Source organism: Melanotaenia boesemani, chromosome 12 (genome assembly GCF_017639745.1).
Source record: "Melanotaenia boesemani isolate fMelBoe1 chromosome 12, fMelBoe1.pri, whole genome shotgun sequence".
In the NCBI taxonomy this organism is placed as follows: Eukaryota; Metazoa; Chordata; class Actinopteri; order Atheriniformes; family Melanotaeniidae; genus Melanotaenia; species Melanotaenia boesemani.
The window spans coordinates 26,916,345-27,039,140 of NC_055693.1; the positions used below are offsets into that span (position 1 = coordinate 26,916,345).

At 37.9% G+C, this 122,796-nt stretch overlaps 1 protein-coding gene and 1 long non-coding RNA gene across 3 annotated transcripts; one reads left to right on the forward strand and one right to left on the reverse strand.

The window, feature by feature from the left end:
- Window positions 1–31,575: 31,575 nt before the first annotated feature.
- Window positions 31,576–81,016, reverse strand: LOC121650877 (polycystic kidney disease protein 1-like 2). Of its 2 annotated transcripts, XM_042002661.1 has the most exons (40): window positions 80,973–81,016; window positions 79,492–79,721; window positions 79,123–79,313; window positions 78,206–78,422; window positions 77,943–78,079; window positions 77,698–77,842; window positions 75,697–75,880; window positions 75,426–75,558; window positions 75,184–75,328; window positions 74,534–74,914; window positions 74,240–74,382; window positions 73,971–74,138; window positions 71,241–71,378; window positions 70,079–70,225; window positions 69,068–69,192; window positions 67,189–67,309; window positions 66,930–67,061; window positions 64,419–64,532; window positions 58,443–58,557; window positions 58,151–58,341; window positions 57,842–58,072; window positions 57,605–57,706; window positions 54,278–54,456; window positions 53,937–54,083; window positions 50,574–50,773; window positions 50,240–50,484; window positions 49,952–50,129; window positions 48,866–49,109; window positions 48,514–48,760; window positions 48,282–48,378; window positions 48,064–48,198; window positions 47,576–47,761; window positions 46,295–46,625; window positions 46,024–46,157; window positions 45,643–45,770; window positions 44,033–44,193; window positions 43,680–43,890; window positions 36,846–36,947; window positions 35,665–35,796; window positions 31,576–32,119 (listed from the first exon to the last, which is right to left on the reverse strand). In XM_042002661.1, exons 1-40 carry the CDS (start codon window positions 80,996–80,998, stop codon window positions 32,030–32,032), a joined length of 6,663 nt encoding a protein of 2,220 aa, XP_041858595.1. In that variant the 5' UTR covers window positions 80,999–81,016; the 3' UTR covers window positions 31,576–32,029. The 2 variants fall into 2 exon arrangements, 1 of the variants encoding a protein (XP_041858595.1); XR_006012349.1 differs by lacking the exons at window positions 31,576–32,119; window positions 35,665–35,796; window positions 36,846–36,947; window positions 43,680–43,890; window positions 46,024–46,157 and having other exon boundaries at window positions 44,083–44,193; window positions 79,480–79,721.
- A 10,945-nt stretch (window positions 81,017–91,961) lies between these two features.
- On the forward strand, window positions 91,962–99,909 carry LOC121650878. The gene is made up of 4 exons (XR_006012350.1): window positions 91,962–92,092; window positions 92,265–92,267; window positions 99,802–99,806; window positions 99,899–99,909. It is a non-coding gene; the product is annotated as an uncharacterized LOC121650878 (long non-coding RNA).
- The last annotated feature ends 22,887 nt before the right edge of the window (window positions 99,910–122,796 follow it).

Consider the following 122,796-nt stretch of genomic DNA (forward strand, 5'->3'; position numbering starts at 1 on the left):
TTGGCGGGGTGGTAACCAATCAGAGGGAAGGTGTCAGAGGTGTGTCCAGGGTAGCCACTCCGAACAGGCAGCTGCCAGCTGACTTTTGCATGAAGAATAGGCCTCAGGTGTCATCAATGAGTAGCTGCTGTAACATGGAGGAAACATAAACTATTTTAATTTAATAATATGTAAAACAATTTCAGTGCTTTCTAAAGTTACATATTTTTTAAATCAATCATCAGTGTTCACCTTGCATTGTTCCTTCATATTACCATACATGACTTATTGTGGTAAAGTGTGGGGGAATACATAAAAGACAACATTTAATTCTGTCTTTCTTTTAAAAAAAAAAAAGCCATGAGAATAATTACTAACTCCACCCACACAGAACCAACTAATTCTCTGTTAATCAAAATGAAAATATTGAAATTTGAAGACCTGGTTAAATTCAAGATTATTCAAATCATGTACAGAGTTAAAAATGATCAATTGCCTAACAGTATCCAAAAACCTTTCAAGTTAAATTTAGCCTTAGAGGAACATTATGTTCAAAAAACCAGCTGTGAGAACAAATGGTAAACTTCACTGTATTTCTACAAGAGGAGTTCTATAATATATATATATATATATATATATATATACACACAGTATATATATATATATATATATATATATATATATATATACAGTGTTAAGACCTACTTTAAGTAGTATTCATTAAAATTTGCTCTAGCTAGTAACAATATTCTGCCCACAGTGTCTTCAATTTTAATTCCTGCAGCTTGAAAAATCCTCCATTCAACATAAACAAATTCTGAAAAGGAAACAAGACACTGGATACTGTGTAAGCAAGATAAACACCATGAACTGGAAGCTGCTTTCATTAAGCAGCCTGAAGTGCCACAACATAAAACACCATCTAAATTGCCAGGTTCACAAAAACAGCATTGTTTTCTCCAAACGTAAGCCTTACACTTTCCATTAATGCATTCCGCTTTCATGCGATTTAGCCCTGAATGCACAGGACTTAAAAAACAGAAAAAAATAAAAACAAAAACTGTGTTATTAAAGTCCTTTATGACTCACATACACACACACAAAAGGTATAAATGGAAGCCAATAGCTTAATGCTATTCAAATATGAATTTATATTTCAATTTCATCATTATAATTCCTCTACAAGAAACTACAATAAAATTAAATCTGTAGTTCACCTCACTTCCCCCTTGACTTTATATAGTTTAACTGTAAATTGCAATGCATTATGGTCCAAGATAAAAGTAGTAGAGCATTTTTCCACAGTAATAATCTAAGTTGGTAACTGGCTGTAAATGATGCTCATTATGGCAAAATACTAACAACATCAGTTTGTGTTGCGCATGGCCGTTTGACAGAGATCAGTGTGAGAAGAGATTCTTGACAAGCCCTGTTTTTCTGCTCCCTGTCCAAAATTACATACCCAAAATAAAAAACAAGGTATTTTATTCTCACAACTACAAGAACTATATGTATAATATTAGTATCAAAAGAAAATGAAGATGTGCGATTACTACAGAAGTGTCAGAATAAATAAATACATGTTACTTTGTCAAAGTAAAATCCCTTGTTACACAGAATCACTCATGATTTATGGCATGGGTGTCCAAATTAGTCCTTGAGGGCCGCTGCCCTGCAGGTTTTCACTGTGTTCCTGCTCCAACTCACCTGACTCAAATTAAATGGATCCAACAGCCTGTGAAGTTCAGCACAATGACTCATTTATTTGAATCAGGTGTTGGAGCAGAGATATCAATAACTTATCTTTTCCTAAAAGAAAATCAAGTTGGTTTAAATTGTTGGGACACCACAGAACCAAACACTCATTTATGGATTAAAAGTAAGACTTTTGCTGTAAAACAAAACAAAACAAAACAAAACAAAACAAAACAAAACAAAACAAAAAAAATCAAACCTCCTTACCAGGTTACCACTCCCACCAACTTCAGGATAAGCCCACAGCAGCAGCAATCCAGAATCTAGAATCTTCTCAAAGGAAAGTTATTTCTAAGACTAGCCTGCCTGCTAACCTCTTCAAATGATCAGAAGCAACGAGTTTCTTTCTTCTAAAGAGCACCTAGCTCAACATAACCGAGACCCAACTCGACACAACTGGATTTAGTTGGTCAAAGCATCCCTTTCCAGCTTCCCCCTCTTTTTCTTCAAGAACCAGCTGTTTCCAAAGGATTATGATAAAAGATGTCTGTCTGTCGTTTAACTTAATAATGCACTTAAACACATATTTAAACTTTTAACATAAACTGACACAATAAACTAAAGGCTTACTACAAACCTATTACTTAAAAAGGAAAAAACTGATTATAAAAATCAGTGTTTGCCAATAAACTGGTCCAGTCCAAAACCACAGACCTGTCGCTATTTTCTGACGTTGAGCTCCCTCAACTTTTGCCAGACAATGCTCAGCATATTTTATTAGTGACCATTGCTATTCTTTCGGTTGCTGTGTGCAGGCCGGCAGGTCGGGACAGCAGACTGAAGGTGGCTGATGCCAACAGAATCTACAAACTTATCTGTGAAGCCAGTCATGGAGCTGGACTCTGACAGCGGTGTCAGAGAAGAGGATGCTGTCCTAGTAAAGGACTATACTGGACAGCCCTTCACACCATTTCCACATTGTGCTGGACAACCTCAGTAGCACATTTGGATGACAGATGGATGTTGCAATACAATACACAGAAAAGAATTTCTTCCTGTTCCCATCAAACTCCATAATTCTGCACTGCAGAGTAGATTTAATTATAAAATATAGTGTCTGATCTAATTGGTAATATCTTTATTCCATAATTTCTATTTAAATTTAACATAGCACCTGCTTTTACTCTTTAATACTTTTATACAGTATTTTCTATTAATTTCTTAATGTGTTACTACACTGACTGGCTAAAAAAAAAAAGTTGCCACCTAGATTTGACTAAAAATATGAGCACAAGCTTCTTATTAGATAATTACTGCATAGACGTTTATCTTTCAGCTACAACGAGTTATTCAACCCAACTAATGCAATGAGTAGCTTCTCATTTCTGTTGGAGTGGAGAGGCTACAACACAATTCTTCGCTGTTTTAACTCTGTTACTGCTGAACAGTTCTCTGCTGCTTGTGGTGAAGCAACATCTCAACCCTCAAGATCTTCCAACACTGAGGAGTTACTTTCTTACTTTGGGGGGGTGCCACAAAGCTTCTTGAGCCTCTTCTTTTGACACTGGGAACAATTTTACGCAAACACAGGATTTTATTCCATTTATATGCTGACAACTGTGAAATCTACTTCCCCCTCAAGCAGTCTGATGGTCACTCTATTCAACCCCTTTTTGACTGTCTTAGTGATATTAAGTCATTGATGTATCTTAAGTTTTTGAATTTTAATGAAAGAGAAACTGAAGTGGTTTTAATTGGTCCCAATTGCTCCACCAGTGCCATTGTACTGATCAATCTGCTCTGACTCCACAGTTGAAGTCAATTATCAACTTAAGTGTAAAAACTGATAATTAGATAATAGATACTTTAGTATTTTTACAATTTGCCCTGTATAAGTGATGGCAGCAATAAATGTGTAAATAGTAGTTCCAGGGTGATGTTTAGCATTGTGTAGCATCCCCTCTTCTCTTAACATCTGTCTGTAAACATCTTGGACGTGAGGAGACCAGGTCATTGAGTTTCAGGTAAGGAATGTTGCTCCATTTTGGTCTGATGCAGGATTCTAGCTGGACCTTAGTTACAAAATTTTTCATCCTCCAAATGTTTTCTATTACTGAAGGGTCTGGACTGCAGGCAGGCCAGTTCAGCATCTGAAATCTTCCCCTTCAAAGCTGTTGTGATGGATGCAGTATGTGATGTAACATTGTTCTGAAACCTACAAGGCTTTCTCTGAAAGAAATGTTGCTCTGAAACCTCCATGTACTGTTTAGCATTGATGGAGCTTCACAGATGTGGAAGCTGCCCACACCATAGACACTAATGCAACCCCACACCATCAGAAATGCAGGCTTTTGAACTTTCCACCAGCTGGATGGTCCCTCTCTTTAGTCCGCAGGACACAGTGTCTATGGTTTCCAAAAAGTATTTCAAATTTTGAGTTATCAGAATACAGAGCAGTTTTCCACTTTGCCTCAGGCCTTTTTAAATTAGCTTTGGCCCAGAGGGCTGTGGTATTTATAGATAATGTTCACATTTGGCTTCTTCTTTGCACATTAGAGCTTTAATCTACATTTATGGATTGCACAGTGCACTGTGTTCACAGACAGATTTCTGGAGGTGTTGCTGAGCCCATGCAGTGATTTCCAGTAGAGCATCATGTTTGTTTTTAATGCAGTGCCACCTGAGGGCCTGAAGAGCATCCACTTTTGACTTGTTCCTTTGTACAAAGGGATTCCTCCTGATTCTCTGAATCTTTTGATGGTTTTATACGTTGTAGATGGTGGAATCTGCAAGGTTTTCACAATTTTATACTATGGAACATTTTTAAAACTCTTCCACAATTTTTAAATGTTTCTTATTTTTGTGAACCCATGTATTACTGGATCTTCACCTGCGCCTCATTCTTCAATCAAGCAGCGCATACTTAAGACCACCTCAGCCATCAAGTCTTCGCCAGATTGTTGCCTAACCCAGTGGTAACAGCTCTCGGCCATTTTTTTTGTATCTTCTGATAACTTTGTTTTTGCCTTACCTAACTTGCCGTCTTTTTGCTCTGCTCAGAGATCCTGCCAGCCTGCCCGCCTGCCTGCCTGTCTGCCTGCCTGCCAAACACCTTCTCCTTCCCGTGGATGTCTTAAATAAATCACTTATCCACTTTTATCCCAGTGTCTGCGCAGTGTCTCCACCCAGAGCACTGTAACATAAGCACAGTTGGGTTATATACAGTCTATGGTTAAAATCTATTAACCCCCATCTAGGTTTTTTATACTTTGAATGTCAACACATCAGATGTCATCATGTTGGCTTCTACCCTCAACTGTCACAAAGCTCTGGGCGGCAATCCAACCGATCATCTTTGATGAACGAAGTACAAAGCTTTGTGCATACTACATATCTAATTCACACTGCCCATCTTAGTATCCTTATACTGTCGTTTTCATGAAAGCACACATAGATGCAGTTGTCACGCATGCCATGCCACATAAATAATGAAACATGATTTTTGGGAAAGACATTTTGTTTAGATGGAAAACAATGATCCAAGTACAGAGCCAACCCAGTTCCATTTTAATTGGTTAAGAATGTGCCTGACTACTTATGGAAAAATTCAGAAATGTATTTCTGAACATGCGCTTTAACAGCAGCTGTTAACACCATTTTCTTTCTTACTCTTTGCTTGTCGACAAGATTTTACTCCCAGTGTTTCTCAAACTTTTAATTTTTAAGGTCTCTCCTTATCTCTGATGGTAAACAAATGGTCCATTTGTACACTGTTAGAATTACAGACTTATAAGGGTTGATTTAGATTCCCTTAAATGAATCCATGATCACTGGAAGTGGAATCCACTTGGAGAACGGGTACGTAGTTAGTCTGACAGCTTTTGTTCTCTATTTCTTTCTCAGGTTGGAACAAACTTGGTGAAATATATCTGGATAAGGCAAAGGCATCACAACCATACCCGTATGTCCTGTCACTGGGGAATGACATATGGCACTCGTCTCAGGCCTTCGTCGTTATAGAGGCTTTGGAGCAAAAGACACTTCTTCAAGCAGTCGATGTCTGTTGACATCGAGTACCCAAAGCAGTGTGCTCCAGTTTGGGAGTTCCCCCAAAATGGAGTGTGTGGAATGGAAGGAGATGAGTCATAGCCTGGTAAGTTTTTGCATACAGCAATACTTTCTCGCAAGTAGACTGTGGATGTGACTTTTTTTTCTTTTTTCTCCTGCTGAGAGTTGAGATATACTTTTTTAACTCATGGCTCCTAAATGGATTTAAGTGTCAAGTGGGGTATTGTTCAAAATAAAAATGTTACATGAAATGTTTATAGTTACCTCATGCTCAGACGGAGTAATTTATGAGAAAATTGTGTGCTTGTTGAGGCGAAGAATTCAAATGGATATTTGAAGATTTTTCTTAAAATGTTAGGTTGATAATCTTTGATGGGCTGTCAAACTTTTTGTCTCCTTTCTTTTTAAAGATGCATTCAAATTTGATCATAGCAATGGTTTCCAAACTTTTAAGGCCTTGACACCCCATCCCCAATATTTAAATGTTGGACCCTCACACAACACAACAAACAAAATCTGCTGGGCGTGCCATGCAGTGCATGGCGGGTGAGGCCACTAAGGTGGCCTCACTTCCAGGATGATGTGGTCACTAATTGCAAACAACACACACGCCATAAACAGTCAGGAGCGGGGAGAGGGAGGGTAATGGGTTGGTGTATCCCATGCTCGTGGCTCGCTGTTCTCTGGCCCGCCTGGGTCGTCCCCCACGGGGCATGGTGGGAGGGTTATGTGTGATGTGACTGTGTGTCCCTGGACTCCTGGGGCCCTGGACCCTTCGCTCGGGCCGCCATGGGGAGCTGGTGTCGTCTTCGGGTTAGGGTAGCTTGGGTTCATGCTGCGGGGTTGCTGCTGATGGCCCGGGTCTCTGGGCTGCCATGGTCTGTAGAGGCGTGGTCGCATTTGCATGATCTCACTCATCACTCCTCATCACTGATCACTTCCTACTCCCCATCCTCTGCATGCTGTCACTGATTTGTGACATGTCTTTTTGATTTGGTTATTATTTGAGAACTCGTAATCACTGGCAGCTCTGTTTTTCTGTAAACAGCCGTAGGAAATTTTCTGGTGTGCTTATGTACAAGTGTAGCAGTTTGTTGTCTGGTCATAGTGTGGATTGGAGGGTCGTTGCCTTCTGTCTGTGGTGTTTTTGTCTGCTCTTTCTTCTTTCTGCATTCCCTTTTTGCTTCTTTTTGCTGTCTTCCTTCTTTTTCTGTCCGCTCCGTTCAGGTCCAGCAAGATCACATAGATTCCATGATTCAAAGTAAATAAATAAATGAATGACTATCAAATTATACTCATAAGCCTCCCTTTGGTAAAACAAACTGGTTTGGCACAAAACAGCAACTGCCTATCATTCTGCTTGCTATGATGCTGGACAGGACAGGTTTAAAAAAAAAGAAGCAAAAAAACAAAAAACATTGGACCCTCTATCCTGACAAGCACCTGCAATTTGTAGAAGGGCAATAAATGTAGTTTAATTTGGTCAAATTTAACGATTCTCATACTGGATTCTTTGGACGTAGTAATTTTGTTTTCTTTTAAAAATCCTTAACACAAGATATTGCACATTTTGCACTGCTGTCAATGGAATATTGTTTTGCACTTTAATTCTCTGTGCTAAAAGTAGAATATTTTTTTTTTAAGATTCAAACATTGTTTAAGTGTTTCTTCTCCTTTATGTAACTGTTTACGACTCTTGGGTATTCTCTTATGGTAAAACACATCACAAATTATCACTATTTTTGAGGTAGAATTATCCAATTGCAGTTTATACATCATTTGGGTGGTATAAAGTCTAATTTGCATAATATTTAACCAATGGCAGAATGTACCCAGGTGTGTAATTAATTTGACCCAGTATTTGGGTAGAATATTTAATCCACCTGTTAGGTAAAAATGGACCAACACATCCTGCTGGGTCAAATGAACTACTAGTGGGCTCGTGCTATAATGACTCAACATAAAACAACCCACTGTTATATTTTTAACCCAACAGTTTTTTTAGTGTGAATGCAAAATAAAGTCATATTTTCCATGATGTGATAAAATGTCTTAATTTCAACATCTGACATGTTGTTTATCTTTTATTAGGAATAAATAAAATGGATTCTGTGTTAATTTTTTATTAACATTTTTCACAGCATCCCAACTTCTTTAGAATTGGGGTTGTAAATTACTGAAGATATTCATAAGTAAAACATTGTTTACTTTGGTTGTTCTTTAATTCTTGCCCTATTTCACTGATGTCAGCGCAAGTGATGAAGGCTAATAGATAGGCAATCTTGGGAAAGTACAAACATGCATTGGTACTTAAATCAGTGTCATCTTAGCTTCTTTGTGGATAAAACAACTTGAATAACATTCCACTACATGCCAGCTAACACTGAATAGAATAGTTTAAATAAGGCTTATTTTTAAATCAAGGAAGTAGTCGCTTAACTTGTTTTTCTTGCAGTTTTTCCTTCCATTTGGTGTATTTTTTATAATAATGCCTTTTCTAAATGTATCACATAAAGATACCAAGAAATGACACAGTGTGCTAAAACATTTAATTGAAAAACCTTTTTTCTTATCAGTTACAGATAACAGAGCAGAGGCAGAGGATCCACTTCAAACTTAACATCACAGTTTAAATGTCAGAGAGTCATATATAGCAATAATTCCTCATTTCATTGTTAAGTCGGAAAATTACTCTTTGGACAATAAAGCTAGGGGGTGATCATTTGCTATGGTATAAGAGTCACAAAGAGCTGCAGGGGAGACGACGCTGACTGAAAAAAGATTATGTAGTTTCTGACAATGCACTAGATATGACTGTAGCTGATTAGATAAAACACATTTTTCACCCACACACTGAAACAAATCAAGTCCTTAAAGTAACTGTGATTACTTGACTGCAAAAACTTCAGAAGATTTCTGTCTTTCCCCCTTCAGCACAGATGCAGTAAAACACCAAAAGTACTTTAGCAAACCACCCTTTCATCCCCACGAAGGCAGGGATCTGCCTACATGAAACCGATCGTGTCTAAAACCAGGTACCAAGGTAGATAGGTTTGAAACCTCTACCGTCTGTGGTATTGTGTGGACAGCGTAACCGCACCACTAGAGGACATGGCGTCAATGTTACGAACACGCAACAAACACAACAGCCATAATGGTGCCTGTGATCAACTGTGTTGTGATGCTGCTCCAGACAGTCCTGGCTTGTGTACAGCTTTAGCACCAAAATGCACTTCTTTTACAACACAGTATTGTGCTACTTTACCATCAACAGCGGAAGCAAGCAGATACATCATTATCTGCGCGTGTGCTATGTCTTGTTCTAGCTCTGGAGTGTTATTCTTTAATCATCGTAGCGCCCCCCACAGCCTTGTAGTATGTACTACAGCGGTTTCGTGCAGATGTTGAAGACTTTCTTCCAGTTTTCACCACTGTTTTCACACCTAAACCGGATTCAGTGCCATGTGGACATAGGCTTAGAAGAACAAACTCTTAACAGATTTTGCTGTCTGACAGAACAGTGCTTCTGAAAGAACCCAACTGCCCTGTTGTCTCCCAAGGTAAGTTATTTTCTTTCTTTTCTTTTTGCATAACACTTTAAAATTTAAATTCAGACATGTGTTTTGATTTCTACAGCATAAATATGACTATCAGTATTTATATTCCATTCCATTCTTGCATAATGCTTAGATAAGCTAAATTTTGAGCGATATATTTTTAATCATATTGCAAATTAGCATGCTGACAAATTAATGCACTTTTACATGCATGGCATTATCAGAAAGCTCTCAGATGTGTGTAGATTTGTATAAAACAAGATTATACCTGTTAAAGGGAAAACATATATAAGCTTGAGGGCTAATGTTCCATTATCTGAGTGTAAATTGAAGAGGCAAAAGAATATTTGCATTTGGAGTAATATTGAATGAGAATGTTTTGACAAGCAACTGCTAAAAGCTGTGGTGTAATCATACAGGGCAATCATGTACAAAGTCCTGTAAAAATGTACATGACCTTTTGTGCATTCATGTTTTGATGCATTGCAACCTGTCATTTTACTTGATGTTTTTAGATAATGGCTGGTGCAGAATACAGAAACATTTAGGAAAATCAGCCACTTCAAACATTGAATGGAAACTAGCAGTTTACTTTAAGCCAGGTACACATAAAGATTATCAGGCTGTTTTGGCACCGATTTTCTCCCTTCCCGACCACCTAATTATCTTAAGACTTGTAAGATTTTCCTATGAAATTATCATTTGGTCTGAGGTGTGTTAAGAGTAAAATGGGCTCCAAAACGGGTCTTGGCTGACAATCGCAAGTAAAAATCTTCACAAAAATCTTCACGTGTGTGTGGAAAGCCGACGACTCCTGAGTTGTGACTCTATGGATTGTGACGTGGAACGGAATGTAGCCAATCAGTGAGTGAGCTGACTGGGGAGCAAGGACGGATATAAAGTCTGTGTTCATGCTGTCTCCAGTCTGTTGTTTTTTTCAGTTCTGGATTTTTCTGTTTACAATAGTCATAAGACCACCATCATTACTTCATCATGTATGTCCTCTGCCATGCTGGGCACCACAGGGCCTAAACAGCAGCATAAGGATGCCAGATGGATGACAAGGATTTCTATTTCCTCTCCCTCTCTCTATCTCTTTGGGTCTCAACATGTTTTGTGTAGCAGGATCCAGACGGCAGAATCCCTAACAAGAGGCCAAATCACACTGGATGCTTCGCACTGTCACTCTGTTTCCAGTTGTTGCCAGGATTCTTCTTCTTAATTTTTCAGTTGTTGCTGTGTTTCTTCTTTTTCGTTTTTGTTGGATCACGTTTGATCACGCAAGATTTCTGGCTCTGAGGACTACATTCTAGATCAGTTGTGGGACAGAATTGTTATGTGTGTCGTTCTGTGCTGAAATTATCGGAGCATGCACAGTTTGATCAAAACTATTAAATGCCTGATTTTTTATCTTCATGTGTGGGCTCTCTAACAGATAAAATAAACCTCTTCAGATTTAGAAAATCCTTATGTGTGTACCAGCCTTTAGAAAGGCAAGACCTCAGTTTGATTATCTGATATAAAATATATGGTATGGCTTTAAGATTGGATCGATATCCTAATGGTTAGATGTGCCAAGCTCAGACATAGCTCACAGAAACATAGCCCAAGAGACATGCTGCTGTAACTGATTCAAAAGGAGACTTTTGGTTTGACTAGTAATGCATGCTCAAGTTTTCTCATTTCTTTTTCATAGTTGATTCCCAATTAAAACACATCGACTGTTTATTTTACAGTGGAAAAACAGGAACTTTTAAATTCATTTGCCCCAAAGGAGCAAGTAATGAACATTTTCACAAAGTTATATACTACCAAGTAAAAAGGCTGTTATTTTTTACTGACAGGCACAATTTATTATGAATGTCTACATTTGTGATCAATAAAAGAAAAACATGATTAAAATAAAAATGAGGCACCATTGTGACTATGGGCCTTTTTTGTTCATGCTTGTCAGTGATGTTTTCACATTCCCACTAAAGCAGAGTTGAGCTTCCCAGCCAGATTTCCAGGAACCACTGAAACAGGTGTATATCTCCTCTGTGGTAGGACTGCACCAGTGACCAGTATCTACAGCAGTTCAAACACACTTTAAAAGCGCTCTGACAGATAAAATCTTCTGATCTGAACCCAATAAAAGTAGACTTTCATCATTTTGAGCTTTTCAGACACTGACTTGAAACACACCTCTGAACACGTTTTCCCTCACTTTGAAGGTCTCATCTTAACTACTTTTTGTTTTATTTACACAATTCTGCAAAAGTATTTTTTTTTATTTGTTTCCATTTTTATCTTTTAAAACCTAATTTATTGTGATGTGCATTACTTAAACTATACTTGAACTGCATGTTCTTGCTTAATCTTTCTCTTTGACATCACTATAGAACTGGATGTGACCAGAATAAGTACAAAGAGGACGGCCTACATCATGAAACATCCTTTTTAATGCAGCCATCAGAAATGTAATGATAAAAGGAAACGCTGACCTCAAAGCAATGACTCTTCTAGTAAGAGCAAGTAACACATTTCCTCTCACTGATACACTTAATATTCTAAAGAGCTGCACTGTTGAATGATCTGGTTGCTGCTTTGCGTGGAACAGTTCACTATCTGAACTTTAGGATTGTCTCACTGCCTCGTTGATGGAGATGTAAGACTTGTACATCTGAAGTTATGATTATTTTATACCAACATTTGAAAATTGTTTCACATTTTTTTTCTCCAGTGTACTTGGCAATAAAACATGCACAATTATGTATAAAACCTGCTGAAAGTACAGGTGGATGTTTCAACAACCACCTGGATTATTTACTACTTTTAAAACAGACCACAGTCAGCTGCAGAGGGTCACTGAAGGGGACTTTACTCCTGCCATTTCTTTTCACTTTGCACACCTTTAGGCTTCAGTGTATCCATGAGCTGCAGTAGAAAACTGGAGAACAGCTTTAACACATACAGTAATGTTGAAAAAATCACCCGAGTGTGGACAAGGCAAAGGAGATCATGATGAATTTTAAGACCAAGAATCTGCTGAACACCTTTTTTTTTCTTTTGTTTTTTTTTTTTACTGACAACAGCTCTCTTTGCTGCATTTCCTGTTAAAACCCTGTTTACAATCCTTTATATAAGAAGGAACAGAGCAGACTACTTCTTTAGCAAGCTTACTGTAGACCCTTTGAAGTTTGCAGCAGATGTTGCATGTTTTCTATAAGTCCAGTCGTCTCCTGGAGCAGCAACATCAGAACCAAAGCCTCAAAGAAACGAAGCAAACTGATAAAAAGTGCTGGTTATGTGCTGGTGTCCCATGGAGCTGATTATGTAAAGAAGAATGTTGCAAAAGCTGCTCAGTGTAACATAACATTGCACACCATCTATATAATCTCCATGGCAGTAAGTAGTACAGAAGGTCATTACAAACCACAACAACAGTCTTACACAATGAATATCTACAATGACTATTTTATTTTTTGTTCTTGCTTTTTTATTTGATCAAATAATCAATCATTTATTAACATACTGCAACAATACAATTTCTCTTTAGTTGTTTTGGTCCTACATACAGTTGTATATTTATATGATATTTGGATTTAAGTTTATTTTCTGTTTCCATGGCATTTCATTTCATTTCGCTTTTGAGTGAGGCAATGCTATTATGGCTGCACAAGGCAATTTCATTTTAAAATGCTTCCTCTTCATTAATTTCCCAAAGATTCTGGAGCCATATTAGGTCTCTTTTAAAAGTAACTTTCCTGACAGGAAAGTATTCACATTGTGATTTTTGGCAGCTTTAATCTTTTTCCAATTCAGTGACATTTAAGTTACACACCACACCACAGTAAAAGCTCCCAAATTAAAAGAATAATGCTTTTCTTCTTTTTTGCCCGTATCACATGAGTGTAAACATAATGGTGCTGAAAACAGAACACTTTCAGAAGCAAATGAGGAAATATTACAGAGTTTGCACCACATGTGTTTCTAAAGTGCACTGCAGGAGCGCAGTATGTTCGGTAATTTTATTCCATTCTGCTGAACAAAGCACCTCCTTTAGACCGAAGGAAATTTGCATCTGGAACGAAACTGTAGAAAAGACATTTTAAATAGCCACTCTGATGCAGAACAGGACAAATCGGCAAAAATCCAGGGCATTTATCAGAGAGGCCACCCTGAAGGAACTAAAAAACACTTCACAGAGTATGTACACTCAAAAATAATACAGGGAACACATTACCATGTATTTCAAGTCAGTTAGACTTCTGGGATATCAATCTGTCCTGTTAGGTAGTAACACTGAGAATCAATTTCACCTGTAGAACAGACAACAGGTGGAAATAAGCTTTTATTAGCCTGTTATTAGTTTTTCAAACTCAAAGCATGAAAACTTTCCTTTTATATTTTTACTGGAGTGAATTTGTAAAGTAGAAACGTTGCTCAAACTCTGCTACATTGGTCATGTGCTGTCATGCCCTGTTTCTCTGGCATCCTCTGCACTTCCTGTTCCTGCTTCTCCGTCCTTGCTGTGCTGAACAGGACTGCAGAACACTTGTCACTCATCATCCCATCACACTCTCCAGCTTAAAACCCAGTTACTGCAGCCACTCTTTGTCAGTCTAATGACTGTGTGTGGTATTGAGCCCACTCCTACCTTCTTTGGTTGACCTTTTTCTGTTTGTTTAAAAAGCTGTTTTTGCCTGGGGTCTGAGTCATGGTAGGTCAGTCTTATAAAGGAGTCTATATATAGACCTTTTGAGTGTTTGTCAACATTTCATTTCATGGTGCATGTGAGAGGACAAATACCATATCATAATAACTTTATTTAAGCACTTTAAAACAACCACAGCTGAAACAAAGTGCTGCACACAAACAAATCCTACATAAATACAAAAAAACAAACATAAGACATAAGAACAGCAAAACCCCAACACAATAAAAACCAATTAAAACAAATGAAATCAAATAAAAAATTAAGTCTTGCTGACGCTGAAAGCCAAAGAATAAAAATTGGTTTTAAGACGAGTTTTATAAACAGACAGTGAAGGAGCCTCTCTGATGTGTGAAGGCAAATTATTCCACAATTGTGGAGCAACAGTAAATTTGAGTTATTTGAAAATACCACAGTTTTCACATTATTTCATATTTTTGTCTGTCTGATTTTTTATTTTATAAAAAAGATAAATTAGACTTTAAAATCAGTAACTCGGTAGTTGAGTAGACTTTACACCGAATACTTTGAATGATTATTTGGTGACTACTTTTTACTTGAGTAATTTAATTTTAAAGTAATGCTACCCCTAAGTACAATTTTTGGCTGCATTCCTTTACTCTCTTTACTCACTGAGTCAACTAAATTCATTGCTCAGTTTCTCCTCCTGACTTACTCCAAAAGGCCCTTTCATATGAATATTGACTGATTCATTCATGGGCTGGGGTGGCGTTGACACTATTTTATCTAGATGATACTTTTTTTTAGCAATAAAATTATTCTATAAATATTCTATAAATATTAGTTCAATTTGACTTTTTGTTTGTGAGACAACAAATCGAAGCAGGTCCATTCACATTGTTTTCCACCAGCAGGAGGTCCCATCATCCTGACTCCCTGACTGAGCACAGCTGCATGCAAGTAAGCAATACTCTCTGTCTGGTTAACCTAATGTTATGAACTTTATTTTCATTAATCTTTCCAAGTCTAATTTAAAATGTTACCATGGAGTTTTAGCTGCTTTTGAAGTGACACTTTTTATTCATTATATTTTTCTCTGCTCCACCAAATGAGTTTCTTAGTATATGAAGAGCAAAAACAGCACGAAGCATGACCCATGCTAGCATGGATTCACTATCATTCATTCATTCATTTTCTGTACCAATTCAGGGTCGTGAGGAAGCTGGAGCCTATCCCAGCAATTAGCCAGAAAGAGACAGGGTACACCCAGGACCGGTCGCCAGTTCATTGCAGGTCCAACACAAAGACAAAAAACCATTCACACTCACTCCTGGGGAGAATTTAGAATGATCATTTAACCTAACATGCATGCTTTTGGATAGTGGGAGGAAGACAGAGTACTCAGAGAGAACCCACGCATACACGGAGAGAACATGCAAACTCCACACAGAAAGGCTGCTGTTCAAACCTTCTTAGCAGTGCTAACCACCACACAACCGTACAGCCACGGATTCACTAGTGGATGCCAATTATTTTGCGATGTTTGCTGTTAAAGGAAAAGAATAAGCTTGTGTGTGTGTGTGTGTGTGTTCATATTTAAAACAAGATAATAGAAGATGAGCACTTTGCAGGTGGTTCAAGCCACACATTGGTCTTTTAAACAGAATTAATTGTAAGTAATATGGGATTGTACCTTGGGTGGTATACTATACCGCATTTTCTTTGATAGTGTTTACAACAGAAACCTCTACACTAAACCGCCCTTTAAAACACTATGAATCAAAGGGTTGATGCAGATTCTCAGTCATCCAGATTATCACAAACAGGAGACAGCTGGATTTCTACTCCTGCTTCTTATGTTTTACCAATTATACAAAAAGCTTCAGGGTCTTACAAGGTTATAAGCTGTTAACAAGGCATTTGTGTTTTGAATGTTGCTGAGGTAATGTGTTTGCCACTGATCCACCTGCCCCTCCTCTGGATTGTTTAGGTCATTTTTACTTGTGAGTTGTTTACCTGCCTGGCTGACATGGAAGGTGCTTTGGTTGCAAGATTCCAGCTGTGAAACTGCCTGGGGAGGAGAATAGAAGCTGTGTAGTGGATTCTAGGAATATAATTCACCATACAGACATGTTGCCTTGTGTTCCTGCACACATGCACATGCACTGACAGAAGACAAGTATTAGATTATGTTCAACAGGATTTTGAACAAAGTTTATACCATAAATTGAAGCAAAATGTCTCAGAAACTGTATGTTATAAATATGTCATGTCAGGCTCTTACGGGTTAAAATGATTAAGAATGAAACCTGTGTGAAACTGCTGTATACAATCATTCTGTACAACACATCTCTTATCTCATGCATCATGACGCAATAGGCCTATGAACACAGCTAAACATAGAGCTGAATGTCATGAACAACAGGATGCAATTATGTCACATTTTGGCCCAGTGCTTTATACAGTAGCAGATAGAGAAGGGATTTTTTTCATTCTTTGGTTAGTATTATAGTGCCTTTAGTGCATACTTCCACACTCTGACTGCCTCATCATGTTGGAAAATACACCACCTTTATCCCACATGCACATTACATTGGAAAATGGCTGTACAGTCTGGTACTCTAGCGGCTCTACACCAGAACAAAGACCTGCAGTGGATCGTTATGACAGCACAGTGGGTTGTCAGCTCTTCTCTCCCAAACTCAAGAGACAACCACTTCAGCCTCCTTCACAAGCTGGCCACAAACATCATGAATCACCCCTCGTGTTGTGGTCACTCTGTGCTCTCCAATTTCCCCACAGGCAGACTACCAGCATGCACATACAGACTGCAAAACATGTTTTTGTTCCTGAGTGGTGAGGAAACTGTTTGCAACTCATTTTGAAATTTTACTATTTATTATTTTTTATGTATTCATCTGTTCAGTAAAGGAAAAGATCAGTACCAGCTAGGCTCCATCCCCCCACTCACCAAACTCTAAAGAACAAATATCCATGGATGGAAAATATCACTAATGTATCAGATATTAATTTAGTCAGTTGTATTTGTACAATAATATGGCCTTCCCAAGGATGGTTACAAAAATTGAAATTACTCATTGCACAGTAACATCTCGAGTTTGCTACTCAAACTCAGCTCTTCGCTCTTTTTAGGACAAATGAATCAGATCTTGTCCTTACGGGGAAAAAATGCCAATTGTCAGTTGTTAAAAATTCAATGATGCAATTTTCTCTTTCTTCATCTCTGTGTGCACAAAATTGGAAACTGAGATCATAACAGACTGCACATTGTGATTGGAGCAGCTCTATCATAGCGATGGCTGTACAAAGGATGCAGCAATGATCTGATTGGTCTTTCTTTCAAGAGTTATTTCTGACATTTCTGACATAGATTAAAACCTTGCCACAAAAAGGGGAGAAAGAAAAGGAAATACTTTGTTTGTGCTGGCAGATGGAGAGACAAGTACACGGCTCAGTGCATGGTAAATTTCTGTACAATAATATCAGGAAGAATACAACACTGGTATAGAGCATGTCCAACTGATTATTATTATCTATAGCTAGCAACAGCTATTGCTAGCTCTGGATAACAACAGGTGTTGGTCGGAGTGAAAGGTGTACATTTTAATTTGACACTAGTAGGTACATAAAAGTAGTCTATAAAGTCCATTGAAAGACAACAGTTCACTTACAATTCACTTGTATTTCCAGTATTATGTAATTATGTGGCTGAAATAACAAGCAGAAGTTATTCAATAGATACAATGCAAAATAAAACTTTTTTTTCTTTTGCTTTAATTTTGGGCTAAACTGAATCCAGGATTATTTTACTCAGTTAAGTTAAAATCATAGTTTGCACTATGGTACAAAATACTCATCACAGTAGAAGAAGTCCACTACTTAAATTAATCAACTGTTTGAAACCTTGAAAAAAAAATATGAACATCAACGGACAGTATTGTAAACACAGGAACTAATAATTGTTAGAAAGTACATAATCATCGTTTATAGTATATTTTAATAAGTTTCAAAAGAAAGAAAATCACACTATTACTTTGAGTCATCACAGTTGAATAGAATGTGTGATGTTATACACAATGTTAGTTTCTCCATCATTATTACTCTCATTTTAAATGAAAAACATGTTAAAATGATAATGGTCCTTTTTTTTTTTTTTTTTTTGCAGGGATCTGTACCAAGCAGAAATGCCTTTTCAAATCTTTCCTGTCACCTGACATTGATGCAAGCTAAGGAAATGAGTTTTTTACTTTCTAACAGTTAGGGAGGGAGGACATTAATGCCATCGCAGACTGCATCATAGATTACATAAACTTCTGTTTTGTGAACACTGTTCTCTCAAGGTGGTATGGTGCTTCGCTAACAACAAGCCATGGATTACCTGATCTGAAAGCTCTTCTGAAGGAGAAGAAGAGAGCTTTCAGATCAGGGAACTAGATAGAGCTGATGACTGTACAGGAGCTGAGGTAGAAAGATCAGAGAGGGGATGACCAGTTACAAGAGGAAGATGGAGGAGCAGCTGTAACAGCAGAACATCAGTGGGGTGTGGAGAAGCCTGAAAACTATCTCAGGCTTCAAAATGTCCCACTCATAGGCTCAGGGGTCCCGAAGTGGGTCAACGATCTAAATCTGTGTTTCAATAGGTTTGATCAAGCACCAACTCCTCCCCCTATTCGGCCGCATTCAAACACCTTCACATCAGTGAAGACCTCTTCTGGACTACAAACACTGCATCACTGGCGAGGAAAGCCCAGCGTTGCCTCTACTTCTTGCGCAACCTCAAGGGGGCAAGAGCCCTACTACCCATCATGACCACATTCTACAGAAGAACCATTGAGAGCATCTTTTCCAGCTGCATCACTGTGTGGGGCAGGAACTGCACTGACTACAATAGGAGAGCCCTGCAGCACATATTGAACACAGCTGGAAGGATCACTGGTGCACCACTTCCCTCCCTGAAGGACATATACACCACCCGCCTCACCCACAAAGCCTTCACAATTGTGAGCAATGCAAGTCACCCTGCACACAACCTGTTCAGCCTCCTGCCCTCTGGTAGGAAGTATAGGAGTCTCCGTTCCCATACCACCAGATTCACCAACAGCTTCAGCTTCATCCACCAGGCGGTTAGGATGCTGAACTGTCTTCCCTCTCCACCCTCAGCCCCTTCCACCAGCTAACCCCCCCCTCTCTCTCTGGACTCTGATACCCTCAAAACCCACTTATTGAATGACTATCTTGCACTATGCCACTTTGCACACCTTGCACATAGCACTACAACTTACCTGCTACTTTCAAATCACTGTGAACCCCTTTTTGTGATTGTGATTGTTACATTTAGCCTCAGGATCAGTTCATGCCTTAAATTTTTACACTTTATTACTGTGCAGTGTTTTTTTTACTGATAATACTTCCAATAATAGTTTGAGTTAATCAGGGGAATATTGCTTTGGAAGTCTGCTTTCTTGCTGTTTAGATATTTTCAGATGCATTAGTTTCTATTGGCAGTTTTATCAGTTTATAATCTCAGTTTTCCTTTGCACTACTTTTCATAACATATACATACAACTCTTTGCTTGTACATAGTACCACAACTTATACATATGACTTTGCTGCTACTTTCAAATCGCTGTGAACCTCTTATTGTTATTGCTATTGTTAGCATTAGGACTATTTCATGCATTAAATCTTTACACTATTTATTATCACTGTGCAACATTTTTGCAGTTCTTCTTTTTCTTTTTTTCAGATATTGTTGTGCCTGTGAAACTTTTATTTTTATGGTTACTTCAGTGTTCAGTGTTGAAATGTCTTGTCCTGTCTTCACTGTGGGACACTGGGAAACGATTCCTTTGCATGTCTTGTACCTGTGAAGAAATCGACAATAAAGCTGACTTTGACCTTGACCTTTACACCTGGACTACCCCCAAAAGCCCTTCACACCTCTTCACTCTGCCATCAAAGAACTCCACATTTCCTTGGACTCACTGAAGGTTATCTTCCTGCTACACCATGCTCTGGCTCTCCTGGAGAAGCCCGGCAGCACTGTGAGAATCGTTTCTTTCTTTAATAATAATAATAATAATCCTTTATTAGTACCACAGTGGGGAAATATTTTCTCTGCATTTAACCCATCCTAGTTGCTAGGAGCAGTGGGCTGCCACATTCCGGAGCCTGGGGAGCAGTTGGGGGATAAGGGTCTTGCTCAGGGACCCACAGTGGTTTTTACCTTGGTTGCCAGCGAGGGGACTCGAACCCAGGGTCTCCAGAAATAAGCCCACCTCTGTAACCTCTAGGCTACCACCCCCATATTGGGAGTTCAGGAGCACCGGCTGGGTGCTCCTGAAAGCCAAACTGGTGAGGGCTGGGGTGGATCTTCATCTGGTGAATTCTGCTCCACAAATCTGGTGGTTTGCTGGGGCAGCAGAATAACAGAGAGTGAGAGGAAGAAGAACATATGTAAACTGTGTTCACATATACATGTTTATGTACATATCTATATACTGTACATATTCACTCTGTCAGACCATATACTGTACATATTACTTATTGTGTGTATGTGTGTGTTTATTTTTTATATTCCCTACGCGCTTCTGCTCACTGCACCTGTACTGTTGCAACAAAGTAATTTCCCCACTGAAGGACAAATAAAGGTTTTATTATTAATAATACTTATTATTACTATTATTGACAACACAGTGGCAGTTAATTTCTTATAATGACTCACTAAAATAAATCCTGATGTAACATCCACCTTCCCTTTCTTTGCTCCTGAAGTTATGACTGAAGACACAACCACCATTAGCACAGCTTCCTGGCATTAGCAGCACTTAGGCCTTTTGTAGTCTTTTTATAGCATTTTAGCACCTCAATATTAATATGAAACCTTAATATTCAAATGTAATACATTTTATTACCATTAATAACAATAAATATTAATAAAAATCAAGCCTTTTGGAGCACCACCCTTTTTCATACTTATTACACTGTAAAAAAAGGGAAGACCATGAATTAACATATATGTTGGCAGATAAATATTTAGTCAATCCATCTCTAAATACTACATTCAGTGAGTTCTCAACTGATGGAACATTTCCCTTACATAGTAACCACTCAAACAACGTTGAATTAAGATATGCCACAATTTATTAAACCTTAGTAATCAAACAAACAGGAAATAAGCAATAAGGGGAAAGTATAAAATAGTTAAGCAGCACTTTAAGGTAACCAATGGAACTTCTGTAAAGGGCTGCAAGAAAAATAACTTCAAAGCAGAGCAGAATTAAAGTAGAGAAGGAAGATCATGAAAACAACCAAATTTATACCAACTGCCAACAAAAGGGGTTTGATACCGTTATGCTAATAAGGTTGAAAAGATGGGAAAGTTTGAACTAAATTATCCTTTAAAGTTAGAGCCAGTCAAGACTAACAGAAACTAACACTAACAAGACACTAACAGAACTCATCCTAGAAATTTAGAGTCAGCCAATTAATAGTTGAAGAAGTAAATCTAACTTCGATTGGATTGTACTCCAAATAAAAAAGGAAGTTTAATTGAATACAGTTAAAACACCAGCTAGAATCAAGCAGTTTAGCAGAGAGTTGTTGGCAGGTCCTACTTCTCTCTCTGGTTAATGCTGCAGGTGGGGTCCTCCCGTCAGGGAACCGAGTCTTGACGCCTCAAGTAGACTGTGGGCTCTTGCGCCTTATTCTTGACCAGGAAAGACTGCACGGGGTGCCAGAAAAACAGGAATTCCAAATAGTAGCTCTAGTTCCCCACTAGAGCAGTTTGGTGGTTTCTTAAGAGTCCATCACTCAAAGTTTAGTGATTGTGGTCAAAAGCTTCTGAATTCACTGGCTCTGGTTGGCAGTCTTTGGGCTGGCATCCCAAAGTTTTGCTCAAAACAGGAAAGAGAATAACAAATCAAAAACAGGATATCTTGCGCTGACGAGAAAAGGGTTGGTGTTGGTTTCTTAGCAACGCTTCCTGTTTTAGATAATGAGCAAAGATTAAAGACTTACACAGCTAAGATGAAAGACGAATAGACAAAGACAAGGTGTCGATGCTTTGGCTGGGGCAAGTAGGGGCAGGGTGTGTACTAGCGTGTGTGTTAATGTGGGTATCTGCTTGTGTGCACAGTGTGGGGAGTATTGGGAGGTTGGGGACGGGATGGGAGGGGTTGTTAGGGGAAGGGGGGGTGTAATGCCCTGTCTGTGGGGGGTGGGTTGCTCTTGGGCTCCTGGTGCACTGGGCCTGCATACCGACCATCTCTGGGGGGGGGGCTCCTGGGGTCTGCTCCAAGGCCACGAGAGGCTCTGGCGCTTTCTGGGTGGCTGTGTGGTCATCCTGGTGCTGCGCTGGTTGGGATACGTGCTCTTGGGGAGCAGCTGGTCTTCTGGGTCTCAGGGCCCCCTGGGTTGGCTCTGGTCTTTGTGGTGGCAGGTTGCATTTTTACAAACACTGATTCATTCTTGTTATTTACTAACCTGCATGCTGAGACAGTCGGCGTGCCATCCTGTGGGTTTCATGTTTTTCTTTGTGTTGCTGATGTGTTTGTTGTTGTGATTAATGATTTTTTTATTCTAAACCTTATCTGTCTTATTGGTGCTTCTGATGGTTGTCAGTTTTGTTTTCTTAAAAATGTTGTAGGTGTTTGTTTGTGTTTCTTTGTTACCTTCCAGGTGTACAGACATAAATACAAAAGCCACAAAACAAAACAAAAACTGCAACTTGTCTTACAACTTTTCTTCTTTTTTTCTTTTTTCTTTTTTCTTGGATTTTTTTTTTTTCTAGGAACATTAAGTCATGCTTGTTCAATGTTTTTCTCTTTGTGATATTTGGAACTTTAACATTGGACATGCTAACTTTTAGTGTCTGATATTTAACTTGTGGGATTTCTTTCACTAAACATGCATGTTCTGAACTTAAGGTGAATCTGATAACATACACCGCTGGACTCTGTAATGTGTGCTTACTGTAGAATGATGGACAATTTGTATGGAAATTGTCTGTATAAAACCTTCCTGACTGATGGGAAGAACCACATAGACAAAATAATAGAGCAACACAGCATGTTTTCCACCTAATCTTATTCAGTCCCTGAAGCACTGACGCATTAATGGCTTTCAATGGACCATCGATGTTTCAGACTGATGGTCACCAGACAATCAATCTAAATAATCAAAGCTTACATGCAAGTGACTGACTTTTTAAAAAGGTTGGTTGAAAGTGTTGGAAATAACAGGGGGAGAAACAGTAGATTCATTGCTATATGTATCTTGCACAGTTAGCACCCCCATCTTAAGAAATAAACAGGTACATATGAGAAAGAGTTCTTTCTATTGTGTGATTGAAAAGAAAGTATATATCATGTGGACCTGTAGGGAATACTGTCATTTCTGAAGCAACTAAAAAAATTCAGTCCATCATTCATTTCACATGCCATTGAAACTAAATTACAGAGTATATGAGTCTGGAAAGCTTCAATTCAAGATTCAATTCACCTTATCAGAAAGAGCATGTACCCTATTTAACTGTACCTGGAACTGGAACCTCTAGAAGTGGATATGAATATTTGAATAATAATGTAAGTTCATGTGGAGATATAAAAGCTGCAGATGTGTTATACAGCTTTTATGTGTGTGTTTTGTCCTTTGTCAGTGTTTTGCTCAATTTCTTTTGCAGAAACCCTGGCAAAGAGAAAAAAAAGACAAGTATGTTATGTTTCTTAATTTATTCATATCCACATATCCTTCCATAAAATGTCATAAAAACACCTACAGTAAGTAGAACTGTTTCATTTTCCAACATATTGCAAATGTTGCATATTTAAAAGATATTTTAATGTTTGGTGAATTCTGCTTTAAGATGATATGAAGAGCAAACATCGAAGAATCAAAAAGCAATGTTGCCATGAACACTTTGTTGCCACAAACCCATTATCCAAGTAGCAACGCGGTTTAAACCCAAAAAGTCAGAGTGGATCGTGAGGCCCTGCTTTCATGGTCTGCATTCATACTGAAAATCAAGATCAAGCGAGCTTTTGACCTTTTGCTCCCTGAGCTCGCCTTAGGACACCTGCATCACTGTCACAGTCAAACTCTTCACCTGCCACTGTCTGCAGAGTGGGTCAAGCCCGGGTGCCAAGTTACTGCTTTTTGTAAAGCACTTTGAATTGTCTTGTACATGAAATGTGCTATATAAATAAATTTGCCTTGCATTGCCGAATGCACAGCGATAACGTTGAGAAATCACCACCAGTGTTAGGGAGCCTTGTGGCAGTTAGGATTTCACAAATAATTGAAATTTTTAATAATATTTTTTGGTTCTTACAATTAAATGAACATGAATGTATAATAATTAAAATCTCTGCATGTTTGTAGATTGCATAGTGGATGTAAGTCATGCCTCTTCCAATCAGTGAAAAACCCAGCGTTTGCACTGGTAATGATCTGAGAAGATCCTAAAACATTTCTCTTTATTGTTTTAATTTTCTATTCACTATTTAATGGGCCACAGCTAAATGGCATTTCAATTTCAGAAACAGTTCCATTATGAGAAGAAATATACAACAAAACTGACAAATTATCAGCCAATAAAGCCATAAAAAACACAATGTATGCCTGAATGAAATATTCTGTGAATGAAAACAATTGAAGACATGGAAATCAATGAAGAATGTTTTGCTAAATGGTAGCAACATTTAAGTTCCCCAGATGAATCCAAAACAAGTGTAAATACACTAAATTAATATTAAATCTGTGTAAATGGTTGTTTCATTATTAGTTACGCAGTACGTTGTGTATTTGTTTATAGCTGTATGCTGCTGAAGAGCCTGCAAGAATTGTCTAAGCAGCTGCTCTATTATTAAGCTTTCAATAAGTCGGCATTTATACTTTAAGTTTCTTACAGCCTCTAATACTTTTTATAAAATTAAATTTCTAGTTCAGGTGTTCCATAATTGTGCTCCTAATCTCTTAGATCATTCATCATAAGTGGAAACACAACTTCTGTAATAACCAATTTCACTATTACTAGCGCAGCATGTTCTGTGTTTCCAGGCCTCTTTACTCTGCCCATAAGACTTCTGCACTGTCCTTCATTAGTTATGTTGGCAAATAGAGTATTTGAATGAATAATTTTCATTTTCTTACTGCAGCGACTGTGAAGAATTGTTGAATGTCAGGACGTGGTTGTGCTTAAGAAATACCTTCATTAGAAGACACCTTCGATAGACATGAAAATAGAAATAAAGCCAACAGTCCTTTGTATTGCAGTGCTATTGGCCAATGTGATTAATAAACTTTGAGTACTTGTTCGATAATGAGACATTGTGAAATTACATAATAACAGCCTTGGTGTGGACGAGATTACTGTGGTAGGTCGGTTTAGGACACCTCCAAGGCTGATTTTTCTGTTGTATACCATCGCTTTAACAGATTAATGAAATCATTTTATATCTCATATGTGGTAAAGGTTTATGAATGTTTGTGCTTTTTATTTATTGCGCTTTCTGCATGATTCTGAATTTCACATGACTCTTGTTCTTTTGTCAACATCCCCTAAATAAATGGTCATTTTTCTTCAGTCTGGTTTTGTCTGAGGTTTCTTATTTACCAATGAAAGGTCAGCTTTCTCTCCCACACAATCACCAAGTTCCTGCTCAAAGTAAAATAAAAAAAAAAGGTTTCTATGTTTCTATGAGAACAAAAACTGTAACCATGCACATCAACATGAAAGTCTGAAGAAGAAATTGTGTCTGGTGTGTCTTGTTTTATTCCACAGATCATCATACTATGGTAATTTTCCTTTGAGAAATTTGTTACTGAGACCACTGAACCTACCTACAGAGTTCAGTTTGTGGAGCTCAAAAACATGACAGGTTAATTAAGTCCTCGGTGTAAACAGCTTTCATACACTGTACACACTTAGTTTTTATTACTCATTAACTACCTTGGTCATCTTTCTCATTACACCTGCCAACCCTGTTCCGCTATCTACATTCAATCCTTTTTCAAAAAAATAGCCCAGAGAAATAGTTGCCCATATGTCCATCATCTGGCCATGTTTATTTTGTTTCTACTTATTATCTTAAAGAGGTTCTGTCAGTCAATTCCCATGTCTTTTTACTCAGTTATTCATCTGTTGTCCTCTAGCTATACGCTTGTCAAGACAGCCAAGAGGTTTTGCTCACCATTTTAACCAGTTTCTCCAAACGTTTCAGGAGCACTGACTGCTAAATTCCAGACTGGCTCCAGTCAGGAAAACAATAATGTGCTATGTTCGGAGGCCATCCAATGACATTGGAAGAAATTATGTATATACACATGGGAATGAGATAATTAGGATAATTAAGATAATTAAGATTAGGTCACGTTACTAATGAGATGACAACTTGTTCACATTTCAAACTGTGGTTGAGCAGCAGGTATGTCCTTCCAGGGTTAGAGAGGCAGGTTAAAGTAGACTGTTGCCAATTTTGTTAGATTTGTAGGTTTGAGGGAACAATAAAGCATGTCCACTCTCTTCTTGTCGTTTTGCAGCCCACTGTTCAGTTAGGCAAACCTAGTATGCTCATTTATATCTTTATAATTCATCCCAAGATTAATATAAGATTTTTAATGTGTCAGTGTCACCAGATGGGCTCTGTAGTTATTGTTGCATTACCAAAAATGGCACTTTTATGCAGTTTTTTGCACATTGTTTTGTACTGAAATGATAAAAACCTGCTGTACATACTTTGCAATGGAATTTGCAATCTTCTGATGTGCTCAGATGTATATATTAAAAGGCCTGTCAATATACTGGCCTCATCTATGGGACTACAAGCACGTGCATTCACCTTTTCACTTTAGGCTTCTATAACTCTGTCTCTGATTTATTTAGTCCCCCTCTAGCCTTTTTCAGTTGGTGTGAAATGAAGCACATAAGCTGTTGACAAAACTACTCATTCCAATTTTTGCCTCTTGTCATTTGCTTCTTGTAAAATATAAAATCAACCTCAAAATTTCAATAATTATGTACAAAGACTTGCATGGCCTAGCCTCCATGAGTACTGCACCCTTATTCAAACAATGGGTCTCTCTTATCTTTTTTATGCCTTCCTGGATCAATTTTTTTCCTGCTTTTGTGCTAAGCTTGTGAACTGTTTTCCTGCAGGCCTACTAAATCTGTGGTTTGCTAAGAGCCATTTTTATGAAGTAACACTAGAGATTCTGAGGAGATAGTGCAGACAGTTTGGCTTTTCCACATTTTCTGTTCACTGAGGATCAGAGGAAAGATTTCAGCTGGGAATCCACTTTCCTAAGTGAAAACAGCAGGGAGGACGTGAAGGGAAACAGCTCTCTTGATCCAAAATTGGGCTGGAGAAAAACTCTTACCAGCAAACACTGTAACAGCAAAATTGCTAACATTAATACATTCTCTCACTTGCTAACTTGATTGTTTCTTGTTGATTTCACATTTTTGTTACAAGATATTGTCCAATGTGAATCTAACATTGAGATGAAAGAATAAATTACTGTAGCCTCCAGCATACTCTTAAACATAATATGCAATGTCTTTTTAATCATCTAGGGCTGCACAATATCTAAAATTTTTTTTACCTTGATCATGACGTTAGCCTTCGTGATATACATACAACTGCCTAAATTATGGTAAATAGTCCCTTTACACATTTTAAGGAAGTAATGTTTCAAACAGCCGCATTTCCATTACAGTTTTTCACAAAAGAAAAGAAATATTTCTAAAATTCTGACAAAGTGCAACTGCAATTTGCAGGTGTTCCTATTGCATGGTGTTTGGTGCATTAGCCGTTATTCTTGGAAAATCTCGTCTCATGTAATTTCTAATTCTTTGTAAAACTTTGCATTTGGATGTTGTTTGCTATTAAGGATGGCAGCTATATTTTTTTCTTTAATTATCTGTAAAAAGATTTCCGTCTCCTCTTGCATCTACTCATACCGTGCCACCTTCACTTGAAATTAACTGGTCACATGACCCCTTATGTCTCATCCAGTGATGTGTAAATGCAAATCCAATACATTTTTGTGATATACTTCTATATCAGGTCTTGAAAAACCACCTCATGAGAGCGTAAAATCTTTTAAGCAATATTTAAGAGTTTTTTTTTTTTTTAAGTATTTAAATAAGAGAATTACCAGTTTTTTATTGCTATATTTATGTTTTGCGCAGTTCTAGGGGCAATAGAAACACACCAATAGGTGAATCAAATGGATTCTTACTGTCCTGGACGCCTGCTCCATGGCGCCACTGCTGTGAGTCCTAATATTACCTTGTAAAATGGCATGGATATCTGGACTGATAACATTAGAGAGTGGTCAACAGTTACTTATTATTTACTTGTTATTCTGCTTTTCATATTAGACAAACGTGCATTCATGTAAACTCTGCTTCATCTGACAGAAACTACTGAGTAGCTGACAATCCACACTGAAATATAAAACACAAATCTTATATTTCTTTAGTAACCTTTGATGAATATATATAATATATTATTTATATTATATTTCTTTACCAACTACAGCGTTAAACTTTTCCAAAGGCTGTCAGTTTTCTATTTTATCGCTAGTCTGTAGGTGAAAGGATGTCACTGTAAATGATCTATTTGTATTGATGACAAAATGATTTTTATTAAGAAAATGACTAAAGCGTTAGCTAAAACAATGCTACTATCGTTATTATAGCACAAGCAGCTTGAGGCTAACAACAGGTAGGACACAGAAAAAGCTATGTGCTATTAACCACACCATCTCCCTCACTCACCAGTCAATTTAATGCAATCTGTCATGATCTGAGTTTTTGGTTAAGGTTTTTATGCTATTATCATGTTTAATTCTGTTTTTCTTGTGTCATTTTGTAGATTTTCCCTGGTGTATTCTGTTGTTGCTTTCTGCTTTCTGTTTGATAGTACACCTGGTTTGATTTGCTCTTTCACTTCACCTGTTCCTCATTTGTCCTTCAGTGTATTTAAGCCCATTGGTTTCAGTTCCTCCTTGTCAGTTCATTGTTGTCTTTTTGCCTTTAGTCTTTAAGTTACACAGTCTTTGTGCCATGTTTCATCCATGTCATGTCACAGTCTTGCCTCCTTTGTGTTTTATTTTTGTAAGGGTAGGTTCTTCTTATTAAGACCTTGTTTTGCATCCATCTGCCTCCTGCCTTGACAAGCCTGCATTTGGGTCCACACCTCCACCTCACAACCCTGACACAATCAGGAAACTCGCACACTTCCACATGACAAATGAGTGTTGCTGTTAAACACATCATGCAACAACAACTGTACAGTATATAAATGCAATCTTAGTGTCTCTGCCTGCTGATTCATCATAACAAATATGAAAGAGCCCCATACTTCTCCCACCTCCACTCTGACTAACAAACAAGGAACATTTTATAATTATGTTGATTAGGGACTCAAATAATCATGTGCCTTTGAACATGATTGATCATACCAACAATGTGTGGTTGCTTTTTATTTTTTTGATTAGTGGATTTAACTGCATGTGTGACTCATCAGTAGCAAAAGAAAATCTCTTAGGCTGCATAATTAATTGGAACAAGGCTGAGGCTTTGATACCACTTTTCATATACAGTGCCAGTCAGAATGAATGGGTAGGTATGCCTAAACTTTTTACCTCAACTGCATGTTGGAGAAAGTTGGATTTAGGTGGATTTGTCAAAACATTGTATCCAGAAATCAGATTTAGGCTAGGCCTGAAGTTTACCCTTACTTAAAAGATTCAAGATCAAATAACCCCTTGAGCCCTGTTAACTTGTTTTCAGTATTTGTGTAAATGCTTGTATTTTGAATGATCTTTTTCCTGTAACTGGTTGTATCAAACATTTAGCTGACATTTTGCTGCTGACATATCTTACCCTTGATATGTTCTTAAGATAATTGTAGGCTGACTTGGTGATTCCCTTAATATGCTTTTCAAAGTTTAGGTCAATACACAGATTTCTGGCCTGGTTGGTGGTTTTTAGGTGTATAGATTGATATTCTGTGGTACCCTTTAATCATTCTCTTTGGCTCCAAAGACAATCATCTTCAAGATTTGTTTTTGTTTAATTGAAGAAAGTTCAGGTACATCAAATCATTAATCTCCTTAGTGCATTTACTAAAAGCCTGTACTGGGCCTCAGTCTACTGGTGACACTGTAGAATATAGATTGTACCTTTTTAGCAGAGGTATGATTACAGCTGTATTTAGCAGCTCTGGGAAGACGTCCGACATTAAAGACTATTTCACAATCTGTAACAGATCTGGCTCCAGAGTCTTTGAGACCTTTTTGAAAAATTACTGTGGGTAGGATGTCCAAACAGCAAGAGGAGGGGTTCGGCTGACGTAAGATGTTCCCCAGATCTTTGCTGTTAAAGGGATTAAACTGTGTCATGGTGTTAAAACTGGTTTTAAATGGACACAGTATATTTCCTGAACCTGCTGTTAATGAACCAACTACTTGGCTGATATTCTGGATTTTGTCTCAGAAGAATTTGGCCAACTCATTGCAGGCCTTGGTTGAATAAAGTTGAAGTGGTACTGACACAGGAGGATTTATTCACCTGCTGACAGTAGCAAACAAGGCATGGGCATTATGACAGTTTTTACTAATAATGTCAGATACAAAGGACTGTGTTGTATTCCTCATTTGGAAATTATAGCTTCAATTTAATTATATATTAATGAAGCTGGACTCTGCTACGTCACAAAATGACCTCATTGTAGGTTAAACTGATTTATAGTTGAAAACTGAATAAATGAAAACTGTTGCAAATAAATTTTAACAGTATCCATTTAAGGTGACAGTGATGTAACCATGATCTTTTTTTTTTTTAACTCAGTACAAGCATTTTTGATTTTTAACCCTAAACAAAATGAAGTTACTGCCGAGGAAACAGTAGGGGAAAAAGTTTTGGACTAACACGTTAGTCTGGGGGTTTCCCTGAAGTAGGATTTATAGAAAGTGTGGCTCATCAAAGTGGGAGTTACAATCCAACCGTCACTTAAATCAGTCCTCGCTGAGTTATCATGGAAATTTCTGCCGGTGAACTAACTTTATAATAAACTGATGCAGTGAGGCACCAAAGAGCATCTTTAAGTGTGAAATTGAAGTGATGTTTTTCATCTAATTTAGACACAAATTGCATTATTAATGTTCATTTATTTTGTCAGCAACTCATTGTTTATACCTTTTGTGAAGCAGTAGTTTTTCCACCAATAAAGAGGGGCTCTTTTTATTTTGCAAAATGGGACACAATTTGACAGCAATACAGTGGTTGTGTCCAAAAGCCTTTGTGTTTTTGCCCATATAATAAACCACAATTAATATCAGATTTTGACTGATTTTGACCAGAAGTTTATCTAATAAACATAATCTGCAAAATTTCCAGATCAAAATTAAACCCACGGGATCAGAAGACATTAAAAAAAGCAGTAAATCTCAATTTGCTGCTTACAATTGTTAATTTGTTATTGAGGAAGTAGTGAGGTGAACCATTCAGTGAGTCAGAGCTATCTTCAATTATTCTGCCTGAAACAGAAAACCCAAAGCAGCTGCTTTACATTACAGCTACTGGTGAATCATGTTTTTATTTATTTATTCTTTAAGGCAAAGTCAAGAAAGCATCATATCCATCACTTAATCTTTTTGTTATTTGCAAGTTTACAAGACAGTATAAAAGAAGATGAATGAGCAGCATCAGTAATCTAAAGGCAGCCAACCAGGGGAGCAGATAAGCCATTAAAAATCAAGTCACTTTCATAGGTAACAACAAAGTACATTGAATATTCCTCCAGTGAATATTAATCATCCAAACAAATTGCCCCCTATACCTTAAGTTCATGAAATAGCAAACTCAGAATGATCTGAATACAAGTAGGAAATGAGCAAAGAATAATGAGCATGACTAAATGGTCATGAATATTGTTCCATTGTATTCCAAAAGAGAAAGAGAAAAAATATTTATTTCTTAGTGTTAACTTAACTGTGAGAATTTCTACAATGTTGATAACATAAGCCACTGCTGCCATTCACATCAGGTTCCTTTTTCCCCATTATATCTGATGCCAAATAGATTGCAGATATTTGTCAGCATGACGTCAACAATCTGCTCCTCCTCCGATGGCTGGGTAGGAAAAGAGAAAGGATAATTTTCAGAAGAACAAAAAATATTACAGGAATGCTCTTAACAAATTCTGGTGCTGAGCACAAATTACCCAAAGGGCACTAAGACCGATTTCAATTTGTACTAATTTCATGTTTTTCATGCAATGTGAGATACTGACACCTGGAGTAAAGTAAAATTATTCTGGTTAGTGAGGACATATTTTGCTTTTGTACTGCAAAATTTTTAATTTAAAGAAAATTTAAAAAAAAAATCATGCTGGGAATAAAGACCGGCTGTTAAAATCTTGTTCCAGATAGACACCTTTTGATTACAAAAGATGCACAAGGTGCTATTGACAACCATTAAAACAAAGAAGTCATGATAAAGGCCATATTATCTGTATTCAGAGTGTATCAGTTACAGCTTATTAAAATTCATGACATAATTCAGCTGGCTGGAAACCCCAGCTTCTCTGAAGGTATTCCTTTATGTGATACTTTTGCAAATGGTTTAAATGTTGTCTATGAGTCTGCTTATTGCTATTCTGTTTTGCAATCAAATGAGGTCAGATGCATGTGTAAGTAAACCTCATGTCCTCAGTACAACATAAAACCTATTTTACATCTGACAGTTTAATTTTGTACTAATGACCTCAGGTTTGTTGTTACGCCTTTTTATTGCAGACAGCGAATTAGATTAAAAGTTAAAAAAAGGGGTGGGGGGATGATTGTTGGATTGTCAACAGTGATTGAAAAGCAGTCAGTTTTGGATAGTGTAGATTTAGTTCCTACCAAAAGAAACTGTGTTTTGCTGCTATTGACTTTGAGGAAATTGGCAGCAAACCAGGATTTGAGTTCAGTAAGACAGAGAGGGCGGAAGGGAGGTTGGAGTGTGGAATTTGGTTTAGTGGACAAATAGAGCTGGGATTAATCTGCGTAACAGTGAAAATTAATATATTTGTGGAATATATAACAAAGGAGAAAGGAGGTAGACAATGAAAAGAAGAAAGCCCAGGACTGATCCCTGGGCATGCCGGTGGTAACAGGGAAGGAATGAATCTGGTTAAGTTTCCAAGGCAAACAGATAGACGTGTGGTTTTCCAAAATCTAACAAAGCAGAGTTCATGAAAGTAATCAAAGCAGTTTCATTTAAATTAATTGTAGTGATGAAAAAATTAACTGTTAAATGATTTTTTTTCATGAACCTGTATTAAATGGTTGATGACTTGTATAAAGATATGCAGGTCTAAAAAAATTGAACAACAGATAAAGAAACAGAGTTGCATTAAATAACAAAAAGCTCTCACAAGATTTCAGCTCCATGCCTTGGAAACCTTAATCAAGTGTTTATACGGATTAATATGGTGGTAAAAAGTTCCACCAGGGGCATATCTGTGAGGTATTATAGGAACCTGTTCATCTTTGGATAGAAGCAATTAGTCTCCTTTCTCTGTTATTACTGGCTGATGAGATTGTGAATTAAAGCCAGGTACATCTGCATTAGGTTTACACAGACTTAACACGATTAGACCCCACTGTCTCTGGTAATTGGTGTTCCACCAGTTTCATATCAAGCTCTTATTAAAAGTAAACTTGTTATATGCATGTAACTTGCAGTCTCCACTACAAAATTCTAACAACTGTATGATGGTGATGTTAAACCTTCTTGGAAACTGGGCTTTATATTGATGGTCATGAGTTGTTTTTGGCAACTTAGCCACTGTCCCATTATTATTAAATTATTTGGCAACCTGCAGAGTGAAAACCCAATTTGAAAATCTAATTACTTGACATATTAACGCTTAATAATTTCCTTTAGAAAGTGTCACTAAAGGCATTTTCATTATCTGCACAAGCAGCAGGTAAGGAAAAAAATACACATCAACTGGGAGTCTAAACATGCACTGTGAAAATATATCTGTTAAAAAAGTTGAATAAACTTTAAGTAAGGCAACCAGCTGCAATTTTTTTTACTTTGTAAATTTTTTTCAGCCACTAATTTTGTTAGTAGGGAAGTCTGAATTCCATCCATCTGTTTTCTATACCCACTTATTCAAATTAAGGGTCGTAAGATGCTGGAACTTATCCCAATGGATGCCAGGCATACTAGGGAAGAGGCAGGGTTCACATCGGTCAGGTCACCTGTCTACTGCAGGGCCAACACAGAGACCAGAACCCCTTAGTTGAGTTTACTCCAAATAACTTTGAAGCTGGATGTCTTACTTTTAAAATCTCACCCAGCTTTTTTTTTCTTTGTACAGTGTGATTTGGTAATAAATCTTATGTGATCTGCTCTGCACCGCAGGGGTGTAAGTTCCCACCTGTTAAATTATATATTGTGTTCAGCAGCTATTAAATGATTTTGTCAATCAAAAAAATGAAGGAAAAATGAGCACAGTTTAGTTTATCAGAACTTTTGCACAATAAACAGCTGCCTGTTATGAGTTATGAGTCCTTAAAGATTGAACATTGGTTGATACTGAGTCTTAGTTCAGTGCTTACCTCTTGCAAACAGTTGCAAACTACACACTAAAAGTATATTACATTAAATATTTTTTTAAACAAAATAAACATGTAAAATTTAATATAATTTTTTTTTCTTAGAAAATGTAGCTAAATATTTAATAAGTATATTAAAAATATTGAAGTATATTTTAAATAATAAATATCAACAATATTACAGTATATTTGTTTTTCATCTACACAAACCTTTGTACACTTGGTGTAACACTGCAGAGGTAAACATCAGCTCTTACAAAAACTAAAACCAATCTTGAAATAAGCATATTTTATCAAATGGTAACTGTTCCTTTCTGAATTTAAACACAGTGTTTTGAGCCATGACAGTACTTAACACAGTGTGTCTGGGCTTCCCCACTGAAACATGCTACAAGTTGTCTCTGATTACCCCCCATCTCCCACTGAATCAGTGACTAGTGAGAAGAAACTGTTTTAATCATGTGGAAAAAAAAATTAAATAAAATAAAAAGCATGAAAAAAATAAGTGTTGGTTTATATGTAGTATTATCCTTGAATATTGATTGAGAAATAGTTTCCCAGATGTCTCTGAATTAATATGTTAGTAAGCCATTGGGTAATAATGCAATAAAAAGGCTGTATGCAATAAAAATCTTAGTGGATAGGTAAATTATGGATGAAGTGGAATTTTGCAGAGCACTGAAGCATAGAGCCTCGTTCTTAATCTTGGCAGAGCATGTGGTTTCCTTATACTTTCCCCACTCTTGTAATTCATCTGCTAATTTTGGATTATCTCTAGGAAAGAAATATGTCACTATTTAATATTTACATCAAACTGTCTGATAAATACAGTATCTTGGGGCTTGAAGAAGCTGTTAGCTAGTTAGATTCATAAAGATGCCCTGGAAAGTAAAAATGGGAGTTCTGCTAAATATAAGAAAATTTTACTAACTAGATCAATTTTTCATCCAAAGTTGAATAGGTAAAAACAGAAATATCTCAAAGACAATTGGATAAAAACTGGTATCTTCTGTTTTAAAACAGGAAAGAAAGGACGTAATAGAAAGTAATGTTTTGTCATATTACCTTATGATGCTTTTGTTCTTCATTTAATGCTACAAGAATAACTGAAACGAAGAGGTTTAGCAACACAAACGTCATGAACACAATGCAGGAACCGAACAGTAATCCACCGAGCAGAGGGTTGCTGTCCAAGACCTAAAAAAACAGCACATCAGTAAACAACTTTTGATTTTGTGAATTACATTTATGTATCTTGGGTAGAAATTCAGCAGTTTGCCTTGTTTCCCAGACATGGGTTATTGATAGTAGCTGAACTGATGTTAAATAGGTCTAAATTACTTGTATTCTTTTAATGAAGCAATGCAGAGCATAATGGTTATTCTCCCCTCAAAACCTGTGTCCGTGTTGATGTCCTTGTTCTTGCTGCCTGTCAAGTCCACACACAATTAGACACAGAGGGATCCACTATACCCTTAGTGGACTGGTATCACACTCTTGTCCTCAAGGGCTGCTTTCCTGCAGTTTTTTTATTTATTTTTTTTTGTTTTCCTGCTCAAACAGACCTGACTGAGGACTGGGGTTTGACACCCCTGCCATATGGATTGGTACAGGTAGTGCACAAGTAGACATGGCTACTATGAATATGATTTTTCTCAAAACAGAGAGACAGTGTCAGTAAAAATGCCTTTTTAAAATAGTTTTTTACTCTTAAACAGTTTAAATACCAAATGTGTATTTATAGAATCTGTTTTTTTTTTTTTTTAATCAGGCATTAAGCAAAAACCAGTGTGTCCTATTTATCTATTGGACCCAAAAAGTGATGAGGCTGCTTTTCTTTGGTCACCCCACTTCTACACAGTAAAGAAAGAAAAAGTATTGGGTTTATCTTATCTGCCATATTATTCAACTAGAGCAGGGTTATAAAGTCGGTCCTATGAGGGCCTCAATCCAGCAGGTTTACAATGTATTCTTACTTCATCACACCTAAATCAAATTAAATGGATCTAACAGCCTGTCAAGTTTTGCACAATGAGTCACTAATTTGAATCAGGTGTGTAGAAGAAGGGACATGTGGAAACCTGCTCTGAAACTATGACAAATGGAGGCTTCATAGCTGTTGTCAAATATTTCTGACATATTGCGATATTGTGTTATTCTTTAAGGTACAACAATATTCAACACTGTAAAAGAGGCCAGAAATCCATGTCTACGAAAGCAGTGATAGAAAAAAGCAGACCACTCACCTCATCATAGTTAAAGATGCCAATCTGCAAACCGACGATGGTCAGAAAAGAATCTGCAAAGGTTTTATAGGATGAAATCTCCCAGCCATAAATCATGTTGCTCTAGAAAGATAATGAACATTATATCAGCACAAAGACCCTTCAAGTCATTTATCTCTATCACCATTTATAGTTTTGGTTTAAAGGATAATTTTGCTGGTAATGGGATGTAACCACTGAATTTGTATATCATAAACAAGAAGGGACTTATACTTTAATGGTTCAAATTAGGGGAATGAATTTATGGATATGTTATGGCTATATTAAAAAAAAACAATAAAACAAAACTTTATAACCACAACCATCCCTTCAAACTAACAACATGTCTGAGGTCAGTTGTGAAGTATTCTTGCAGTGAACAGACCAAATTTCAATATATTTAAAAAACTTTTGTCATTGTTATTATCATAAGATGGTATAGTATGGTATGGTACATAAATGGTTAACTACTTGTGTCTGTTTCCACATAAGGACATTAAGTGGGAGCTCTTTGAACAACCAGACATGGAGCACCATACCAACACAGTCCTGTGCTACATCAATTTCTGCACAGAGACTGTGACTTAAAAAAAACCTTGCTTCACCAACAATGTGCACCAGCTGCTCAGAGCCAGAACACAGCACTGAGATCTGGAGACAGGGAGGTGTACATGAGGGTCAACTTATCCAGAGGCATCAAGACCGCAAAAAGGCAGTACAAACAGCACATCCACTGTAAATGCAAACATTTTCCTGACAAAGATGTACAATTAAACTTAATTCATGTTAGTACTATGTACTTGGTTTTTCTGGGTTTGTACAACACCTGTATACCCTGTACGCGTCCATTTCCAGTGAGTGCGCATGTGCCAGTGGTAGCGGCAAATAAGAAAAAGATGAAGCTACTGGAAACACGATTCAAACTCATGCTAGCGGTTGTGCAGGCAGTGCCTCGGCCATCCAGAAGGCTGTCTCTGTTGATTTCAGTTTTCAGTTTAAGTTTAATGGGTTTTTTTTTTTTTTTTGGAATCTCGTCAACATAATTTAACTTTCGGAGCAAGAGAAACCAACAACTCCAACTTTATGTGACTGTTGGCATGTTCGCCTGTGTTCACACAGCTCAACGCAGCTCAACATTAGCGCATCTGAGTTTAGTGTTTTGGTTTGGTGTGGTCTGGTTCTGGGCAGCAGTTAATGTGTTCTCCATCTCCACAGCTAGAACTCAGGTGTGAAAATAACTATAGGTTTTCCTTCAACGACATCGGTCTTTCACGCATATTTTACTTAAATATGAACTCCCATTAACTTGGGCTAACAGGTAAAGATTTGATTGACACTAATGTTGAATCATTTGACTGAATAATTACAGTATTTTGTTTAATGCTTAACGCTTGGCACTAACTAGTGACTTTACCCAGTGTGTCTTACTTCTTGCAGGTAGTATGAGACCCTGATAAATACTAAAAACATCACACAGCAGACCGAGGACAAGGTTGGTATTGCTTGCATATAGAAATGTAAAAATGCTAGTAATATTAATTAGTAATGCTTATCCTTAAATAATACATTTTGTTTGAATAAGGTATTTTTCTTTTTCTTTTTTTGTTGTTTCCAAAAGACATTCAGATCAGTTTTTTATCAAGTGTCTACTGGATGAGGGATGCAGTTGTAGTGGAGTGAGATTTTCTCACTTCAGTTTCCTCACTCACATTGCCATTGCAAGGTGTAATGCATATGGCACTGATTGCTGGGTGGAGTAGAGCACCTTTATACCTGGGCAGGTATTTGTCCCTGCAGTAGGTGCTGAATGCTGACAGGACGGGTGCCAGAGTTAACATCTCCCCTGCAATCGAAAGTGCCATGATTCTCTGTCCTCTTCTGTTGGGGCTCTGGCAGCCTTTGGTAGTTACTGCTGATTGTTTCTCCACAGCACTGCGGTCCACTGGCTGTCCAGGCCGTGTTGAATACCACATACCATGCAATCCATCCAGACCTGCTGCAGTACTCCTGGCCTTTTTTCCTCTCCCTATGGGAGGGGGGTGCAGCTACGGGTAAGACAGCATTTGCTCTGCAGGCAGAGCAGAACATTAATCCAGGTAATAACACGGTCTCTTTCTCTTTTAGATACGGGGATTAATGCGTCCCAAGCTATGTGTGTGAATACCCTGCTGTTTTATCTCCGCTTGGTTTCCTGCCCGCTCTTCCAATGCATCGGTGGGTGGAGACAAACTTCTGCAATTGACACTTCGCTCTTGCACCGTACTGAGGGTAAAGCACGGACTGATCATTATTGTGGGTGCAGCCCAGGTTGTAATATATTTTGGGTTTCTTTTTGGTTGCCTGCTTCTAATTTTGATTTAATTAAAGCATGTTCTGTCGCATGTTTAACCCTTTTTTTTTTTTTTTTTTTTTTGTTACAGGGCTGAACGCACCCACATGATCTTAACCCCATCATATAGGGTTACTCAGAGTTTGTCAGGTTTTAGATGGTTTAATTGTGATTTGATAAATTGTTAAATTAGAGATTTAATTATTGTATGGGAACCCATCTGCCCTGGTGCATTTTTATTTGGACCGATCTTTTAATATTAGGTTTTCTGGGGGTTTGCCACCCACAGATGCCGATGTCACTTTTAATAATTTTTTTTTTTTTTTTTTTTTTTTTTTTTTTCTTCTTAATACATAAATCCTTTGTTTGCACCACGCCAAACAGTGGACATGTAGGTATTGCACTTTTGTCTCAACAGCTGGCCTTGCTTTGGAAACATTAGAGATTAAAGCATGGGGGCTTCACAAGAACCTTCTCAATTCCATGTCTCTCAGCAGTGTATTTGCACATTCAAATTGTGTAATTCCCTGAAGATTCACTTGTCCAGATTTCACTCACAGGCAACCACTGAAAAATATGTTCAAACATTTAATTGTCAAGTGTATGATTTTAATGAGCCCTGAAATGAGAATTTTTACTCAAGCATCTGAAGTTGATGCAAAAAGTGCAGTGCCCACTATACGGATTGCGACTTTGAGAAATCTTTTCTACTTTTAACACAAGTAGAAATCACAAGTTTTCTACATCTCTGAAATTTAAACCAGGAATGGTCGTGCAGCTCTGTGACACTGAGGAGAGCGCTTCTGGCCCAGCTGAACTTTTCCCAGCTGAAGATTTCACTAGTATGAAGGAAGAGGAGCTGACAGATCTTGGGGTTGATGATGGTGAACTTCACTCTCAGCTTGAGCATAATTTAGCCTCACTTTTCCTGAAAATGCAGGCAATCCTGAACATATCCAAAAATGCTCTCCAAGAAATTGCCTAGCACAGTGTTTCTCAATCCTGGTCCTCGGGGGCCACTGCCCTGCATGTGTTCTTTCCAACTCCAGTACACCTGATTCAGATTAATTGAACTGCTCGTCAAGTTCTTTGCAAGCTTGCTAACGAGTCATCCATTTGAGTCAGGTGCGTTAAAGATGGACAACTCTAAAACATGCAGGGCAGTGGTCCCTGAGGACCAGGACTGAGAAACACTGGTCTAGCAAATAGGACAGAAATTTCAACTTTCACGACCACTGTTTTCTGTGATGGAGATAGACGCTATAATCCTGATATTGATAATGCTGTTAAGGAGGTAGTATTTGCAGTGACTAAATGTCGTTTTTTTTTTTTTTGTTTTTTTTTTAAAACACCCATCAGAGGGTCGCTTTTAATTGCCAATCGGAGAGCAGCTTGCATAGCAAAAGAATTTCCTGTCTGGAGTTTGTCACTGACAAGCAGGATCAAAATATAGTTTACATCCCGCCACTTAAAATGTTTCAGGCTCTGAGCAAAGATGTTTTAGACCACACGTGTTAAGCTCAAGGTCTGCTGGCCACATCTGACCCATGAATAAATTATTTTTGGCCCACATGATATTTAATCACTATTAGAGCTGGTCTGTTGAAAGAACGGACGCACTACCATAATACCACAAATCCCACAATGCACTGCCAGCGCGTTGCCACGTCAAACACGGCCCGCGAGCGCAAACCTTGCTCGTTCTCTAGCAGCCTTACTGAGCTGCTCACCTTTGTCAATAACCCTTCTCCCCAAAAAATGGTTAAACGAAAAGTGGACATAGAAAACAGAATATGTTGTGGATGTGAAGGACAAAGCTGTGTCTCTTCTGTGTGGAGACAGTTTGGCTATAATAAAAGAAAACAACGTAAGAAGATACTTTGAAACGAAACACCGCAACAGATAAAACCATCTGGACAGGAAACTAAGGCTCCAAAAAATAGATAAGTTATTAACCCTTTAAGGCAAGGGTTTTTAAAAAGTTTTAAGGCAAACTGTACTAACTTTATTTATATAGCATCTCTCAATATATAAATCACAAAGTGCTTCACAAAGGCCAGTAATGTAAAAAACAAACAAACCAAACAGACCAAAAGTGCTCACTGTTCAGCTATAAATCAATATAACAGCAAGTTCTCATTGAGCTCAGTGAAGTCAAATAGAACAAAACTTTTTTTATGCTTTGTCCTGCACCTTGGGACTAACGATCTTCATCGGGAGAGGAAAAGTTGAAATTCACTTCGTAGAGGATGGGGGTCATTGTTAAAAAGTGATGAAGCCATCCTCGTACCTGTTTAGTATACAGGGAGGCTGGACAAGACTGTGATTCACCAATCAGATGACAGAACCATCTCCCTATTTGGTTCAGTAAAGCCTGGTACACATATAAGGATTTTTGGGCTGTTTTTTGCCTCCTCCCAACCACGGATGGCAAATGCCCAATTATCATGAGTCTTACAAGATTTTTCTGTACAATTATTATTTGGTCTGAGGTGTGTTACGATTAGATTTGTCCCAATAATCGTCTCCAAAACATGTTCAATATTTACGACCCGATTTCTGAGGAAAGCTGACAACTCTTGAATTGTGACTGCGTGGATGGTGACGTAGGCCGGTATGAAGACGATTAATTAAAGTCTTGCAAATGTAGCGCCCTCTACTCGTCTGTTGGGCCTGTATCCAAACTGCATGGAATCCAGCTCATGTTCAGTTTCCTTCAAGATCACGTTCCTAACAAGTTTTTCAAAGACTTTCATCACAACTGAAGTGAAAGCAACAAGCCTGAAGTCATTCAGAACTTTTGGATGACTGGATTTAGGGACAAGCACAAGAATAACATCTTTCCAAAGTGAGGGCACGTGCTATGTTTGCAAGGACTTAAAAATAACCTGAAATACATAACGGAATTCTTTATCACAAGATTTAATTAGATAACCACTAATATTATCAGGACCATGGCTTTTGTTCACCTTCATGGTATGAAAGACCTTTTCCACATCGCTGTGTTCAATGATGAAGTGCTGAGTGTCCTTCAGTTCCTTTGATAGTTTAAAAATGCCCTTGCTAAAATCAAAGCAAATAAAATGAGCATAAAAACTATTAAGAGCATTTGCAAAATCTGAATGAAAACCACCTAAAATGATCTGGCTGCTGCTCTGGAGATTTTGAAGGCCTGGAATGGTTGTTATACATGTCCAGGCAGAACCAACGTTGTTTGTAGCCTTTTTACTTTCAAGAAGGGTTTGTAGCTCTGTTTTGCTTTCAGAATCTTAATGTTTAAGTCTTTGGTGGCTGACTAAAAGTCAGAGACAGTCCCTTCTTTGAAAGCCAGCTTCTTTTTCTTTTTCTTTTTTCAGTATGATGCTTTTGGTGACCCATGGTTTATTATCGGGGTACACTTTAATACATTTACAATATAAAATCATGTCTTTGCAGTAAGCGGCATAAGAGCTGGTGATATCCACCAGTGTTATGATCAGTGTCCTAATGCTCTGGTGCTCTGAAAGCTCTTTAGGCTTTTTAAATAGCTCTGTAATTTAAAATGTGGTATAGAGACAATGCCAGAATTCTTGGTCCGGGTCAAAATGGACCCTGGCTATGAAGGCACAAAATATGAACTGTCTGTAAGGGATAAGAATGAAGAGCTCATGGCCACTTACCATCACAGATTATTTCCCCTCAAGTCCAAAAGTTGCTTTGTCTTTCCAGTTTTTTGTATTAGTGATGCTTAGCATCAGCAACTGTGCAACCAGGGGTTCTGCTCTGTGTTAAACCCCAGGAGAGCATGCAGAAGAGGATGATGGTGTGATATCACTAATTTGCCTGCGTATCGACTGATGGCTAAAACACAGTGCAGTTACAACCCCTGTAGGGTTGGAAGTTGGAAGAACGTGGTGTGATATATTTGATATGTATGGAACAAGATGGGAGCATTCATGAATTAATATCTTGCTTGTGGCATGACCAAACGAAAGTTATATCCTCTGCATTTCACCCTAATCACTTCACTAAAGTTGTTAAAGTGATATGTTTAGATTAACATTAATTGCATCCTTTTTCTTTCTGGGGACTCCTGCAATCTCCTCATGGAAGGTTCCCAGTTTGTACTGACAATCATAGTAGGGATTGGGCTTATGCTAAGTAATGCAAAGGGCTAGCTTTTTACCACCCCACATCTGACTCCTTAGAATGATGTTAAGCCTTCAGAAACTTTCAGTGTTCAAAGCTTTAAGAGACATGACAAAGACTTGGATCTGCTATAAAGTAGTTTCTAAATAGTATGATGTGAGTCTAAATGAGATACTTCATATTTGTTATTCATTCTCAGGACTTATAAAAAATAAAATAACTTTAAATGTTTTGATCTCTGACATTTAATTGTCTCAGCTATCTTTTAAGGAGAAAATGGTATCTCATGTAACTAATAAGAACTTGTAAGACTGATGCATTTAAACAGGAAGGTCTTGATAAATGTGTGAGGTACTCACTGCTATGGAGTATGCCACAAACACGATGGCAATGATCACAAGAAAACTGGATATGTCATTCCAGGCCCGCTGCAGTGCAGCGGTCATCATGTTAATTTTGGGGTTCAGTCTGAGCAGGTGCCACAGTTTGACGGTGGAGAGAAGGATGAGGAAGGCGATCAAATACTGAAGCAGCAAATCGGCCATGGCTGTGTCATAAAAACTGACGAACCTGCATGAAAGGTAAAAATGTTTCTATCAAAAGTTGGAATAAAATGATTGAGTATAAACGTATGAAAGAAGCGAGCACAGGTTTTCATGCCCTAACAACCAGAACCTAAAGTTTATTGCAGTGCATTGTACGTTAATCTCACTGGTCTTTGTGGTTTTGGTAGTAAGTCATATCATTGTTCCCAAGCAGGGCTCTCTTGATAAAGAGGGCAACAGCACTCCAGCTCAGTAGGATGATACTCAGCTCCAGAAGGTTCCACTTGTTTCTGAAGTAAAGCCAGCGCTGCTGCTTCAGTAATTTACCCTTTTCACAAAAAGAGATCAGAGCAAATGCATTACCACTTGTAGTGCAACAGGGGGTCAGACTGTGTTTAAGCTTCAGCAGTAATGCAAGAAAAAATATGTTGGAAGCCTTGTTGAAAATTGCCTGCAAAAGACTGAAAAAAATTATTTATACCCCCCCCCCCCCCCCCCCCTCCATAATTTGAAACAATTTGCAGAAGTAATGTTAAAATTCTCTAATAAAAGTTTACTTTCTTAATTTCTTTAAAGCACACATGAATTTTATCAAAATTTAGTTATATTTAAAGTGATGCTCATATGAAATTTGGAAGTTCAAGATTCTAATAATATAACATGAGTGAAAAATTAAAGATCATTTAATTGCTTTCAATCAGTTTACATGTTCAAATGCTTGGATTTGTAACTGGAAAATAACTAAATATGTTGTATTTTTTTCTTATTTTTTTTTTAATCTTTTTTAGGCTCTTTTCTCAAACTTCCAAGTAAACTTCAAAGCAGTGTTCATGTAGTTGAATATATTTTTCATCACATATGTCAATAACTCTTGTTTGCTTATATCACCAGTCTTCAGGTGCTGTGAAGGACAAAAAAAAAAAAAAAAAAAAATCAGACATTATTGTATCATTACAGTTGAATTACAGTTAATGGTAGACTCCTACGAGTTTAAAAATGGCTCATGAAGAAAGTGGGAAAAAAAGACCATTAAATTATGACACGACACTACATGAGGAAAAAAAAAGGATTATAGAAGCAAATTGAAAATGACAGAAGATTAATGCAATTACATCTACTAACAAAATGCCATCAACATGCCTTTTTTACTGCAAAAGCCAGTTGAGCTACACAATGTTTGATAGCTGCTGTACGTCTGCTGTAAATCTACAGAAATTACTTTTATTACTTAGCTGTTGAACTTTAAGTCAGTCTTATTGTCTTGATTAATGTCCAATCTAAGTGATTCTTGGGAGTCACAGCAGATCATAATAGTGGCACGTACCAGGTAAAAAAAACAACAACAAAAAAAACTGTACATGAATAAACAATTATTTCCTGATCAGAAATAATGGAATTCCTTCGTTTTAAATATTCAGATAAAAAGTAAATAATATTTTTTTATTAGCCAAATTTTTTTCAAATTGTCTAATGTTACCAAAAGTAGAAAAGGGCTTTCATGAATCAAATTAGTTACAAGACAAAAAACCTTACAAAATCTTTATTTATTAATTTACATACTTACATATTACATAATTACTTTTTAGCTTCATTTATGCTCCCCTTACATACATAAATAGGTACGTCCATCTTAAATGTTGTTAAACATCACTGCCCACATCCTGCATACTCATTGGCATGTTTGTTAGGTGATACATGCACTAGAGGGCAGGATAGAAAAAAACAAAACAAAAAACAAAACTATTTCTTTAAGGGACATAGTCATATCAGTGTTTACCTGTAGGAACATGTAATAAAGGATGAAAATCATATAAACGATCTCAGCTGCCATAATTAAGAAGTGAAGACCATCCGTTGTCTGGTAAAGGCGAATACTCAGCAGCTCACTGTTGAATTGAAAAGCTCCTGAAAAAGCAGTTAAGAAGGTTTAATTGACATATTGCCAAGAAGTTTACAACTTTCAGTTTCATTGTTTGTGCAAACACTGTTGACATGATGCAAAGCTAATTTCAGACATTTCTGGCAAAAAAAAACTGCATTGTATTCTATCGAATGACGTCAGTCAAGTACTTTCCCAGATTGCAATTTGATTTAAAAACAATCCTCTAAAAATTATCTTTAAAATTTGATTGCAATCCTCCAGTGAAGCACTCCTTACCTACTGCTGAAGTCTCCATTAAGAGAGTGACAATGCAGAAGAGGTTCACATTTGCATTATACACAGTAAACTCAATAAAGATGGCTCTTGTGTATTTATCCAGCCACTTATTGTTGTAGAGATTCACAAGTGTGCTATAGTGGAAGAACATAAGAATATTTTAGCATTCTACCTATTTTTACATATAAAACTTCTAATCAGCCAAACACACTTGATTAATACATGGAATGCAAACAGAAAATATTTGTTAACATTAACAAAATGAACATACCTGCTGGCATTTGGTAAATCTGGGCCAAGTTCCACCACAAAACCTCCTCCCCTGTAGAGAGCCAACTGCCCCCAGATAGGCTGAGCCCTAAGCTGAGCCTGCATCTGGTACTTCCAGGGACTGGAAGCGCTACCAGAAACATTACCATTCAATGCGCGAGTCCAGCCAGTTTCATAGGAGCCCATGTCCTCCACATCCCATGAATATGGAGCCTGACAGTCCGGCGCTAAGGCAAGCATGGAGTCTGCAATCTGACAGGAGTTGTTCTGCACTCTCAGCTGACGAAGACGGGCATTGCCCACCAGCTTGGAGTTTCCATCTGTGATGAATCCTGTGTCAGGGCATGTTAGATCAGTCAGCATGTTAGGTTTCTACTATTGAGATACTAGGACTAGATCCTTTATTCACAGCATTATGTTTCCTTCCCAAAGATGCCATTAGATTGGTATCTTGAAAGCCTGGAGGTCAGATGAACACCTCATGTTGTTTTGGCCAGTGCCAGAATACAGGCTTTCCCAGCGGAACATTGCATTTTACCAGGACCTGTCAGTGGTTTTAATGTTGGGGCTGATCAGTCTATGTTTTTGACACAGTTTCTACAATTTGCTACTTCCTAAGATTTATGTTCATACAGGCTGAAAGCATACAGCTCCTTGCTTGCTTCGTTCAGCATCAGTTCTGCTAAAGTTTATTAAGAGAAGATAGCACATATCTAATAATATTGACTCAAAGAGAGACAAATGTACTTTGTGCAATTACAAATTTCCAGATGGCTGGAAACTGATTACAGCTCTAGTCACAACATATAAAACATGATGTGACACCAACTGGCATTACCAATTATTGTTTCATCTGGAATAAGCCTGCCCAAAGGACTTTAATAAAAGCTAAAATTAAAGCTAAACCACCAGATAATATGAAAAAAATATAGCCCAATTAGATGTGAAATACTAAAAGCATTCTGTTCCATCAGGGTGGAGTTCATAGCTGTTTAATTTCTCCGGATGAGAGTCAAAAGTTAGCTTTTCTGAACACCAGCCAAAGTAAAAATAAAACAAGAAAAAACGTTTTACACCTTTGACGACAAAGATAATCTAAGAGTTGTTTTGACACAAAGCTGTACAAATCTTCTTAAATGTTTTGCTTCACTAACTAAACCACCTTTTAGAAGTAGTAGTATGCTTAGTAGTACAATTATGACAGTTATTCTGACAATAGCAGAAAAGCTGCCCCCTAGATACAGCCCACTGTGGATATTGCATAATTGGGAAACATTTCTACCTGGATAATTTCCAAAGAGGTTTGTCAGCAGAGTGTTGCTGGCCCAAGTGAACACATCCTGAAGACTCATGCTGTCTGAGACACCCTGAGAGAAGCTTTGTGTAATGTGTTGGTTTAGGAAGAAAGCATTGGGGTCTCTCTGGCCATATGCCACGAGCAGTAACATCCACATGAACCCCATGTAGGCTGCAACACAAACATACACATTATAGGGCTTATATTTTTACAGTGCAGTAACAGTGATGTAAATTAATTTGGTTAAAAATAATAAATATTTAAGATCCATTGTAAGACGTGTTTATCTCAGGTTAGGCGTCATGACCAACCCAATCAGGAACTTTTTTTTTTAATGATTCCCATCTTTTATAAATGTTCTTGAATTTTTAATGGACAATTAACTCCTATTAAATGACAATCAGCTCCTATTTGACTTGCAAATCCTTAGTGACATAATCCCTGAAAAATATTCAATACAAGTGCATACTCACTAAAAATCTCTCTGAGCAGAGCAAAGGCCTTCTGTTGCGTAATCTTGTTCCTTTTCATCCTTTCAACGTCCTCTGGAGGAGGTGGCTCATAGAGACGGCCCTCCTCTCTGCTTATACAGAAGTCCTTACAATCACCTGCGGGCAGTGCTGTATGTTTGAATAATAATCTCTAATGGAAGAAGACAGAAAGTGTCTGTTTGGCAGCATTTACGCATTACCTTCATTTCTGTTATCTGTCACTAATTCCACATTTTGTGAATCCTCCTCATCAACTTTCTTTATTACCAGTGCAAAGAAGACTGCGAGAAAGATCACCTGTATTAGGACGTATAAGTGAAAAAAAAAATAGATTTATTATACAAAGTCTAAATTCTCTGAGAACTGTGAAATCATCTACTGAAATTTATCTAGTGGTCATGCTTTATAAGATTGGAGGGTAAATCTTTTCACCTTCAGTGGTTGAATGAGGAGAAGGCTCTGGAAAAAGGAAACATTCATGGACACCAACCAACTGATAGAGCGTTCCTTCCCAAATTTTAACCCATACAGCATTGTGAAATATCCTGACACAACACTGGTTGCAATCACCATCAGCCAACCGACAAAGATGAACCACCAGGGTAGCATCCCAGTACAGCAACGCCTTTTTTTCTGGCCACCATCAGAAACAGGACCATCTACAGGACTGGAGCTGCAACTAAAGAATGAAAGTGTGTGTTTTATTATAATCCCTCATCATCTTGAAGTGCAGTTATAGTCTTACAGGGAATAGAATTAAAGTGAAATCTGGTGACTGGTTTACTTCTCATCAGTAGGTTCATCTAGTTTGATGCAGCTGGTTGGGAGGAGTTGATCTTCAAGGAAGCTCTTCATGCCCTGAACTTGCTGCAGGGCCTGGCAGTAATTGTGGGGGCTAGGGAAGCTGGAGGGGCCGAGCAGCTTCATCTCCTTTTCTATGTGACACAGCTGTTTGTACAAATGGGTTTTGTTGATGTTCATTTTAATCGCCTTCTCTGCTGATGCAGGATGCAGGCAAACACTGCTGTCTGAAAATGTACAAAGCTCAGATTTGGTGAACTGTGTCTGACTTTCCAGGTTCACAATGAATGCACATGCTGTGGTGTGTCTGAAAAGATACCCCCCCCCCCCAAAAAAAAAGTCAGGTTGCTTCATTTTGCATAAATTTGATAGACCATAGTTTTATCTTTTTTTTTTTGCTCCATACTGCCAATGCACCAACTGTATGTCAGCAAAATACTAAAACAAAGGTTGGATACACCATCTGTACATAGAGGAATATGCATGTATGCTCTTATATCCAACTAGTCTTGCATAACCTGGGTTCCAAACTGCTACAGACACGGGCCTAGTTACACCAGGGCTGCGAGGAGGATAATCTATTTAATAATTAATTCCGGTTCCCTGATAAAATGGAGCTTGTTTTGGTTAAACTGTTACACAAAAGAGTTGTAGACATAGATTTGTAAACCTATTGAGCCGCTTACTGAACCATACAGACCTGTCTTTTATCAACATAGTTGCTAAAAGCTGCGTTTTTTAGTGTGCAGGTTGCTATCTACAAGTGTCTGACAAAGAGGAGACAGAAAACTTTGGTATGTTCACAAGTACTATTTCAACTAGTATAGATGACTTCATAAGCTGATGCTACCCTCAACAAATTCATATTCAAATGCATTAAGTTTTAGCCCTCCACTAAAATTCATTTTCCATTCAGTAACAAATCATATTTTGTGTAAATCATTTTTATTTGACAAACTTTCTGTACTGAGGCCTAACTATTTCATTTTTTATGAAAACCATTGTACTCGGTGAAGTAAAAAGAGTGATGACACTTCAGTTTTCAATCTGTTCTCACAGAAAAATACACCTGCTGGCTGATGCTGTATTTTTGACTGGGCGTTGTTGCTTCTGTTTTCCTTTTTGACACGGTCTTCCACCTCAGAGAGGATAGCGTTGATGTCCTTTTCTTGTCCAGGCTTGAACTCAGATTCAGTGCAAGGGATGGTGCTTGTTTTAGGGAGTAATGAAGCAATTCTTTTGATGTCCTGAGAGTTTAAACAAAAACAGATATCAAATTACATAGGATTAAGGAAATTGGAATTTGCTTTAGATTCATGTAAAATCAAATGTTTCATTTGAAGACAAAAGCACCTGCCTTAATGATAATGTCTAAAGTGACATTAACATTCTTGTTGGTTTTGGTAGTTGTCTGCGGGCAACCTGTCTGCAAAGTGCTTTTCCCCTTGAGGGTTTTCTTTTTCTTTGTTTTTCTCTGACAACAAGATGTCTCCCGAGGACGTGTGTTTCTGAAGATGCTCACTATGAATATATTCACGGGAAACATAATGAGAGAACTTTGTACTCCAACCATGAACTGCTGCCACGTGAACTGAAAGTGACCTGAAAAGAGAGAAAGTGTGAGGTCTTTTTTCTTTTTTTTAGAAAGTGTGATCTTAGAGTAGAATGAATGTAGTTAAAATGCTGTGTACCCAATTCCATGACCTGTTCAGAGGGGTCTGTGGGGATCCCGTAGAACATGATGCTGGTTAGCATGGTGCAGAGCAGCAAGGAGAAGCAGCACGATACTCTTTGTACGCAGGTGAAATTGCTGCTCGGTGGTCGGTTGATCACTGAGTACCAGAGGTGTCCATCACTGAAATCTTTAGCTGTTTTCATGAAGAATAAATTGCTAGAAGACAAAGGCAACATTTTGAAATAAAAACATTTAAACCTTTATAAACTCCCAATTAATTATGGCTTAGTGTTATTCTTTTTGAACAGTTTATTATTGCTACAAAGACTTGACCAAGAGCTGTTGCTCTCTGACATTGGACAATAAAAAATAAAAAAATGCACTAATCCTTAGAAAATCTCCAGCTCAGTGTTGAGCCAGAACATTTGTGAGATCAGCTGTAACAAAAACAAGCCAAGATTTTTATTGCAAGTCTTTTAATATCTGAAAGAGTCTCATTCCAACCATTAATTCTCTAAAATCTTTTCCCTGTTCCTTAAGCCAGTGTTGAAGATTTTGACAAATAAGAAATAATAATATAATCAGCATTCATATTGCATGGAGGATGACTCCCACAATTCTTCCTCATCTAATGAATAGTTGTCTGTAGATATGCTCACACTGCCTAACCCACGTCTTGCAGCCAGTTCATCTGTGCAAGACTAAACACAGAGATGGGGATTCAAGTCTGAGACTCAAACTCGAGTCACACTTAAGTCGCATTTCCAGTGTCGACTTGGACTCGTGATTTGAGACTCATTAACAATCATATTGTTTTTATGACCTCTTCTATGTCTGATCTCCTGTCTGCTGTTATTTCCCCGGACATGACACTGATGTAAGATCAACAGACGTGTCCACAGTGCACGCACAATCAGTCAAAACACTGACAGCACTGGAGAACACAGCTGTTGCTACAGCACCATGGTAACTTGAAAACCTAATAAAAGTGACCAATAAAACAACAGAAAACCTTGAAACACACCTGCAGACGTTGGTCACTGTAACATGAAAGCTAATGTTAGCGTCTATGTTAGCAACGAGCTTTGAGTAACCGCAGCATAAACGTTAACTTGCTACTACTTTGGTAGTAAAATGATGTTAACTCCATCAGACTGGCTCCACTGGATGTGTTGAGAAGAAGGATGAGACATTTACTGAACACAGTTTCCATAAACTGCTGACTTTTTCATGATCACGTTAAACTGGGATTAGACCTGGGGTGAAGTAAGCCGGTTCGGTCCAGTACTGTGTACCACTAAAAGATTCAGTGGCACAGTACCAGAATGATGAGAGAGAGGCTGCCTGCTATAAAGACATCCAGTCACAACTGCACACTGGGTCAGAAAATAGATCCGCTAGCTGTTACTTGTTATTTATTGGGTATGCAATAAAAAATTATTTTATTAAATTTTTAAAAGTTTAAGACTATCATTTTCCTGCAGATTTTACATGTATATCTGCTGCAATACACTTGAGTCAAATTATTAAGAGGCTTGAGCAGAACAAGCAGTCATTTGGATCAGGTGTGTTGCTGTAAGGAAACAACATAAACCTGCAGGACAGGTGGTGATTCTGTACTACAGAGCAGCACATTGGCCCTCCTCTCTACATTCAAGAACACAGGCTATGATCTACAGTATTAGTATTTTAAATGTCTCTGTTGCTCCAGATGGAATTTGGTTCACATTAAAAACTCATAAGTTATGTTAATAACATATTTACTAATCTGAATTAATTTCTATGTTCATTTACTTTTCCAAATTCAGTAAAGCAAAGAAATCATCCAGAGGAGAGGCACAGACATTTGTCAGTCTAAGCTACAAATCAGTGCTGTCACTAAAAACTGGTAGATAAAGGGTGAGGATGGATTTTAAATTCTCTGAATATTATTACCGTCTTCTAAGCAGACCGGGTGGCAGGCTTCAAATGGCAGATTACACATTACAACTACAAGTGACTTGACTTGGACTTGAGGTCAAAGACTTAAGACATGACTTGAACTTGCAAAAAAGGGACTTATGAACATCTCTGCTAAACACCAATAAAATAGGGATCATTTATGCTAGCTCTCGCGCTGTAAAACGTCTGGGCCTTTCATGGTGGCACCTACTTATCCTCACTTCATTTTCAGCAAGACACTTCCAGAACTGCCCTGGTCACAACTCAGCGAATTGGGGCAGAGAGTAAGGCAGACCAGGAAGTTGGCGCTGGCCTCGTGATCGATGAATTCTGTTGCTGTGCTCATGATTTATTCAGGGGACACCGTGAGTACATGCTGGCATGTGGATAAACTTTTATGTTTATCTTTCTAATGTGTTATCTCTTTGTCACACCTTTAGCAGCCATTGCTGCTCTCAGGGCAGCAGACGTGGTCAGCAGCCACGACCTTTTCCACTTCCCTGGATAGAATCAGTGAGAAGCAGAAACCAGCCACAACAAATGAGAAAATAAACTTATTGTTTGACTGACACATCAGCCTGTACACTCTGTGTCTTCTGGATTAATGGCTAGTACAGCATCAGTATTTCTAATTAGTTAATTGACAAAACAGATTTTTTTTTTTTTTTTTCTTTTTTTTCGTTTTTCGGTCTGATCGGATTAGTTAATATTTGGCCTCAGAATGAAGACCGCACACCCATGTCCTCATTAGTATTTTGACAGGACACTAGTGTCTCCAAATAAATCTGAATCCATTGATGTGGTTGATTATGCAGTGTAAGTAACTATCCAGCTAGCTTGTGCTAATGTTTTGCAGCTTGCTAGCTTCTTAATTTATCGGTTCCTCTTGCATCACGTAAATTGGTTCGTTAAACTTCCCCTGACACTAATCAAGATTGATTCCTCCCAGCCCATGACAGTGGTGGTGTGTGGACTGATACAGAAATATTTATATCTACGATGTCACATATTCATGTTCTAGATCAGGGGTGCCCAAGTTCGGTCCTCGAGATCTACCATCCTGCAACTTTTAGATGCAACCCTTCTCCAACACGCTTGAATCAGAGGTCATCTGCATGTCATTCAGCTCTGCAGAGGCCTGGTAACGAGCCAGTCATTTGATTCAGGTGATTGATTTGGGATGAGTCAAATTTCAAGCTACGAAAATTTATTCAAAAGTGACTTGTATTCTGTATTTGTATAAAAAGACTTTACTTTTCTTGTAATAAACATGCATTTTTCAATCTGAAATCCAACCCAGTTATTGCATCTCATTTGCATTTGATTTTTTACTTTTTTCATTCAAATTCAAATTGAAAATTTCCAGTCTGAGTTTCCCATTCACCCTCCAAACTTTAACAATGTGCCTCTGTGTGTAAGTACTATGCTTCTATCTTACCTGAACCTCTTCAGATCCATTTCTGTTGAGACAGGAAAGACTTTATCAAGGCAGCAATCACCTATGTCAATTGCCAGCCAGGAATTGCATAGAAAATGCCACTTCTGTTGAGTCTGTAAATCCTGCACCATGACATTGCCTACAAACCTGAAAAATATACAAAGACCAAATCTAATTTATCTTAAACAATGTTTACTCATCAAACTGTATTTGATGACTGTTCTCCTGACAAAAATTACAATAATTATTTTATATGTCAGTTAAAACTGTATTGAGATGTTATTCAGTCATTGTAATGCCACTACAGGACGTGAGAAGGTAAGCAGATTATATTTTCCTACCAGGAAGGATGACTCCCTGAGTTGTTGTGCCACAGCCTGATGCCCTGCAACTCTCCGAGGGAAAAGGGTGTGGTAAGCAAGAAAATATCCACCGCACCCCTTTCAAACAAGCATTTCTTTGGATCGGTCAGGTGGTGAGGTTCACTGTTTCCTTTTGCACCCAGAAGAGTTATTACAACCTGCAATTCAGTGCCAAAAAAAAGTATTTAGGCTGGATTTTTTTAAACATGTGTCTGCCTGCTAAAACAAACCAATGAAAGTCTCTCACCCTCATTTTGCTTTGGGTTTGAAAGTACACAGAACTCGTGTTAAATTGAGTAATCACTTCTAACTCCCAAGGAAAAAACCTGTAAACTACAACAGCATGGGGAGAGTGTGCTGTGCCATGGCAGGCTGTCCAGAATTTCTGAGTATCACAACCTTCTAACTAGACCTGACTGGACCCAGCTCCACAGAGCGTGACTGAGCATTTATGTTTCTATGAATGTGTGATTTATAGTGTGTTTTTGTAAAGAGAGAATGAACTGTGTCCACCCTCACAGCCCCGAATGCAGCACTTTTAATTGGAATTAACAAGTGTAAATGTGTTATTTACTTTCTGATGGCAAATCAAAGCCGGGGCTAATTAACACCTGCAAACTACTGAAGAGTCATTCAAAATATGACTATGCTAATTAAAAAGTTTTCCAGGGCATTTAAAAGCCTGATGTTAGCAGTGTTAGGGGACCTTTAATTCAACTGTCACTTTGACCAATGATAAATTTCAAGGGACTCATTCAGCTGAATTGTAAAAATGCCTTAACAGTAATTAGTTTAACAGAAATGTTTTTTTTTCTCTCCTACAAATAGACATGAAAACGTAAAATCATAAAGTTCCTGTTAATGACAAAAGGCTTAAAAAACATTAATATGAATTAAACATGAATAAAAAGCCACTTGAAATACTTTCACAAAAGCAAACTGCATTTACCTCCCTCAACCATTTTTTGCTAACATTCAACTGTTGCTTAGAGTAAAACTAAAATTGAAACCTGTTGATAGCTACCTGAAATTGGTACAGCATGCCTAACCAAAATAAAAATAAATAAATAAAAAGAAATTTTAACTTTCTGATTTTCAAAGAATTTTGTGGAAAAAATAGCATTTATTTGGAACCCCCACCAAATTTTATCATTCAGTTTGTTTCTTTTTCAGGTCTCCAGCACCTGAAGAAATGTTGGTTTATTTAAGCTGCTTAAATGTTTTTCTGCCTTAAAAAGCCAGAGATGCACAAAATGAAGAATTGCTGACAACTAGAGTAGATAGGTTTATATTTGTAAAATAAACACTGTGCACAAGAGGTGCAGCTGCATTTTCTGTAAAAGACATTAGATTTAAACTCAATTCCAGCAACGTTTGAAGAATTAGACAAAAAAAAAAAGAAAAAAAAATGATCCAAATCTCATTTAATTAATGACTGATTAGTATTCAGCTTGGCTAGGACTGAAATTTATTTTAATTTTTAAACAGTGCTGAATAGCTGTCACTCTGTTACTTCTCAATCCACTGCACATCCACTGGGCAGAATTCCTAATCAAATTTAAATTCAAATGACTTCATTTGTCACATCCACATCATACAGGCTATAATAAGCAGTGAAATGCTTTGTGTGTTTACTCCAGATGCTGCAACACAAGTACAGGGGAAAAAAATAAACAGTAATCACATTAAGTGATGGGTGGTAATGATTTTAATAACTTTGCATCTAATTGTACATTTTGATATTTATATATTCATTTTATTTATTTTTGAATGTTTTTGTTATTTTACTTTTAGGGAGACTTTGTGACATCAGTCCTGGACAAAAGATGTATAAATACCCTTTTTGGTTTGGACACATTTACAGAATTTCTCTTGTGTGTGATGTTGTGATTAATTATTTTTAAGCAAATAAGCAAAAAATAAATACAGTGCTTGTTTTTAATACAGGTTATGAGGAAATTAAATGATTACTATCACCTGCAAAAGTGGCATTTTAAAGTTTGGATACACCAATCCAATCCAATTTCACACAAATAGCTCAGCCAAGTATTAGGACATGACCTGTTTTATATGAATCAAAGTATTTCCTCAATATTGAGAAATAAATACATTTTTATTCATTTTGTGCATATAATCTGTTTCTAAAATAGATCAGCCTTGTTCAGATGTTCATTTACACACTTCTAATGATGAATTTTAAGGGGACAACCCAGGAAGGGGTTTCTTCTCATGACTCTTTGAAGAAAACTATGTTCACTCTGGAAAAAGTGGCTCAAATAGGACATTTTGCTCATATCTGACACATATTAGATCTTTTTATGGCAGCCTAAACACCACAAACGCATTTTGTTTTTGTTTTTTTCAAATCAGACCTAGTCCACTTTCGCATGAAGTTCTAAACCAGATGCATGTCCAGTCTTTTTCAAAACAACCTCAGTCTAATCAGTCATGTCATATTTCATCCAAATTTTGTCATTCAAGTCAGACCGACATTACAATTCTTCAAAGGAGGAGGCAAGAAATGGTAAGATGGAATGTAGAGAATAGAAAAAAACAATATATCAGAATTTCTGTCAACTCCAATTGCACAACTTCAAAACTCATGCCTACATGGGTAGCATCCATATTTACCATTGTAACCACATGGGTGTGACGTCTTCCAAATGTGCATAATGGTCACTTTAGGACCATAAACTGTTAATACTGAAATCTGATACTGATCACATTATTGTGAACAACCATGACCAAAAAAAAAATAAATAAATAAAAATAAAATAATAAAAACAACAACAACAAAAAAAGCTGAATTCTGCAAAACACCTTAACTGACTGTTAAGGCCTGCAGTATGAATGTAGCTGCATGTTAGCACAGCACCAAATGTTTTTCTTTTTACTTATCAGATTAGATGACTTGGCCTCTGCCATTATTCTTGACTTCCAATTTTTAATAACGATGCAAAATGAGAAAACTGCTGCATGAAAACATTTTTTCTATCTTCTTTTAGCCTTCACCTGCTTTGGGGTCATTAATTACTTTAAATTTTCAAGTGTTAAGCAGATCACTTCACTTGCCAAGAATTTACTACAAATTCATCAAACATACAAATCTTCTGCTCTTTTTTATATTAATAATTTGTGTTAAGATTTGGATTAAGGTATGTTCAGTACAGACCACTAAGCTTCCTCAAAACCAGAACCCTTGTTGCTGTGCAGATTATCACTGAGCTTCTTGATGTGGATAAAGAGGTTTATTTTAGGTCTAACATTTATCTATTTCGTGTGTAGGCTTTGTTCAAATATATATACCTGGGAAGAAGTGGAGGCCCCAATACGATGCCCAGTACTGACACTCAACAAGTAGCGGTACTTATCCATGGGGTCGTTGTCCTCCAGGTCTGTCACCTTCACCTGGTCAACAGAAAATAAATGAAGTTTTCCAATAAGAGCACACGGTAACATTTTCTTTCAAGATGCTTAATGTCACTGGGAAAAGGGACTATGCTATTTTACTCATAAATTGCCATTACTGGAAAGACACTTTACCTTGACTTTGTCTTGGATGTCTTTTCGCCGTGCCCACACAACCACCAAGAGATAAGAGACAAAGAGGGCGCCAACAAAGCACACTACCACTGGATTCTCTGCAAAGGTTGCAAACAGCTCAGCAGTACGCGATGGGTCCACAAGGTTGGGAGTGACAAAGAAAGAGCCCCCGAAGAAGGTGAGGTGGTTGCAGAGGCACTGTGTGACTAACTTTGTGGTATTGATTCCAACCTTGAAAGACAACAGTGTTTAGTGTAAAAAATGTGAACATTTAGAACATACAGAGGCCTTTTTAATAAGTGTACTTACTTTGCATCCAGAATCGCTCCATTGCAGTTGTGATTCATTCCAAAATTTACACGAGGATGTAATGGGAGTGATTGACAAACTGGCATTGATGGATTTTATACCAGGACCCACAATAGGCCTCACAACAAGATAGTGCACTCCAGTGTTTCCCTTTAAATTCTTAGGGTCGAGCAGCCATGTGTATCTCTCCTCTATGTCAGACACACACAAAAAATCAATCCATGAAAAACATTATTTGAAACACATAAGAGAGAAAAAAAAATCCTGTTTCTGCCACACAAACATTTATTACCTTGTGTGGCTCCCTGCTGAGGCATCTGCGTCATTGCTACGTAATTTGTCTCAGTAGGGTAATCCATATAGCCAAGGAACACTTTGAAGGGTAATGGATCCACTGAGGGCACCATCTTTAACAGGTAAATCAGCATAATTGTAATAAAAGTAATGCATAAATAAGGCACTAAGCTTATATAAGATTGCTGTTCATATTTAAAGATCAGATATCCTGATTTTGTTTTGTAAAAGTGTAACTAGGAGTAGCAAATAGATGACTCATGACAGTTGCATAAACAGGAAGTGATTTCAATTTGAGAAAAAAATAAAGAAAACAAAAGGAAAGAACTGTCCAGTTTAATAGTCCAGCAAAGCTGGAATTAAATTATGTTATAACCCGCTAAATGCCAAAGTTGCAAAACAGCAACGAGCACCAGGCCATATGTCAAGAAAGAGAGAGCATAAACCTTATGCCACCTTCTACCACTAGACAGTGGTGCCCCCAAGGATGGGATGGGGGGGGGGGGGGGGGGAGATGTAGCCACACATGGAAAATTGCTGGTGACTCCACTGGCCACCCCAGACAAGACATCCTACCTCTTTAATAAAACACTTTCATTTCATACAAACCATACAGGCATCTTCACTTAAGACATAAACACAAACACAAAACCTAATATATATACACATATATATATATACATGTGTATATATATTAGGTTTTTGCACATGTCATGAATTAAAGCAGCATTTATTTAAAAAATAAAAAAATTCTTGTTGTCTTTTGGGAGCAGTTTCCCATCCAAGAATCACGATGTTCTGCCATCTGCATGGGTTTTGACAGATAAAGAGAAACATTGGTTCTTCTTCTTTTTTAAGTTCTAGACAGAAAAACGTCTCTTCGTTTTAATAAACCCGCTCTCTGATTACATCAGATGCACCGCTGCAGCAGGGAAGGGAGACATGGATGCCATGTTTCTGTCATCAAAGCGAGCGGCCAGCAAAAAAAAACAAAAAAAAACAAAAAAACATTAACACACGATTAAAAATATTAACGGCATTAATGATTTGTTGCAATAACACATTAAAGACAAAACAAACGTATACATTTTGTCTCTCTTTAGACCAGCCAAAAGGTATTCCAATATTCTATCTCCAAATGATCCTTCCAGTTGCCAGCTATGCAACTCAATGAATGACACCTCTGCACTTCTCAGGCTTCCATTTAAATACTCTACGCCCGTCCCCTTATACTCAATAATGCTTAATTTCTACAAATAAATCATTTCAAGTTTTAAGTTTCCACAAAATAAAATAATTACAAAAATAACACAAATTCCATACATTCATTTAGAAAAGTCATATTCATCACAGTAGCAGAAATACCAAAGTAATAAATGTTTTTTAAAATAAAAATGTTTGCCGCGAGCCGGAGTGATCGCATGATCATGACGTCACTTCCGTATGTCGGCCAGGTCGGCTTCTTACCAGTGGATTGGATATTGCCTCGGTTTTGACCAAAGCCACAGCAGGGACAGGAAGAGGATGGTAAGTAACCAACAAATGCTATATAATCAGTAAGCCTAGCATAATATTAAGTGTGTACCCTTAGTAAGTCGCTACGTGAGGCAGATCGTATTCCTGTGTGGTTTACTGTTGTAGTATGACTGTCGGACTTTGGCGTGAGTTTGTCCCGCGGAACTGATCAGGCGAGTATGTGTGTGTGTGTGTGCACGCGGACTCCGTGTCAGTGACCAGACAGCTTCGTCACACTCGTGATGTCACAGATACGAGACAAGGCATCATGGCAGGAATTCCACCTTGTTAAAGAAGGCACAATCAGTTTTTTCCCCACATGTTTCATCCACAATCTCAGAGGACACGGTAGAATGGCTTGCCTTAGTCCAAAGAGAAGCACACCTTCCCGCTGCACTCCTGAACACAAGTTTTGCATCACTATCGGATGACAGCCATTTATTGACATCATTGCATGAGATCAAATTGAGTGTATGCGAAGCACATCTGAAATGCGGGGAAAGAGAAAACTGTCCTTCTGTGATCCCAAGTAACTCTTCCACATCTGTGAAAACCACACCCTGCTCTTCATCCTCCTCCTGATCAGTGTGGTCAGGTGCGTACATCTTAAAAGCTTTAACAAAATTCGACCCACTGTCTGTAACGGTGGTGGTGATCCGATGAGAAAGGCCAAACGCTGAGTGAATCTGTTCCATTTCCAAACCTATGACATCATATGTATACCTGCCCTTCTTTTGCATGCAATTGCAGCTTTTTCGGGATTCAAGTTGTGTGGATTGATCCAGTGTACCTTGATTCCCAAAAAGCTTCTGTTATGGCTGCTCCAAATATCAGCAGTGGTTGACACATACTGCAAACTCTTGAACGTTTTTTTTTTTTTTTTTTACTCTCCATTTTACGGTAGCATTCATCCAGATAGCAAGATACCATTAACAGGAGACAGGCACTCATGATCAGATCACAGAACTTTCACCGGCTAAGTATCTTTCTGTAAGTGGGAGATTCCACAGTGCTGATAGGCAACATTTCGTTGACAATGAACGAAGCAACAAGTTTGTCCAGCTCTCGTTTAGTTACCTGGTGAAACTGAAGTTTTAGCTGCTTATTTGGACTTGGATTTGACATGTCATTTCTCCGGGAATCTTGGGCTACAAGCTTCACATTAGCATGTTTTCCTTTCAAAGGCTTGGTGAGGTTAGTAGTTGAGTTCACTGCAGTGGACGGCAGTTTTTCGCCAGGACATAGCGTACACCCTACGCTCACATTCCTCCCTTTAATTTCAACAGGTTGAAAGTAATGGAAAAACCTCCACCCCTCAAAAGTTAATGTTGGATGCTTCTCATTTGCCATTTTACCACCAGCCGCTGTCATATTTTATGGCCTGAGAGCTTGTGAGTTGTGACTACTTTGCAAGCGTGCATGCGGCTGGGAAAACAGAGTTGCAGTCAGACCTATATATCTAAATATCGTGTCCTTTAGTTCTGATCTGTCTCTAAGAAAAGTAACATTGTTCCGAACTGAAAAAGTAACCTGTTACATTACCAAATTTTCAGTGGTAACGCGTTACATTACTTAGTAGCTACATTACTATAACGTGTTACTTTGTAACGTGTTACACACAACACTGATCCAAACCTACTGTATCAGAGTATGGTTTAACAGCTGCTCAGAAAAAAAGCTCTCCAGAGGGCCATAAACTTAGCCCAGAAGATCTCCATCTGTCCTCTCTCAATGCTTGAAGAACTATACAGTTCAAGAGAGGCCAAAACATCCTCAAGGACACATCACACATGTGCACTTTCTGTTTGAACTGTTACTCTCAGGATGCCGATACAGATCAATCAGAACAAAGGACAAACCCAAAAGTAAATAAATAAAAAACAAACAGTTTTTATCGTAAAACTCAATAAAACTATGCTTAAAACAGGAATATGCTATAGTGGAAAATGGGTATGATTACTTTAGTTATCTCTTAGCATTTCTTTTATACTGTTGAATGTATGTATGACTGTGCACTTTAACTGATCAACATATAATTTTTGTTGTACATGTTGCATATTAAAATGAATCTATCTATCTGTCTATCTGTCTGTCTGTCTGTCTGTCTGCCCGTCTGTCCGTCCGTCCGTCTGTCCACATAACTCATAGTTTGTAGTGAATTATGGGATCTAATACGGCTGCCAAAATTACGTAGATGAGTAATTTTTCTGCCATCTTTAACACTTGTTCATATTCAGCTTGGTCATATTTTTCTCTTTTACAGTAAAAGCTCTAATTAAACTGAAGGTTAATTCAGGTTAGCAGTGTGGTTGAAGAAATAGTGATATCAGTCTCTGTCATTATGTACTGCCAGGTTGCAGCAATTTGTTAAAGGTCAGATCATACTCTGTTAGTTTTTTATATAAAGTTGACTTGTTTTGAAAATAACCCACAGTCAAGCTAACTTTTGAAAATATTTTTATACACTGGTTTGGAGGCTGTGTTGCTCAAGCAGTTCCATTTTGGACTATTCAAGATCCATTATAATGAGTAACCATAGCAATAAAAGAGTTTCTTACTAGTGGGAACTGATTAAGCTGTCAACGGCCAAATTAATGAGCAAAATAACTTGCCAAATCCCATGAGTTGAAGAGGAAACAAAAAGGATGCATGGTAGGAGCATGGTAAAAAAGAAAAGTGGAAAAAATCCAAACCATTTTTCCCAATCATTCTAATGGGAAATTTGAGGTTGCTAGTGTGGATGTGCTTGAAGGGCCCAGAAGGATTATAGACAATGCAGTACTATGTGTTTCATTGAGACATGGGTACAGGAACACATCCCGGACTGTCATGTGTCTATACACTGCTATAAGACTGTACAGGAGACAGGAGGAGCCATTGCAGTTCTTACCAACAACAAATGGTGTTAGACATGGAAATCTGCACACAGGACATTAAAGTGTTATCTTTGAGTTTCTGTCCATATTATTTACGTAGAGAGTTTACATGTGTTTTTCTGGTAGCGGTTTATATATCTGCCGTTGCAAAGTCTGTGATGTCATTAGCTCAGTTGTTGCTAGGCTACAAACACAAAATCCTAAACGCATTCAGGACAGTCTATAGAGATTTCCATGTCTCCCTCTCTGCAATATTACCAACATTCCAACAATTTGTCAACTGATCCACCAGAGAAAATGAAGTAGTGGATTTACAGTATTTGATGCAAATTTTTTAAGAAGGAAAAACTGGCTGTTTAAGTGGGAAATGTTGTGCTCAGCCACAGCAAAACCATTCTTTAAGTTATCCGAGGACTTGTAACTTTTTGACTTCAGCAAAATTAGTCTGAAATCATAATTCATGGTATGTGACCGTCTAAGGGGAAGCTGTACATCTAGAAATGTGTACGGATCAAAGTTTTTTATCTCAAACATCAGGATAGTCCAGGGTACTCGCTTTGATTGGGCAGGGAATTACAAAGAATTTCAAACCTGCCTGAATAACATCACACAGTTACATCTGCTCACCAGTTACAATATTCCCCGAAAAAACCTCCGACCAACAAGAAGGAAGAAGAATACACAAGAATCTGGCTCACTGATTGGCCAGGACTGAAAAACTCTTTGCTGAACCCACAAGTAAACAATGGAGCAACAATAAATTTATTCAGTTTTGGGGTTTCTGTTTTTACTTTGGTGTTCAAACTAAAGTGATTTTCACTAGACTCTGTCCAGGATGACCAGCGGGAGAGGCAGCAAGCTAGCCTGCATGTTGCACTATGACACACATTGCTTCCTTGCTTTGGCTTACTGGATGATCCATTTGCTTTCACACTGCAAGCGAACCGCACCAGAATTCACTTGGAAGTAAACCGAGAGCCCCAGTCTTCAAGCGGCCAGAGTTCGATTCTTTAATTTGCACCAGAGTGTACAGTACTATCGGTGGAACAACCAGGGCTCCTTCAAAGCGGACCAATTTCCCAGATACTATTTCTTAGATTTGTAGTTCAGTAGGTCCCTCTAAGGTCCATTTTTTTCTGCTCTCTCCCATCTCCATACTGCTCCTGCTCATCACGTTTGATCAGTGTGATGCTTTTTTTTTTCATGCAAAGCAAAACTAACAAAGGCATTGTACGAGTCTCATAACAAACAGCATATCCCACAGTACTTCCATCACACAAAGCAACAAGCATGATCTTCACACTTTTTACAGAGTGAGAGTCCCATCAGCCTCATCTGTACTGTGCTAGAGAAGATAAGTAGCTAATGTTAGCATGATAATGTGAAAAATGAACATGGTCGACATAGTAAACATTATTTGGAACCTCAAAATGATATCACTAAAAGTATACTTATACAAAGATGGGATTTTTTTTTTAGCTGAAGTAGAGTCTTACAACACCAGCATCACTGTGCACTGACGTAGTTGAAATATTCATGACACATTTACTTTTAGCAGCAAACATAAAAACAGGTCATCCCACCTTCAGTACCAGAGTCGTGTCAGCTGAAGGAACAACTATGACTGTTGTGCTGAAGTTCCCCAGGTCCAAAACAGACGTGTTCACCTGTTGTTCAGAAGGTCTTGGCAGCAACACCTGTTATCCCAGTTAAACGGCAGAAAACAAATTGATTAATCTTTGGATTATTAGACCAATAGAAATATTAGGAACTTTAGAACATTCTAAAGAAAACAGGAAAAACATCATAACTCTCTTACACATGTTTACTAAAGAGCCAGATATATTTTCTTCAATAATCTTTCATTTTTGAGTATCACTAATGGATATGTTATGTTTTGTATTTTTGTCTTTGATTACAATATTATGTGAAAAAATATACCTTCTCTGTTTTAATGTATGCAAAAAACTGCAGCATATTTAGTGGTAATAAAGAAAACATTCAGGCGGAATAAACCATCTGCTCTCTGCTTTATGCCGTGTTTCTTTGTTTTTGCATTTTTATAATTATTCTGCATATTCATGGCCCCCAAAGGGTAGTCACCTGGGCTGAAGTGCAAAAAACAGAACATACTTAAGTATTTTCATATTCAAGCCTGTAGTACACCTGGGAACGCAAAGTGAAATGAGTAAGAGTCTCCTCTCATGCATTACAGGTGGGCGTGTTGTGGACTGGTGCAATTAAATCTAACAACACCCCCTTCAATCCATTTTAAACTCAAAGCTTTTCCAATTGTTGCTTTCTTCCCCAAACAATTGAAAGAGGCAAAGCATGCCTTGTTGTTGCTATGTTACCAAGGACAGAACATTTACAGATGGCAGACAAATTAAAGAAAATGAAATCCTTAACCCGGGTTGGGGATCTGGAGGATGTGTCATGGAGCGTGTTTTTATTTTTTTAAATTATGATTTAGGTCCACTTTCTCTTTAGATGGCAGGATCAGTTCAATCAAAAATGACATTGCACTGAATGATCAACTTTTTTCAGTGATAAAACATTTTTGTCTTCATATTTACAGTCTAATCTCCACATATAAGGCACAAACTGGCATTGATGAGTATGAAGATGATATGAATCATGTGCCTTTCAAGCCTTGAAAGTCATCAGAACTGAATCCTCACGATAGACATGTTTTACAAACCCTAAATAAGGATAAATCTTTTGGAAACATGTTGCATCCCTACAGGAGGCTTTTAGAATCAATGCAAAGCTGTGTTGACAATGTTCTGTAAGTCTGGTGACCTCAGACCTTACTTATAGGCTCAATAATGGGTATTATTTTTTTACTTTTTAACTTTTTTTTCCATCTGTGTGGAAATTGTGTTAAGTTAAAAGTTTAGAAAATGCATAAATGCTAATTAAATAGTTTAAACTATTCCTGTTTATGAGTCCAATATTTGTTCCAATCCAAGGCACAACCTAAAACTGTGTATAACTTTTAATCACAAAGACGTCCTGTAAGGTACATTGCAATGGACAACAGATTTACATAATAGCAAAAAAAAAAAAAAAAAAAAAAAAAAATATATATATATATATATATATATATATATAATCATTCTATATATTAAAGAAAAATTAATTGCAAGCATGAAACTGTAAGAAATCAAATCTCTAAAAGAGTACTAACGCAGGTGAAATTACTCCTGCATGGATGATTTAATTAGGCTTAAACAGTCCTGCGTGTGACACACATGCTCTGATGATCCATAGTGCTGCATTTTTTTATAAAAACAACAATGTGCATATTAATACAGCTGAAGTTCTGACAAAACTGCTTTCACTCACATATTTCTGTTTCTTCTGTAAGACATTTAAATGTGTTAGAAATTGTGACTGAAAAGCCCATTTGAGACTACATGTCAACTCAGGGATGCTTCAAAACATTTCCAGATTGCTGCTTTGCTCAAACTCAATCCTGACATTATAACTCCAAAATTGTCAAACACAGTAATGATTGAAGTAACTTAATGATGTCTTTGCAGTGAATTAGCCATTCTCACATGTATCTTGATCTCCCACTAAAGAAGGTAGTGGGAGAATGTCTAACATTTTTCTCACACAGTCCACAGTGTCACAGCATCAGCACTATTATTACCCACAAATAAATGTACATTGGGACGAGGATTATGGTCAAATTGAACTCTGCACGGTTGAACTCTAACCCCAGTTCAACTCAACTGTGCATATGCGACTCTGTTCCGGTAATTGAGAGGAATACATACTGCACCCTTTGCCTGGGGCGATATACTAAACAAATCACATGTGCTGCTTTGATCCAAATGTCCTTCTCTTACCATATTGTTGTTATATGATGGTAAAGATTTACTATATCAATACATCGTCCCCTCAGCATGGTCAGATTAGCTTTTCATTTCATTCCACCCAATCTAGTAAACTCCATTACTTTAACATGTTGCTGAAATGCAAGTCTATATTTTGTACAAGAGCATGGGTGTCCCTGTAATCCCCACGGCGAGCTTAGTCTCTACAGGTGATCACAGCTTAGAAAAAACCTCCGATGCTGGACTGACCTCGATATCTTCACTTAAGTTCTCAACAGGGATACCGGATCCATTTTTCGCTGTGAGGGACAAAGCACCTATTGTGCCGCTGATGTTCCCTCCTTCATTCCAGGAAAATGGGTTTTTATCTAGACTCAGCATCTGTCAGTGTATTTAAAGAACAAAGCAGGGTTAAATTTCACTGCAAGTAAGACACTTCAGAAAACTGAGAAAGTTTAATCACATACACTTATCATCTGCAAACATATCCACAGCCTTGCTGACTTACTCGCACATCCACTGGTTCCCCAGCAGGAAACATGTCAGAGGGTAGTTCTGGGAGAGAAAATGTGGGACTGGAACTGTTGGCAACACTTATGGAATCTGTGTGTAATCTATCAGGTGTCACTCTGTATGAAAAGATGAGCACAGCACATTATTTTAGTTTTCCTCTCCAGCATCATAGCAAGCAGAATGATGGTCTGACTGCCATGTTGTACTGAACAAATTTGCTTTGCCAAGCTTTGTCATGGTGGATAAAGCCTCTCTTGATGCTTGAGTATTGTTCTTTATTCGAACTATTTTTAAATTCTATCTATAGGGTGGACCTCACAAGGGAAAATAAAAGAAGAGGGAGTCCCAGAGGAGAGAGTGAAGAGCAGAAAAAGATGACAAAGATACAACAGATAGAAAGCATCAGCAACAGCTGCCAAAACAGGAAAACTTGACAATCAGCTGCTACATTTGTAAAGGAACACATAGAAAACATCCTACTGCCTCTGCAAGAAAACAAAGCTGACAATCATCTCTAGTACCTACAGAAAATAAGGCTGAGCAAAATAATGAATCACACCAGCAACAGACACGACACTAGCAACACAAAAATGAAAAAATAAATGTGGCTATTGGTGATTAAACCCACAGGGCAACACAATGACTATATACTATAAGCATGCAAGTGAGTATGAGTGCAAAATGTGAGGAATTAATAGTGTTATTCATTCCTTATACATAATACAATTCTTTTAAATATGAGTTTACACTTTTATGCAGTGTTTTAGTGTCTGTCATTCATTTCAGCTTAATTGTACTTTCAAAGACTGAGTGTGATGATTCCCTTTCTTGCCCAGAGTTAGATGCAAATACTGACACCGCTGTCATAGGAAACGAGAAAAACTGAGACAGCCATTCTCAAGTGTACAACGATCTGCCACAGTAAAAGTAAGCTGGCTGCATTCACATTTCCAGACAAAGTTACAATCTATTTTAGCTTTCCACTGCGACATGGGGGCAGTGTTTGAAACGTGGAACAGCTTTAAACAAATGTGCCTCTGGGTTCTGTTTTTCCACACAGGAGTAAAGTATTGCCAACAGTAATTTTGCAAACAGCAGTACTGTTGTTCTCAGGAAGGCAACATTTCTGTCACTTCATCCTGTGTGTTGTGTTTTTTTTATTTTTTTTATTTTATTTATTTATTTTTTCATCCAGAATTGAGCCTTTCCAGCTTGAGTTAACTTTCATCCAATGAACATTGGAGTAACATGCAGCTTCAGCTCTGTCGGCTTTGCATTATTAGCTTATTGCAAGTCTGTTGACTGCATTCAATTGCATGCAAAACTGCATTTTTTATTTATTTTTTGCTTTTTAAATGATCAGATTTTTCCAGGGCTGTGAACTCATAACAATCCATGGCTAGAAGAAATATTGTGTTTATGCTTTAACTCTCACATGGTCCAATTTTTATTCATTTACTTGTTACAAGATTTAATATTTTCTATTAAATGACAAGCTTTTTTTGTACAGGTATCTTTTTCATAATTAACCTTTATATTATCTCTATGTGTTAATGAGAGGGCGATGAAACTTCAGCCTAGTAGAGTGTGAATTTAATTAGAAACAAATGGATGCTTAATATCAAAATGAATCGACACTCGTCTTTGGTTTAAGTTTTGCGTTAATAAGTGAGATTTTGATGGAGTCTTGGGCAGGTTTTATTAATATTAGCAGCTGATCTGTTTCTCTCCTTGAAGTCTTCCTCCTATGCTGCGCTAGGTTTAAATTCTGTGTGCAAGACAAACTGTTCACATTTGTCATCCAATACAATAATTTTCTTTCAAAATATTATCCAACTGTCTTTGTCACAGATCTGGGTAGAAGTTAAACTTACCTATTGACAAGGATGCTAATGATGGATTGACTAATAACAGTTGGCCCCTCATTGGTTTCCTTATAATTCAACAGTGCACTCTGTATGTTGTTTAAAGCGCCAAGAAGGGCATCAGACACGTTTTTCTGCAAAACACAACATTAAGACAAGAGACAGATTTTTATGTTACTACTGTAACATTTTTGGTCTGTCTCAGACCACAAATATTGGTCATGAAAGGATTTTGGGTGGTATCTTTGACCTGGCAAAGTATCAACACAGCTGATGAAAGAAGACTCGCAAATCTAAAAAAAAAAAAAAAGTGGTGGAAATACAGCTCCTTATATTTATCATCCTAATGTCTTGATACATTAAATATAATTTCATACACAAGTTTACGTCTGCCTTGACTAGCACTAAAGCTTTACTTCAATGTCAATAGTAAACTTTTCTCTTTGGACATCAATGACAACCTTGAGAAAGCTTGCATGCCACTTTCCAGCCAATACAGGCTAATTTCAGAATGTAGAAAAACTAGAATTCATGTTTTTCCAGAACACAAAATCATAACATTATAATAAATGAAGGAGCTAAAGCTGTGGGACACAGCACTGTTTCACTATGCTTATTGTTTTGAATAGTGTCACTTTAATCCTACCCGATGGCTATCAGTGTACTTTTTGAAAAAAAAACAAAACAAAAAAAAAAACTTTGTGTTTCTAAAAACAAAATATAAGAAGCCAGTAGTGAAAATCAAGCTGAAAAATGAAAGACCTTTAAAAACAATAGAAGTCTTTTCCATAACATACTCTACTTCCTGTCACCTGTCCTACATCATCTAAGAAATGTTGACTTGACATTTTTAAATCCTTTATTCTAAAGCTAGTAGCTTGTGCGATGTGAAGCAGTGAATTTAGAGACATATTTTCATGTCACATTGATTTACAAAAGAACACACGTCACATCAAAATCATTCAGTCTTCCTTTGAGAAGGAAATGCCATCTATGCAGCCTTTGAATTCAGTGACTCACATTGGAAGAATAGTTCAGCATATTGGCCACTCCCTCTAAAAGAGCGCTGACTGTTGAAAGCATTTCGTTCTTGTTGTCCTGAGTTTGGCTCAAATTCATGTGCAGGAGAGACGAGGTGAGGCTTGCAAACAATGTGGAGGCATCTACCTGTTCATTGGAATCAAATTAATAGACAATAACAGCACTAACTATCGTGTATCATGTGAAGACATCCGGAAGCTGTGAAAATGTCAATAAAAACAGAAAGAAAAGAATATGCTCAAATTAAATTTACACCAACACATTTTAAAAAAGAAAGGGGAGAGGGGCATGTTTACCCCCTGTTGCATCAGCTCTTTTAACACAGCTGCAAGCAGCAGCTGTAATTGAGGAAGCCAACAGCTGTCAGATTTTGAAGGTGAAATATTGTCTCATTCTTGCCTATTACGCTTGAATGTTTGTAGTTTTTATTGTGATTTTCATTTCAGTTTGTACCATATAGCTTTAATAGTTTAATCACTTATCAGACAAGAATGGGGTCTATGACGTCCAGCAGTTTTTGATTTATTTTTTTCCATTTCTGTGGATACAGCAACAGCACATGATTCACACTCAGTTTCTAATGTTTGCAGTTTTTTCTACAAAAAAGCTATTTTCAGTGCAGTGCTACCTGTTAGTCTGCATACCACAGCTATTCATTATTGATTGCCAGATTCTTGAATAAACAATTTTCCATTTTATCTTTTGAAAAAAGTTAATAAAATTGTTTGCAAGGATAATAGCATTTTTTTCTATTGTTGAACTATTTGTTCACATGGCTGTTCACAGATTAAAGAACCTCTCTCTATTTCATGTAAGCAAAGAAGACAGAAAACTCACTATTTTACTAATCTGTTGCCAATTATCATCTTTAGTAAGAGATTCTAAATATTTTACAGGTTATTCTTTTCAATTATTTCCCAGATTTATCAGTCCTGTACTTCCCCATCACAACTTTTTAGGAAGACATTGAACTGAAAATGTGCAAATCATATGAAACAAACAACATGCAGGGCTTAAATTCTGGTAAATCATTTCATTCTTTTTTTTTATTTACATTTCACAAAATCAGAACTTTTTTTGTTTGAGTATAAGGAAGTCATAATTGTGATAAGTATATTACAGTGGGGATGGCTTACAGTACCTGTGCAGACAAACTGAGTTCAGTTCCTCTCTGGACGATAGTAGAAAGTGTATTTGCTACCACTTGAGCTTCTTCAGGCGTGTTGGAAGGAGCTTTATTTATTGTGTCAATCATTGTGTCCAGCATCATTTTCCTGAGCTATACAGGAAAAAAAAAAAAAAAAAAAAAAATATATATATATATATGTATATATATATATATATTTAAAGCATTCCTGATGTATTTTGCTGTTTTGTTGCTTACAGAGTAATTTTCACAATCTTCACAGTGTCATGGAGGGAAACTTAACATATTATTATTTATGACTTTTATTACTTAATACATGCAAAGTTACCTCTATCAAATCCAAACCTGTTATATTATTATATCGCATAAGAGTGGTGGGCGTAAATACCTAACAAGCATTGTCTTTTAGCTGAGATGGATTCACTGACAGCAGGTTAATCCAATGCTCACACATGAATACAATTAAGTCAGGTTGGAGTTTTTAGATGGCATAATAGGTCTCCTCTCCTCTAGCTAACCAGTACAGTAGTTATCAATCTTTTTTGGCGCCAGTGCCCATGATCCAGGTTCCTTTCCACCTCCTACTATTACAGTGTAGACTAAGGTTACATTCATATTGCAAGTCGTAATGCTTCATTCCAATTCTTTGCTAAGATCTGACATTTTTCTTTGTGAAATAATGCGATGCAATAGTGCTATTGCATTGCCCACAACCAGTGGACAGCTCTTTCTTCAAATCTTCTTTCACACCTTCTACAAGGCTGTCTCCTCCTTAAGACTGCAGGGTCAGTTTTCAGGATAAAATAAGAAGGAGAAAGAACTGTGATGGAACAGCAGCAGAGTAAGACCTTCCATTACACTCATTGTGCCAGGTCCTGCCTTTCTCGTATCAGGCTAATCAGCTACCGGGCTTGTTATAGGTGTGGACAGCCACCTTTATAAATCTTTGCTTGCAAATTCAAGCCATGCTGGGTTTAAATGTGTCCTTCATCAGCTGCCAGTGTGAACAGTCTACTGCCCTGAAGTGACCCACACGTGTAGAGGAAGACGTGAAGTCACACGCAGCATGCTGTTTATGGAAAGAAATATGGATGCCACGTGTCAGCAGGTGTATCAACTTTAAAGTTCTTGTGCTGTGCAGACAAAACTGTTAAATATTGTTTGTCCATTGTTCAAATTTTGCTGTTTCCTACCTCCTACAGCGCAGATTGTGATTCCTGTCTCACTTCAGTGATGTAAAAGGTGGCTGAAATGTGCCATGATCACTTACACTGAGTGATCATTGGGCTGGTACTGGGGGGGGGGGGGCAGTACCAACCTGTTGAGAAACACTACTGTACAGAAGTGTTTCTCTATCCTGGAGCACTGTCCTGCATGTTCGGATTGGGTATCATTACTAATTTGATTTTAATGACAACGGCCTGATTCAATTAGATTTTGATTAAATCTGATTTGATTTGATATAGATTCAATTTCAGATATTTATGTAATGCCAATTTTACATGGCGCTTACTGTAATAATCTGATTTGACACGTCTACATGCTCTTTTGAATATCAGTATTTGAAAGATCATTGTCTACATTTACCATTATAAGATTTATTCAGCAGTACGTACACGCATGGTGACATCTTTCCTGCTATATTCAAAATATTTGTTGTTTTGTTTTGTTTTTTTTTTGTTTTTTGTTTTTTTACAGGGTGGAGCCCACGGGTTAAGCGTTAGCTGCTAATGTGAGCGGTAATAAGGTGTTTTATTGTTTACAGGTGAATGTAATTCAACAATGAATGAAAAAACACCAAAATGTGGCATTATCTCAGTGAAAGAAGCTGACAGGTAGGTGCTTTGTCACAGTTGTGAACATAATCTTCCAAAAACCATCCTTCCTTATTTCTGAGTTTCTGATAGATTCCAGCCTTACATTTTGAATTTTTATCATTGGGTGTCCAGAAACAAAGTTATTGTGAGTGCCATTTTAAAATCTGAATTTGTCATTATCAGCTACAGAAACAACACAGGCAAACTTTCAATTGCTCACATCTCCCTGAACATCAGAAAGTCACATGAATGTAGGGTGACTGTTTTATGAAAAAAAAATGTGTGTGTGTGTGTGTGTGTGTGTATATATATATATATATATATATATATATATATATATATATATATATATATATATATAAAATCAATCTCTGAGTTTCATGAATCAATACTGGATAATTAAAACCAATTAATTTTTTTTTTTTTATCTCAGCTCTACCGCATGTATTAGTTATTTTCAACTCCAGCACACCTAATAGAACCAGATTAACTCAACTGCTCACTAAGTGCTTTGCAAGCCTGCTAATGAGCCATTCATTTGAGTGAGGTGTGTCAAAGTATGGAAATCTCTAAAACATGCAGGGCAGTGGTCCCCAAGGACCAGGATAAAGAAACACTGCTGTACAGGGACCATACTGATGGGACATTAAGAATACAGAAGTAAAAATAAAGCATTAACAGATTGCTTATGAGATAACTCAAATGTACTGCATCATACTTATCCCTATAACAAAGAACACATTAGTGGGAGTGAAACTAGCTTTCTACACAATTTTTTGTACACTTGGGTTGTTACCAACATCTGTTATAAATTCCTCCTTTTTTCTTCTCTTTTGTTTATCTGGTGAAAATATCATGCCAATATCCTATTTACTAAGGAAAGTTTTGATTTGTTCAAAGTTTGTACCAATTGCCTCTCCGTCGTATTTGATCCAGCAGACTGACTGTTGAGGTTATTGGCCACAGAGGTAAATAGCTGTCCTATGGCTTGTCCAGACAGCGGACCTCGTTTCTTTAGCATATCCAAAGCTGCACTGAGATCCGCTGAGTTTATATTAGCTGTGGAATCCCGAACCTGGGAAGAGAAAAAAGTCAGTCCTTCTAGATATGTAGAGGAAAATTAGAGTATCCTTTATGTCTTTTCGTATCAGTACACCCATCCTGTCTTTGACAAACCTGTGCAGTTAGGGTGGTGTTAACTTCGAAGCTGCCATTTTTTGCAGTCGCCATTATAAGCAGGCTGTAGTTTGAGCTGCTTTTTCCAAGTGGAAGGAAGATAAACTTCACCTCATTGCTTTCACTGCACAGCAGATTCTTACCTGCCATCGTTTAAAAATTATTTTAAGCTTGATTATAACATTTTTCTGGGAAAACACAAGACTTATTTGAAGCCCACAAATGTTAAATTAAGTAATGCTGATCATAAATCAGTATCTATTGAAGAGATTTTGCCATTGTGGAAGTACCTACCTTTAGTACTAAAACAGTACTGACAATTAGAACAAGGCACGTTGGGAGTACAAGTTAAATTAAAAGCATCAAGGACTGTTCCAGTTGATGGTGACACGGTGCATGAGAGGCCTCCAACGTTACCGTCTGGTGCCTTTGTAGTTGCTGCTGTAGTAGTGTCTTTATTAAAAGAGCCAGCAGTAGTAGTTGTTTTAGATGAACCAGAAGCATTGGTGGTTGTAGCAGCAGTTTTGCCAGGTGAAGGGTTAGTGGCTGAGATTTCTGTGTTTTCTTTGGTGGCTTGAGGTTGTGTTGTTCTTGGCCCTCTGGTGATAGAAGCTGTATTGTTTGTTGTTGATGATGTTTTAATAATATATGTAAGGTAAAATGGTTTATTGGTTCCTTTAGGGGGGGAAAAAAAGATAATTTGGATTGCTTCAAACAAACATTTATTTCTTTTTTGTGCCAAACTGGTTTATTTTTTTAGCAAACAGAGAGTGGCAGATGACCAATGATCAATTAACCTTATTTACCTTTCATAAAGACAACTATGTCTTTCAAATAACTGAGAATTTCCATGAGAAATTCAATTTTTTGTATTGCATCATAATTGTGGCTAAAATGGATCATTTGTCTGATCTTCAAAACAAAGGATAAACACACACACATACCATAAATAGCCACCACAGTGACATCCTGACCCTGGCTTTTGGCTGTTTCAATACTGTTGTATTTCACTTCATAGTTAGAGCTATCCTGCTGTTTTTTAATTAGAGGAATTTTCCCTGCATTCTTGTAGCAGTCCTTTGTATCTGCCTGTAAAAAAAACAAAAACATAAAGAAAGACATTTATAAGGCAGCAATATTTTCTTCCACTAGAAGTCCCAACAAGTCAAACAATGAATTGACTTACGTTCCATTTACTTTCATCTCTTGGGTCCTCAATGTACCAGTCAACCTTTGGACACTGACTTGTACTACACCGCAATTCAATTTTTGCATTCTTGTTTTCTTCTACTGGGTCACATCCTTCAGTGCATTTTAGACTGTAGCTTAAAAAATATCAAGATGATTTAGTTTATGTGCAGCTACAGTGTTTGTAACAATCTGATTAAATGTAAAGGACACAGAAGACATTGGGAGGAAGGAGAAATTACAAAACCTGTTTTAAAAGGATGTAGTACCTTGCATCAGTTGATGTGTACAGTGTTGGGGTGAAGGTAATACATATAGATTTATTGTCATTTCTAGAGTTTCTCCAGTTCACCGTTAGTACATATTTATCATAGAAAAATGGATCTGGCAGACAGTCCTCTTGAATGGTTTGTGTCTTTGTATTGGATTTTGGTTTGCAGTCGCCTTTTTTATCTGTAAATCAAAATGGAAATTCATAATAATAAATCAACTGACTCATAAAAAAGTTCACTGAAACGATCATAAAATGCTGCGAAGTGTCTGGGGGCCCTGTTAATATTTAGAAATACGACTTTGGGTGATGCCTTCAGCTGAAGAGATAACTTCCAAGAGATAACTGGTTACACTGAAATGATGCATTAAATAAAATTGCACCCCTCCCTCCTCTTGTTTAGTCTGACCTCTTTGATGACACTAAAGCTGGGAAGGGTTGACTCGATAAGAGCAACTGCACGGTAATGTTGGTCTGATCAAGATTCAGTTAAAAACATAAAATCAAGGTTATGCTCGGTGAAAAAAATGATTAATTAAAAAGGTTTTCTCTGCTATTGACCCAACATTTAATAAAGCTAACTTGATGTGTTTAGAATAATTTGCCCTATGTTTGGGGCCACGCTGTGGCTCACAGGGTATGCTAACTCTACTTGGAAACCTTTTAGAAAGCAGCTCTCTGTGTTCTGGCCGAGCTACGTTTCTCCTTCTGTTACCAAACAGTACAGATATTTTTTAACCTTTTAATAAACATGGATCCAGTTTGTTCTGGGAAAAATCATGACTGCCGTTTATCAACGCATCCTGGACCCTCCAAACATCATACATCCAAAACATGAAGCTGGCGTGGTGGAGGGGCACGATGAATGTGCTTAGCGCTGAAGTCCTGGTCTTAAAAGCTGCTAGCTTGTTTTTCCTAAAAATATTTACTCATAGAACACTCACGTGATTTACATGTTTTTTTTTTTTGTTTTTTTTTTCTCTTTTAATAACTAGGCTAATTCAAATAGATAAGATATGGCTTTGGAGGACTGAAAAAGGACTGAAAAGGATTAAAAACATAAATACAGAACGATAAAAAGAGCCCAATTAAGAAATTGATATGATAACATATTATGCAAAAATATATAAAGCCTTTTTTTCCTAAAAAAAACAAAACAAAAAAAAAAACTGTTGTCATTTTAACTATTTTAATTTCACTTTATATTACTACTTTTTCATGTAAATTTCACTTTAATTTATTTGCCTTTTCTCCTATTTTTTATGCCTTTATTTACTTTTCTGTTACGTTTTCTTATCCTCAAAATGATCTATTTATTTTATTGACACTTTTTTATTCAATCATATTTACATCCCCATTATTTTCAATCTTACAGTTTATTTCTTTATTTATTTCTCCAAGCATATTTATTTCTGTGTTTCCTTTTTACATTTCAGCATGCATTTCTGCCTCATTATGTAAACACACTTTCCCTCCTGTGTTTATCCTTGTCAGTGTGTCATCTTTGTAAAAGGGTTGGATGGTTCAGTGACAGGCCATTTCAGTTTGATGTTAAATACTGAAGATAAAACTTTTGAGAAACAAGGGCTAGCAGAGAGAATTTACATTACAGTGTTAACTCTTATATGCATTATGACAGTAAATTATATCCTGATAAAGTATGAATCAGGACTTTCTTCTAAACAGCAATGAATCAACAGATTTCTAAAACAGCCCTGTTACATAGCGTACCTTTCTTTTTTTTTTTTCTTTTAGTATTTTTACTGCAGTTTTCTTTATAAGGGAGTGAGTGTGATGTGATGAATGTAAGTAAGCTGCGGACCACATTTAAGTACTTATCTTACAAAATAAAGACCTAAGTTTATGACTGGGACTCTAAGCTCATTCACATCATATTTACTGTGTTGACAAATGAGGTAAAAAGTTGCTGAGTCCACTGCTTATATAGTCTATAAATGAAACATGTTAAAGATTTTAAACTTGTTAGTATCAGACTCACCAGAATTCCAGTCATAAGATATGATATCAGTGTTTGTAGATGGCAGACGCATCGAAAGCTCGATATTTTGCTTGGTAGTAACTGAATCTGAAGGCTTCGCTATGATTTCCCAAACATCTCTGACAACTCTAACATGTTGCTTTCTCTGAAAACAAATGCGATAAATAATTTATATGTAGTGTAATAATGGCAGAAAAGACAAGAGGAAGTCTTCCTCTACACCTAAACACTATTTTAAAAATTACCATTTTCTTGTTGAAGCTTAAATAATGCTCATTATGTCCATTTCTTTCTGTTTCTGACTCCTTGTTACAGGATGCAAGAACATCTACTTCCAGGGATGAGAAGGCATTCCACACTCTAACTTTAACTTGTACAGATCCTGTACAAAAAACAAAGCAAAAAACAAAAACAAAAAAACAAAAAAACAAAAACAAAAAAACAATGTACAGTAAAATTAAACATCATATTTCAGGTTTGACCTATTTATGATCTATCTTTTTCAAACCTTGAACTTGGTGGGCGATGCGAAAAATCCCCCTCTTTCCATTCATATGTCTGGTTTCCGAAAAGGAGCTTTTGTCTCCAGTCAGTGAGAAGGAGAGTAGCGCAGGAGCTCCCTTGTCAAGCGAAACACCGATTGTAATGTATGGAGAGATAAAACAAGCATCCCTCTCTTTCAGCACAGAGGCCTGAAGCCCAACTATTTTCTCCAAAATGCAAACCTGCAGTAGCGATAAAATTACAACATACTGATATTTTACTTTCAGATTTCCTAGAAAATAAAAACCCTGCAGATAATAATTTGGTCAAGTAAACCAAGTGTATTTATGCAAGTGCTCATAGTCGAGCTGATATTAACATTTAAAATCTAGCTTTGATACTGTTTTAGTCTGAAAAGGATATATACTGGGGACAAAATAAATAAATGTCACCCTGCTGAAACTTCCATGAAATACATGAGACAAAGAAAATGAGACAGAGCAAATAGGAAGATTGTCTATTATGCAAAGTAATAACTGGGCTGTGAATTCTAAGATATTTCTAAGCAAAAATTCCCTCCAATGGAGAGAGTAGTGGCTTGTTTTTTTGTTGTTTTTTTCTTTTTTACAGATCAGTGGCACGTGTTGACGCTACTACGCCACACGCTGCAAAACTGATAGACACCACAATTAATAACAAGATATAAAACTCTTAAAACTGTTTGCTGATTTTTCACCAGTTGGCTGATTGGATTAAATAATTAAAGGTTAAATTTAATTTCTAATTTATAAACCTTTTAACTCCTCAGTCAGTACCTTAAGCTGTAATCAAAAAGAAAATTTAAAAAACACACTGATCCGTGCATCATGTTATTTGTGTATTAATAGAGGAGGATACATGTATCAATATAGATAAATTTGTGTTTGTTCTTTGGTGGTTTACCTGTAAATCTGCAGACACTTCGGGGAAAGTGACCATGTTAGAAGCATAAAGGATCAGGTTGTGGCATCCCAGTCCGAGTTGCTTCACTATTTCTGGAGTCACTGTGATATTCTGATGGACATTTCCTTGGATCACAGATAAACCAGCCAACAGCTTTTCACCTTGTTGGAGTCTGTAGACCACATTTGTACCTGTATGAAAAAAAAGAACGGAATTAATGCAAAATAGAGGTTAAAAAGAGAATTAAAAAAAGAAAAATACATACATGTAAAGAAAAAAACACACACACACATTCAAACCAGATGTTTTCAAGTTGCAATGTCATATTGACCAAGATTAAATATTTCATGGCATCACCTTTATACCTACCAGCTTTCACTTCTGTTTGAATGTGAAATGCTTCTCCATACAGGGCTCTGCAGTTGGTTCTGTGAAAATATGCATCTCCAGCATAACACCTGATGACAGCAATTTCTGTAACAGGCTCTTGAATGGTAATTTTTTTCTCGGTTGCAATGTGTATTTCACTGCTAGTGCACATAACAGACACAGCAAATGTATCTGGATAAGTGTATTTGTGCAGCACACTGCTCTCCCACCTAAGAAAAAGCACATATAGGAACATACTGGAGTGACTGTGGCTTGGTCTTGTTCAAAGGAAAAAGTAACCATGAAAATAACAGGCAGTCAAATAATTCATTTACAATTAAAAGTAAATCCAAATTCAAATCCTTATTGATCTCAGGGGGGTTTAAATGGATGAAATGAACCAGTTAAGTTGAATATTCTAGGAACATCTTTTACCTGAAAAAGAAGATAAAGTCTTGTTTAAATTAAAATGAGTATAATTTAGTATTAAATTCTTACTTTCTCTACCATTTATGAAAACAAAATTAATTCTTCTGAATTATTTATTAAACGGTTTCAACACAATAGCAAGTCTAAAAATGAAAGGTATTCAGTTATTGGTCATGACATGTTCTCTGTGCTTTAATGAAAGCAGCTAGAGGTGTAATTTATGTAGCACATCTGCAAGAGCAGTAAAAAGCAGTATGAAGTCTGAGGTGTCTAGTGCTGAAAAAGGAAGAGAAAAAAGTGGCTTAAAATATACTCTGCACTGTGTAAACCATTTTATTAGGTACATCTGTTCAATAGCTTGTTCCTATCACATGGCAGCAACTCAGTACGATTAGTCATGTAAATATGGTCAGGAAAACTTGATGAAGTTCAAACTGAGCATCAGAATGAGGAAGAAAGGGGCTTTAAGTGACTTTGAACGTAGCATGGTTGGTGGTTTGAGTATTTTAGAAACTGTTGATTTACTGGGATTTTAACACACACCCATCTCCAGGGTTTACAGAGAATGGTATGAAAAAGAGAAAATATCCAAAGAGAAGCAGTTGTCTGGACCAAAATGTTTTGTTAATGTCAGAGGTCAGAGGTGAATGGGGAGACTGGTTGGAGATGATAGAAAGGCAACAGGAAGTCATATAACCACTGGTTCCAACCAAGCAGAACAGCATCTATGAATGCACAACACATCAAACCCTGAAGCAAATGAGCTGCAGCAGCAGAAGACCACACCAGACTGTGTCCCACTCCTGTCAGCTAAGAACAGGAAGCTGAGGCTACATTTCATACAGATTCACCAAAAACTGGACAACAGAAGAAGAAGAAATGTTGCCTGGTCTGATGAGTCTCCATTTAACTGCAACATTCAAATGGCAGGCTCAAAAAAAACAACATAAATGTGTGGATGCATCCTACATCGGAGACCGACAAAACTATCCGTCCGTCTGCATATTCATCTTCTGCATTCAGCGTAAATGGGCCTCAACACTGCAACTCACCCATCCGGACTGTTCAGATAAAACATGTTGCCATCTCCAGTGTTTAGCTTGCAGTCAAGGGTTCCTTGCGGCAAATCCACAAGCCACTTAAGTCTGATTGGGATGTCGTCAGAAACAGCTGCTACAGTTTGCATTGACAGTGTGAGACCTGGTGGTGGAGAAGCACAAGCAAAATTTAAAAAAAAAAAAAAATGTATCCACAAAACAGATAAGCACATCATCACAGCAGACTGGCACCGATAAAACAGCACAATGTGATGTTTGTCTCTCCCTTTACTGTCTGTTAAATGTGATTAAAAATAAGCCAACTGAATAAATACATTACCGGCAGAACTTTCCTTATCATATATACATTGATTATGTATATGATCCTATTTGAATCTGTTTTACGGGCCAAAGTTCCAACCTGTTGTTGAAGAAAATATATTTGATTCATATTAACATGTAGGGTTTAACTATTTAAATAATAAGCTTTAAATTATAGTTCTGTTCTGGTTTATGACCAACATGCTACAAATCTTTACTAAATAAAAGGTGCATACACCAGTATAACACAAGTGCTGTATGGGATCCTGCAACCCTTCTTTCATTTTTTAAAATAACAGTAAACTTAAAATAGATTACAACTGATAACATCCTGAATAATTTAGACCAGCCAGACCACTGAAGGGCTCAATTTGGTGGAGAGCTGCACAATATAAAGAGAATTTACTTTTATTGCTACATTGGCCTGTGCCTTATACATATAGCAACGACTGCCTGCACTTCAATAAATAGTAGTCCCTATTTGCATATTTATAGAGGTCACATGTTTCAAATGCTTCCATGCATTCATGCTCATTGTGTCCATGGCTATTCTTCCTCCACGTAAATGCTAATGACTGTGGCGGTAGAGCACATGGAGTGAGCGTTGTGATGGTGGAAGGTAATGGTAGGGGCGACAGAAATGTGGATGCAGAAGAACTTGCAGCTTTTTGCAACTATTTAATGGCACACTACAAGGTCCCAGGTTGGGAATGAGGTTCTGCCTCAGGTGGAGCACCTCAAAGAAACCTTGTGATCATTTTATGTTTGTTTACTGGTCTAAATCAGTGTCTGCATGTATGTATGTGTTATCATCAGTGTATTATGACCTGCACTAATGATCATTCACACATATGACAGGTAAGCCAGTGGAGAAGCACCATGACAGTCTGCTTTCTTGAAACTACAGCCGCTGGCGAAGGACAAAGCACCACTGTGAAATAACTATGTATTTACCCTGCGAGCCAGCGCACAGTGAACACGGCAGGAGAAGATAAACAAGAGAGGCATACTACCCCAGAAATTTGGAAAATCTGTTAAATTGTTATTCACAAAAAGGCAGGATCATGCATATGCAGCAGCACGGGAGCCGTTTTCGCTATTATGAAAGAAAGCGAAAAATGACACTTCAAAGGCAGTGTGACCAGTCTCAGCATAGAATATAGCCTTCTCCAGGTTGAAGGAGCTCAAGAGGAAGAAAGATTTTAAAAGGGATGCTGATGTTGCCAGCTTTCTCCTCGACAAGTAAGTCAATCATAGTGACTAAATGAGTCTAAAGTTAACTTATTTCATTTGGTTTTGTTAGACAGTGTTGCTTGTTACCATACGCAGTATAACAGCAGATCCTGCTACTAGCCATGTTGGTACAGAAGTGTATGTTTATGTGGTTTCAGTTGCTTTCATAGTCATGATAAACACTGGCTTTCAGTCGAGGTAAAGCTGATGGTAAGACTTTAAAAGCCGTTTTTTAATTTGACAAAAACCCAGTGTTACATCAAAAGCCATTAGAATCTGTGACCGCAAGTGGCAATAGTGTATATTTCTCTGCATGTACGTCTTAGAAGACGAGTGAAGTCTTGAAAAGACTTGCAATGAACTCTGAGTTCCATGAGAGAAATGGTGACCTCTGTCTTCCCTCCTCTAGTATGGACTCTAATAATTATGTGACTCTTACATAGCCAGGAACACAGGTAACTTTGAGAAACACATTAAGGGAATTACAAAGTCAGCCTTCTATCACCTTAAGAATATATCAAGGGTAAAAGATCTGATGTCTCAACAGGACCTGGAAAACCTAGTCGATGCTTTCATCTTTAGTTGGCTTGATTATTGTAACAGTGTTTTTAAAGGTTGTACTTATGAATTCTATTAGACACCTGCAGCTTATTCAGAACTCTGCTGCTTGAGTCTTTACTAAGACAAAGAGAATGGACCACATCAGTCCAGCTCTGAGGTCTTTACACTGGCTGCCTGTTTGTCAGAGAATAGATTTTAAAGTTCTGCTGCTGGTTTATAAAGATCTGAATGGTTTAGGACCAAAATACATCAGTGACCACTTGACCCAGTATGAACATACCAGAACCCTCAGGTCATCTGGTTCCAGTTTCTTATCAGTTCCCAGAGTCAGAACCAGACATGGAGAAGCTGCATTCAGCTTCTATGCTCCACATGTCTGAAACAAACTCCCAGAAAGCCTCAGATCAGCTGAAACACTCAGCTTATTTAAATGCAGGATAAAGACCCACCTGTTCTCTGCTGCATTTCACTAGTTTTTATTTAGAAGTCAAAATCTACATCTGGTTCTTCTAATGTGGGAATCAAGTTTTAATATTGTCATTCCCCACACTGAAACTTTATTTCTTGCATTTTATCTATTTTATTTTAGAACCCCTTCTTCTTTTATTTCATTTATTGCATTTCTTTTAGTCTTTTTTTTTTTAAATGCACTTGTATTGCTTTCTGCACCCTGCTGAAATGTTTTATGTAAAGGACTTTGAATTGTCTTGTACATGAAATGTGCTATACAAATAAATTTGCCTTGCCTAACCATTTCAGATAAATGCTAAATGACCTTTAGCCGCTTTGTTTTCTTTAAATGCCCATAAGTGTACCTGTCGCGAGTGGGATTTGATAAAGGCTGGGATGTTATGCCCGAGCCGATCTGATCAATCACATGCCGAGCATGTAACATGGAAGTGTTGCGAGCATTGTTTCTGAACATTGATTCAGCATGCCAAACGTCACGTGATAGACCAACATCACAGGTAGGCTTTATTTCCCTTTCTTTATATAGATGTTTTGTAATAGCCTTGCAAAAAGCAGACTTTAAAGGTAATCATAAACTTCATCAGAGGAAACGCCTCAGTTTGCAGCTGCAGAGGAGAACTACAACCTGCAGGACCTTAGACAGCCGAACTGGTTTCTGATCACCATCAACAGAGAATTTGAATGATTTTAAAGTTGGATCTTTACCTGCGCCTCAATCTTCAATCAAGCAGCCTGTACTTAAGACCAACTCAGCCATCAAGTCTTCGCCAGATTGTTGCCTTGCCCAGTGGTAACACCTCTTGGCCATTTTTCTATCTTTGGATAACCTTGTTTTTGCCTGCATAACTTGTCGTCTCTCTGCTCAGAGATCCTGCCAGCCTGCCGCCTGCCTGCCTGTCTGCCTGCCGAACACTTTCTCTTTCCCGTGGATGCCTTAAATAAATCACTGATTCACTTTTATCCCAGTGTCTGCGCTTGGATCCTATTTTCCACCCAGAACCCGTTGCAGAACAATCTGGCCAACAATGAATCCAGCAGACACTAACCCAGTAAACGCTCCTGGACATCTGCAGCAGGCTCTTTTCAGTCAAAGTGCTCACTTAGCATGACATGAGCAAATGCTCCTGGCTTTGGAGCAGACCAACCAGTCAATCCTGGCCCAATGGCGCAACTCACCACCCATGTCTGCCACTCTGGTAAGAGAGACTCACATTCTGGATCCCAAACCCTATGCTGAGGACTTAGGGAAATGCAGATGCTTTTTACTACAGTGTTTTCTTGTATTGTATTTGTGGAGGAAAAGGTATTTGATCACCCAGTGAGAGGGTGTGATGCAGTGCAGAAGCTCATTAATTTCCACCAGGGAAATCTCAGTGTGGCGGATTACGCTTTGGATTTCCGCTCAATTGCTGCAGACTCCAGCTGGAATGATATGGCTCTCCATGGACTCTTTGCCAGCAGCTTGCATAGTTGTATTAAAGATTAGCTGGCTACCAGAAATTAACCTAAGTCACTGGATGAACTGATTTTGCTCACCATCAGAGTGGACAATCGTCTGAGGGAACGTGACAGAGAGCGGAAAGCCCTACCCTATCCACATACCCACATACCCGGTGCTGTTCAGGCTTCCCCAAGGCTGTGTACTTTCTCCTATGCTCTTCTCCCTGTACACCAACTGCTGCACCTCGAGCCACCAGTCTGTCAAACTTATTAAGTTTGCGGACGACACCACCGTTATTGGACTCATCTCTGACGGGGATGAGTCTGCCTACAGGATGGAGGTTGAACGTCTGGTGTCCTGGTGCAGCCACAACAACCTGGCGCTGAACGCCCAGAAGACAGTGGAGATTATTGTGGACTTTAGGAAGCACACAGCCCCACTCCCCTCCATCATCCTGACTGACATCCCCAACACCACTGTGGACTCATTCCGCTTCCTGGGTACCACCATCACCCAGGACCTCAAGTGGGAGCCCACCATCACCTCTGTCATCAAGAAGGCCCAACAGAGGATGTACTTCCTGAGGCAGTTGAAGAAATTCAACCTGCCAACAAAGACAATGGTGCAGTTCTACACAGCCATCATCGAGTCCATCCTCACTTCTTCCATCACCGTGTGGTACGCTGGAGCCACCACCAGGGACGAACAGAGGCTACAGCGTATCGTGCGCTCTGCTGAGAAGGTGATCGGCTGTACTCTCCCATCTCTCCAGAACCTGTACGCCTCCAGGACACTGGGCCGTGCGGGCCGGATCGCAGCCGACCCTTCTCATCCTGGTCATGGACTTTTTGAGCCACTCCCCTCAGGCAGGAGGCTACGGTCCATCCGGACCAGAACCTCTCGCCACAAGAAGAGTTTCTACCCCTCTGCTGTTGGACTCATGAACAAGAACTCTAGGCCATAAACGCTCTGTCTCAGTCACAGGACCCGTGCTTCATGCAAAAAGAGACATACTAAAGTTACTTACTGTCACTTTAGCATACTCCCTTCTGGATTATGCTCTAACTCCATACCCATCCTGTATATTTTGTAATTTTGTGTTAAAGTGTAGAGACTTATTTTGTTTTTAAAATTTTTATTTTTTTATTTATTGCATGCTTAAACTTATATTGTTTTTATGTCTGCATCAAGTACCGCAGCATTTTCCTAATGATGTGAACCTGCTCACTCATATGGCAATAAAAAACCTTTCTGATTTCTGATTTCTTTCTGACAGCATCTCAACCCTTCTAGAGGAATGGCAAAGGAGGATACAAGCAGGTGACTGTCTGTACTGTGGACATTCCGGACACAAGATCTCCACCTGTCCCGTGCGGCCAAAAGATCTGGGTTGTCAGTAACGGCGGGAATACTGACAACCACCAGCTCCTCTGAGGTAATCCCCCACATAAAGACATTGTTTTCTGCTACCTTGTGTTTCGACCATGCTGTCAAGGAAAATCCAGTGGACTCTGGAGCTGAGGCTAATTTCCTGGACGACGGCCTTGCCTCCAGAATCGGTCTCGAACTGAAGCCTGTTTCTCCCTGAACACCCCTGGTTGTCTTCACATAACACACACATTGACTGGAGAACCGGTAGAATTATTAGTTGGAGTGCTGATTGTCATACTTCCTGTTTTCGTTTGGCTGTTCCTCGAACTACGTCTATTGCTAGCCCATCTCCTGACCCTCCAGATCTATCCTTCATACCATCGGAATACTAGGATCTTAGGGAGGTTTTTAGTAAGGAAAAGGCTCTTTCTCCTCACTGTCCCTAAGATTGTGCCATAGAGCTATTTCCTGGTGCCCCATTACCTTCCAGCAGGTTGTACAATCTATCCAAGTCTGAGATTGAGTCCCTGGAAAAATCCCTTAAATGCCTTAAATAAATCACTTATTCACTTTTATCCCAGTGTCTGTGCTTGGATCCTATTTTCCACCCAGAACTCATAACAGCCCATGGTAAATAGCATCACTTTCTAACAAAATCGAATGAATCAAGTTTGCTCTAAGCTCATTTATCAGTACCGTTGACATAATTATCAAGGAGAAAGCTGACAACTTCAGATTTCCTTTTAAAATCTTTCTCCTTCTTGAGCTCATTACACCTGGGGAAGGCTAGCAATGTTGATCCTCCTTTTTTGTATCATCTGGTCACACTGCCTTTCAAGTGCCTTTTTTCGTGATGGTGAAAACGACTCCCATGCTGCTGCTGCATATGGTCCTGCATTTTTGTGAATAACAATTTAACAGATTTTCCAACTTGCCAGGGTAGTAAGCCTCTCTCATTTATCTTCTCCTCCCATGTCTCAATGTTACGACCTGACTCAGGGGTATGGAAGGGCGCAACATAAAAGCACGTTGAGGACAGGTGTAAAAGTCAAACACAACCCATTTTATTGACATAAATGTAAAACAACAAATAAAACCTGGACCAAAAAAGGTAAAGTGTTGGGGTTAGTGAAACTGCTGAAATAAATACACAAAGGAATTAACAAAACCCTATATAAAACCCACCGAGTGAAACCAAATGAAAATACAAAACTCGGTGTAAAAACCAAAACCAAACAAAGAGCAGCGGTTCCCATAAACTAAGTGACATCCGTCACAAACAAAAGCCTAATCTAGCCCAACACAACATAAACCTAATACGTAACACAAAGATAACAACATGGCTGAACACAAACGAAACCATAGCAATGCTTAAACTAATACTGAGTGTAGAAGACAAGGTAGGCCAAAACTCAACAGCCTGTTCTACCGTTCCCTCGCGGGGAACACACGAGCAGGCAGGAGTTATCCTGCTGCACACACTCAAACTGTCCAACCTCAAACAGACCACCAACCAGCACAACAAACACCCAGTAAAACATCGCAGGGATTATCCAGCCAAACACAAAGAGAAGAGGCCACTTGTGCTAATTAGCCTCTCTCATCCCAAGTGAGGGGAAGTAGCCTGTGCAGCCCACTTCTCCTTCTCGACTAGACACTGCAGCAGCTCTTTATTTCCTGGTTTCCAGGAAGCTGCAAGGCGATTGGTTGGCCTTCGAGCCAATCAGAGGGAAGGAGAGTGATGGGCATCCGGTGCAGCCAGTCCAAAGACACATCAGGGCCCAGCCTTTTCAGGCTGAACAAGTCCCAGCTGTCGGCAATGATCATCACTGAGCTCACGTCCCTAAGGGGACGTAACACTCAATTACAGTGCACTGGCTCACAGGGATTCCGCATTGATTCTATTTGTCCCTTGCCAGCGACTGTAGTTTCAAGATGGCAAACCGTTATGGTGTTTCCCTACTGGCTCACCCGTCATATGTATTAAACAAATCTAAAATTCTTCACTTACGAGAATGTGTCAGATCTTTAGTAGAGGTCATATTACACCAATGATAACATATATTTACATACAGACAATGATTTTGGTGAGTAAACAAATAATGGTTAACACTATTGTCTCTTTGAACTTCGAACTAGACAACTTGAATTTGATATTATTGTGGTTTTTATATTGTTCTATTTTTTATGAACCCATTCTTTCTGGCTTATTTAGATCAGATGCACCGATACTCATGGCAAGACCTGAAGGTGGAGGTGGGACGCCTTTAGGGAGTTCCGTAGTGGTTGGGCCGTGTCATTGCAGTCACTTCTTCACTGCTCTGTCTTGATTCAAAGCTGGTTGGCCCTCGGAGGTCCCCTTCTGGCCTCAAGCATTTGCCTTGTTTGCCTGTTGACAAACAGCCGTCTGGATTTACGTTCCTACCCTTACTATGGTCATGTGCTGTGAGTAATGACCAAAAGAACGAGACATCAGTGGCTGAAATGTGTTTTCCACTGCAGGGGGGAAATATCCCCAGGGAATAGGATGAGAGGCTTGGTTTTCAAGGAGGGGCTCCAAGTAATAATAATAATAATAATAATAATAATGACTTTATTTGTATAGCACTTTTCGAAACAAAGTTACAAAGTGCTTCACAGCATTTAAGAACACATACAAAAAGGTAAAACAATAAAACATGAATTCAAAAGAGACAATAAAATTAATTAATAAAAACAAATTCACAATAAGAAAGCCATTCTATAAAGGTAAGTTTTTAATTTAGCTTTAAAAGTGCTTAAAGTGTTGGCTTCCCTGAGCTCCTCAGGCAGAGAGTTCCCCAGTTTAGGAGCTCTGACTAAGAAGGCCCGGTCTCCTCTAGTGAGGAGACGGGAAGGGGGCACAGTCAGGAGGCTCTGACCTGAGGAGCGCAGGCACCGACCTGGGACATATAGGAGAACGACTGAGCAACTTCAGACCTACACCTGCGTATAGCTCATTACAATAGTCCAACCGGGAGGAAACTAGTGCATGTATCACCTTTTCCAGCTCAGACTGGGAAATAAAATGTTTGATCTTGGCTATATTACGAATCTGATAAAAACAAGATTGGACAACCTTTGTAACCTGAGGGCTAAAATCAAATTGCAAATCTAAAATAACCCCCAGGTTACGGGCAGATGGTTTTACCAGATTGGATAAACTACCAAGAGAAGTGAGATTTTGAGTGACTTGAGATGGACCGAATAGAATTATTTCTGTTTTTGATTCATTGAGTTCTAAAAAATTTTGGGACATCCAGACCTGTATGTCAGAAAGACAGTTAAAAATGCGAGTGAATGATTCAGGGTCGTTCATAGCCATCGGTACGTATAGTTGTGTGTAGTCTGCATATGGGTGGAATTTTATATTGTGGTTTTGAATGATTTGACCTATGCATGTAAATGGAAAATAAAACAGGCCCAAGGATGGAACCTTGTGGAACACCGTATGATAGGGGGGCCGAGGAAGATGAAAACTCTCCAAGTACTACAGAGAATGACCGGGATGAAAGGTAAGAGGAAAACCAAGATAATGCAGAGTCAGTAATGCCAATAAAATTTCTGAGATGCTTTAACAGAGTGGCGTGGTCAACCGTATCAAATGCTGAACTTAAATCAAGTAAAATTAAAATTGAACATAGACCAGGATCAGCGGCTAAGAGCAGGTCATTGGTAACTTTTATAAGGGCAGTTTCAGTACTGTGGTGTGAGCGAAAGCCGGATTGAAACTTTTCGAACATATTGTTATTGTTCATGTGCTCGGTCAGCTGGGTGGCAACAGTCTTTTCTAAAAGTTTGGCTAAAAAAGGCAAATTTGATATAGGTCTGAAGTTGTTCAGGTCCAGAGGATTAAGTGAGGGCTTTTTTAGAATCGGTCGAACTACAGCACTCTTGAGACCAGGGGGGACACAACCAGACGACAATGAACTGTTAATAATAGAGAGGATGTGGGGATCCACGGTGTCGAAGATGCCCCTCTAAAATCTAGTGGGCAGAATGTCTAACTTGCAGGTAGTAGGATTTGCATGCTGAATAAGATCCTTTAAGTTGGATAAAGAAATTTGTTTGAAATATGTCAGTGAGGACCCAGGTTGGTTCAGGACATCAAAGTTGCCAGGGGCAGGTGGAATGTTATTCCTATCGTTGGCAATTTTATTGACAAAATGAGAGAGAAACTGCTCACATTTTGCAGCAAAAGCATCAATAGGAGGGGTAGGAAGGCAAGTAACTAAGTTTATTGTTTTAAACAATATTCTAGAGTTGTTGCTGTTTGAGATTAACTCTGAGAAATACAATTTGCGTGCTTCTTCCACTGCCAATTGGTAGGCAAGCATATGGTGTCTAAGGTTTTCTAAAGATACCACAAGTTTATCTTTTTTCCATTTGCGTTCTGCTTTTCTGCATTGTTGTTTTGACTGCCTAGTATGATGATTAAGCCAGGGTAGGAAATTCCTTTTGATAGGTTTTGTTTTATACGGGGCAATAGTATCTAGAATTTCCTGGCATGTATTATTGAAATTGTCCAGGAGCTCATTTACTGATGACACATTTGTTTGCACATTGCTAATCGGTGCAGCCAGAAACATGGTGCTAAAACTGTTTGTTGAGTTGGGTTTGAAACTGCGAGTACGGCTGCTTGATGTATGCTTTTGTATGGTGGGATGCAAGTTAGTTTTGAATGAGACACCCTTATGGTCAGAGACACAGGAATCCAAGAGGTTTACATTATCAATGTCAACTCCCAGGGAGAGGACAAGGTCAAGAGTATGTCCTCTGCTATGGGTTGGATTTTTTACATTTCGACTAAGTTAAAAGAATCTATAAGACTAATAAAATCAGTGGTAAAACTTGAAGAACTGGGACAACACACATGTATGTTAAAATCACCAACAATTATCCCCCTATCATATTTGGCAACAGTGCACACAAGAAAATCTGAGAATTCTTCAATGGATTCATTGGTGGCTTTAGGTGGCCTATAGATAACGGCACAGAATGTAGGTTGTGGGCCACAGAGAAGAAAGACCAGGGATTCAAGAAAAATATCATTAGGGAGGGCATAGCATTTGTAATCAGATCTATAGATAACCGCAATCCCCCCCACGACCAGACAATCTTGGGTGATTAAGGCTAAAGTACTCAGGTGGACAGGCTTCTGTTAAGGAGATAGTACAGCCAGGTGTGAGCCATGACTCAGTAATAAATAAAAAATCAATATTATTTGACATGATGAACTCTTGGCAGAGAAAGGACTTGTTTGTTAGGGACCTCACACTGAGAAGACAAAAATTAGTTGTGCGTGGGGTAAGAAAAGGAGTAGTAATTTTAACCTGAATTAGGTTTTTTCTAAAGCAAAAAGGAACAAATGATTTTGATTTTGACCCAGTGGCACCATGGATTCTCTCCAGTACAACTGTTCCAATGGGAAATACCTGCAGTGGCCAGCAGGAGGCGACCTCAGTGGTGGTGGAATGTGCAGTCATCGGAGAAGAAGAGGCAGAGGTCCCAGTGGGGGTATTTGATGTAAATGTAAACAGTCATGCACGTGTGCAAGTTTGCACCGCATGTTGCATATTAGCCGCAAGTATGCGACAACCCGACCTGTTCAGATGAAGGCCATCTCCACAAAACAATGAGGCACGGTTCCAAAATAAATTAAAATTGTCAATAAAACTAACATTATGGGAACTGAAGATTGAGTGGAGCCAAGTATTAAGTCCAAGTATTCTGCTAAACCGGCCAGCGCCGCGGGACAATATGGGAATGGGGCCTGAAATGAAGACACTTAGTCTTACAGAGTCGAGGAAAGTGAGAAGCTCAATGAAGTGTTTTTTAGTGATTTCCGAATGCTTGTGTGCTGTATCATTAGTCCCCATGTGAATTATGAGCCTGTGGACTGTGACAGGAGATGACTGCAGGATGACCGGGAGTTTACTTAAAATATCGGAGACTGAAGCACCAGGAAAACAGCGCGTAACTGCATTGAAAAATCCGATGTGTTTTATGATTGAATCTCCAACTATCACCATAGTAGGAGAGAAGAGTGGCCTTGGTGGGGATGAATGTAGGATGTCCTGGGGTTGTGAAGAGATTTCAACTGGATTGTAGCTTCTCATGTCGGAGACAGGCTGTGGGACAACAGACTCGAGTCCCGCGCACTGCGTTGCCAGAGGTGGTGTGGAAGAAGGAAAAAGTACGGAGCCAGATGAGGTGACAAAGACATCTGCTTTGGATGCCTCATGGACGCCTCCCTGGAAAGGTGTTCCAGGCACTTCCCACTGTGAGGCACCCCCAGGGAAGACCCAGGACATGCTGAAGGGACTATGACTCTCCTGGCTGGCCTAAAAACATCTTTGGATTTCCTCAGTTGTGCTAAAATAAGTGACTTGGAAAAGGGAAGTTTGGGCTTCCCTGTTTTAGCTGCTGCCCCTGTGACCTAAGCTCAAAAAAGTGGTGGAAAATGAATGGATGGATGGATAATTTAGATCACAGGACAACCAAGTAAAAACTATCTTAAAGACTGACTTGTACCATAACTTGTCTGGATAAAATATTGTACTAGTTTCTGACTTTTTAGGACAAAGACTTAATGCTGGACAGTATCTACAGAAATATATTAGAAAAAAAAAACAAAAAACAAAAATCACGGCAAATATTGTTTTTATACTTGGATGATGGGGAAAAGTTGAAAAGCATACAAAGCAATGACAATAGCAACAGTGTGCTAAGGATATAATAAAATGTGTGTACTTTTTTTCTGCTCCACTAGAGAATGAAGATGTTTTAGAAAATGTCAGAAAGGTGTACAGCAATGCCCATCATCCTCTATAAAAGGCAAACACTGTACAGCACACATTTTAAACATAACTTTTTTCCCTTTTCAAGTCATCACCGGTTAAAGCAGTAGTTCTCAAACTGGGGGGTGGGCCCCCCTGGGGGGGTTTGGCAACATGACGGGGGGGTGCATGGGATTGGGAAAATCTTGCAGACTTCAGACCACATGGTGACAGTAATGCACCAATTCATTTTTGCGAATTGCTGACCAGAGAACAGGGTTTTCTGAATTCATCAAAGCGAGAAAAGAAAGAGAGATATGGCGAAACAGGTAATTGGGATGAAAGACGGCAGATATCGTGCTCTTGGTTCAACAATAAATGTGATTTTTATTACATCTTCCTCACATCTGTGATGTTATTAGTGTAGTAAGTTACATATATATAGTAAATTATATATATATATATATATATATATATATATATATATATATACACACACACACACACACACACCTGACTGGAAATGTTTATTTTTCCAAAGGCAGAGGTGCGGTAGAAAAAGTTTGAGAACCACTGGGTTAAAGTAATATGTCTTGTATGTGTATGTAATATATTGCTGAACCAGGTATCAGTGGTATAGTTTTTGACAAAGGGGGCTGAATATGTATCCTTTTTGTTTTTTAGTTTAGTTTTTTTTTTTTAATCCAGTTATGAATGCACATACAAAGTGTGATTCCTCTTTGAGAAAAAGAAAAACATATAAATAAATAACAACAATCTACCCACCATCTTCACAGTGGACATCAACAGCTAGGTAGCTATTCAGTTGAGGACAGACTTCTCCAAATGACTTCAAAAGTTCAGTGATTCGGCAGACGTGTCGGCCTTGGCAGTGTGCTGGGAAACACAAGGAGAACATAATGAGCTCCTCATGACACACACCAGTGATTATAGCACAACAATAACTGCTTGGGTAACAATATATATCTCAACAGATAATGCCACAGATAACAAAGTCGGTGCAATCCACTCTCACCCACGCGTAAATAACAGCAGAGAAAAACATTGTAGAGGTCAAATGTGGTAAATATTACAGCGTGTTGTGAAGACTATTGTAGGAAACATTAACTTCACTTCAGTTTCCAACATGTTATTCAGACATAAATGCTGAAAAAGACTGGAAATGTACTGCGGTTACATAAAATCATCAGGGAATTATTTGCACCAGTCTAGGAGTGATACACAGTTTTTATCTTCAAACTAATCCAGAATAATGATGATTCACATGGTGATTCAATGGTGCACATCTCCAATTTGCAGTATGCAAACATGAGAAGAACATTTTCAGTAAGGCAAGTTCTGGATAATATTTTTGGTAAAAATTAGCAAAAAAGCGATGATGAGTGGCTTTCTGAGGAAGAAGACAATGTGGAGTGTCATCCAGAAGACATATCTGATGAGGAGGTCACTGTTAGTGAAGTTGCTACCCCTGAAAGATTCAAATTTAAAGATGGTAAAATCTGCCGGTCAGATGATACAAATGACATCAAAATGACCCCTGGAATCACACGGTTTGCTGTGACAAGAGTGAGCAACATCAAGACATATTTGTGTATCTGTAATCTGTATATTGAGGTATCTGTCTTTTCCTTTCACGTCATCTAAAATATATTAATTCATGAGAAATGAATCCACATAGATGAACAGAAGAAAATATTTCAATAAATACAATAAATATTTAAGGAACATATACATTTTCAGTATGATGTAGTTGCAGCCAACAGTCTGTAGACTCGCAGGTCTTCAGCCATTCATTTGTAAATGGCTGCATGAGCATTTAATAATCAGTCATTTTTAAATTCCTGACAGGTGTAGGAAGATCCACCAAACACAAGGTAAGCACTGATGTCTGACACTGAAACAGGTGGTAATGCATCTAAACCTGAATTTATTTCGTTGTTTGGCGGCTTGTGAGGATTTAAGTTATTAATAATTAGTGATTTTCATTATAACGACTCTTCACTTCTCCTGTGAGCTGATCAGAGTAAGGATGTTTCTCTCCAGTGTATTTTCAGACATGTTTTTAACACAGTTTACTAGAGAGAAACCTGTACTGTACTACTGTAGATGTAAACAGTGGCCCCCACAGTGGTGGACAAAACCCCAGTGACGTTTGTTTTCTCTATTAGTGCTGGGCAAAGATTAAAATTTTTAATTGCAATTAATGGATGGTTTTCTGCAATTAATTACATTGATATGTGCAAAATTAAATGATGATTCAGAAGCAGTGTAACTTGGGGTTTAAAACACTTATTCTATAAACAAATGAGCTGCTTTTTATTCACTTTACAGAGCAGAGAAGATGCTTCCTGTAAATCTCAGCCTAAACAATAATATAATAAAATCAAGTCTATATGACAACGAAAGATGAAAAATTCAGGATTTGTAAAGGTAACAAGTAGGATGATTTTCAAAGCTGCCTTCCTTCTAAACACAGAGGGAACCATACCATATCTGATGCATTTCAATTAGCCTCCCTGCTGGAACAGACATAAAGCAGGATAACAACCAGATTGTGAAGGAGGACGTGATGTTTTAAGAAAAAATAAAGATATTTACCTCAAATATTCAGGTAATCTACACTTAGCATTTTCTCTTAAGCATGAAGTAACCAGGCAATGACATGATCAGCCTGTACAAAAGTAATTCATCAACTTTTTTAAAACTTAAACCTTCCAAAAAAAAAAAAAAAACACCTTGAAGAAAAACAGAAAAAATGTTCCTGCCTTTTATCTTTCAGTAGTAATTCTGTGAAACGTGCTTAGTACTTTGGCAATGAGTTTTCATCGGATGCAAACCTGTTTCCTCATGCGGAGACAGTCGCTGGTGGGTGAGAACTGCAGCAGCACAGGAGCTGTCAATGGCTGAGACGTGTTAAAATAGCTGTTGCTGATAATTAATTACTCTGTTTCTTTGTATTAACCAGCAGTGATTTAGGTCCAGTCTCAGTCATTCCTCTTGGCTCTGCCTCTTTATGATGCTTTCTGTCAGGCGGGATAGGAGCCCTTTTCTTTTGGGGATCAAGTTGTCATGTACATCTAGGATGGGGCCTTTTGTTAGGTGAGCTGGGAAGCGTTTATCCTTCTAGTTTAGCTCAGATAAACATGTCACTAGATGTATTCAAAGACTTGCAATAAGCCAAAAACAGTTAGTTTTAAAAACATAGTATTCCTCCAGGTCTCAGTGATGGCAGACTCACAGTCAGGAGTACTGGAGTTTTCCTGGTGGGCCGTGGAACCAGCAGGCTGAAGCCACTTAGCTTTAGAATAGCATGGAAAAACAATGTGATTGGTATGTGCCTATTAACAGAGTATGTTTACTGGCAGGGGTGGGGAGTGGGCATTAACATGGGCTATGGTCAATCAAATAGGTTTATCCCTGTAGCCAGCTAACTTAAGTCAATGTGGATGTGTCCCAGCCCATTCTCCTGCTGATGTCAGACACTCCACAACAGACTATGAAATGGATGCTTAAAGTTTGGGTAAAGAAAATTCAGATATTTGAATGGAAGCATGTTATGTGTGTTAGATAATAACTGCTTAAAATATGTTAAAAGGCAAGTTGTGGAGATGAGTAGTTAAACAGTTTATCAGAATCATCAGGATCAAAACCAGCATGTGTCTCTTTATTCATATGATACTTTTCCACATAATTACTATACATAGTTGGAATTAATAGAAAAACCTCTGTGGCTGCTGGCTTGATTGTCCTGCTCCTCGTTAGGATCTCTCAACCCCAGGGTTCTCCAGGAACGTGAAACAGAGATTGGTGTATTTCAAAATGAGTTGGAAGCACTTATTTTAAATTTCATAAACTTCTTTAGTGTTGTTTTTACCAGCTGAGGGATAAAATAGGCAGAAATAAGACGAACTGATGCCTCCTGCCTTCAGACTGAAAATGACTAACTTTTCCTTTGGTGCTGCCATTACTTCCACTAATAGCAGAGTGAAGATGTTCTGATCACAGAAAGTGTAACCCCAGCAGACCGGCTAAAAAGCCTGCCTTGCATAATGTCTTAGCAAAGCGATGTAAGTGAGTGGGTGTCAAGCTATTAGTTTGTTTCTGAAGCAATAAACAACACACAAAGCTATTAGTCAACAACTTGTCAGGTTGTACATTGGTTTATGCATTTGTTGGTTTACGTCTTTTCTTTTTATTCCTCTCTCTAAGAATTTAGACAGAATCATTTTATACTAATTGAATTTCAGCGGATCAACAAGCTATTAACATTTAAATGGCAGATGGAGAGTTCATAAAGTTTAGGTTCTTATGTGCTTGGCAATTTATTTGTTATACTCTTGGGCTCAGGTGAGAGCCCAGCAGATTTTAAAACGATACGGTACTCTTGTGATGTTCTGTATGCATGAAAACCTTAAGTAGCCATGACATCATAGCACTGCATTAGCCTACATGTTGTAGCTGCACTGCATGTTTTAAAAATCACCACCAAAATCAATAAACTGAGTGACCACGGACCCGATTGTCAGGAAAACACACCTCCCTCTGTTAAGATTTTACATGCTTTTCATTCAAAATAACACAAAAAGCGAGTAACTGTCAAATTACATAAAATTACCCTTTTTTATTTTTACAAAAAGGAAATATGATTTTATCTCACATTACAAAATGCTGTAATACATTTTCAAATTTAGTGTCATTTTAATAAAATGTCATTTTAAAAGAAGTTAGTTAAACTTCTAAATCTACGTTTAATTCTGTTAATACTTATTCTTATTTTACCATGAATTTATTTAATTGTTAATCTATGGTATACCTATAAGTAAAGTGTACGTATTACATTGTGTCTTGGCCTAGAGGTTGAAGAAGTGGATTTTTTCCAGACCGGCAACTAAGGTGAACCACTGTGGACTCTTGATCAATGCCCTTAAGTTCCTAGTGCTCCGAGTGATAAGTAGAGATGTGTTTAAAGCAGAAAAAAATTCCTTAATCGGGATCAGTAAAGTATATTTAAAATAAAATGTTTTATTGGTGATATAGTGTTTTATTACATTGTATACTGAGTAAATACAAGAATATACAATAAAAAACAAACAAACATAAGGAAACCAATTCATTATATCAATCTTCAATCATTTTTTAGCTCTGTTTTGTAGTCTTTGACCATATTTATAGATAATTTAATTATTTGGCATGCCATTGTCTTTAATTGGATATTAAAATGTTTAAATAAATAAAAATATCCCATGTAAAGATAATGTCATAAACTATATTTTTATTTAAATTGAATTCGGTAATCTAGTTGTACCTCTTTAAAGCAAACAAGAAAAAAAAAAAAAAAAACAGTATTATTATGGTGCACCAGCTACCAGAACATTACCACTTTTTAATGTTTGTTTTTTTCAGTGCAACACTGACTGAAAATGTAAGTAACACTTGTCTAAAACAAATGCAGCAATGGTACCAGTTTTAGGAGAGCTTGTTGCTCAGGAAGACGTATGCTTCAGTTCCAGATAGCAATGTGGTTTGCATTGTAAAAAGAAATGTTAAAAAAAGCACAAAATATATGCATTCTGTTTTTCCATTTACCATCCAATTTACCATTAATGAATGAAAAGCAAACCACAGTATCAAGGCTCAAGGTCTTGCAGAAAAGAGCTCCACCTTTACCCTGAATATGTACTTTTCTGTCTTTATGTAACCTAGACTGAATGAGGGAATTTGTATGACCATCATGCCAAAGCTGCTGACGCACTTTCCATTAGCACTGCTGTTAATGATGCGTTTGAAGTAAAGTTTAAAATTAAATGTCTTTGGCCTATTGCTTCCTGAGAAAGGCTGCAATGCTCAGAGACAGTTTACAACAAAAGCAAATTTAGTGAATGGATGTATAGTCATCTTTTGTCAGTTAAAGCATCAGTCAATATTTAAACAGAATAGATGGATTAAATTTGTATATCTGTAAAGTGATACACCTGAGCTTTCTTCCTAAAAATGTCCAAATGGGCCATTGATTCTTTGAAAGAAGTCTGTAAAGAGATAATGTGCTCTTTGTGCTATTTGGCAAACATTGCATTCAAAGGTTGGTGGGTTTTCGTCATCTTTCCAGTCATGTACAGCCTTTTAAGAGGCAAGACTATTATCTCTGAGTTCAGCCAATTAAATCGGAAAATATCACATTTTACAGATAAGATCAGCTGCAAGATTTAATGCAACTTCACACAGAAATTATGACATTAAAATTTAACTAAGAAACTTTAATGAACTTATTAGAACCTACAGAAGTGCATTATGCTTTACCTTTAATGGAGTCTTTAACATCCACCCAGCCACACTCCTGTGGTGTTGGTGTAGAGAACCCAGATCGACAGTAATGAACGTTCTTGCGACCGTAGAAGCCACCATCTATGATTAACACTTGACCAGAATCACACTGCAGAGTGGTGTTGTGACCTGCGCACACAATCTGTCTTCTGAACTCTGAGAAGATAATAAAACCATTTCAAAGAGGTAAAAAAATCTCAAAATGGTTCAGTGTGTGTGTTTCTCAGAGTCTGACTCAGGCTACATACCAAACTGGCAGACAAAATGCATTTTTTTGTTGCAGTCAGTTGTGGCCTCCCATTGGAAGCCTGAGTTTCCAAGTATGTGTCCACATGTAGCACCTGACTGTGGGCTGCTCGCCCACTTTGAGTAGGTGACAGGTGAACCATCCAACCATGAGAGAGGACCTGAGGATGAAACAAATGATCAGTGAACATACTGCATGTACAGTAACATTAAAGTGGTAAGATCAAGATCAAGATTAACTTTACTGTATTGTGCCCCTAGGGGGAAATTCAACTTGGATTTTCACCACAGCTGCAGCCATAAAACGATGAAAAGCAATCAAATTTACGGATTCACCATCAAACATAAAAGCATACCAACAATGAAAAATAGAGTGAAAAATTCAGATTATATACAATATGTAATAAAAACTAATAAAAAAAGATTACATGAAGGAGCACCCATAAGCAGATAAAATCAAGAAATAAAAATAGAATAAAATAATTGATAAATTAATAAATAAATGGTAGTCATTAGAAATATGGCCCTAGATTTGTTTGTGTTTAAAAGTCTAATTGACACATGGACAAATGAGTATTTATATCTATTCAGCCTGCATCAAGTTTATAAGAGTTTGTGAACCTCTGTGATTTGCAGTTAATATGATGGTATTTCCATCATTTCCATTTCATTTCCATCAGTGAAGTGGGAAGTCTGTGTAGGGGGACTATTTTATTTTAAGAACAGATGTGAAACAAAACAGATCAGTTTCCCAAACTTAACAAAGTTGTAGAAGTGTACCAAGGTACAAAGAAAGGAGATTTCTGTATTCCACAGAAATTAAATTGGTGATATTCAGCGCGGTGGGAAAGTAAAAAAAAAAAGTGTCTTTTTTTTAAACAGCATCATAATAAAATGAAAAAAGGGGAAAAAGGGTCATTACTATCCCTTGAAGGGTCAATAAAACATCCTATCAATTGCAAGACTCAAAATAGTCTGCAAATGAGTGATAGGAATCCAGAGAAAGTTGAAAGCAATCAGAGCCTCCATCACATCGGCTTATGCATCATGAGTCTACCATCAGGAGAACTCTGAACAGTTGTGTGCATGGAGGGGCGGCAAGGACAAAGCCACTGCTGTCCATAGAGGGATCTGCTGGCCATCTGTAGCTAAGATATGAACAAGCTTGAAGGCTTTTCAAAATCTGTTCTTTTACTAAATGAGAACAAAATATCACATTTTGGTTTAAATTCTTTATGTTTACAGAAAGAAAAAAAAAACTTTATCAAATCTATAAAACATGCTTTGGAGGTTTTTTTTTTTTTTTTTTTTTGTATCTGAGCCGAGACAGCTTGCCATCATCAAAGAATCGATGTCATGTACACTATCGTTCAAAAGTTTGGGGTCACTTCCCTATTGAATCCCATGGCAAAGTGACTCCAAACTTTTGAACGGTAGTGTATATCACATCAGCAGATTCCACAGGAAAATGTTAGACATCTTGTCAGACTGTTGGAACTCAGCAGAAAGCAACAAGCTTACAGACACCTGTTCCTACAAAAGTATTATAAAGAAGAATAAAGTTAATAATTGAATATGTAATATGGTGGATGAATCATTTATTTAGCCTGCCTGCAGTCAATAAACATGCTACAGATTCAGGCTGAAAAGACGGTTTAAAATGTAAACGCTTCTGATCGGTAAGGTCAGTGAAATTGTCAGTGTACTCTAAAAGAAAGATATTTCCCAACAACTAAAATCAGTAATAAATCAGAATATTTGATGATATGGTTGGAATTAGTGAGCATGTCCAGTTGTTTTTTCTATTTCTTTGCCACCTTACCTTCAACGCCCATAGAATATTGCTGGTTTGAGGGGGAAGATGGTGCCAGTCCAAGCCACATGTCTTTCTCAGAATCCATCTGTCTTTCAAAGAAATATTGAGTGCCTTTATCAGGGATAAATGCAAGGTGTCCTCCACTCTCCTCACACCAATTTTGGGCACTGTGAAAAGAGTGCTTTAGACCCACAAACTCAAAGCAAGAGCCTCTAAAGGCCTTCTGGTGCCCTGCACAGGATGAAGAGACCTCCATCGTATTATCAGAAGAATACTGGCAGGTGAGAGTCAGTAAGATCAGCAGGTGTAGACTTGTCAAGCACATCCTTTTTGCTCTCACCTAAAATAAAAAATTAATTAAAAAAAACACAAGTTATTCTCCTTGCTTCTCTTCTCTACTTCTTGGAAGGTTTAGAGCAGGACTAATGTCCTCTTACACTCACCCTGGTGACTTTCTGCTTTTGAATGGCTCTGACATAAGCATCTCTTACACACCCCGCTCCTGGGTTTCTCTTTGTTTGCTTAACACTGAAAGCCACTCAAAAGCCACAGACTGCTTTGCTTTTGTACATATATATGAACAAAAGGAGCACCAATGGAGTGGCTTTAGCCAGATGGCAAAGATTACATTAGGTTAGATTTTAGTTGCAACTTTAAAAACTAAAAATTCTACAAAGTCTTGGTGTGTAGGCTGAGTCACAAAAGTTTCTATAATCAACAAAGTAAATGTAAAAACTGTACATAGAAGATACAACAAATTTACAATATTATTTACAATGAAATGAATATAGAGGAGAATGAAAAGGACAGGAATACAAAATGAATAAAGAAGCACGCAGGGATTAAATCACGAATAATTTATTCTACAGAGTTTTAGCATTTTCAGCTCATTGATTGTCCATCCGGTCGACTCAGTCTCACTCCAGATGTGAATTAGTTATGTTAGCCCACAACACAAAGACATTAAGTGTCATCATTTAGGCTCTAAAAATGTGAGACAGCCATTTTTATATTGCTTTTGCCTGTTTGTTTTATAGGTAAATGTTCAAATAAGGTAAAAATAAACTACTAATTTCTAACAGCATCTTTTTTTTCAGGTCAAATGGAGGAAAATTTTATAGATTCTTCAACCAAAAGCAAATCACTAATAATGGCTTGTAGTTTAGTCGGCCTTGATGCAGCCTTCCTCTGCCTCCTTGGGTGCAGGATTGTCCCTCTGATAGGCTGGCTAGGTTCTATACTCTGGTTACCTGGTAATTTATTATATATTATTCCTGGACCCACTCACACACAGCTACACACACACATATACACTGATTAAATGTCAGTGATGGTTTATGTTTGGCTTTTTGGATCTAAATCCCATTTTATTCAACTAAGTTTCTTACAGCTCATTCTCAAAACTGACTCCTGTCTCCCTCACTTTAAATCTCTTTAAATGTATATTTTCTATTTTCAAGCATATTTCTTTGAGATTTTGGTTTTAAACCTGACATCTTTATTGGGGACCTGTATGTTTCACTGTGTTAACCTTCCTGTTTTGTTTGTAATTATTTCAAATTTTAGACTCAACTGACTGAAAATAATCAACGTCTCTTGCTACACTCGAAGCTGAATTTCTTTTTTGATGAATTACTATGAAAGTTAATTTTCTGTTCAAAAATGGGATTACATGGTGATTCAATTTTTTTCTCCATGATTAAGCAATTCCATTTTTTTCTTGAAAATAATAAAAAGGTTAGAAAATCCTAGCAATGTCCTTAGTCATCATCAATAATTATTCATAGTTCATTAGACTTGAGTCATATCAGTGATTGATTTAAGCCAAACAAAACAACTGAATGAGCATCCATCAGTTGAATGATTGTTGAGGTTTCGTACTGAAGGCAGGACCCAGAAAAACAGATAAAATCCAGATAGGAAAGGATTTATTTAGTTCCCTGAATCAAGGAGGTTGCTGTGGGTAACTGGTCAGGAGGGAGGGGTAATTGTGAAGACGTTGATGGTGTTCCTGAGATGCATAAAACATAAACCTAGATGACAGTGTGAGTAACTCAAGACTGACTGATGGCAGTAGGTACAAGATCCAGGGTGAGAATCACAATTACAGAAACCCCAGACTGAAAAAACAAAGAAACTGGAAACAAGCAATGGAAGGGGGGAAAAAAGGGGGGAAATAAATCCTCTTTCTGAAGACCAAATTCTATGTTTTGGCCATATAATACCACAGGTAAGCAGAAGGGCTGGGACTGAGAGCAGATCCAGGCTTAAAAGCAGGAGGCCATCAGAGCAGTCATAAATGAGGTGCATCATAAATGAGCCATCAAACAACACCTGGAAGCCACACCTAAGGCAAGACAGTAGCCGGAGACGATCTGGGAAAAAACCTGCATAACAGATTTGCTTGTAGGTGACAGGAACTTGTGTGACTGTTTCACATAGTTCACACAAAATGTTGGCATGTCATGACTTTTAAAGACAAACAGTGGTATGCAGCATTTTTTGAGCCTTAGTTAAATTTCTATGTTTTGTGCTTTATAGACCAGTTTACATTTGTTGCTTCCATTATGATAATTTATAGATATAGCAGTCAGCTTACTTTGCTTCTCTGCTGCACATTTTGCAGCATTGAGCAGCCAAAAATTCCTCAACATGAATGGATTGTCAGGGTCAGGTCACTGATTATACCAAACACAATACACACAATAAATGCTAAATACCAAGTGGACTGCAAAATCCCTGATAAACAGGCTCCCTCCCCAAGGTCTGAGGGTGGTTTTAATAAGGGATTATGAGCACTGGGTTAGCTATTTCCTGTCCGAATCTTAAGGTCTTTTGGAGTCCATTGTCAGTTCTTATTAAACAGAAGTATGAACAGCTAATATGTACAACTCTAAAGTGACCATCCTTGATCTCATGGCCTTGTATCTACAGTCAGCCTTTGTCTCCATCTCTAGTGTGTTCTCTAAGATTGTTTCCACCTTTGCTTAGAGGGTTGTTTTCCTACATCTGTACCACTGACACTGCATTCAGTTATTGCAAATCAACACCTGTGACGCACATATCACACAAAGACAAACTGTGATGCAGGTGTGACAGTTTGATGTGCTGCAATGTGAAAAGGAGACAAGAAAAGGAAGAATATGCCTCTGAAAGCCCCCTCCTGTTGTTTCTCCAGTGTATATCAATTACATATCAGTGGATCAATTGGTGTACTAAAAGCACCACTTCAGTGGTATCATTGACTGCACAGCAGGTCTTAATTTCCCCAAATAACAAAGAAAGCAGTGCAATTTCCAGCTATTTTCGTCATTGGTGCTTGTGAATCCAATGAGGCCAGTGAATGAACTGCACACACTGATGACGGTGTAAAACCAGAGCTACTTTAAGGTATGCTATTATAAACTGACCCCCACTTTTTATGTTATTTTACACAAAATTACTTTCTCTGATATATAGTTTCTGCTCAAGTAAGGTATCAAAGAGGTATCAAACTATTTGATGTCACTATTTTTCTTTTTGTCGTCACACAACACATGGCAGGAATGAGTGGAATATGGACTAGAGGTGGGCAGGGTGGTACTGGCTACTTCTGAAATCTGATTGGACACCCCAAGTGCCACCTCAGATGATTGATAGGTCTGGAGGAGGAGGGCAGAGTTGTTTTATTATTCATCGTGTTTAAAATATTACCAGGTGGCTGCATGTTTCCACAAGAGATTTTGTCTATGACTATTAACCTGATGCTAGCACAAAGCTGCATATCTAGTTAAATGGTGGAAAAAAATTTCAAATTTAATTTTCAGTCAGTGTATTTAGGGACTACAAATCAACTCAGTTGATCAAGATTTTCACACTGGAGTTGAAAATAAGCTATAAAGATACTCAAAGAGTACCTCAATATACAAGGTACTCAGCCCTGACTAAGGTAAAGCTAAATGCTTCCAGGTTGCTAGTTGTTTTTAAAGTGCGCTATGGCATGAAAATGTGGACACATATAGTCTGCAAGCAGTCAGAATTTTATAGGAAAATTTAAGAATGAAAAGTAAGAGAGATATTTTTTACTTTTTATTGTTTTTTTGAGTTTTTTTAAGTTGAAAGGCACATATCAGGTCAAGTCATAATGCTAGCCCCAGCAGCAACAGCTCCAATAGCTTCCATTGTAGAGCTAGTCAAACACGTCATTTTGGTCAGACACAAGGATCCAGTCTACCACCACCAGACAGCAAGGTAGAACTGCTAGGGAGAGAAGCCATTGATCCCCCTTCTACCAAATCAAGGCCCACATATTGTACCCCAAAACAAACAACTTACTTTGCTATGGACCTTTTTTGAGCTTGTTGCAAATATTCCACATAATGATCCAGATTATTAAAGGGACATTGTTGCAAGAAATATTGCCATCTAACATTGAAATCATGTATTGAATTCTAACGTATAGTGCATTTTAGCGTCTCACTTTCTCAAACATTTTTCCCAAACATGTTGTGAGGGTCTGCTGGGAACATCTGGTGGAGTCCCCTGTCAGAAAGAATTTCCATCTCTGGCAGAGCTTCAACTATGTCCCGGGTGCCTCTGTTGTTGAGGTGTCCAACTGGAGCTGTGGCTGTAAGGTCGGGCCTGTCATGTTCTATCCGGCCTTTTTGGCCTGTGGGACTCCAGAGGCAGCTGATGGGTATCAGCAGGCTAAATGCAACACAACTTTGGCAATAGCTACGGCAAAAACGCAGGTGTGGCAGGAGTTCGGAGAGGCCATGGAGAATGACTTCTGAATGGCTTTGAGAAGGTTCTGGTCCACCAGCCGTTGGCTCAGTATGGGAAAGCAGTGCTCCAACAAAACTGTGTACATTGGGGACCTTGAGAACTACGCCAAGGCTGCCCTTTGTCTTTGATTCTATTCATAACTTTTATGGACAGAATTTCTAGGTGCAGCTGAGGCGTTGAAGGGATCCGGTTTGCTGGTGTCAGGATTGGGTGTCTGCTCTTTGTGGATGATGTGGTTCTGGTGGCTTCATCGGGCCGTGATCTTCAGCACTTGCTGGAGTGATTCGCAGCCGACTGTGAAGTGGCTGGAATGAGAATCAGAACCTCAAAATGCGCGACAATGGTCCTCAGCCGGAAAAAGGGTGGAGTACTTTCTCTGGGTCAGGAATGAGGTCCTGCCCCAAGTGGAGGAGTTCAAGTATCTCTGGGTCTTGTTCATGAGTGAGGGAAGGATAGAATGGAAGATCAACAGGTGAATTGGTGCAGCTTCTTTAGTGATGCGGACTGTATCGGTCTGTCGTGGTAAAGAAGGAGCTAAGCCAAAAGGCAAAGCTCTCGATTTACCAGACGATCTATGTTTCTACCCTCACCTGTGGTCATGAGCTGTGGGTAGTGACTGAAAAAAACGAGATCGCGAATATGAGCGGACAAAATGACTTTTCTCTGCAGGGTTGCCGGGCTCTCCATTAGAGATCGGGTGAGAAGCTCGGCAATCCAAGAAGGGCTCAGATTAGAGTCACTGCTCATCTGCATCGAGAGAAGCCAGATGAGGTGGCTCAGGCATCTGGTCAGGATGCCTCCTGGATGCCTCCCAGGTGAGTAGTTTTGGGCACATTCCACCTGGAGGATGCCCTGGGGAAGACTTAGGATACGTTGGACGGACTACATCTCTAGGCTGGCCTGAGAATGCCTCGGGATCCACTCAGACAAGCTGGTGAATGTGGCTGAAAAGAGGGAAGTCTGGGTTTCCCTGCTTAGGCAGCTGCCCCCGCGACTCGACTCTGGATAAGCGACAGAAAATGGATGGATGGATTTTCTCAAACAAGTATTTCAACAACGGTAGCCCTAACAACGATGATAAAAGCATGTCATCCGATGGTTCATGGAGTGTTCACTCTGTTACACACAAAAAACTCACTTCTGAAGTTAAACCTTAACCTTATTCGTTAAATGCCATATCACAACGCAGTTGGCCTACTTCCATTTACTTCACAATACCAGCAACTGGACTTTTGCCTCCTACACAATAACAGTAAAGATATGTGACCATAATGAAACAAATAAAGAAGTATGTATTAACCAGTAACACAGTTACTGTATTTCAAACTTAACCCACTTAGGTGAAAGAGTTCCCTATGAATCATAATTGTTGGAAATCATCTGTAGTATGGAAATTCATTGTCAGATATATTTCCTCTGCGTTTAGAAGGAAGAATGGTTCTCACAGGTGGATCTCGATGGGAAAGCTGCCTTGACACAGTACTGCTTTTTTTGCCACAGTAAAGCCTGTCCACCTTCATTTATTTTTACCTTTTTGTATCATCTGGTCACATTGCCTTTAAGTCCCCTTTTTTGCTTTTTATGGCAATGGTGAAATAGCTCCCATGCTGCTGCTGCATATGCATGGTCCTACATTTTTATGAATAACAGTTTAACAGATATTCCAACTTACCGGGGTAGTAGGCCTCTCTCGTTCTTCTTCTCCCCCTGCGCGTTGGCTTGCAGGGAAAACTCGTAGTTGGTGCTATTTGTCCCTTGCCCACAGCTGTAGTTTCACGATGGCAAGTCTTGGCACTGCCCTGCGGGCTGACCCATCATATGTATGAACATATTTAATATTCTTCGCTTATGAGAATGTATAAGTGAGGTCATAATACACCAATGATAACTCATACATGCAGACATAGTTTTGACCATTGAACAGAAGATGTTACACAATGTTCCTTTAATGTAAATGTATTTTATTTCTCATGTCTCTAATGTGAACACAATTTTCACAGCAGTGAATGTAAGTGTGTGTGTGTGTGTGTGTGTGTGTGTGTGTGTGTGTGTGTGTGTGTGTGTGTGTGTGTGTGTGTGTTAGAGAAAATAACACAATATTTTCTTTCTTATATATGGCCCCCTGATAAAGTTTTGATCACTCTCTGACTACACTATATAAAAATATCTACACCACTGGTCTTTAAATGTAATTTTCTGTTCTCTTTTTCTATTTCTGCCCCTCTTTCTCCACCTCCCACTATGAATCTCTACCAGTAAAGACTCACAAACAAGTGTACAAATACTAACTAATAACTTTAATAACTTTAATTCAATTCCAAACAGATTTTTATTATATATCTGTGAGACAAACTTGGTGTAAAAGCTTTCCACAGCAGTTGTGGCAAAATGCAGCCACTGTTTTCCATAAAAGGCTTTTTGGCCACTTGGAAATAAACAAAGAGAGTGGTTTGTTTGCAAGATGAATGATAACATACCAGTTTGCTTCAGTAACTGACTTAGAGATGAGTCCTTACATCCAGGAAAAGGTGTTTGTATATTTTAGCCAACATCTATGATCCACTAAGTCAGTTTTCAATCAGTCAATCAGACTGATTGAAAGTTTCTAAAATTCAAACATTTGAGATACAAGTAAGTCTACCCTGTTTACTTAACAAGGTCACTGATTGATTTTGAGGCTTCATTTCTTTCCGAACCCTTTTGTATCACAGTAATAATTGATTATAACTCTAGACTCAATTAAGTGTTTGCTGTTTGCTGCACAAACACTTACACTTCAATGATAAAAGGAAAAACATGCTTTTGGCCAGATCAGTTTCTTAACAAATATTAGCTGTTTAACTTCAGTCATCACATCTAGCGGTTTTGACAGAAATTTTCACCATGGATACGGTTGGTGAGATGATGTGAATTCTAAAAAACATTGTAGAGATAATTTAGATAATTTAGAACAACATATTACAGACATTACAGACTTCATTTAATGACCATTGGACATCTGACGTTTACCCAAGAGAAGGTCTGTTAATACTAAATATTTGAAGAATTAGCTTGTTCTATTGATATAATACAGTAAAAATGGACAGATTTCAGGCTATTTGTAGTCACGAATAGATTGATTTATCATGATTAATTTGTAAGCTGTGATTAATCTGATTAAATATTTTAATCATCTGATAGCCCTAATAAAATATATATATATATATGTGTGTGTGTGTGTGTGTGTGTGTGTGTGTGTGTGTGTGTGTGTGTGTGTGTGTGTGTGTGAGTGAGAGAGAGAGAGAAATATGAAAGCCTCTTTACAAAATAAGAACAGTAGGTAACACTCTCTCTCTTTATGTCCGTCTCTGTCTCTCAGTCTCTTCTGTGCCATATTGAAGGACTACAAAGCCGAATTACAAGCACTCTGGGTAAAAATGGAGGCAGAGAAAACAAGAGGTGAAGCAAGAGATGAGATGATAAAGGAGCTCCACTCTGATGAACTCTAACTGCAGCAACAAGTAACTCACATAGAAGATCTCCTGAAGCTACAGGAAAAGATAGAAACAGAACATCAGCAACAAAAACAAGTTAGAAAATCTTTATTCACTACATAGTGGAATGTGTTGAGAACAAAAACAATTAAAAAAGAAGACAATTGAAAGAAGACTATTCAAAATGAGGTTCAGTGTGTGTGTGTGTGTGTGGGGGGGGGGGGGGGGGGGGGGGGGTCTCCATGTGCCTGTGTGCACTCCCTACAATGTCTGGGCAAGCTGCTGATAATACCCTGGATGTTCTTTCACTCTGCTCCCAATGCCTACGGCCCCTTCTGCAGGTGTTAAGTCCACAGGAAGGGGGTAGGGCCGTATGAGCAAAGACCCAGCCTCGCTCGCTCCCATGCCTCACCTAAGGAATCCCTCAGACTTGGATCAGGCATCAGCCAATCCCTTGACAGAATGTGGTGAGAAGTGGTGGACATGATGTCCCAAAGGTGCTGGATTGGATTCAGGTCTGGTGAACGGGAAACCCGGTTCGTAGCATCTTCATCATGCAGGAATTGCTGACACACAGAAGGAACCCGGGTCCCACTGCAGAGGCATATGATCTGACAATGGGTCTGAAGATCTCATCCCAGTACCCGACTGTACATAATAAACCTGTCAAATGTCATTATTCAGGAAATGATAAAATAAAAAGAGATGATTATCAACTTTGACAGTTCCAGGGCTTACAGTGGCACAATCACATTCTCTTTATTTTTTAGACCCAGCAGTTACAGTATGTCTATTTTATATATTGTTAGCATAATAGCATAAGGTTTTTCCAAATTATACACAGTGAATCAGCTGTGTTGGGAAAGTGGCGTTAGACAATTTGGCCAAAATTTTGCACAGACAATTGTGCTCTTAGGCCAATGTTATACCATATAAGGCTTTAGCACAGTAATTTCTGATTCATTAATGCAGTTTTGAGCTTATATATATATATATATATATATATATATATATATACACCCCATGTTAAGCCAGAACAACAAAAGCTATTGTTTGTTTTTCTTAGTGAACGAGATAGAAAAAGCAAACTGCTAGGTAGGTGATTTGAGTGAGATGGGGGTGGTGCCATACTTCTTAAGCAGCCATCCCTATGTGTGTGTATTGATCAGTTATGGGGGACGAGTCGCTGCTCTCAGAGGGCAGACTACCTTGTTGCAAATAAATGAATAAATAAGTCCCCTAATCCCCTATTTGGCAGAGTACAATGTTTGCTAAGCAGCATTGCTCACTGAAAACTTGATCATACACAGTTAAAAAGAAAAATGATAGTGTTCATCACTGGTGTCCTGTACGTTCAGGTCAAATGGTTCTCTCAGCAATGAAAGAAGATGTGTTTTAACATCTGTTGTGTCTAAGAACAAAATGCAAAACAACTTTTTTTTCATTTAATTTTTAGACTTTTAAACTCATTTCCTTTACATCAGGGGTGCCCAGGTTCAATCCTCGAGATTTACCAACCTGCAACTTTCAGATGCATCCCTTCTCCAACACATTCAATGGCTGATCCCTCATCTACGTCATTCAGGTCTGCAGAGGCCTGGTAATGAGCCATTCATTTGATTCAGGTGTGTTGGAGAAGGGATGCACCTAAAAGTTACAGGATAGCAGCTCTCAAGGACTGGATTTGGACATTCCTGTTTTACTTCATTCTATAGTAAATGTCCTGTAAATATAAAAAAATGGGATAATGCTTTTGGTAAATAAAGCCAAATGTGATTTTTTAAAAAATGAATTCTTAAAGGTTAAAACTTCATTTCAATCTTTTTGGTCAAGATAATGAGTTGAAAGGTAAATAACAGACCCATTTAGTACAGTTATCTGGTTGAACCAGAGGAGTGCAGGTAAAAGGTGTAGAGGCCTTTAATAAAGCTTCACCAAACAGTGAGTAGAGACACACAGCAAAGAGACCTGGTACAGACTTGATAAGAATCCTAACAAGACTACACAATGCATCTGTAAGAACTGTGGGTATAAATAGAGGGGTGGACATCCTCATGAGGATGAGGATGATGAGACACAGGTGTAGTCCATGATGGCAGGAGCAGTGGAATCCTGGGTAATGTAGTGCCAGAACAGGTGATCAAAGATGCTGAGCACACCAGCGGAAGAGGAGCAGGAATGACAACAGTATAAATAATTGATGATTTATGCCACTTAATTAATATAGCAAAATCTATTAAAACTATATAATAAATATAATATATCCACAACAACATTAAGAAAACAAAAAAGGAAAATTTTATAAATATTATATTACTGTTTTCTTCAGTTTTTTTCAGCTGGCATCTGACCATGCTGAAGTACGTAAAAGTTTAAAAGCTTTACACAGGCCTTGCAATTTCAATCCAGTTTTGTTGGATCCAGCAGAGTCCAGAGTGTGGGAGGAATTTGGGTCACTTTTGGCTAAACCTCACAGAGTGGAAAGCCAGTTAGGTAAATAATGCCAGTTGCATTTTGCACTTAATGGTAGTTTGCTAGTTCTAGAAATTATTTATTTATTCATCCTTAAGTATCTTCAACTATAGAATTCACAGATGTCCACTCTGCATCAACAGGCTGACAAGACCTGAGTCCAGTCTACTATATGAACAGATGTAGTGAGCCTCCAAACCCCAAGCATTCTGTCCTGAGCAAAAAAAAAAAAAAAACAGTTTGGCATGCACTTGTAGTCTTAAGGGGAGCAATTACTGTATATACAAGAGCAGAGGCCACCCACATGGCTTTAATGTTTTCTGCATCCAGTATTAGACAGGACTAATGTGCTTACTCATGTGCAAAGCTGAAACGTCGTTCTCTTATCAGCATGGTTTGAATTACCCTTTTAAATGTTAGAACGGCAGCATGTACACTATGTGTTTAATTATTATTAAGTAAGTTGTATTTTTGAAAATGTTATTGTTCAACTTATACAACATTCTTAGTCAAACCTCAAATGAAAAGTAAGTTTTTTCTTTCTCAGGGGAAGATGATTCATTCACTTGTTTGTTCTTAGTTTTACAGTAAGTATGACACAAAAATAATATTAAATAATAGAAAACAATGTCTTTGGAAGTGTTTTTGGGTCCTGATGGTAATCTCATCTTTAGAGAGATGAATCACTTTCACTGCTGTTCTTGGACCAGTCTCTGCTCTCAATCAGACATGCACCAACTTTGAAAGAAAAGGTGGTACAGAGTAACTGTTAGCTGGCTAAAAACTGCTGGTTTGTGCTACACTCTCCCTTCTTTCCGCAGATATTGATACATGTCAGTCAAAATGACACGCCCCTAATTATGCAGAATTTCAAGATTAAATAACATCCAAACGGATGAGGTAGAAAAAAATTCACCCCCTCACAGTTGTCATGAAGTTGACCTATTAATCCCAAAATGGATTTTTGTACCAGGCCTTAAACATGTTTATTTCTGCTGTGAAGTTGGTCTTTTTAACATGGCAGTCTTTGGGGATTTGATGTTTTGGAGCCAGCCCCTAGCAGATGAGGAGTGAACTGCAATTTTTTTGCACTTCCGCATAGGCTTCACATTTTAGAGGCAGTGGTTGCCGCTTGGTTTAGGTATGTATCTACATTCTCATACTCTCTCATGTACATACATATCTCATGCCAGAGATAAGAGCAAAGGTCTAAATTAACACTTGCCAACCCACCAAATGCTGGTTAAAATTAAATTTGGCGGGTAGAAATAAGAACCGACTGGCCACTTTGGCGGGTGATGACTATGTGATGCATCTTTTAAGTGAGCGAGACAAACCAACTCCCATCAGTTAGAGTTTAATCTTCAGCAGCTGCAGCTCATCAGGCAGGGGGTGGGGAATTAAAGCTAATAAATGTCAAAACGGCTTGCCATATTCCCCGGACAGCCAACCATCAGCAACGACCAAGTCAAGTCAGGCACCCCAGGAACCAGTGAACTTCAGATACAACCATAGTGTCAGTGAAGGCAAATCCCATTTCCTGTTTTTTAAACTAAGTAATGTGCCTTCTGTGGATGACTTTGTATTGGATTAGTTGTAAATTGGTGTTAGTTGTCATGGCGAATATTTTCTTAACATATAAATATATAGATTAAAATATATTAATATATATTAATATATTTATACAGACATCTGTCCAGTATTCAGGGGGAAAGAGATAGGTATGTTTTCATTCAATTTAATTTTAGTCACAGACAGTGAAGCATCTGTAGTTAATATTTTATCTCGTTTAAAATTTTTTTTTTTTTTGTACTCTGCAAGTTTTCATCAGATAGCTTGGCCAGGGTGAGTGGATTATTATGTGAGATTTGGAGTGAACATTTGTCCGGTGAAGATGCAATACGGATTGTGCCATATGGAGGTGAGTTTACAAGGTGTGGGAGTGGAGTTTGTGGTTCCCAGGACTTTCCACCAGGCTGCCTAGATAACTGTTTTAAAACAGTTGTAAACTTTGAGAGAGGTATTAAGAAATGTCTTCTTTACCTTGACTGTGTCCCAGTATCTTCTATTTCTGTTCACCACAGCTAGTTTACAGTTCAGAACTAAGAGCTTCAGGCTTGTTTTTTGTCTTTCCTTTATTAATATGTGGCTTATCCATCCCAAGCATTATTTAAACCCCTTTGAGTATTTGATCATTAAAAGAACAAAACAAACAAAACTTAATTAACTAGTTATCTCAAAATGTCACCTATTGCAAGATTGCTGTTTCAAATTCCAAACCTTTTCATTTAAATCTTTTTTTTTTCTGGTTAATTTTACACAAGGTAATGATGCTGCCTAACTCATTAAAGGAAAATTAAATGGTGTTTTTCAGCTCTGACTGTACTTGTTGTACAGTAGTATACTGACACAAAAGTCTTAGACAACATTGAGAACAAATGCCATGCCAAGAAACTCTTAATAGCTAACATGTTATTATACCAGGTTATGAGGTAATTCAGTTTGATGGAAAATCCCTGTTTATTTCAGAGAAATTACAACAGCAGGATTTTCATCTTAAATTCATCTTCTTTTACAGCTAGATAAACTTCAGTAAAAATACTTACATCTACAACAGTTCTATCTGCTCTTGGAAGATATTTAGAAAACCACAGAACGGCACCATCTCACTCACATCTAACAACTCACCTTTCACAAGATTTTAGCAGGAGACTTTTTAATCAAAAAGCTGATGGAGTTTAGCAAAGAGTGGTAAGCCACCACATTCTTTCTTGGAAGAAAGTAAGAATGTGGTTGTTGCTCCATTTGTACCCAATCTTGGCACCCTTACTTGCAAGGGAAGGGGCAGTTTATTTGTATAGCACATTTCATGTACAAGACAATTCAAAGTGCTTTACATAAAACAAAAGCATTACAGATATTAAGAAATAGTAAAAAGCAGCAACACATAGCAAGAATCATATCAAAATCATAAATTACTTTAAAATCATTAAAAGCAAGATAAATTAAAAAGTTACCGTGCAGATTTCATGCATAGGCGCATGAGAAAAGAAATGTTTTTAACCTGGATTTAAAAGTGTCACAACCTATTTTGCTGATTATCTTCCTGTAATGGTGTTACCTTATATTCTTTACACCTTTTTTCATATAATTTCTACCAACTTCATTTTTCTTTTAAGTGTGTTTCTGGCATTGATCTTTTGTTTTTTATTTATGTCATGAAAGCAGTCCATGGAAGAGACGAATAAGATGAGACCCCAAACACTTGTCTCTATGTGCACTTGTTTAGGCCAGACCTCACTGAGGGTTGATAAGAAAGAAAGGCTTAAGAAATTGGAGGACCATAGGGTTACATCTATACTTTCTAAATACAATGGAAAGGGTCAGTTGAGACACTGATCTGTTTCATAAGGTTACAATGAATTAACAGATTTTAAATTTAAGGAAATTTTGAATATTTTTTTTAAAGCTGTCATCCTTTAATTTAGTTGTAAAGGGCTTTGAAAAAATTAAATTTTCTTTTGAGAAAGTGCACATGGTAGACTCACTTTGGAAGATTGGAAGGGCAATTATTGTTATTGTAGGAAATGAGTCATCTGATGCAATAATTGAATCCTATGATACCCTGAAGTTTTTTTGTGTTCTAGCAGAAAAAAAAAACAATAAACAGAAACCAGATCATTTCCAGGTAAACATTCAAAGTTGCTCCTTATTCATGAATCTTTTTCTCCTCTCATCCCACAGATACCGATGTATCTCCATGTGGTTTCAGATGAATCGGGGTTTAAAATAGCAGAGACTGCTTTCAGTGATGGCCCCCCCTTGGGGAGCTGGTTCAGTAGTGCAACCTTATCTCCACCCTTCACAATTTGAGTCACCATCTTCACTTATCCAACTCCATACCTGACCAAAAAGATGTGACTTTTATGCCAGGTCTCTTTTCTTTCATGGGACAAATGTGATATTTTAGACCAGTCAGGGTTAGGCTATCCTTCACATATCACTGGTCTGAAATAAATCCAGTCAGTACTTAATTCATCCTGGACCAAATATAAATGAGTATGAGGATCTGGCCCTGATGATGTACACAAGTGTTTATCCGGTAATTTAATATTTAGTGATAACTCATCAAGTAATGAGTCATCAAAACCAACCTTTATACAAGTTGCATTCACTATTGTTATACCATCCTCTTTACCACAGAATGGGTTATTGATGGGCTTAATCACAACACCTTCATTTGGCCATATCTCGAGAGACGATTGAGTTTAACCATTTTTCTGAAATTTTCATTAAATACAACATTGGAGCACAGAGTCATGAAAATGGCTCATATAAATGATTTCACATAATGGTTACTTTAAAAAGAAACAAAGTACATATAATCCCAGATTAACTTTAACTTCCATTAGCATTTAAATATAAGTTCAGTAGAAAAGTATGTAACGAAAGAAGAGAGTCAGACTTAAGTCCATTAATGATAATGCTGGGATGTAAAATGTTTTTTTCAGTTTTAGTTATGTTTCCACATGAATAGGCTATTTGATGGGCCTGGTGGCAAAAATGTCAAAAATGCCTGCTGATAGAAGAAAGTGTAAATTTCCACCTGGAGAGGAGATTAAAAGAAAGCCAGTGTCTAAGACTAAAACAGGTTAGAGCTGACTGGAGATGGTTTCAGACACAAAAGCAGCTGTCACAAATGATGATGAAAGATCTGGCAAAAAGAGAGAAAGAACAAAAAAGGATGAACTGAAAGACCGAAAGGGAGAAAACGCCATTGAGTATAGTCTTCACTTTTGAAGAAATGTGCAGATAAAAGCACTGCATGGAAAGGACTGAGGATTTGAGAATAAATAAATGTAACAGTAATCTTATCAATGGCAGGAAATAGAAAATTTAGTTTTTTTCTGCTTCTTTTAACACAGCATAAATGTCCCTGTTAATTCATGACAAACAAATGGAGTAACTTTTTTCATTTAATTTTTACAGGTTAAATAGAACTGCTGATTTAACTGCTGGTACTCAACTAACTTTCTATCAAATGAGCAATGTGTGGGTGAACAGAACAGCTTTAAAGTAACACTTATCCTTGATGGGTTAATGAGTGCTTTCGAGTGCAGCTCTCTCCTCTAACAGAAAGGGAAACAGGTTCAACAACTTTCCAGCTTTCCGATGCTGATATCAACCTGGGCTTGCTTGTTTTTGTAAAGTGTCTGTTCACATTTCGTGTCTCTTCTCTCACTCACTCAAACACACTGCTCCTCAAACAACACACACCTGAACTATCACTTTTCCACTAAACACCCCAAAGAGATTTATTTGTCTTGTTGGATTTTAATGAACACACAGAAATTCTTCACGTGTTGCTGCCTCCTGTAGTTTTTGCACGTTTCTGCATTCTTTGCACAGCTTTTATTTTTGCACACCATACCTGCTGCTAAAATACAGTATCTGATATAGTACTGTACTCTTTGACATCAGTGTTATCACTATAGTGATAAATGGTCAGCTGAATTGTATGCTGTATTTATTCTGTTCTGCTATTGTTTTCTCTTGTGTGTTTAGTTTTGCATTCTCTTTTTTGTGCTGCACCTTGGTCCTGGAGGAATATTATTTTATTTCACTCTGTACTGTGATTATGTTTAGTATTTTGTTTATTCTCCTATTTTATTAATAATATTAGGACTTGCAGTCACTCAGCTTAAGTGCACCTTTACGCCGACGACACCCATCCATCCATCCATTTTCCATACCGCTTATTCCAATTCAGGGTCGTGGGGAAGTTGGATCCTATCTCAGCAATTAGTGGGCGAGATGCAGGGTACACCCTGAACAGGTCGCCAGTACATCACAGGGCCAGCTGACGACACCATTATTAGCTATAGCTATTGATAATTTACAGATTGTAAATGTAACATCTGTAATCAGAGTTTTTTTTTCTTTTGTGCAAGCAACCCAAATCTGGTTTTCTGCACATTTTTCTTCCTTTGCTGTTTCAGGGCAGAGTAAAGTAGCTTTTCTGGATGTTATATTCAAGTGTTTAGATGGGACAATAGATGATAGTGCTATCATGACTGTGTAACAACCATGGCATAATCCCAGGGGCTGAAGTGAAGACTTGGTTGAGACAACGTAAGATAAATGTCACCCCCAAAAACGTGTCTGTCTTTCTAAGCCTTTATTTGCTATCATGATAATTAACACATTTCTTACATGCTTTGGCACAAAATAGGATTACTTTGAGACAGAAAAGAAGATTTTGCTTGATGAAAGATTGCAGAATCCTAATACTTCCATTCCCATGAAGTTGAAGGTAACACTTTGAAGCTCTTTGTCAGTGAGTGGACTGGGACATTTTCAAAGTAGTACAATCAAGAAGGTGGACTTTTAGATTGTGGAGGACATTAGTGAATCAGAACTGGACTTTCCAACAAAATAATGATGTGAAACATAAAGCCAGAGCAGTCAATAAGTAGTAAATAGAGAGCTCGAGTTCAGACCTGAATCCCAATTAGAACTAGAGAAGGGGCCAAAGACAAGAGTGGTGACAAAAAACCTTCTACCCTCACACATGAAGAATCCTCCCTACAAACTGGACTAAAATCTCAGTGAAGAAAAGTTTGCTTGACATTTCAAACCAAAAAGAAACTAAACTTTTGAAATATAACTTTTCACTCTAAAGCAAGATTTATTATGGATAGGAATTATTTTAGACAAGCTTTTACAAATAGGTACAGAAGAACACCACCTTAATACACAGATTTACATATGCATATAGTTAATAACAGAACTTAATATGCTATATATTAAGTACTGTTAATGCCACTAACAGACATAAATATACTCTGAAGCCATGCAATTATGTTCCATAACATGCAATTACTTTCAAAAGACGTGTTTCTAATAAACCCTGTTAAGGAAACGTTTGAGGTATTGAGATCATATAATTATGTTATACTCTAAAATAGCATAATTTCCGGCAATCTAAACCCATCAAAGTGGAAATATTTCACAGAAGCTTTTTTCAAAGCCTTTAGGTTTTCTTAATCTTTTAAAAACTTTTTAATAGATTTTATTATTACTTTTGCTCTATCTGCATTTATAAATGTTATCTTTTTCTTCCGATAATTGTTAAGCACATTGGCCAACTTCGGTTAATTTGTAAATGTGCTATACAAATAAATTTGATTTGATTTGATTTGATATTGTGGTCTTCTGAAGCTTTTGGAGCTATGCTGCAGGCAGAATTCATTAACTTGTGGTGCTTGTGTTGGCTGGCACCATGTGGTGATGAGGTTGAAGTGCACAAGTTTAACAATTATTCATTTAGAAAAGCTGCAGTGTAGTTATTCAGTTATGTTTTATTGTTTGTTTGTTTTCTGTAGGTGTTTGTAGTGCTGTCTTTCCCATATGAAGGACTGTGCTCTCCTGAACCCCTGGCTGGAAACTTCACAAAGCCTGAACTCAGAGTTCTTCAAAGGAAGACACAACATCTGAGAGGTCAGCACCCACAATTGAGGCATTTGCTTGGATTCATTATTCAAAGAAATACATCGTTTCCTAACACTCCTCAACCTAGCACACTCTACAAAAATTAAACACAAAAAAACAAACAAAGGTTTGTTTTTGGCTGCACTTTTAAAATCCTTGTGTTTATAAGAAATAGACACATATGGTTTCTTTCCAAGATGCTGCTTTTAATGTTTGATCTGTGTTTGTTATGTACACACATAAGGATTTTCTAAATCTGAAGAAATGTTTTATGTTAGAGACCCCACACATTAAGATAAAAAATCAGGCATTTAACAGTTTTGATCATACTGTGTATGTTGGCTCCAAACATCTCAGCACTGAACAACACACACATTATGATGCTGTTCCACAACCAAATCTAGTCCTCAGACCCGGAAATCTTGTGTGATCTAACGTGATCGAACAAAACCGAAGGAGAAGAAACAAAACAACAACCAGAAAAACGAAGAAGAACCATGACAACCACTGGAAAAAAAAACAAAAAAACAACACCCAGTATGGCAGAGGACATACATGGTGAAGTAATGATGGTGGTCTTGTGACTATTGTTAACAGAAAAATCCAGAACTGAAAAAAAATAACAGACTGGAGGCAGCGTGAACACTGACTTTATATCCGTCCTTGCTTCCCAGTCAGCTCGCTGTCTGATTGGCTACGATCTGTTCCACGTCACAGTCCACAGAGTCACAACTCAGGAGGAGTTGGCTTTCCACACACATGAAGATATCTGGTCGTAAATATTGAACATGTTTGGTACTTCTGATTGTCTGCCACGACCCATTTCAGAGCCGATTGTCGGGACAATTTCACTCTTAACAGACCTCAGACCAAATGTTACCTGATATGATAATCTTATAAGACTCAAGATAATCGGGCATTTGCCGTCCTTGGTTGGGAAGGGGCGAAATTGGGACAAAAACAGCCCGATATTCTTTATGTGTGTATCCAGCTGTAGGTGACGTCTCAGCACCCGTATGCTGAGGCTATAGGAGATCCTGAATACGAATAGCCAAACTGATGTCGAGATGTGGAGCTATTACTGCTGTACTTAAACACGATTCTAAATATGCTGCCAAATATACTTTTTTCCTAAATAAAAAGTGGGAATACAGAGGAACTTTGTGAAGGAATGCTCCAGAGTCTTCGTATCCTGAACAACATCTTGGATAACATTGACAATGTGAAGGATTACACTTGAAATCTTGTTTTTATTATTTTTTTATAGGTCATCTTGTTCCCATTTTTTTTGCTCCAGCAATTCTGCTCAATTATGAGGAGCTGGCCACCCTGAGCGCACTTTTGTAGTCAGATATGCCAGAAAGCAGGATTCATCTTTGAATTCCTTAATGACATGAATCTTACCAACAGGAATAAAAGTGTCATCGCCAACCTTTGAAGAACTGAAAACCCTTGGCAGATTCTGACCTGACAGACAGACTACAATCTCCTGCAGTAAATGTGGTGTTTGCCTTTGCATCGTCACTGGAAGAATCCCAAGAAACTGTTTCCATCTGTTCCACAAGAGAAAGTAGACAGAAATAGGAAAGAGATAAAAAAAAAAAAAGGCAATTTGGTTGTTACTTTGCAGCTGTCTCGTTCTTAGTAAAATACTTGTAGTAAAATGTTCTTTGCTGGATAAAAAAGTTCATGTTTGAGTTGCAGGTATGCCTTTTGGACAGGAGGGGATAGAAGAATAAAGGTGACCTCCATTGACTGAAAGAGGAAAGGGCATGTTTTACCCAGACAGCAATCAACTATCAAAAAATGTGCACATTTACTTCTTTAAATTGAATGCTAATGTTTTTCTTTTCCTTAATATGTGTAATGTATCCTGGCAGAGACAAGTCATAAAACCCAAAATATACAAGATATAAAAAATAACAATAATGTTTTACTTGGATCTAAAATAGAAAAAAAAACATCAAATCCTTATTTGTTTTCCACTTGTGTAAGGTCATAAGACCATCCAGTGTAGGTTGAGTCAAGTCAACGGGAATAGGTTTAGTTTCTTGAAGACAATTGAAGATGACAAGAAAAGTGGTTTGAACGAGCAGTGAAAAAGACCATATATGTTAAAGTAGGGAAACCTTCACTTAACAGAGGAGGATTTATATATCACCTCTTTTCAGCCTTCCCAGGGAGATTGACACCGATTGACCGTTAACACTTAGCCTCAAGTGAAGCTATGAACAATTGTCACTCTGACAAGACCTCATGTGAGTGATTGATGATCATAGGCCACCTTTCACATGAGAGTTTTAATTCCCCTTTAATTCAGAATAAAAATGAAATCCTCTTTAAAATGATCTTGTAAACACCTAATTCTGAATGAAATTGGCCATTCCAAATTAAACTTTAATCCAAAGTAAGTGGTTGGTATATTGATTTGAAATCTAATCTAATTGAATAAAAATGATTAAATGTGTTTTCGATGTAAACCTCAATTTGGAATTGCTATTTCCATGTGAAACCGAATATTTTAATTCCAAATAATTTAATTCTGAATAATTATTTCCAAATATATATAAAAAAAACACAATGTAATTGTGGCCATAGACGCTAAAACATCAGTGGTTTCAAAGGCTATTTAGGTAAAATATTTCCATTAGAGCTGAAGAAGTTCTTCTGAGAGCAAAACATCTTCAAGAAACTAAACCCTGTCCAGCTGACTCAATTCAACCTACATTGGATGTGACAAGTATTATCATTATCTGCTTGCATCCCATCTCCAACCCAGTTAGTACTTTCCCCCCCTACACAAACAAACAAAAAGAAAAAACAAGCATTTAAATTCTGATGATTACGCAGGAAAAATCTTTATTTACTGAGTCAATAAAACTCTTTGACAAAGAGAAATGTCCTTATTCTTTTACATAAATAAACTGTGTTTACATCATCTTTTACAACACTGATATTATCGTTGTACAAACAGACATAATCTGTTACAGGGTCAATCTTTTGTAAAGTCAGTTATACATTTCTGCGTGTGTGTGTGTGT

What these genes read in the sequence shown, in the direction of transcription:
- LOC121650877 (XM_042002661.1), bottom strand. Translation starts at nt 80,998, where the DNA reads ATGTTTTATCTGAACAGTCCGGATGG. An exon ending in GACAGATAACAGAAATGAAG is followed by an intron (nt 48,199 to 48,281) that starts GTAATGCGTAAA and finishes CACTGCCCGCAG; the next exon opens with GTGATTGTAAGGACTTCTGT. An exon ending in CCTCTTTGGAAATTATCCAG is followed by an intron (nt 46,626 to 47,575) that starts GTAGAAATGTTT and finishes GCCCTGACACAG; the next exon opens with GATTCATCACAGATGGAAAC.